The following is a 144,179-nucleotide window of genomic DNA, read 5'->3' on the forward strand; positions in this document are numbered from 1 at the left end:
TCATTTCTCTGGCTGTGGAATTTAAGGATATTATTTTCCCTCAGCACTTTGAAAATATTACTTCAAGGTGCCTAGGTGGCTCAGTTGGTTAAGCGTCTACTTTTGGCTCGGGTTATGATCCCAGGGTCCTGGAATCAAGCCCCCTGTCAGGCTCCCTGCTCAGTAGGGAGCCTGCTTCTCCCTATCCCTCTGCCTGCTGCTCCCCCTGCTTGTACATGTGCTCTCTCTCTCTGTGTCAGATAAATACATAAATAATATTTTTAAATATTGCTCTATTGTCTTTTGGCATTGGTTATCGATGATGAGAAGACTGCTGCCAGTCTAATCAGTGTTCCTTTGGTATTTGACTTTTATGCCTGGAATTCTATGAGTTTTTTCTTTAACCTAAATGTTCAATAGTTTCACTACTCTGTGTCTAAGAAGAGATTTATTGTTATTTATCCTGGTTGATAGTCAAGTAACCATTTACCAAAGGACTTATGTCTTTCTTCAATTCTGAAATTAATCTCTTCAAAACTTGTTTCTTTAATATTCTCACTCTCTTCTGGAACTCTTAATTGAAATGTATGTTGAAGCCTGTTAATATATGTGTTTTTCCATATTAAGAAAAAAAACTGTGTTGTGTTTTGCATGAATTATTCGGCACTCTCTTCCAACTTGCTAAGCTCCTCTTCTCTAGTGTCCAGATTACATTTATCTATTGTGTTTTTAATTTGAGAAGAATATTTGGTTATTTTGAAGATTCCTAAAAGATTATTTTTCAAGTCTGCCTGCTCTTTTTCCATTTTTGTTTATTTTTGTGTGTGTTTCACAATTTCTTGTTTTGTTTGGATAGAAGTTATTCCTTCTTCTACTTCTTTGGGCATGCTGTGTAGTGTTTGAAAAGTCTGTAAGACTGTTTCACAAAATTAATTTTACTTTGAGTGAATTCAAGTTCTGATTGTTTTTATTTGTGTTCTTTCCTAGTATAAGATTTCTTTGTATGTTTTGGTATTGTTATTTGGTTTCGAATTTGTGAGTTTGTGTTTTTTTCTTCACTCTTTTCATATCTGTATCTACCTGGTTTCCATAAACTCTGTCCAATAGTTTCACAGCTGCCTCTAGCTGCCCTTATTCTTCTCCAGCTTTTAGTTCAAAACTGAAACTTAAAATGGCATTTTGAGATTCCTGGCTAGTGGTAATAAGAGAGACACCAAATATTGAATCACAAGGCCAGCTGGCTGTTTGGTTTATTTCCAGGTCAGGGAGCTGCAGTGTGTCCTCCAGCCTCTTTTAAGAGCCACGGTCCTAGAGGTTGAGCACTTTTCCCTGCCCCCTTTGCTGAGGGCTGAGAAGATTAGAAGTTGGGAATGGAGGCTTGAGCCTCAGTTTGTCTGACTCGTTTTTTATTCTTAGATTCATATCTATTATTGCTATATTTTTGGAGCAGAGGGATGTGTCAAAGTTGATCAGAAGTCTTAAACAGCTTTCTTATCACTTTCTTCACTGACACACCCAAGTTCAGGCCGCCACACCTCTTGTTTGTATGACTGAAACAGCATTCTAACTGGTTTCTCTGCCTCTAGTCCATTTATTTCCTCCAGTCTATTCTTCCCACTAAGGCCAGGGGGACTGTTAAAAAATGTCATTCCATTCATATCACTACCCCACTTAAAATCTTTGAATGATACTCTGCTGTCACAATCAGTAGCCGAGATGGTGTAAAATCACCAGCCCAACATGGAAAAGGAAAGAAGATATTTAAGTTGCTAGCTCTTACTGATTACAGGCAAAGGAACATTAATTCATGTCTAGTCATTTAAGATAGAAACAGGATCCCTGGGTGGCGCAGCGGTTTAGCGCCTGCCTTTGGCCCAGGGCGCGATCCTGGAGACCCTGGATCGAGTCCCACGTCGGGCTCCCGGTGCATGGAGCCTGCTTCTCCCTCTGCCTGTGTCTCTGCCTCTCTCTCTCTCTCTCTCACTGTGTGCCTATCATAAATAAATAAAATAAAATAAAAATTTAAAAAAATCTAGAAACATGCTCACAAATAAGAAAATAAAAAGGATAAAAAATATGTGCGTGATGGGGTGCCTTGGTGGTTTAGTCGGTTGGGCATCTGCCTTTGGCTGGGGTCATGAACCCAGGGTTCTGGGATTGAGCCCAGCATTGGGCTCAGTGGGGGAGACTGTTTCTCTCTCCCTTTGCCGCTCCCCCACTCATGCTCTCTCTCTCTCTCTCTCTCTCTCTCTCTCACACACACACACACAAATAAATAAATAAAAATCTAAAAAAAAAATGTGTGTTGTTATGGGTTGGATTGTGTTCCCAAAAGACCTGTTGAAGTCCTAACTCCCGTACTTTAGAATATGACCTTATTATTTTTTAAAAATATTTTATTTATTTATGAGACAGAGAGAGAGACAGAGACACAGGCAGAGGGAGAAGCAGGTTCCATGCAGGGAACCCAACTTGGGACTGGATCCTGGATCTCTAGGATCAGGCCCTGGGCTAAAGTTGGCGCTAAACCACTGAGCCACCTGGGCTGCCCAGAATATGACCTTATTTCAAGTAGGATTCTTGCAAGGAATTTGTTAAAATGAGGTAATACTGGAGTAGGGTGGGCACTCAATCCAATAGAGAATAGACATAGAGATACAGACACAGGAAGGGAAAACGTGACAAGAGAGGCAGAGATTAGAGTGATCCAGCTGCAAGCCAAGGAATGCTGAAGATTGATGGCTACTACCAGAAGCTAGGTAATGGGCAAGAATTAGCCCCTATGGTTTTCAGAGGAAGTACAGCCTGCTGTCACCTTAATTTAGGACTTCTAAACTGTGAGACACTAAATTTCTGTTGTGTTAAGCCATCCAGTTTGTGGTGGTTTGTTATGGCAGCCCTAGGAAACTTCTACAGGTATTAAGCAAAATGGTACAACAGAAATGAATCATTTCCAGATAAGAATGCTGGAAGGCATGGCATTTGTACTGAGCTTTAGTAAGATGTTTTTTTATATACATAGGTGGCAGGAAGAGAAAAGGCTTTAAGTTATGGTCTTCATGCCAATCCAAATTCCAGCCTGAAGCCTAACTTTCCTAAGCAACCCCTCTGGAAAACAAGCTGAATGTGATTCACTTTAGTGCCTTTAACCTACTGTCATTTTTGCCACTAACATGACTTTCAAGATACAAAATCTGGGAGAACAAAATAATTTACACATGCTTTATTATTTCTACCACTGGTGTGCTGTAGTTAAATATTATCTGTTAATATTTCACAGACCTTCATATCACACTATAAACGGGGGATATCTGTCTCATAGAGACTTTAGTGAGTAGTAGCTAATGAAAATCTTAGTCTAACAAGAATAGACATGATAGTAACTGGAAATGAGGCTTGGAATTACTCGTAATGCTTCTGACCTTGTATTATGATGTCTTCACAGTGATGCTTCTAGGTTGTTATGACTACAGGCATTATTTAGCAAGATTTCCCAGTTGTAAATAAACTCAAGATTTCAGCAGTGGTTTAGGGGCAGGGAGAGGGCTGTTGCTCCCTTTTCCACAGCTCAGTTTTAGATTTTTTTCTTTTTTTAAAAAAATTATTTATTTATTTATTCATGTGAGAGAGAGAGAGAGAGAGAGATTGAGGCAGAGACACAGGCAGAAGGAGAAGCAGGCCCCATGCAGGGAGCCTGTCGTGGGACTCGATCCCGGGTCTCCAGGATCACACCCTGGGTCAAAGGCGGGCGCCAAACCCCGAGCCACCCAGGGATCCCCGAGATTCGGGTTTCAAATCAAAGTGACAGACTGCACACGGCTTCCCTCCTAAATCACAGACATCCACCAGTTCAGTTCCATCGTGGAAAAAATGATAGCGTGTCCCCGTGGGGTCCCTCGGGCGCCCCCTTCTCCCGGGGAGGGATGTTCAGATAGGGGTTTTCATCTGTCAGTTCCGCCTGAAACATGGAGCAAATCACTGCAAAATACAGGGATTCTTAACAATAGGTATTCCTCGCCCGCAGCCGGGGTGGCTCGGGCCGGTCCTATCCGAACACGGGCCGCACCGGTCAGGGGCCGCAGGGCCCCAGGAGACCACGTTCTGTACTGAGAGGCCCGAGGCCCACGAATCGGCCGAGGGACCGTTCCCGGCGGCCTCCCGGCGTGGGCCAAGCGCCCCCAAAGCAGCTCGCTCTCCCGGTCGGCGCTCGAGGAGGCGCCTTTCGTCTCGCGGGTGCCCCCAGGCTCACTTCCTCCTCTCCTCCCCCGGCCTCCTCCGCCTCCCACCCCGCCAGCCCAGCCACACCCCCCGGGCCGTCCCCGAGGCCCCGCCCCACGCCCGGCCCCGCCCCACGCTCGGGCTCGGCCCCGCCCACCGGGGCGCGCCGCGGGCTGCGGCGGGCGAAGGCGGAGGCGGGGCGGGGCGGGCGTGGGCGTGGGCGCGGGGGGGCGGGGGTGGGGGGGCGTTGGGATGCCGGGCGGGGGCGGGACCTGGCCGGGAGCGGCTCGGGGAGGAGTCGCGGAGGGGCCTCCCGTCTACTCTTCCGCGGGCTCGGGCTCGGGCTCGGGCTCGGGCTCGGGCTGGGAGGCGGGGTCCGTGGGCGAGGAGCGGCCTCGAGCAGCCGAGTCGCCGCCGCCGCCGCCGGGGCCCGGGCGCTCCGCTGGACCGTGGGGCGCCGGGCGCAGCAGCCGCCGGCGGAACATGGCGCCGTGGACGTTCTGGCGCTGCTGCCAGCGCGGCGTGGGCTGGGTGCCGGTGCTCTTCATCACCTTCGTGGTCGTCTGGTCCTACTACGCGTACGTGGTGGAGCTGTGCGTGTGTGAGTACCGAGCCCCCGGCGTGCGCCTGCCCTCGAGGCCCGCCGGGCCCGGCCCCGACCCCGACCCGGGAGCAGGCCGACGCGCCCGGGGCTTTGTCAGCGCGCTGCGGGGCGGCGCGGGGCGGCCTTGGGGGGCGGCCTCGGGGGCGCCCTGGGGGCAGGGCGGTCGGGGCGCCCGGGCTCCGGTGGCTCCGGGGCTGCTGGGTTCGGACGCGGCGTGTCCTCGGCGGGGGAGCCGCGTGTGTGTGTGTGTGTGTGTGTGTGTGTGTGTGTGTGTGCGCGCGCGCTCACTCTGCTTCTGTTCCTGTTTAGAACGCGGGCATCTGCTCGTCCTCCACCGCCCCAGCAGCGCGGGAAGGGGAGCGGGCGGGGCGGCGGGGAGGCAGGTGGTCTGGTCGCCGCCGGCGGCCGGCAGGTTGGGCCCCGGGGCACAGCGCTGCCCGCTGCTCATTTCTGGTGGCCCCGGACCCGTTTAAAGTTCATTTCTTCCGCCTCTGCGTCCACTCACTCACACACAGTGTTATTTTAAGACCGAAAGAAGGAGGGAGAGGAGATATGGAGCCGGGTTCTCTCTTTCCTGGTCTGTCGGTGCTGGAGGTCCGTCTTTCTTCCATCCTCAGACTTTAGGGCTTTCGCTTCCGTCCCTGCCAGGGCTCTCGCTAGTTCTTAGTGCACCAGGTTCTCACCGGGTTCCCTGCGGTGGAAAAGGAGTAACACCCAGGATACAGTCCGAGGATTTAAGACCCAGATTTCAGTAGGTGGCCGTTAAAATGGAAAGAAATTGGTTGTCCTCGAAGCACTGTTTGAGGGCCCCGACTGTGTGATAGTGATGAGTACTCTGCCTTACGCGAATTGCTCGCAGGCTTTGGGGGTGCGGCTATTTTAGGGCTCTTCTGGCCTTCCGCTTCTGCTGTGTCTGCTCTTCGTATCAATTCTTCCTGGGAACTGAGGACCAAATAGTAAATGGTGTTGGTACAGGCCATCCCTTGGCATCCAGAGTGATCTAGTTTTAGCATACGCCAGGCCGCGGCTATCTAGTGGACCCTGGTTCTGTACATTTGAAAAAAGCCTTCGCGGGGTGCCTGGGAGGCGCAGTGGGTTAAGTGCCTGCCTTCAGCTCAGGTCACGATCCCAGCGTCCTGGGGTCGAGCCCTGCTGTCAGGCTTCCTGCTCAGCGGGGAGGCTGCTTCTCCCTCTCCCTCTGCTTGCTGCTCCCCCTGCCTGTGCTCTCTCTGTCTCTTAAATTAAAAAATCTTAAGGAAAAAAAGAAAAAGCCCCCTGAGGTTGATTGATAATGTGAAATGAAAAGTAGTTGTACCACCCACTCCACTTGCAAGTGGCAGAATGAAGACTTTTCCAGTTGTGGCTCTAGACTTGTACAATTCTCAAATACTTGGTTAAAACTGAGTTCTGCACATGAAAGAGAATGCCTTGGCTCAAAAAGTTTGAGAGGGGGATCCCTGGGTGGCGCAGCGGTTTGGCGCCTGCCTTTGGCCCAGGGCGCGATCCTGGAGACCCGGGATTGAATCCCACGTCGGGCTCCCGGTGAATGGAGCCTGCTTCTCCCTCTGCCTGTGTCTCTGCCTCTCTCTCTCTCTCTCTGTGTGTGACTATCATAAATTAAAAAAAAAAAAAAAGTTTGAGAGGGTGGGTTTTTAAATGAAAATAATTGCTTTCAACTAAATCATATTGTACCTATAGAATATTTAATTTTAAGGAAAGCATTCCTGTGAATAGGCCCCAGAATAAATTAGTTGTGGAATACATGGACACAAAATAATGGAGTTAATCTGTTGAATGTTATTGAATAATGATGTTTGAATTAATTAAAATTGACTAGATTTAGGTATTTTTTAAAGCTACTCCCAAAAGTGGTACTGATCATAGGATTCTCATCAGCTTGTGATGGTATTTGATCTTATTTACTCTGAAGTGGGCATTTATTCCAAAAGTTGTACCAGTCTTATTTAATTCTGTCAGAAGATTATTCCTACCCTATTCTAATTACACAGTAGTTTTGAAGTAAAGCTTCTGAAGGAACACTAAAAATGTGCATTTATGTTGAAATCTCACAGCTTAAACTGTAGATGGTTTAAAGATTTTATTTATTTATTTATTTATTTGACACAGAGAGAGAGAGGAAGAGAGCACAAGCAGAGCAGTGGCAGAGGAGGGAGAAGCAGACCCCTGCTGAGCCGGGAACCTGGTGTAGGACTCCACCCCAGGACCCCAGGACCCCAGGACCATGACCTGAACCAAAGGCAGATACTTAACTGACTCAGCCACTTAGGCACCCTCCCTTATAGAGGGTTTTTGGGGGAAAAAAAAATCAAAAGGTGAGGTTAAACATACGGAAAGGGAAATGAATATGAATTGAAAAGTATTATGTGTTAATAAGGATGGAGGGGATATTATTTTCATTCTTTAATCCTCCATCTCTGAGTATAGGTATCTCCTCCAGATGTAGGAAATGAGACTCTGAGCGAATAGATTGTTGGTTAGGTCACACAGTTGTTGAGTGGCTATTGCAGTGTGATTTACATATTTACACTACATATAACTTTAGTAAGTCACTGGAACTGTAATTGTTTTGTTCTATGATTGGAGAAGGGTAGTGCATGGGGTTAGGTTGTTGCCCTTTTTGGAGATCATGACTTCAGTTAGGCTTTAGGCCCATCCTTTCGAGATCATACCCCAGGATTTCATTAAGTTAAAACATTCTGCAACCATTAAGGGTCAATGCTTGACAGAATTTTTAAATAATCAGTAATGAAAGCTCTGATAAAGGCCCTATACTTAATTCTTCTAAGTTATCTGAGGTTAACTATGGAGAATTTGGGAGGTCTGCAGTATCACTGAACTGTGTGTGTAGATGAGCATAAAAGTTCATTCACTTTCATAATAACACTATCCTTTAAACTACTTACATATATATTTATGTTTTCATAACACAGACCCTTTCACTGGTATATGTCTATATATAAATTGAGTGAAGTGTGAGTTTAACTTAAAGTGCTGTTTTAGCATTATTTACAATGGAACTGTAACTGTGGAAGCAGCCAAGTGTCCATCCATTGGTGAATGGATAAAGAAGAGATGGTATAGGGTACCTGGGTGGCTCAGTCAGTTAAGCATCTGCCTTTGGCTTAGGTTATGATCCCAGGGTCCTGGAATTGAGCCAGGAGTCCGACTCCCTGATTGGCAGAAAGTCTATTTCTCCCTCTCCACCCACCTACCCCACTTATGTATGTGTGCACACACTTTCTGTCAAATATTTTAAAAAGTGACTATATATATATATATATATACACACACGTATATATGTGTGTATGTAAAAGATGGTATGTATGTGTATATATATGTATACACATCTATACTCACAATGGAATATTATTCAGCCATAAAAAGGATGAAGTCTTGCTATTCACCCATGTTGTTGTGAATGTGTTGCTAAAGAGTATAATGCTAAGTGAAATAAGTCAGTCAGAGGAAGACAAATAACATATGATATAACTTGTATGTGGAATTTATGAAATAAAAACAAATGAAGAAAGTTAAAAAGGAGACAAACCAAAAACTGACTCTTAATTACAGAGAACAGTTACCAAAGGGGAGTTGGGTAGGGGGATGGATGAAATAGGTGAAGGGGATTAAGAGTACACTTGGCTTGATGAGCAGTGAGTAATATATGGAATTGTTGAATCACTATCTTTTACACCTGAAATTAATATAACATTCTGTGTTAACTACACAAGCTAAATTTTTAAAAATAGTTGCTATTTTAATAGTTTTTAAAGAATCTTCTTAGCTTCTGGGTTTTTTTTAAACTAAATAGGAGAAGATGATTATAATTACATTTTTATTGTGTTAATTTATTTAATGCTCATAAAATATCCAGAAAGTTAAATAATTTGTCCAAGGCCATACAACTAGTAAATGGTATAATCAGCATCAGAAGTGATTTGGCTCTAGAGCCAATGTTTTTAAAATTAACTACTCTGCAAGACTAGTCTTCTTGTTTTTCCAGGTCTGTACACTCACAGCAGATTTCAGTCTCATCTCTGATCTATTTATATAAGGTCATTTTTCTCCTAGAAGATAGCAGCAGAGAAGATTCCTAAATAGCTCAGATAGTAAAAATGCCTGGCCCACAATAGGACATTTGAACAAATAACTTGTTTATAAGAGGCCCTCATTGCTTCTCAGCCTCTATAACTTTCTAATTTTGTAATTCCATACATACACATATGAAATGTGCAACTCATGTTACTGGAAGGAGTAATACTGAAGTCAAAATTGGTAAGAAGTGGGACTCCTGGGTGGCTCAGTGGTTGAGCGTCTGCCTTTGGCTGTGATCCTGGGATGCTGGATCGAGTCTCGCATCAGGCTTCCTGCATAGAGCCTGCTTCTCCCTCTGCCTGTGTCTCTGCCTCTCTCTGTGTGTGTCTCTCATGAATAAATAAATAAAATCTTAAAAAGAAAAAATTGAGTAAGAAGTAATGAATCTAAGATGGTCATCTCACAGGGATGATAAACAGAGAAGTGATGATTAAGTAAATTAGTAATATTGGTCCTTGACATTAAATTAAACTGAAGTCATCTTGATTTTCTTCCAAGGTTGATATTTTTTTTTAAAGACTTTATTTATTCATGAGAGACACAGAAAGAGAGGCAGAGACATAGGCAGAGGGAGAGCAGGCTCCCTGCGGGGGATCCTGATGCAGGACTGGATCTCAGGACCCTGGGATCACTCCCTGAGCTGAAGGTAGATCCTCAACCACTGAGCTACCCAGGTGTCCCCCAAGGTTCATTTTGAACATAAGAATTTATGGGTGGATTGACCAACTTTTACACTTTGGTCAAGGTGGTATTTTTTCGAGGAAAGTGCTAATATAGGTTCCCAGGGTTTTTGTAAATTTTTATTTTATTTTATTTTATTATTTTTTTTTTTTTGGTTCCCAGGGTTTTATCAAGACATCTGTCCAGGTCATTTAGGGTCATTTAGAGCTGTTAATAGTAGATGTGTACATGTAGAGGATCTTAGAGCCCAATGAGATTTTAGAGATGGTCTAATCAATCCATTTATTTTACTTCTGAGACAACTGTTGCATGGAAGAGCTATGGAGTTTGCCCAAAGATGGATATGATTCATCCCTTTTCAGAGAGAAGTATGTAGAGTAGTAGTGTGACCTTTGAGACTGTATATCTAATATTCCAGTGTCTCCTCCATGATTTCTGCAGATTTAAAATGAGACAGATAGCTTAAATGTCAACATTGACCGCAGTGTCTTAACAATCACCTTTGATTTCTTTGGTTTTTCTCCATTATTTTGTTTTCTGTTTCATTGATTTCTTGTCTGATATATATTGTTTCTTTCCCTTTTACTTTGGGTTTAATTTGCTCTTTTTCTAGTTTCTTAGGAAACTCAAGTCACTGATTTGAGTCCTTTCTTACGTGTTCTGTAAATTTATTCCTAAATATTGCTTTATTCACATCTCATCAGTGTTGATATATTGTACTTTCATTTTCATTCAATTAAAATTATTTTCTAAATTCACTTTTGATTTCATCTTTGACTCTTGGGTTGTTTTAGGAGTATGCTAATTTACAGTTATTTGAGGATTTTCCAGATACCTTCTTGTTACTGATTTTGAATTTAATTCCATGTGGTCGGAGAACATATCTTGCATGACTTGAGTCCTTTAAAATGTACTCAGGCTTGTTTTATGGTCTGAAATGTGATCTGTAGTAGAAGCACTTCATGTGTATTTGAGAAAAATATGTTCTGTATTCAGCAGTGCATTTTGCTGTTTGTTGTTAGGTAGAGTTTTCTGTTATGTCATAATGTGCCGTAGATGTCAAGGCAAATTGGTTGATGTTTAAGTTTCCTATGTTCTTGCTCATTTTTTTTTTTAAGATTTTACTTTTTTTTTTTTAATTTTTTATTTATTTATGACAGTCACACAGAGAGAGAGAGAGGCAGAGACACAGGCAGAGGGAGAAGCAGGCTCCATGCACCGGGAGCCGGACGTGGGATTCGATCCCGGGTCTCCAGGATCGCACCCTGGGCCAAAGGCAGGCGCCAAACCCCTGCGCCACCCAGGGATCCCAAGATTTTACTTATTATTCAAGAGAGTAGGCACAAGTGGAAGGGAGGGGCAGAGAGAGAGAATCGGACTCCCCAAGGAGCAGGGAGCCTGATGCAGGGCTTGATCCCAGGACCCCAGGATTATGACCTGAGCTGAATGTGGACACTTAACTGACTGAGCCACCCAAGTGCCCCACTGATTTTCTCTTTGTTCTATTAATTAATTATTGAGAGAGGTATGACAATAAAAATGGATTTGTGTCTTTCTCCTTGTAGTTCTGTCACTTTTTGCTTCATGCATTTTGCAGCTCTAATTAGGTACCATTATTGTGTTCTCTTGGTGAATTGACCTTTTGTCATTATGAAATGGCTTTTCTTATCCCTGGTGATATTATTTCCTTTGAAATCTAGTTGGGCAGATATTAACGTCTACTCATCTTCCTTTTGATTAGTGTTGGCATGGCAGGTCTTTGTCCTTTTATCTTAACTGATTTGTCTTTATATTTAAAATGCGTTTCTTGGGGCGCCTGGGTGGCTCAGATGGTTAAGCATCTGCCTCAGCTTAGGTCATGATCCTGGGGTCCTACTGAGCAGGGAGCCTGCTTCCTCTTCTGCTACCCCTGCTTGTGCATGTGCACTCTCTCTCAAATAGACAAATAAAAATTTTAAAATAATAAGATGCATTTCTTGGGGCACCAGTGTGGCTTAGTCAGTTAAGCTTCCAACTCTTGATCTCAGTTCAGGTCTTAATCTCAGGTTGTAAATTCAAGCCCTGCATTGGGCTGTAAGCTGGGTGTGGAGCCTTTAAAAAAAAAAAAAAAAAACATTTCTCATAAGCAGCCTATAGTTCAGTCTTGCTTTTTAAATTCAATCTGAAAAGTTGTGGGGTTTTTTTTTTCCTTTTTTTTTTTTTTTTTTTTTGTTTATTGAGTTACAGTTGACATATAACAAACTAGTTTCGAGTATATAACACAATGATTGAATATATAAATATATTTGGTATAATTAAAACAATGATCACTGCAATAAGTGGTTAACATCCATCAACCACACATAGTTACATTTTTTTTTTCTTTTTGTGTTGAGAACTTTTAAGATTTACTCTTAGCAACCTTCAAATACACAACAGTATCATCAATTATAGCACAGTCTCTTTTAATTGGGGTGTTTTGATTATTTATTTATTTATTTATTTATTCATGAGAAACAGAGACACAGGCAGAGACACAGGCAGCGGAAGAAGCAGGCTCCATGCAGGAGCCCGACATGGGACTCGATCCCAGGTCCCCAGGATCAGGCCCTGGGCCGAAGGCGGCGCTAAACCACTGAGCCGCCCAGGCTGCCCTGTTTTGATCATTTTATATTTAATGTGATTATTTATATAGTCAGGTGAAGTGTAACCATTTGCTGTTTCTTTAATCTGTCCTATCCTGTATTCCTTTTTTCTTCTCCTTTGCCGCCTTTAGAATTATTTTTTTAATGATTTTTGAATAATTTTTTATGATTATTTTCTTTGTTGGTTTATTAGCTGTAACTCTGTTATTTTAGTGATTTGCTTTAGGATTTATAGATTATATCTTTATCATAATCTAACTTCAAATGATATACAGCTTCACAAATAGTACCTTATAAAAACAGTCTTCTAATTCTTCCCTCCCAGCCTTATATGCTATTATGCATTTTTATATTATAAAAGTCACTGTATTGCTACTATTTTGTTTAAACCATTTATTATCTTTTAAAAGATTTAAACAGTATGAAAACAAATCTTCTATAATTATCCATATAGTTACCATTTCTGGTACTTTTCTTTTTTTATAGATCCAGATTTCTTTTCTCATGTCATTTCCCTCTGCCTGAGGGGTTTCTGTAGCATTTATTGTAAGGTATGTCAGTTGGTGATGAATTATTTCAGCTTTTGTATGTCTATAAATGTTTTTATGTTACCTTTTTAAAAAAAGTTTATAATGTATGATTTACACACTCTAAAATTCAATCACTTGAAATGTACAGTGCCATAGTTTTCAGTAAGCTTACCAAGTTGTACCATTCATTTTTAGATCATTTCAGTTACCTTTGTCAGATCCCTCATGCCTAATAATGGTTAATTCCTGTTCCCAGCCCCAGGCAACCTCTTTTCTATTCTGTATTTGTATGCCTTTTTTGGATACCTCATGTAAATGGAGTCATATAGTAAGTGATCTTCTGTGTCTGATGCTTTTTTTTTTTCCCCCATGGGTTTCTTCTATCTATCTATCTATCTATCTATCTATCTATCTATCTATCTATCTATCTATTTATTTTTATTTATGATAGTCACACACAGAGAGAGAGAGAGAGGCAGAGACACAGGCAGAGGGAGAAGCAGGCTCCATGCACCGGGAGCCCAACGTGGGATTCGATCCTGGGTCTCCACGATCACGCCCTGGGCCAAAGGCAGGCGCTAAGCCACTGCGCCACCCAGGGATCCCTGTGTCTGATGCTTTTTACATGTTTTTGAAGTTTCTCTCTGTTGTAGCATGCATTGGTATTTCTCCCCTTATTCTCTGCTTCACATCTAATTTGTATTTTTCTGTTTTTAAAATATATTTACAACTTTATAGAAGAATATTATTTCTAGTAAGCCTCCACAAATCATTTGTGTATTAGAATATAAATGAAGTGTACTTTATTATATCATATTTAAGTATTTGAAAAATCCTGCTTAGAAGATTTCGATACATTTGAATCATGCTCATCTTTGCATCTACTAGAGAGTCTAATTAATATGTGTTGAGTAGAATCATACAGTTATAAACTCACTTGAATTGTGTTTCAATATATTAGAACAAACATCCACAATAACAATATTAATTAAATTATGATTACCAAATATAAATTTCAGTAGTCTTCAGGGTTAAAGGCTAGATGATATTGCTTATTGGTTCTGCAGTTTTGATTCTTTGAAATTAGGTTGATATTATTTAGAAAAAAAAATCTGGCTCCCTATATATCCCATCCCCAGTGGTTACATAATTATAGGACAAGTTAAGACACGAATTAGGATATTTTTTTAAAACCTTCTTATTTTGTTATTTACTATCTGTTTTCAGATACTGGAGTATAGTAATTTCCTATATAAGGTGGCTTTGAAAGCTGTAGTGCCTAGCAGACCTTCTTGTTTGCATTCTATAATTATCCCAGCCTTCTTTCCTTTTTTTTCTTTTTCTAAAGAACAGATTTTTTTTTTGATTGCTAGTAAATTAATCTGTTCTTATGTTCTATTGATACCAGAAATCAAACTGGTCTGAGAGAGCTCTATAACATGTATATCCAAAAAACCCAACCCAAATGAACAAAAAGCTTTTTATTTTCTTCCAAATAAACTGAACTTTCTTTGGGTCTTCACCATTTCTTGCAAGACAAGATATATGAAGGAGAAGGCACAAGACAACTTAGAAACCTTGGCATACTATTTGGAAGAAGAACATTATGCCCTAAATGATACAAATAAGACTTTCCTTCTCTCCTGGCCTCTTCTAGTTTGTGACAAAGAAGATACAGCATGCTAAACTCCAGATTAATCATCTGCTTGGGTATCTAATAGGCATCTCAGCTTACCATGTCCAAAAAAACCTTCCTTGAGTTATTTTTCTCTACCCCCTCTCCTACCTTCCCAATTCTTCCTACCCTAGCTCATTAAATGAGTTTCATCCTTCTAGTTCCTTGGTTGAAAAATCTTCCCATATCCAATTAATCAACAAATCCTGGTATTAAACCCAGCTGCTTACCACCACGACACCTATATTCATTCAAACCACCATAATCTCTGTCTTGTGGAACCGATTCAAAAACATGCCACAATAATTTTATCTCCTTTCCTCAATCTCTTTAGAGGAGTCTTTTTGCCCACCCAGTGAATCTGGGCTGGCCTTGTACTTGCTTTGATCAATAGAATATGGTGGAAGTGATGAGTGAGATCTGGAGCCTAAGCCTCTAGACAGCATGCTTCTTCTGCCTTAGCTCTTTTGAAACTGATGGCCATGTAAGGGAGTCCAGGCTAGACTACATGGAGAGGCCCAGCCAAGATGAGCTAAGTGCCAAGGCCCCTGATGTGTGAAGGAGGCTGTCTTAGAGTTTCCTGCTGCAGTTGAGCTGCCAATTAACTACAGCTAGTAGAAAAACAGTCTAGCTCATCATAGCTTGAATTGCTGATCCACACAATTATAGGAAATAATACATGGTGGTGGTTTAAAGTCACTAAGTTGTGGGTGGTTATCACATTATCTTTGTCATTGTAGTACTACATTCTTACATTCTGCCTCTCCTTCCTCACTCAACTCCCGTCCTCACTCTGCACCTTGTCCATTCTCCACAGAGCAGCCGGAATAATCCCTTTAAAGTCAATACCAGATTTGTGACTCCTCTCTCCTCTTCTGAAAACCGTGGTGGCTTCCTGTCTTGTTCAGTGGAACACCTAAAGTGCTTACCATGCCCTCCTCCCCTCATTACTTCCCTGACCTAATTTCTTCTCCACTCTTCCTTTGTTTCTACAGCTGTCACACTGGCCACCTGGCTATATTTGATTGATCTTCATTAATTATTTAACCTCTGAACTTGTTCCCATTCTATAAAATGGAATAATACCTGCCTTAAAAAGTAATGTAAAGTTCTTAGCAGAGTAAGCTTTCGCATATTACTGGAGATGGGGAGAAGATTTAAAAGGCCACTAGCATATTTTTTCTTGCCTTCTTCTTTGGGGGACAGGAGTTTTCTTTTTTTATTTTTAATTCTTAGAGTTTGTTTTTAACTCCCCCTCCCCCATCTTTAATGAGTGAAAGCATATTCTGACGCAATCTTTTTTAATATTCTTTTCTTAATTGGCTGTATTCAAATATCATATTCCAAAAGCATGTGCCTATTTTGCATGAGCTGCTGATTGTGTCCAGAGTATGTATGTGGGAGAGTATGTTGTAAGGGAGAGAGGCTTCCACACCATGTGGGACTTTAGGAAGATTAATACCTGACACTATTCTTACAAGCATATAAGCTACACAGATTTAGATATTGCTGAAATGTGCAACACATCTTCCTTAAGCAGATGGGCACCTATACTTAACTGAAATAGTAGGCCACAAATAATGGTGATTATGGTTTTATGGAGAATAGATTTCTCTAAAATACGGATCCATAAACCTTGATGATAAAGAATGTTTAAAATTGTTTTAAAAACATTTCTGTTCTCTGTGCTCTCTCTTTCCATTGCTTCATTATACTTATTAATGTGGACTTTGGCTCACCCAGATGGAATCACAGGAGGAGTACTTTTTATTAACATACTAATTGAACAACATAAAAATAAATGGGAACTTATTAGAAGTAAAGTCCTCAGGGAAGCTTTTTAGACTAACTGCATGAAAGGATATCATCTGCTCCGGGAGGAAGTGATAGCAGTAAAATGTTATTATTGCATATGTCACTGTCAGTGGTGTGAATGTATCCTCAGTGTTTTCTTCTTCCAGATGCTATGTGGTTCTTATTTCTCTGTGGATAACTGGTATACTTTCTACAAGTATTTAAAAAGGAAAAGTGGAGGGTCATGACTCTGACATGTACACATGTGCCGTGGCTTCCTAACAGTATATTGTGTCCTCCCCCCGCACACATACACAAAAATGCCTGCAAATGTTTTAAAATCCAAGGCAAGAGGAAATCCCTGGGTGGCTCAGCGCTTTAGCACCTGCCTTCGGCCCAGGGAGTGATCCTGGAGTCCCGGGATCGAGTTCCGCGTCAGGTTCCCTGCATGGAGCCTGCCTCTCCCTCTGCCTGTGTCTCTGCCTCTCTCTCTCTCTCTCTCTCTCTCTCTCTCACACACACACACGAATGAATAAATAAAATCTTTAAAAAAAAAATCCAAGACAAGTTTACTACTCCTCTGTCAGCACCCTCCAGTGGCTTTCTTCTTTGCTCATAATGAAGTCCAAAGTTCTTTCTGTAGTCTGCAAGGCCTTAAATGCTCCCAACTGCCACTAATTTTGACTCGTCTCGCCACTCTGCTTCAGTCAAGGCCTCCTTGAATTTCATCCTATCATGCCATGCATTGTCCCACCTTAAGACTTTTGTACTCCTTCTCTTTCTGCTTGGGATGCTTTCCTCCCAGATTCCACATGGTTTGTTCCATCCATCTAGATTTCTTTTCAAGTACCCAGCTATCAAGAGAAGCTTTTCTAACTACACCATGTAAAACAAGTACTTCCTCTTTCACTTTCTCCCTACCTTGCTTTGTGCTTATAGTGTTCTAGGTGCTGTATTTGACACTGGGAATACAAAGATGTGTAGTGTGCGTAGTCAAATACATTTAGACTTCATATGAATAATCCCTGTCTTTAATATTACAGTACTCATTTGCATATTACAAGTTTTATTTTTAAGTTCCAGTGTAATTAACATACTGTTATAAGTTTCAAGTGTACAATATAGGGGCGCCTGGGTGGCTCAGTGGTTTAGCGCCTGCCTTTGGCCCAGGGCGTGATCCTGGAATCCCGGGATCGAGTCCCACGTCAGGCTCCTTGCATGGAGCCTGCTTCTCCCTCTGCCTATGTCTCTGCCTCTCTCTCTCTCTGTCTCTCAAGAATAAATAAATAAAATATTTTTTAAAAAGTGTACAATATAGTGATTCAACAGTTCCATATTTTAGTCAGTGCTCATCAAGAAATGTGTATTGTTAATGCCCTTCACCCATTTCACCCATCCACCCACCCACCTCTCTGGTAACCATCAGTTTGTTCTCTATAGTTAAGAGTTAGTTTTTTGGTTTGTCTCTTTTTTACCCTTTTTGTTCATGTATTTTGTTTTTTGAATTCCACATATGAGTGAAACCATATATTTGTCTTTCTCTGACTGGCTTATTTCACTTACCATTATACTCCCTAGATCCATTCTTGTTGAAAATTGCAAGATATCATTCTTCTTTATGGCTGAATAATATTCTTTTGTAAATATAAAGCACATCTTTATCCATTCATCTGTTGACACTTGGGCTGCTTCTGTACTTTGGCGATTGTAAATAATGCTGCAATAAACATAGGAGTGCATATATCCCTTCAAATTAGTGTTTTCGTGTCTTTGAGTAAATACTCAGCAGTGCAATTCCTGGAACCTAGAGTAGTTCTATTTTTAATTTTTTGAGGAACCCCCATATTGTATCAGTTTGCATTCCCACCTGCAGTGCAGGAGGGTTCTTTTTTCTCTATGTCCTCACCAACACTTCTTGTTTCTTTTTTCTTTTCTTTTCTTTCTTTTTTAAGATTTTATTTATTCATGAGAGAGACAGAGAGAGAGAGGCAGAGACATAGACAGAGGGAAAAGCAAACTCCTGGGTGGGAGCCCCATGCAGGTATCTATCCTGGGACACCGGGATCATGACCTGAGCTGCAGGCAGATGCTCAACCACTGAGCCACCCAGGCATCCCTTGAGTTTTTTATTTCAGCCATTCTGACATGTGCAAGGTGATATCTCATTGTGGTTTTGATTTGTATTTCCTTGATAATTAATGATGTGTGTCTAACCAATAGACACATCTTTTCATGTGTCTATTGGTTATCTGTATGTTTTCTTTGGAGAAATATCTATGTCTCCCCATTTTTAATTGCATTATCTTTTTTGTGTGTGTGTTGAGTTGTATAAGCTTTTTATATGTTTTGAATAGTAATTTTTATTGGATATATCATTTGCAAACATCTCTTCCCTTTCAATAGGTTGCCTTTTAGTTTTTTTTTTTTTTTTTTTTTTTTTTTGGTTGTTTCCCTTGCTATGCAGAATCTTTTTGTTTTGATGAAGTCCCAATAGGTTATTTTTACTTTTGTTTCCTTTGCCTCAGGAGACATATCTAATAAGTTTCTTTTTTTTTTTTTAAGATTTTATTTATTTATTCATGAGAGACACACAGAGAGAAAGAGAGAGGTAGAGACACAGGCAGAGGGAGAAGCAGGCTCCATGCAGGGAGCCCGACGTGGGATTCGATCCCCGGCCTCCAGGATCAGGCCTTGGGCTGAAGGCGGCGCTAAACCGCTGAGCCAACGGGGTGCCCATATCTAATAAGTCTTTGGCTAGTGTCAAAAAGGTTACTACTTGCCTGTGCTCTCTTCTAGGATTTTTATGGTTTCAGGTCTCAACAGTTAGGTCTTTAATCCAGTTTGAGTTTATTTTTGTGTATGGAGAAAGAAAATGGTTTCATTCTTTTGCATGTAGTTGTCTAGTTTTTCCAACACCATTTGTTGAATAGGCTGTCTTTTCCCATTCGATATTATTTCCTGCTTTGTTAAAGATTAATTGGCCATATAATTATGAATTTATTTCTGGACTCTCTATTCTTTCCCATTGATTTGTATGTCTGTTTTTTAAGCCAGTAGCATACTGTTTTGATCACTATAGCTTTGTAATATAACTTGAAGTCTGGAATTGTGATACCTCCAGTTCTGTTTTTCTCAAGATTGGTTTGGCTATTCAGGATCTTTTGTGGTTCCATACAAATTTTAGGATTGTTTGTTCTAGTTGTGTGAAAAATGCCATTGGCATTTCAATAGAGATTGCATTAAATGTGTAGATTGCTTTCATTAATATAGACATCTTAACAATATTTATTCATTTGATCCATAAGTATGGAATGTCTTTCCATTTCTCTTTGTGTTATCTTCACTTTCTTTCATCAGTGTTTTATAGTTTTTTTTTTGTTTTTTTTTTTTTGTTTTATAGTTTTTACCATAGAAATCTTCTTTTCATTTAAATCCTTTTAGACTTAGATAGTTGTTAATCTTTGGGAACAAAGCTCCCAATAGTGGTCATAGGGGTGGGAGGAGGGGCATGGGGAGCAGATCAGTACTGACAGGACTGTGCCTCTGAGAAAAGTGGTGTTACCAGTAGATAGGAAGGGTAATAGCTAATTTCTTCTACTTTTTGCTATTAAATTCATCATTTAGAAAGAAAAATCATTATTTCTATAGGTGATGAAAAGGTATTTGAAAAATCCCAAAATCTGTTCCTTGTTTTAAATAGGGCTTAATAAAATAGGAATAAGTGGTTTAGAATAAAGTTGCACACACACAAAATACTTGATCAGTTTCCATTAAAACCAGAAACAAGCAAGATGCTTATTACTATGTCCATTGCTGAGTAACATTGTACTGTATTGACAAAATCAATTACCATATTCAATCAAGAGAAAATAATTAGAAGCATAAAACATTGGAAAGTCAGAGGGAAAGCTATTTCTGTGTGCAGATAATCTGATAGTATATGTTGAAAAGCCAAGAGGATTAATAACAATAGAATGCCTAAGCAAAAAAGAATGGAGTAAAATTAGCAAACAAAAACCAGGATACAAAATTAGTAAACAAAAACCAATAATTTCTGTATATACATAATAATTTGTTTGAAAACATGGTGGACGAAAAGTCTCCTTTTCCACTTATATCAAAAAGATAAAATGTTTAAGAATAAACTTAAGAAATATGCCAAACCTGTAAGAGGAAAACATTCATGAAAAACACAAAGTAGACTTGAATAAGTGGAAAGACATTTCATATTTCATGTTCATGTATAGAATAACTCAATATTACAAAGATTTCTTTTTTTTTTTTTATTTTATTTATTCATGAGAGACAGAGGCAGAGACACAGACAGAGGGAGAAGCAGGCCTTCTCACAAGGAACCCGATGCAGGACTCGGTTCCTGGACCAGGGATCAGGATCATGCCCTGAGCCCAAGGCTGACACTCAGCCACTGAGCCATCCAGGCGTCCTGAAGATTTCTGTTCTTCCCAAGTTAATGTATAATTGAATTCCATTCCCAATAAGTTTTCTTTTTTCTGGCACTACCCAAGTTGATCCTAAAAGCCATAGAGAAAAATAAACAGGAAAGAACAAGGAAACCATGAAAAAGAAAAGTCATAAAGGTGGCAAACCTCAACATATTTTAAACCACAGAGCCTCTATAATTAAAACTGTTGGGAGTAGGGAGTTTAGGAGAACTCTACTTTCTGCTCAGTTTTTCTCTGAATCTAAAACTGTTCTAAAAAATAAAGTCTGTTATAAAAACAATTGTATATTATGGTATGTGGACAGATATATTGGCCAATGGAACAGAACGGAATGTCCAGAAATAATAATTATAAAAATTTAGAACATGATAAAAGTAGCATCTCAAATCATAGAGGAACAGATGGGAAAACTGGATAGGTATTTGGTGAGGGATAAAATCAGGTCCATACCTCACACGATATTCTAAAAATAAAGTACAAATTGATAAAATCTTATTTTTTCTTTTCTTATATTTTAAACTTTTAATTTTAAAATCATTTTAGACTTGTAAAAAACAGTATGAAGAATTTTCATATATCCTTCACCCTGATTCCCTAAATATTTTTATTTGCTATACATTCTTTATCATTCATTCTGTCTCTTTTGAGACTAAATAGAAGATATAATGTCCCTCTACCAATAAATACCTAGTGATATTTCCTAAGAACAAAAATGTCTGTTCTTTTTTTTTTTTAAAGATTTTATTTATTCATGAGAGAGAGAGAGGCAGAGACACAGGCAGAGGGAGAAGCAGGCTCCATGCAGGGAACCTGATGTGGGACTCGATCCCGGGACTCCAGGATCTCATCCTGGACCAAAGGCAGGCGCTAAACTGCTGAGCCCCACCCAGGGATCCTATATCTGTCTGTTCTATAGCAGCTTCTATAATAGAATACCACAAACCAGGTGGCTTATAAACAACAGAAATTTATTTCTCATGGTCCTGGAAGCTGCGAAGTCCAACATCAGGATGCCAGCAGATTTTTTGCCTGGTGAGGGCCCACTTCCTGATTCTTAGATGGCCATCCTCTCACTGTATCATCACATGGCAGAAGGGACAAGGGATCTCTCTGAGGTCTTTTAAAGGGGCACTAATCCCAATCATGAAGGCTTCACATTTATGATCTAGTCACCTCCCAAAGGCCCCATCCTCAAATACCATCAACTTGGGCATTAGATTTAACATATGAACATTGGAGAAGAACAAAAACATTCACTCTATAACAAATTTTCTTATATAATTAGAGTACAGTTATCAAAATCAGGAAATTAGCATTGATGAAATACTACTTTAATCTGTAAACCTGGGCACCTGGGTGGCTCAGCAGTTGAGCCATCTGCCTTTGGCTCAGGTCGTGATCCTGGGGTCCTGGGATCGATCCCACATTGGGCTCCCCTTAAGGGAGCCTGCTTCTCCCTCTGCCTATGTCTCTTCCTCTCTCTGTGTGTGTCTCATGAATAAATAAATGAAGTCTTTAAAAAAAATCATAATCTGTAAGCCTTACTCAAATCTCACCAGGTGCCCCACTAGTCCCTTCTGCTTCACGGTTCAGCCAAGGATCACACACTGCAGTTACCATTTCTCTATAGTGTCCTTTAATCTAGAAGAGTTCTTCAATATTGCCTTCTCCTTTGTTACCGTAACAATTTTGAAGAGTACAGGCTCCTTTTGTAGAGTACCCCTCAAATTAGATTTGTCTGATATTTCCTGGTGACTAGATTCAAAATGTACATTTTTAGCAAGAATACCACAAAAGTGATCTCCGTCATTGTAGCATTTCTAGGACTGTTAACTTTAGTCACCACTTGAGGTGGTATCTGCCAAGTTTCTCCATTCTGTAAAGGTCTGATTTTTCTTTGTAATTAATGAGTATTTGGTAGACCTGGATATACCACAGATCCTTCAAGGAAGGACTTGTTCCTCAGTTGTGGCAAGTGTGGTCAGCAGACAGCTTCTAATTGTCAGGTCTTTCAGCATGACTAACTTCACCCAAGGTCACACCCTTCCTGTGCCAGCCTATACTAGTGTCTGAGTGAGAAGGGGCCTGGCTGCTTTAGAGCTCTCTGCTAGTTGGCCAAAGTTTTGATAAGCCCGCACTGCAGTTAGTTTCTCCTAAGTATATAGATAGCTTGTACCCAAACTCTGTCTCAGCATCTGATTCCAGAGAATCCAACCTGAGACAAGTGTTTTTGTGGGAAATACCTTGAGACTCTGTAAATCTGTCTCTGATTACTTTCACTTACTCTTTTTAGCATCTACTGAGTGTTTTTGCTTGGAACAGTTATTATTGTGCTGGTTTTCAAATGAGGATTTTGTAATTCTAGAACTTCTACATTTAATAGTTAGAATTCTGCTGTAAGGAAGAGCTTTCCCTCCTCAATGAGTCATTCATTTACATCTGCACACTGTCATGGATTCCTTTTTTATGGATTATAATTTGTCATTTTATTGCTCAAATTGTCCCAGATTTGTCCAGTAGAAGCCTCTTCAGCTTGGTTTCTGTATCCTTTTGATGTGTCCACATCATTTATTCCTTCCTTCTTTTATGGCAATACAAAATTTTTCAGGCTTATCTGATACTTTTTCCTACTCTGGAACCTGCCATTTCGAAATGGATCACGCTTGAATGTAAAAAATAAAAGCAATCAAGTGCTAGAAGGAAACATGGGTGGATGATCTTATAACCAGGAAGTGAGGAAAGCCCAATAGAAAAAAATGGATAAATAACATAAACAGTTCACAGGAAAAAAAAAAAAAAAAGGAAATGGCTCGTAAAACACTTGAAAAGGTGCTTATTCTTATGTATAAAAAATGCAAAGTAAAATTACCTTGTGATAAAAAATGTTTGGAAATACAGTGGAGAAACAGGCAGTCTGATGCATTGCTGGTAGAAGTATAAAATGGTACAACCTCTATAACAGGGATTTGGGAAAAAAAAGGCAGATTAACTTTTGGTCCAGTAATTTCACTATTAGGAATCTACACTGAGGACAAACTTCCACAAATAAGCAACACATGCATAAGGTTATTCATTGCCACATTGTTTGTAACAGTAGAGATTGGAGAGGACCCAAATGCCTATCAATAGAGGCCTGATTATATAACCGGAACACCCACACAATGGAATACTGTGCAGTGCTTTAAAACACAATGATTTCTCTGTGTACTGATATACAGTGATTTCTAGGGTACATTAAGTGAGAAAAGCAAGGTGTGGAATAGGTATATAAAGGAAAAAATTAGAAATACATTTTTACTTGTATTTACTTTTGCTTTGCAAAAAGAAATAGGATAAAACAAACTAATAAAAATGATTACCTGGGATGAGGGGGTAAGAAAGGAAGTCCAGGCCTTTCTGTATACCTTTTTATATAGTTTTGACTTTTAAACCATTTATATTTTTTATATATTAAAAAAAATAAAATTGAAGAAGAGGAAAAGCAAACTGTAAAATTTGGAATCATGGAAACAAATGAACTTAATTTTATGTGAAGTTGGTACTATACACAGAGGAAAGAATCATTTTAACTGCCTTTTGAATATCATACTCCTTAATGGGATGTAGTTTAAAGCCAAAACAAAACACAATTTTAAAACTGCAAAGAAAACTTAAATTACTATACAATGTCTTCCCAAAGGGCCTTAAAAGCAGTGAAACTCTAATAGCTATGAGCATCTGGTATTCAAGGGTTGGTTTCTAAAAATCATTAAAAGAAACCAGATGCAGGGCACATGGCTGGCTCAGCCCATAGAACATGTGACTCTTGATCTTGGGTCATGAGTTCAGGCCCCATATCGAAGGTAGAGCCTACTTTGAAGGAAAAAAAAAAAAAAAAAAAAAAACACTGCCTCTTGGAGAAATGATTAATTTCAGGTGAGGAGGCAGGAAAAAATATAAAGAACCTGGGACATCTTGTGCTAGACAGCAAGGAAGTACTCAAAAACTAATGGGGATGATTCACGAGAATACAGGAGTCATTTGGAAGAGCTTTGGCCAAAGATGAGACAATTGGAACATAAGAAAGAATGAATGTAGTTAATAATGGCACATTAAATAAATAAAAATCTATGTTTCCTTATTGATACTCAGAAAGAGAAAATTTAAATTTATTTGCTAACAGCGGAGTTGAATGTTACACTAACATCCTATCCTGAAAATAGGTAATTAAAGGGAAATAATTAAGCTTCTGGGCTGCCTTTTTAGGAAGCTCTAGTTCATCCCCAGTTGAAAGCTCTTCACAGAAGAATGCCAGCTTAAAAGTTAGAAATAAATAGAGGGGCAGCCCTGGTGGCTCAGCGGTTTAGCGCCACCTTCGGCCCAGGGCGGGATCCTGGAGACCCAGGATCGAGTCCCACGTCAGGCTCCCTGCATGAAGCCTGCTTCTCCCTCTCCCTGTGTCTCTGCCTCTCTCTTTCTCTCCCTCTGTCTCCCATGAATAAATAAATAAAATATTTTTAAAAAAAAAGAAATAGAGGGTTTTTCAAGGTGGTTTTCAAATTGATTCAGGCAAAGATTATCAGTGGATGCTAAAAACCCTTTGGTGAAAAGTTTTTGGGGAAGAAGATATTCACATATTGCTAATATTTTACCCCACAAAAAAACTTCATGATTGTTAAAGTGAAAAATGTATCTTTACAAAAGAGAGACCTGGTGGTCACTACCTTGACAATTGACCCAAATATAGCATTGCTAATAGTGACATACCTAAATAATGTACCTCCTGATTTGCTGAGCAGTGCCCAAAATACTTCATATCTGAGTATTCTTGTTCATTCTCTCCCTCCCACTCTCAAATTACATTTAAACTTTTAGACTTGAAGTTTGGTAGGGGTCAGAGGATGAAGTCAAGGAATGAAAAGGAAACAGAAAAATCCAGAATGTAGTACATTTCACAAGACATCTGAAAAAGAAAAAGACATCTGGCCTGTTCTTTTTTTTTTTTTTTTAAGATGTTATTTATTTATTCATGACAGAGAGAGGCAGAGACACAGGCAGAGGGAGAAGCAGGCTCCACTCAAAGAGTTCTGAGCCTGATGTGGGACTCGATCCTGGGACCCCTGCATATATGATCTAACAAAGTAGATGTAGTGCAGCTATTAGAAAAGGGACAGCAATGTGAAAAAATTATTTAATCATATTTTCAGTAATCATATTGGTCTCATTGAGGTTGGGTGGGCAATATGAGATAAAGAAAATGAATAAAATCTGTTGCATTTGTATACACCAATAATGAAGCAGTAAAAACAACAAAAAAATGAATGTGATACTTTTTTTAAAATTTTTTTAGATTTATTTATGATAGTCATACAGAGAGAGAGAGAGAGAGAGGCAGAGACATAGGCAGAGGGAGAAGAAGCAGGCTCCATGCACCGGGAGCCTGACGTGGGATTTGATCCCGGGTCTCCAGGATCGCACCCTGGGCCAAAGGCAGGCGCCAAACCGCTGTGCCACCCAGGGATCCCGATACTTTTTTTTTTAAGATTTTATTTATTCATGAGAGACTGACAAAGGCAGAGGGAGAAGCAGGCTCCCCCTGGGCAACCCAATGTGGGACTCCATCCCAGTACCCTGGGATCACACCCCAAGCCAAAGGCAGCCCGCTCAACCACTGAGCCACCCAGGCGTCCCACACTGTCCTTGAGAACCAGGATTCACAATGGTTTAAAAAAAAAAAAAAAAAAACTAATATCCCTAAAACTTAGGGATAAATCTAACAAAATACAAGGTTTTGTGTATTGATGAGATAAAATCTAAAATGAAGAGATACACTCTGTGCATGGAATGGAAGACTGATTATTATAAAGATGTGAATTCTTTCCAGTGTGACCTATGGAGTCAACACAATGCCAAACAAAATCCCGGCAGGCATTTTTTAAAAAGAAATCAGTAAGATGAACTTAAAATATATGGAAACGCAAAGGAACTAAAATAGCCAAAACACTTTGGAAAAAGAACAGGTTGGAGGACTCACACTATCTGATTTCAGGATTACTAAGAGTGACATGTAATCAAGTCATGTGGTATTGGGGTAAGAATGGACATACATCAATAAGACAGAACAGAGTTCAGAAATAAACCCTTACACATATTAACTTAGTTTTAATTTTAATTTTTTTTAAAGATTTTATTTATTGGGGCTCCCTGGGTGGCTCAGCGGTTTGGCACCTGCCTTCACCTCAGGCGTGATCTTGGGGTCCCGGGATCGAGTCCCATGTCGGGCTCCCAGCATGGAGCCTTGTTTCTCCCTCTGCCTGTGTCTCTGTCTCTTTCTGTCTCTCTCTGTCTCTCTCATGAATACATAAATAAAAAAAAAATCTTTAAAGATCTTATTTATTCATGAGAGATTGGGGGGGGGAGAGGGACAGAGAGAGAGAGAGGCAGAGACACAGGCAGAGAGTGAAGCAGGCTCCATGCAGGGAGCCCGATGTGGGACTCAATCTCGGGACCCCCAGGATCACGACCTGGGCCGAAGGCAGGTGCTCAACCTCTGAGCCACCCAGGCGTCCCCCCGCCTTTTTTTTTAATGAACTTAATTTTTAATAATTTTTGTCAAAAGTTCCAAGGCAATTCAGTAGAGAAAGGATAGTTTCAGCTAACAATATTGGAACTGTTGGCCGTCTATCTGCAGTAAAATTCATTGCAACCCTTACTTTATACCATATTTTTAAAAATCAGCTTTTAAAAGAGATTACAGACCTAAACATAAAACCTCTGAAAGTTCTACAAGGAAGCATATGAGCAAATCTTTGTGTCCTTTAGTTGGTAAAGATATCCTAAATAGGACACAAAGCATGAACCATAAAAGAAAAAATTGATAAATTCGACTTCATCAAAATTAAATTTTTCTGCTCTTCAAAACTCACTGTTAAATAAATGAAAAAACAATATCTAGTCTATAGACCAGAAGGAAATATTTGCAGAATTTGTTAAAGTATATAAAGAGTCCACAATTCAATAATAAGGGAGATAACAATTAAAAAGTAGCCAATGGTTTGGACACAACTTCACAAAGAAGAGGTGTAGGGCTGGCCAATAAGCATGTGAAACGGTATTCAACATCATTAGTCATTAAGGAGACACAAAATTACAATGAGATATCACTATATGTTTTTTAGAATAGCTAAAAATTTAAAGATTGACAGTTCCAAGTGTTCGTGAAAACATACATTTTTGGTGGGGAATGTAAAACAATACAACTACTTTTGAAAAATTTGACTGTTTCTGATAAACATAGATCCATCAATCTTATATCTAGATATTTACCCCAATGATGAAAATATATGTCCATTCAAAGGGTGTACAGGAGTATCCAAGTAGCCAAAAACTGAAAGCAAATATCTCATCAGTTGGTAAATGTATAAGAAATTATGGTATCTCCATACAGCAGAATACTACTCAGCAGTAAAAAAGGGCACAATTTGTTAATTAGAACTTCTAGTTCCAGGACAAGTGAATGCATAGTCTTTCTATTTTTCCTGCTAAGTACAACTAAAACTCCTGGAAATTATGCATAAAGCAAACATAAGACGATTCTGAAATGCGGAGAAAGCTCAGCTGGGCGGGGGCAGGGGGTGGGGGGACATTGGTACCTGAGAAATGATATGGTGGTGAATTCCCTGGTTTTCTTTTTGCCCCGTATATCCTATGCTGCATGCTAGAGAAGCTGGCAACCTGGAGATACCAATGAACACAGACAAAAGCCTCAAGAAAAGCTGGTTTTCTTTAGCCAAACAGGAAAAGGGCAACCTAGCAAGACAAAACTAGATAGTAACTGCCCTACTTCAGCCAAATACAATGGAAAAACTGCCCTCTGCTCCCATTTTCTCCAGCAGAGGCTGAGTATAAGCTTAGATTTCCCCCTTGCCTGGCTGTAACAAGGCATCCCTCTTGCAATTTCCTGCCCCCTTTCCTACTTCAGAGTAGGAAAAAAGTGGTGTCAGAGAAGGTGAAGGCCTGGGCAGTAGGTAGACTTCCATTCCTCCTGTGCAGTGATAATGCATCCCTCCCCATGGAAGCCTTGTGGGGAGCACTTGTGTAGATCTTGCTCATTTGTTATGTCTGTTCCTAGGAATTTTATATTTTTAGGTGGCTTTATAAATAAAACTTTTCTTTGGTTATAATTTCTACATGGTGATTCCATGTTTATTGAAAAGCTATTGATTTCTGTAGACTATTACCACCTGTTGTTTATAATGGTTTTTCGGTTGGTTTTCTTTGACTATGAAGGCATTATAGTCTTATAATCTGCAAATAGTGATACATTTGCTTCTTTTCCATTTTTATACCACTAATTGATTTCTCGGAATTGTGTGCCTTGAATAGGGCTTCCCAATCATTTCACAGCATGGCAGTATTGAAAATAATATTTTTAGTGTAGATTAGCATAAATGGGAAATGGTTTGTGAGGCCAGAGGGGACCAGCCCAGGATCTAACTACACCAGTGTTCTACCAGACTGACCTGAGATGGGTTGAGAAGAAGCCCTGTGTCTCTAAAACAATGCTTTCCCAAAAAAACAAAAACAAAACAAAACAAAACAAACCCCACGAACTTGCTTATTTTATTTCTAAACTTTAGTGGGACTACTCCTGTATTGTTTCTCTTTAAATTATCCTGGTTTGAGGATTGAAGTAGATATGTTTTATTAAGGAAGTGTCTGGGTACTCCTCTTTTTTATCAACACATTTTAGTCAAAAATGATAATTGAGGTGCACCTGGGTGGCTCAGTCGTTGAGTGTCTGCCTTTGGCTTAGGTCGTGATCCGTGGTCCTGGGATCGAGTCCCACATTGGGCTTCCCGTGAGGAGCCTGCTTCTCCCTCTGCCTGCATCTCTGCCTCTCTCTGTGTGTCTCTCATGAATGAATAAATAAAATCTTTTTAAAAAATAGTTGCTGAATTAGCAAACATTTCTTAAGCATTGCTGCTGTATGGCAGGCTTTGGAACTAAAATAATGAATAAGATGAGAGACACTATAGGAAAGAATACAAGTCCAAGTAGACTTGAGCTCGGATATCTGTCTACACTACATCTAGTGTAGTTCTGTGACCTTAGGCAAGTCGTTTAATTATTGTGAGCCTTAGCTAACTTATCTGTAAAATAGAGGTAATAATAACTTTTAGAGTTTTTATTATTCTAAGACACAATTCCACACTTGAGCAGTCCAGTAGGGTGAGATAGACATATTATCACGTAATTAGAAAAAAAAAAATGAGGTGGCATGGTAGAGATGGAAGAGTGAGCAGTGGCAATATAAAGGAGTATCTGCTCTGCCTATAAAGGAGAGACTCAGGAAGGCTTTATAGAGGTGGTGGTATTTAAACTGGGCCTTGGAGGATGAAGAGGGAGGGGTAGCAGAGCACCTGTGAGACTGCTTGATGCATTTAGGAAACTGCCATTTATTCAGGATAATTGACCACAGGTATGTGCAAATGATAGACTGGAGGGGTAGACAGATTGTAGATCACAGAGGGACTATAGCTGTTATCCTGAAGATACTGGGCTTTATTCTGCAAGTGACTGGGAAGTGTTAGAGTATTCAGCCATCAGATTTGCTGGTGGTGAGATGTGTTAAGCTGATAGTTGAAAGTCTTTTTAAGCTATTATGTTTCAGGAGAGCCTGAAATAAGGCAATGGGACAAATTGAGAGTAGGTGACAGATTTGAAGAGGTGTAGGTAGTAGAATTAACAGGACCTAGAAGCCATTGGACTATCTGGAGAGAAGAAATAAATAGCAATTCCCAGCATCTTAGGCTAGGAATAAAAACACTGAAAGTTACAGGGATAAGTTCCTGTACTTTTTTTCTATAGAAAAACACAAATTGTCTGGGGTATAGCTTTTATAAAATTTTAATGTACCTCACAGACTGAATACATAAGTATGAGTATCAGAGGAGAGTCCTATTCATTTTGTAGGTGGCATTAACGAAAGAGCTAAAGGAAACCTAACTATATAACCATATTGATAGACTTAAAATTAACAAAGGTCTAAAAAAAATTGTAATGTGATTACAGTGTTGATAAAAATTTGATGTTTAGCATTTTAGTGTTTTTCAGATTTTTTAAGTGTACATACAATCCTGAATTTGCATTAGTATTTACATTTTATAACTAAATTTCATTTTTTGAAAATGGTATTAAGATGAGTAGTCAATCTGAAATGTATAAACAAAATATTTTAAAGTATATTATTTATTCACTATTTTTTCTTCTATTCTAGTTACTCTCTCTGGAAATGGAGAAAACGGTAAGGCACTCTAAGTCTCAATTTAAGTAGAATACTTATGGTATCCTTATTGTGACCCACATACTTTTATTTTGTGATGACTATATGTGTTTTTGTTTGCAGAAATAAAATATGTATTTTTAAAGTTTAAATAAAAGGAGATATAATATTGTGTTTATTCCTATTTCAATATATTTTCATTTGTGTAATTTATATAAGTTGAAATAGTTGTTATTTTGTAAGGCACCTAGTACTCAAACTTCTTTGATATATTTATGTACATATTTATCCCTTGTATATTCTTCAGAACACTTGGTAGTAGTGATTCAAAGGTTTTTTTTTTTTTTAAGATTTTATTTCTTTATTAATGAGAGACACACAGAGAGAGAGGCTGAGACACAGGCAGGAGAAGCAGGCTCCATGCAGGGAGCTAGACGTGGGACTTGATCCCAGGATCATGCCCTGGGTGGAAGGTGGCACTAAACCACTGAGCCACCCTGGCTGCCCTGATTAAAATATTTTTAATACCAGTTCTAGCTAGGTTTGAGGAGTGGATTTTGTTTCATGATGCCTAAATTTTATTGATGGTCCTCTTGTTTATATATTTGTGAAAAATAGTACTTTACTACTCAGAGATTTTTAACAAAATAACCAGACTATAAATTTGTAAAATGTATTACTAGTTCATTTTGAATGGGAATTCTACTTTTTATAATAGTCAATGCGATAATGCCTGGAGGGAAAAGTTCATTGCTCACAGTTTCACCAAGTTAAAATATTAAGTCTATCAAATTTCAAAAACAAAATTTGATTTGAGATATGAAAATCCAGAGGATTTCTAAAACAGTTCAACACTTAGAAATTATTAATAAATATTTATTCCTATTGGAAATAATTAGGCACTAAGCACGTAAATCTCAAATTGCCTTTGAATCTAATTTTTCAATTCTAGCCACAGTTGAGGAATAAATATAGACTCAGTCTTGGTTGACTTGATTTTCTTCCTTTAAATCAAAACTATATGTGAAAGCACAGGTACAGAAAGCAGAGAATTTCTGAAGTACTTAAAAAAGAGCATCTAACTTGTCTCATTATTTCTTGGAGCTATTTTCCCCATGTCTTTCAAAGAATCTTTTAATGAGTTTGTTTGCTTATATGTTTGTTTTTTAAAATTCATTTACAGATGATTTTTTTAAAAAGATTTTATTTATTTATTTATTTGAGAGAGAGAGAGTGGCAGAGACACAGCCAGAGGGAGAAGCAAGCTCCATGCAGGGAGCCCGACAAGGGACTCCATCCTGGGTCTCCAGGATCAGGCCCTGGACTGAAGGCGGCGCTAAACCACTGAGCCACACGGGCTGCCCTACAGATGATTTTTTGAGTCAGACTTTTTGATTTATAGATTCAGATTTGGGTGTTTTTTTTTTTATTTTATAGATTCAGATTTTGGGGTTTTTTTATTTGCTTAGTTAACTAAGCTTTTACTTTTTATTTTTTTTAAAGATGTGTTTACTTACTTAGCATGAGTGGGAGAGGGAGAGAATCTCAAGCGGACTGCACTGAGCACAGAGCCTGATGTAGGGATTGATCCCCTGAGATAATAACCCAAGCCGAAATCAAGAATTGGCTCTCAACTGACTATGCCATCCAGGCACTTCCTTTATCTATTACTTCTAAACAATGATTTATAGCATATATATGTGACCAGAAGTTTTCTTATTAATAATCACATTATTTCAAATTTATGTAAAGGCAGTATTTCCTGTTATTTTTTACATTACAATTTGATATTTTCCATTTGCTAAGTACTTATTATATTCCAGGCATGATGCTTAAAAGATTTATCAGTTTGTTTGTTTTTTTTTTAACTGAGGGTTAAGATTTTTTAAAGCAGAAACCATTTGTTTTTGTACTTGTGGAGAACAGAAATAGTTTAAAAAATATTTTAGATGTCTTTAAAAATATTTTGGGAGTATATTGTTTATATGTTGACCTTAGTTGTAAGTAACTAAATGATTAAGAAATTTTAAAATACCTCAAGGTGGTGATAAATGGCGACCTTAAAGTTACCAAAGCTATACAAGAGGATATAGATGAGGATTGACAAACTTGATTGAATATGGGGGCCAGGCAAAAATATAAAAAGCGAAGTGAGCTAGGTGAGGAATATATTGCAAGCTTGGCAAACGGCCTCAGTATCGTATAATAGTAGGAGACTGAGTTCCAGTATACTTTTCCAAAAGAAAATCAAATGAAGGAAAGATATTGGATCCATTGAGTAGACCATAGAGTTCAACCTGGAGGGAACAGAGATAGTAGAGAATGCAGATTTTGACAAGCCAGAATTTTCAATGAGGATGATGATCAGTTTGAGTGGACATAAAAGAAAGCAAATTTGAAGATAGAAGGAAGTTATGGCAAAGATTTTGTCTTGGCATCAGATATTGGCTCTGATAACAGGATGTGACTACTAAGATGATGTGTAAAGTGGAGGAAAATATACTTTTAGGTATGACAATGAAAATAACCTTGGATTTTTATCAAGCAGATATGGATTTGAATCCTGGCTTTATCATTTACCAAGTAACATTGGGCAAGATATTAAATTCTCTGCAACTCAGTTTTCACATTAGTAAACGGAAAGAATGCCTTACAGGACTATAGTGAGGGTTAGAAATAAGGTACACAATATATACTTTCTAATAGGCTTTTAGTAGGTGGAAGTAGTGATTTGAGTAGTTGTGGTCAAATATGGGTACCAGGAAGTCCCAGCCTTTCATAATGCATTCATAAGTCATGAGTCATGCACTTGGAGTTATTTCCCAAGAATACCACAGCCAGGGTGGAGTAGAAACTATGAACGGCACATTCTACACTGCCTATTGAGATGGACTGGAGGCAAGGAGACTGGTTGGCTTTTGCAGTGATCCAAATGAGTTAAGCAACAGTTGATGACCTGTTACACTGGCAGTGAAAATAATGAGAGAGAGTTTACTTTGAAAGAGATTTTAGGAACTAGAATTTTAAAAAAAAAAAGATTTTATTTATTTATTCATGAAAGGCACAGAAAGAAGCAGAGACCTAGGCAGAGGGAGAAGCAGACTCCCCATGGGGAGCCCAATGTGGGACTTGATCCTGGGACCCGGGGATCACCATCTGAGCCAAAGGCAGATGCTCAACCATTGAGTCACCCAGGCGTCCCAAGGAACTAGAATTTGAGGTGCTTTGTGCTGATTAGCTGTGCAATGTGAGGAGTTATTGGGTCCTGATTTCCTGTGCCAGTCAACTGTGGGACTTGTGGTCCTGGTCTGTTAGGCCATACATGATGGACCAGTATAATGCAAAAGAAAAGACTGAACCCAACGGGTTGTTAATTTTTTTTATCATTAGTTTATTTTAAAGGAAAAGTTTTTAAAACCAAAAGTGAACGGAAAAATGACCTCAGACCAAAGAAAGAATAGTACTTTGAATCGAGTACATCTTAGCTTTATAAAAACTTCACTGCATTGTTCTTAATGTCATTTCACTACAGACCAGTGAAAACTTTTATCATTCCTTAAACTTTGGAAACATGGAAATAGGGAATGTGCAAACAGAACCAGATTTTGAGGGAAATTAAAATTCTTGGATATTACTACTACTACTAATAGCCAGTATTGCGGTGCCTGTCTGGCTAAGTCAGTAGAGTGTGTGACTTTTGATCTTCAGGGTTGTGAGTTTGAGCCCCAATTGGGTGTTGAGATTACTTTTAAAAAAATGGCCAGTATTTATTAAGGATTTATTATATGCCAGGCACTGTTTTAAATGTTTTACACATATTAGGTAATCAGTGTTAAGCAACTAACTTTAATAAAACAGATGAAAAAAATAAATAAATAAATAAAACAGATGAAGTGTTTTATTGAAGTCTGAGCAGATTGGGAGGAGGAGTATAGCATGAAGAGGTAATGAATTCTAAAAGTAATGGAGAAGGCTTATATAGAAGGATTAATATTTGATCTGAACTTTAAAAATGAGTAGAATTTCAAACTTTGAAGCTTATGTCTACTTTTTTTTCTTCAGTGGATTTGTGGTGCCTCATTCCAACAGAAAAAGAGTCTAAACATCTGGTAGATAGTTCTTGCTTCCTATGAAAACCAGTCCTACTTCTTTCAAGTAGAAAAACTGCGGAACACAACAAAAAGCTCTAAGTTGTATATCAGTGATGAGTTAATATTTGGAGAGAAAGATGTTAGAATGCCACACTAATCCACTTGTGAAACAATTATGGCAGAAATTTTAAATGGCTAAAATTTTTTTGTTACCGTGTGTTGAAAGGAGAATGAAATTTAGCATAACATTTCTGGAAAATCCAGAAACTGAGTTTTTCAGATTACTCCTTATTCTCAGTGATGGGAACTTCCTTTATTACTTTCAGTTTGTTCCTTGGACTTAATTAATGTTCATAGTGATAGAATCTGTTTTAAGTAATTTTTAAGTCATTTTAAAATGTAACTTTTAGGAAGATCTTGAAATACAGTGAGTGAAGGAGGGTTTCAACTTGTTCAATGTTTAGCAGTTTATTAATAAAATCAAATATCATCTCAGACTATAGTCATTGGTTATAAACCAAGCTGATAACCCTTAAATGTAGGAACTGAATGTTTCTTCATATCTGTAATATTACATCATTCAGGTAAAGGAGTTTATAAATTTGATGTCTTCAGTAGTTTTAATTAAGATATTTATTGGATTAAGCCTCCTGACCCTGAATATTGTGTTTTAATGTAATGCTTTTTCCTGCTTTCACCTGGATTCAATGAAATGTTATTTGTTTTTATTTACCAGGAAAGGCCGTTGTTTACCTTGTGGCTTTCCATCTGTTCTTTGTTATGTTTGTATGGTCCTATTGGATGACAATTTTCACATCTCCCGCTTCCCCCTCCAAAGAGGTAAATTTAATGTTGGTAAATTACCAAATGCTGTAGCTAATGATGGAATTATTTTCCCTATGATACCTTGGTTAACATTTTACTACATAATGCATTTGTTCTGTTTCTGTTCATGAACTTGCTTGGTGACTCTACATTGTGAATGTGAGTCTTCAGCCTGGACTCAGATAAAACCCACTGACTTAGTGCACTGAATGACTGATAATAGTTTACTTAATACTGGTATTTTTCTGCCATGCTGTATATTCTTAAAGACATACTTTACTTTTTTTATTGAAATAAAAAGTCTTAAGGGACAGCATAGAGTTAGAAAAGTAGAGTATACTTTTGGACACCTTAACATATTTTCTCAGGCCTGAACAAATATGCTACAACTAAAGAAAGTTTTGATTGTGGGAAACTGTCTAGGCTTTAATATGGCTTATGTTTCTTCTAATTTGAGGTTCCATTGGGAAAATAATGTAAGGAAATATTTATGTAAAGTATTAAAACCAGTGTTTCTTTTACCTGGACATAGCTGACTGAAATCTGTTATAACTAGATAGCTAAGAATGTACTCTCTGGTGTTAGGATTCTCCGAGTTTGATTTTCTGTTCTAGCACATTACTTAATGTCTCCGAGCCTCCGTTTTCTCGTTGGAAAATAGTGCCTGTATTCAAATATTAGATGATGATGATAATTATTCCACTTCCATAAAATTCATCAAAATTCTTTAAAAGTTATAGACCATATTTTTAAAAATATCAACTTTTATTTAACTTTTATAACTTTTATAAAACATATATACACAAAAGTATATATAAGTGTACACCTGATGGATTTTCACAAACCAAAACACCCTTGAGTAACCACCACCAAGCTGAAGAAACAGAACATTGCCAGTATCTCATAAGCCTCCTCATGCTTCCTTCCAGCCATGCAAACCCACTTTCCTGCCCCCTAATAGCATCAGTTCATTTTGCCTGGTTTTGTATTTTACATAAATGGAGTCATATACTTTGTTTATTTGTGTCTCTGGCTTCTTTCATTAATATTCTGTTTTAATATTCTTCCATGTTGTTGCATATACTTGTGGAGCATTCATTCTCATTATTGTTTAGTATTCAATTGTGGTAAATAATAGCTTATTTAGCTAGTCTGCTGTTGATGGGCAGGGGCATTTGGGTGTCTTCCAGTTTTAGGCTCTTACAAATAGGGCTGCTGTTAACATCCTATTACATATACCTATGTATATATTTACATACATACCCACATATGTGTATATATATAGTTCTTTTGGGTAGGTGCCTCAGATTAGAATTGCTGGATCCTATGTTGTGTGTACATTCAGCATTAAGTAGGAAACGCTACATAATCTTTTGCCTGTTTTTGTTCTATTGGGTGCTCTTGTTTTAAGGGGTTGAGCAATCAATCAAACGGTGTTTCCTCAAATGTATTCATCAGACATTTGGTAATAATTAGTCAACTCTTAAAGTTACGTTACAAACTGCCATCCATATCTTTCTTTATTTTTAAGATTTATTTTTAAGGTTTTATTTATTTATTCATGACCCACAGAGAGAGAGAGAGAGAGAGAGGCAGAGACATAGGCAGAGGGAGAAACAAGCTCCCTGCGGAGAGCCCCATGCAGAACTAGATCCCCGGACCCCAGGATCATGACATGTGCCAGAGGCAGACACTCAACCACTGAGCCACCCAGGCGTTCCAAGATTTATTTGTTTTTAGAGAGCACATTTATGCAAGTGGCAGGGAGGGCAAAGGGAGTGGGGAGAGAAGCAGACTCTCCACTGCACACCAAGCTCAACACAAGGCTTAGTACGGGGCTCAGTCTCATGACCATGAGATCACAACCTGAGCCAAAACCCAGAGTTGGTCACTTAACTGATTGAGCCACCCATGCGCCCCACAAACTGCCATCTACATCTTAAGCTCTGAGTTGAAAAAGAACTAATTTTATTTAATCACTTACTACTAGTGATGGCTGTTGAAAACATAGAGTGTATAGAAGTAAATAGTTCTTGTTATAGGAAATAAAAATAAAAAGAGTTGATGGGCTGGCTTTAAGAGAATGCGACTCATGATCTTGGGGTCATGGATTTGAGCCCCATATTGGGTGTAGAGAGTACTTAAATAAATAAACTTTAAAAATAGAATAAAAACAAGTGGTAATCCTTTTGAGAAGCAGTATAGTATAGAAGTGAAGAACTCAGACTCGGGTTCCAGAGTGCCCAGGTTCAACTCCTGCCTCTCCTGCGAACTAGCTTTGTGTCTTTGGAGACTTTCTTCAGCTGTCTGCACCTCAGAGCTTTCCTGTAGAGTGAGGACAATAGTGGTACATACCTTACAGGTTTGTTGTACGTATTGAATAAATTAATCATGTATGTGATTAGTAATATTTATAATAATATATACTTAATAGTATATATTATAAATATGTAAAGTGCTCAGAAGAATACATAGCACTTAATAAGTGCCATTTAAATGTTATTTATTTATTTTGGTTGCTGTTTTGTCATATTGCATCCATTTAGCATTCAGCCTAGGGCTTAAGCCTTTACATCCACTCCATCCTTCATGTTCCCCTTTTCCTAGAAGTTCAGCTGATCCCCAAAGCCTGTCCAGTGGCCCTGCTATGGCATGCTCTACCTTCCTGTCATAGAACTTAACCATACTGACTTGTATCCACCACCTTATTGTTAGTTTTTTGAAGCAGGGATCATTTTTATGGTGTCCTGTACTATATCCCTCTCCCACTATTTAGCACAGAGTGGGTGTTCACTACTGAATGAATGAATCATTAAATCACCAAAGGCTGGGTAAGTTAAGCTGCAGTGACAACCAAGAAAGAGTAGGAGTTTATGATTCTTTCTCTTTTTTTTTTTTTAAGATTTTATTTATTTATTCATGAGAGACACAGAGAGAGACAGAGAGAAGGGCAGAGACAGGCAGAAGCAGGCTCCATGAAGGGAGCCTGACGTGGGACTTGATCCCAGGTCCCCAGGATCACACCCTGGGCTGAAGGCGGCGCTAAACCGCTGAGCCACCCAGGGATCCCCCTATGATTCTCTTTCTAATAAGCTTCCAGTGTGCCAACTGAGCTGGTTCCTTAGAGTAATTAACAAAGCTATGCAGTAGCTACTAAAGTTAACGGTAGTTGAGAGGTTAGAGCAACATTTGGAAATCAGACCCAGGAAAACTGATTGAGTCTAAATAGCAAAAACTACATTTTTAGGGAAGTTAAGTTATAAATATGGGTATTTTTTCATTCTTTGTCAGCAAGTACTTGGCATCTACTCTTTGTCAGACTGTGTGTGCTAGGCTCTGGGAATAAAAAGAACAAAGACATAGTCCTTACATTTTAAAAGAAGAGACAGATGGTAGACAAATAATTATAAATTGTGATAAACTTACAAACTTTAGAAAAGAACATGATGATGTAGTAAAGTGTAACACTAAAAGATATCAGGGGAAAACAACTGTAGGTAGTATGAACAAATTTCTGAGGAAGTGACACTTAAGACTTTTGTAAGTATCTCTTTCACTAAAGTATTAGCTTTTGTTTTAAGATTTTATTTATTTATTCAGGAGAGGCACAGAGAGAGAGAGGCAGAGACACAGGCAGAGGGAGAAGCAGGCTCCTGCAGGGAGCCAGACGTAGGACTCGATCCCAGGTCTCCAGGATCATGCCCTGGGCTAAAGGCGGCACTAAACCGCTGAGGCACCCAGGCCAGGCTGCCCAGGTATTAGCTTTTTGAAGGAAGGATCTTTGTTGTTTATTGCTGTATCCCCATTGCCTAGATTCAGACCTTGTATATAACAGGCAGATTGCTAAATATATGAATGAAGGCAAAATATGAAGACCTAGCAGGCATTTTCCATCACTTAAGTGTCATCTCTCTAAAAAGAAAATATGGCCCCATCACTTCTCGGGTAATCCTACAGAGGTCACCAATAAGCTACAAGATAAAGCTCATGCTCATTTGGATGGCACACAAGAAAGACCCTTCATGAAGTAAAATCTTACTAACTTTATCTGCACTGCTTCTTCCTGGAACTTGGTAGTGTTTTGCACTGACTATACCATGCTATATTTGTGCTTTCTATATGCTGCTCCCTTTACCAAGATTCTCTTTCCCTCCTTGTTTTCCTGCAAGATTCCTGTTACCTCTCAAAACCTGGTATAGGTACTGCTTCTTCCAAGAGACTTTCAGTGACATTCTCCACTCCCTCCTAAGGGAGCTTTTATTATACCTGATAACATATTGTACTTAAGCTGATTTGTAAGTTGTATTTCTTTATTGACATGGCCAACATTCCTACTGAACTGTAGGAATATACTTTTGAAGGCAAAGGCTATAATATTCATCCGTGGATTCCTGTTACCTTGAGCAGTGCCAAGTTTTGTTTTTGTTTTTCCAAGTTCTTAATCGGTATCTAACATATATTTAAATTGAACCATCTGAACACTGAATTTATGATATTTCATAGTTTGAATTCTGTTTTGTAGTTTTTAATGAAAACTAGATGTATGGTAATAATTTCTGAGGTCTAATCCATTTAAAATTTGTTCCATTCCTCATCTAAAATTCTGGTGGCTCTTGAGATTTTCATTTTAAGTTTTTTATAATTTGTAACATTAGTCCTTAAGGAAAAGTGATGATGTTGAGCCTGGGATACTACCACAGGCTAGAAATAGGACAGCCCAGGGAAATATGTTCAGATTTTACAAGGAAGTTATAAAATTGGATTAGAACATCATCCTATCCAAGTATATATTTATTATCATACCATATGATTCTTATATTCTACTCTGAATGCTTCAGAGACACATCATGTCATAGGAGAACTTTTAATTCAAACAAGTTACAAGTTACAATTCTCTTAAGAGAGAATGGGCCATTTTGCCAAGTAGGGAAGTATTTCAGTACCTGAAAGTATTTACAAAGGGAGTGGATCTCAGAAATGTCGTCTTAAGATTCCTACGTGCCTGGGAGGTTAGATGAGTGACCTCCAAAGTCTCAATTTAAGATTATGGTAACCTTTTCTGACTTCTTTTTATCTTGTTTATTCGTCTGTGCTACTTCTCATGCCTTAGAAGTAAATTTGAGGATTTATTGTGCCATCAAGATTTGATTGTGGGAACCAGGCAAGGTAATCTAAATAGACTCTTCTACACCCTAAACTGTGGTGTTTGGTCAGGTTAGAGTAACAGTCTGTAAAAAGCAAGAACGTTTCTTTTACATTAGCAGTATAGAGGGAAGCATAGTAGAGTTTAAAAGACCTGTGTTTTAATATCAGCTCTACCAGTAATTGTGCGATCTTAGAAAATTTCCCAAGGTTCTTGGCATCACAGTTTCTTCAGCCCAGACCTCTTTCTACTATGCCAGACTATTGCCTTGTTTGTAACAAGATAGGGTGCACTGATAAGCTAATATTATAATTGATGATGAGGCATCAAGAGTATGGGAAAGTTTTAGTAGCAAGTTAGGTGAATCAAAATACTTGAATATAAAAAGATAGAACTCCATTCATGACCCTTTAGTTCTTTTCAAGCTAAACCCTGCTTTTGCTTGAAAAAATTGAAAAACAGTACAGTTAAAAATATAAGATGATGAAAGCAAGTCCAAGCCATTTTTAGTTTTTAAAAAAATCTGAATTAAAAACTGATAGAGATTGAAAGCTTCTGTTTGCATGAAATTAGAGGCATTAAAACTGAGGGTCCTTGAGATACTGAGATGACAGGAAGAGCAACTATAAACAAGTCCTTTGTAGGGAAAATGCTATTTAAGAAATGGACTGCAGGCTGGTAACTCTATGGGAATAAAACTTTAAGAAATGGAAACTAGAAATAACTCTATAAAAGAGACAGTCCTTAATAATTTTGCAGAAAGTACTTCTATTGGCTAGCTTTCTAAAAGCTAAAACAAAGTAGTAAAAGAATGACTTTTTGACCTCATTGAGATACTTGACCAGTAAATAGCTGGACCTCATGCCTATGATTTAATCTATTATCCAAAGTGAGTAAATCTTGGACATCCTTCCAAAAATTACAAATTTCTTGACACTAATTTTCAAACATCAAAATTTTTATTAATAGAAAATATATATTAAGCCCTTTTTGTTTGGGGGGGTATTTAATATTTAATTTTTTCTGTAAAAAACAAAGATGAAATTTTCTAGTTCATATTTTTTCCCATTAGTATTGAGGGCAAATATTTTTTAATCTGTCAAAGGTATGTAGTTGTGCTAAAATACACTTGATTGAGCTTCTCAAATTTGAAAATAAGTTTTGCCTTCATAGAAGAAAATGTTTTTTTCTGTTCAGAATGAAACTTTTTCTGAGTATGATACTTCATGGGATTAAAAAGAATTAATGGTTATTTCTCTTTTTATAGTTCTACTTGTCCAATTCTGAAAAGGAACGTTATGAAAAGGAATTTAGCCAAGAAAGACAACAAGAAATTTTGAGAAGAGCAGCAAGGGACTTACCTATCTACACCACATCAGCTTCAAGGAGTAAGAAAAATCAGTCTTAAACTTTCCTTTCCAAAGAATTTTTAAAATATGGCTAATTCTGCCAAAATATATCTGCATGAGTTGACAATTAAATGGATATTGTGATTGCTACAAATAACATCTGCAAAAACAAGATTTTCCTGTGTTCTGTATCCTCTGTGGTATTTCAGATACACATATATAATGTACATGTATTGATACAGATTTTTTTTAGGAGCTCACTATGAGCCTCTTTTCTCTGCAGTTTTTTTCCAGTTCAACCCCATGGCTAAAAAATGTCTTAGCAAACCATCATTTGGAAAATCCTGGTATGAATTTGGATATTGTGTGTTATCACGGAATATTTTTTTTAAAAAATCAAGAATGTGCTAACTTATTTTTTTTTTTTAAGAATGTGCTAATTTAGAATGGAGAGGAGTAAAAGACCTTAAAGGGGAAGAATCCTGTTCAAGTTTTAACACTAATACTCAGCCAAAATTTGAACTCAGGTTTATCTGATTCCAAGGCCATTGGGATTTCCATTGTCCCACTGCCTACATTGACATAGGTAACTCGTGCAGCACCTTCCTTTTCTTAGGGTGACAGGCTTATAATTCGGATGAGTTAATGAGTGGCCAATGTAGTCACTTAATTATAGGAAATTGTTTTAAGTTATAAACTATATACCCCATGAGTTTGTTCAAATACGGGATAATATACTAGCTAACAGTTATTCTGAGTGCTTTACACATACTCATTTAAACTTCACAACAACCCTGTGAGGTAGGTACTATTGTCTTCATTTTACAGATGAGTACTTAGAAAAGTGAGACACAGAGAGGTTTATAACTTGTTCAAGGTCATATAGATAGTATGTGGAAAAAATGGATTTAAATGTAGTGCTCTTTCTCTAGAACCCACTGTGCTGTTCAACTCCAAGTAGAAAGAAGAGGAGCTTTACCTTTGTGTAGTTATGGTCAAGTGGTGACTAAGGAATTATAAAGTTCTTACAAGATTTTAGGAGGGGATATTTGTTAAATTTTTCATGCATTTAATACTATTGTTTTTGCATAACTAATAAATTGCTATACATAACAAAAAACAAATTTCAGATCAGACCTCTGCTTTCCCATTACTAGTGTAGTGAGTCACTGACTTTCTAAGTTCTTATTTCCTTATTTATTTTTTATTTTTATTTTTTTGAGAGAAGAGTACAAGTTGTGGGGGGCCAAGTGGAGGTCAGAGAGATAATTTTTAGCAGGCTCCACACCTGACATGGAGCCCAATGTGGGCTCGATCTCACAACTCTGAGATCATGACCTGAACCAAAATCAAGAGTTGGATGCCTAATGGACTGAGCCCCCCAGGCACCCTTCTGTTTCCTTATTTTAAAATGAGGATAAGAATATCTACATCTTTGGGTTAGTGGAAGTATTAAATAAGATATGTAAGTGAGACACACATTTAGTGTAGATCTTGGTATATAATAATGAATTTTCAGTAAATGATAGCTAATATAAAATATTCTTTTTTTATATTCAATTAGCAAAAGTCTGATTTATAATAATTATTTGTACTTATAGTTCTGCAGATTATATGTTCTTAACCCAAAGTCCAAGATTTCAGAGAATTTATGAATTCTGAGATAATATGCAAAGTTGCAGGTACATGTAGTTTAAAAAGTAACCTGCTCATACCAAGATAATCTGAGATTATCTTGATTTTCAGAGCAGTATGCGTGCCTCGAATAGTTAATAGGTACTGATGTAAAATCTTTGCACTTAACGGCTTTATTATTTTTCCATTATATAAAGCCATTATAATGGCTTTCCTGTAATCTGAATAATACCCTTCGTCTATTCAGTTACACTAGAATTATCCTACATATTTTACTGGTGATCATTTAATCTTCAGGACACCTCTGAGGGAGGTGCTGCACATTATTTTAGAGATGAAGAAATGAGGCACGAATTAGGTATCCATAGTCCTCAAGTGATAAGATCTTGGATTTATAGCTTACCTTCTGATTACAGGCAGAGTCCCTGCTCTTGAGCACTATTTTATACTGCATTTCTACTGCTTAGAGTTCCATACTTTGGGGAGTTTTATTCTTTTTTCTTATTATGGAAACAATATTCATTCTTTAAAAAACAAAATTACAGAAATACATATTGTAGAAAGTAGACCTTTCACAGACCAAAAAACGAATGAAAGTGATAGAGCTGCCTCCACAGAGAGGAATTGGGGGCTGAGAAACAGGGATGGGGGGCTTTTCACTCAGTTTTTTGGGGGGCTTTTTGAACCATGTGGACAAATTATCATCTATTCAAGAAACAGAATGAGTTTTTCTAGACCTTCTACCTCCACGATGTGGATTCAACTGACGTGTCTCTCTAGCTTTGTCCCACACTGTTTGCTTGCATCAGCTCTGTGCTAAATTACTCGTCTTTCCCCACCTTTTTTGATGTCTTTTTCTCTGCCTAAGATGATTATGTTTTCCTCTCTAGTTTGAAGTTTTAAGCAAATGTCTGCTGCTTTTTATCCATTTGTATTCAGTTGAACACAAAGTGATTTTTATGTTTTTTTAATATTTATTTATCTTAGAGAGAATGCTCTGCACATGTACACGGGGTGGGAGGAGGAGCCGAGGGAGAGGGAGATGAGCTGACTCCCTGCTGATTGGGGAGCCTGACTTGGGGCTCCATTCCAGGACCCTGAGATGGTATCCTGAGCCGAAATCAAGAGTTAGTCACATTAACTGACTGAGCCACCCAGGCACCCCAGGAAGTGATTTTTAAAATCTGCTCTGAAAAAATAAATAAATAAATAAAATCCGCTCTGAACTTCTCAAATTTGTACCTTGTAGGTCACAAATCACTGTCTCATAGTTATTTCTGTTTATCTCACCTCCTTGACCTTGTCTGGCTGTCAGGAATTTCTCCCATAGTCTCTAACAAAGTGTCTTATTAAATAGCCCCTCAGTAGGTTTTTGTTTAATAAATTTGTTGAATGAATCTCTTCCCGGGTATTTTCCATAATGGCTGTTTATGCACTTTTTGCATGTCATTCTTATGCAGAGGCCATGCTAATCTTATCTGTATCCTGCTAATTTTAGTATATATGTTGTCAAAGCGAGCACCGTTTATGCACTTTTAAATCTCCCTAGTATTTTCTCCTTCACTGATTTTCCCCATCATAGTTTGACTTTATATTTTATCAGAAATATTACTATTATCCTAATAACACCTTCTATTGAGAAAATAGGTTCCAGAAGATTTATAGTTAATCTGCACAATAATCGTTTGCACTTTGTTTTATTTGCACTTACAGAAGAGGAAATTGAGGCTCATAGAAAGTAAATTTACTGACCCAAGGTCACAGGCTAGTAAGTGAAAGAACTAGCATCAAACCTAACTGGTGACATAGTCCCTGCTGCCTTCAGGACAATGTTTTGCTGGTGCACGTTTACAGATTGGCTTTTCCAGAGCATATCAGTTTCCTCTTGGTATCTGTGTTCTCGTCCCTTTTTTTTTTTAAGGTTTATTTATTGAGAGAGAGAACAGGGGAGAGGGGGAGACGGGGAGAAGTAGACGACAAAGAAAGAGACTTAAGCAGACTCCGAGCTGAGTGGGGAACCCAACATGGGGCTCAGTCCTATACCTCTGAGATCACAACTTGAGCTGAAACCAAGCATTGGAGGCCTAACCGACTGCACCTCCCAGCGCCCCCCTCATCCTTTCTCATATTTACATAAAGATTGCTGACCTTCTTCTCCTCCGGTTTGCTCCTATAACTCTTGCTTCTTCAGTTAATAAATCACAACCAGTTTCTTCCCTCTGTTCTCAGCTATACATCAAAGTATATCTCTCTCTTAAAAACAACAGCAATTTAGTTTGGATGCTGTTCTAACCATTATATTTTTTTTCCCTTTGAATTAGATCCTCCTTTTTTTTTTTTTTAAGATTTTATTTATTTATTCATGAGAGACACAGAGAGACAGGCAGAGGGAGAAACAGGCTCCACACAGGGAGCCTGACGCAGACCAATCCTGGGTTCCCAGAATCTCACCCCAGGCTGAAGGCAGCACTAAACCGCCGAGCCATGCTAAACCGCAGAGCCACTGGGGCTACACGAGTTAGGTCCTCTTATAAGTTCCTTTCTAGCTAATTCCAGGCAACTGACTTCCAGTCTCCCTACCCAAGTTCAGTGGCTTTTGTCATTCTGGCTTCTTAAAAAGCTTTCCTGTTTGTGCTTTTCTATTCTGGTTCTGGTTCTGATTTTTAAATTATTCTTCCTCCTAAATTTAATTTTTCTATTTCTTAGCTTCACAAGGGTGCCTTACCCTCATTCTGTTCATAGTTTTCCTTTGGCTTTTGTTTTCACCTCTGGAATTCTGACACTAAGATATTGTGATCATTTGTTTATTGTGTCTCAGTTTTTTTTTTTTAATAGTTTTCAGGAATGAGTTCACTTTTCTTAATATGAATTATAAGAGATTCAAGGACATTGTCACACTAGCACTTATTTGCATTCCAAACCCTTTCTTGTATCTCAGGCAAAAGGGTGGAGCTGTAGCTGCACACAAGGATCACTTGTCTATCTGGAGGCCTACAGTCTAGCTGCACAAGGGCTGCAGCATCCTTCCTAATGTTTCAGATGGAAGAAGCTGCAGACCTTTCCCCTAGAGCACCCAATAGCCATTATTCTAGGCTTTATCAGTCTTCTTGGCATCTGTGTTCTAACTTGGTATTTCCAGCTTGGTTTGTTTTCTGGGTTAGTTACACTACTGTGTCTGCTATCTGCATGTATCCATGGGACTAGGTGAGCTTGGAGTCCTCCTATTTCATCCTCTTACCTGGCTCCCCCCAGAATACCTGTCCTTGAGTGACCTATTATCCAAACCTACAAAACTAGATTCACCAATCCAAAATGTAATACCAAAAAAAAAAAAAAAAATGTAATACCATAAAGCAGTATTTTTGTCATATGATAGAAACTCTCTAAATATTTGTTGATTGAATGAATGAGAGAATGAATAAAAGAAAAACACCTTGCCCCACTCTACCTGGTCCCCTCAGACTGAGCTTATTTCTGCCATTGGCAGCCTTATTCGTGTCAGGGCCCAAGACTAGAAACTGAAGTTTGCTGATTGCTCCTTTTTCCTCAGTTCCTCTGTCTCCTTAGCCATCAAGATCTTTCAGACGTCTTCTTCAAAGGTTTGTTCAGTTTGATTTCATCTCAGGACAAAATTCTCACTTCAGCATTTTGAGTAGAAGTATAGAAGAAAATAAGATACTCCTGATCCTCATCTTACCACTAATTCAGCTGTGTTTTTCATCTGTAGGATGGAGAGATCAACTAGGAGATTTCTACGGTCCTTTACAGTTTTACTTTTTCTACATTGTAAAGCTTTATCTCCCTAGTGGTCCAACCCAGGTGAGGTATTATAGAACAAGCCTTCAGTAAAGTATAGCTTATTCATTTAAATGGATGTTTATATGTATTCCCTTCAACTTAAAGACATTTTTGTTCAAATTATTAAAGTAATACATGCTCATCATTTCAAAAAAGATTTTAGGGCTCCAGATAGAAAGTGAGGAGTACTTGGGTGGCTCAGTTAAGCTTCTAACTCTTGATCTCAGGCTCCAACTCTTGATCTCAGCTCCGTTTTGATCTCAAGGTTGTGAGCTCAAGCCTTGCATTGGGCTCCATGCTAGGCATCGAGCCTACCAGAAAAAAAGAGAGAAAAGTGAGTTTGCTTCTCACCCCAGCACTGCTCTCCAGGGGCACCCTGTATATCCTTGCAGAAATTTCTTACACTTCGCAGGTTATTGCATAACTTAGATACAATTAATATAGTTTAACAACTAGAGTGAATACAATACAATACCAATGCAAATTTGGTTACCTAAAGAGTGTCTTTTAGCAGGTGTAACTTACAACATTGCTTCAAGTTAATGCTTTGTCTCTTTATGTTAGTTCAAGTCTGGAAGGTGGATGCATTTTATTGGGATATATAAAGAGAAAATATATGTCTTCTTATTCCCCTTAGAGATGTGAAACATGCTACATATTCAAACTATGTAACAATTTGTTTTTTTTTTTTTCCTATGTGATATATTTGCATTTTTCCAATTTAGGGTACATGTGTATTTTGTATGGAAAATTCTTGTTCAAGTCCACATAGTATTCCACTGTATAGATATATCAGAATGCTTAGCCATTTACATCATTCAAGTTATTCATAGTATTTTATTATTAAAAACAATGCTGTAGTGAATGTGTCTTTTTTTTTTTAAGATTTTATTTATTTATTCATGAGAGACACAGAGAGAGAGGCAGAGACACAGGCAGAGGAAGAAGCAGGCTCCATGCAAGGAGCCCGATGCAGGACTTGATCCCGGGACTCCAGGATCCCGCCCTGGGCCAAAGGCAGGCACTAAACCGCTGAGCTACCCAGAGATCCCCCATAGTGAACATGTCTATAGAATTTTCTAAAAGTAGAAATCCTGGGTCACAGAACATACATATCTTAAATTTTTGTAGATACTGCCAAATTTCCTTCCAAATAGATTGTAATACATAAAATGATCCATGCACTATTTTAGAGGGTATACTTAATTTAAATTTTTATTTGAACCTATTTTCTACACTATTACTATGTTTATTAGGATCATAAGTAACAGGCAACAACTTAAGCTTTTTAACTCCCTTTCACTCCAAAAAGCTACCCAAAAATGTGAAATGGTATTAGAAATTGGTAGGTATTTCCTGTATCTTAAGAGCAGAACTGCAAGAACTGGAACCCAGAATTGGAAAACCAAAACTGGGACTCAGTGCATCTTGTTTCTGTGTATCTGTTTCATTTTTAACACTATTTCCCTGAAAACAAGTTTTCATTTTTTACCCAATTCACATGGCAAAATATTGCCATCACATGTTACCCAGATCCAGCAGCATACAGCCATTCTCAATCCCAGTGGTTAATCCATAGGAGAGAGAACATGAACTAGAAAAGGGGGGAGGGTGATCTAACTATAATGTTGTTATTCTCTATTCATCCATAATAATGATTTTTTTTAAAGATTTTATTTATTTATTCATAGACACAGAGAGAGAGGCAGAGGCAGAGACACAGGCAGGGGGAGAAGCAGGCTCCCTGCAGGGAGCCCGATGTGGGACTCGATCCCGGGTCTCCAGGATCACTCCCTAGGCTGCAGGCGGTGCCAAACCGCTGCGCCACCGGGGCTGCCCCATAATAATGATTTTTAAGGTACTTTCTGATTTATGAAGTCTTGGGACATTTCCCTGGTGAATCTCAGAGATCTATTTGTCACTTATTTAAATTTCAAAAACTGAAACTTTAGGTTCTATACTATATACAGACTCTGATAGGACTCTTTCCAGTGAACTTCTCTTGACTTTTTTTTATCAAAGTACTTGAGCTGACTTGGGAAAACAAGTCTTACTTTATCTGATTTCTTGTTACTCTCTGACATCATCTCCTATCTCATTTTCACCTTGTTCCAAGCACACCAACCCTTCCCTATCCTATTCTTTAAGCACACTCCCACCTCAAGGCATGTCCCTCTACTTAGAATCTTTTTCCCAGTGTGACTTACTAACACCCTTCCTTCAATTTCAGTTTTCTCAAATGTCTCTGAAATTACAGTATGTAATATCCCAATTCCCCTTCCCTGCTTTATTTTTCTTATCAGCACCTATCACTAATATACTATTTATTTTGTTAACGTACTTATTACTATTCCCCATCTCCTCCAAAAGAATATAAGTTCTATGAAAGCAGGAATTTAAACCTAGAATAGTATCTGAAATCTTGTAGGTGCTCATGTTTTGAATGAATGAACATATAAATTGGGCAACAGTGACATATGTTAGAATTGAGTGGGAAGAAGTTTGGGGTTATTTTTAAAATGTGGTCTCAGTTTTGCTCTTTGGGATAGGAATGGGAGATAAAACATTGTTTTTGTTTTTCTTAAAGCTATTGTATAATTTTAAAAACAATTCGACAGCACAGGGTGCCTTAAAGAGTTTAGATACAAAAAAAAAAGAGTTTAGATACATTCATTTTGATATTTTACTATAGACATTGTGTTATAATAGGAAAAAAACTTGAATCAGGACTTTGTAAATCTGAGTTATGCTACCTAACTAGGTGTTTGACCTTGTGCAAGTCACTTACTTGCTATAGATCTCCTTTTTCATCTGAAAATTGCTGGGCACTGTTCTGAGTTTCCCTTCTTTCTCTTGACCTTTTGATTTCAGAAGCTCTCTAATGAGTTTTGGTATTAATTTAAAATTGTTATCAATTTCACAGAATTATTTGTAAAAAAAAAAAAAAGCAAATTTTATCAAATTAACTAAGCTTGGTACATCCTTCAACAATTTCCTTTTAATTCTTAAATGTAGCCATCAGATATTGTGAAAAATGTCAGTTGATTAAACCTGACCGGGCACATCACTGCTCAGCATGTGACATGTAAGTATTACTCGTTTGTTTTTATTTGACTCTAGTACTGGAAATTGGTGACAGGAGAATGGAAGAGGAAGGAACATTTTATATGCTCTATACTTAACAAGTTCACTATATCGTCTCCCTTTATTTGCTATGTATACTGGGCTAACAAAAATATTTATATAAACTAGAATATACTTTGAAGTAATCTCAGTTAACAGTTCCTATGCTAGTTGATGGATATTTAATATTGATGAGCAAGTAAGTTATAACTCCTTGAGAATTTTATTTCCTGGATGGATTAAAAAAACTATCATTTAAAAAAACAGACTATCATGACAATTTTATTTTTATTGTTAATATTAAAACCTAACCACAAAAATGCTGTTTTCAATTACCATCTGTGACATTGTTGCCAAAAAAATTTGGAAGATTTTTTTGTGTATGTGTACTTGCGAGAAGGCAGGGTGTTGAACGAAAAGATCCATAGTTTGGGAATCTCTACTATTCCTTGAATTTTAGTTAGACAGGCTGTTTAACATTGTGAGTACTAGTTTATCCATTCCCTATGTTGCAGCAGTCACCTCTTAGCCACCTGGGGAGCTGTTCCAAGACTACCAGTGGATGCCCAAATGTTGTTAATATTTAACGTATTTGTTCCTAAAGTTTTATTTTTATGTGTTGCATATGATTAAAATAGCATAGGGATTCTGTATGTCATTTTATCTCTCTCAGCTAATTTGTACTATCTAATTACCTAGTGCTATATGTACCATATCATATTACAATGTCATTTGGTAGCTTAATTCCCAGTATTAAAAATCATCCTTTAGGGAACCCCGGGTGGCTTGACGGTTTAGGGCCTGCCGTCAGCCCAGGGCGTGATCCTGGAGACCTGGGATTGAGTCCCACATCGGGCTACCTGCATGGAGCCTGCTTCTCCCTCTGTCTGTGTCTCTGCCTCTCTGTGTGTGTGTGTCATAAATAAATAAATAAATAAATAAATAAATAAATAAATAGATAGATAGATAGATAGATAGATAGATAGATAGATAGATAGATAAATCTTTTTAAAAAAATCATCCTTTAACTATAAAAGGCCTTGTGGAAATACCAGAAGTTTTCTTTTTTTTTTTTTTTTTTTAAAGATTTTATTTATTTATTCATGAGAAATGCACAGAGAGAGGCAGAGACATAGGCAGAGGAAGAAGCAGGCTCCCTGCAGGGATCCTGATGTGGGATTCGATTCTAGGACCCCAAGATTGTGACCTGAGCTGAAGGCAGACACTCAACCACTGAGCCACCCAGGTGCCCTTGTGTTGGAGACTTTTCTTTTTTTATTTATTTATGATAGTCACAGAGAGAGAGAGAGAGAGACAGAGAGGCAGAGACACAGGCAGAGGGAGAAGCAGGCTCCATGCACTGGGAACCCGACGTGGGATTCGATCCCGGGTCTCCAGGATCGCGCCCTGGGCCCAAAGGCAGGCGCCAAACCGCTGCGCCACCCAGGGATCCCCAGAAGTTTTCTATAACCTAGTGTTTACTAGGTTAGTTTTTTTGTTGCTTTTGTTTTTTTGTTTTTGTTTTTTTGAGAGAGGGAGAAAGGGGGAGAGAGAGAATCTGAAGCAGGCTCTATGCCCAGTGTGGAGCCCAATGTGGGGCTCAGTTTTACAAACTGAGCTCATGACCTGAGCTGAAATCAGGAGTCCGACACTTCACCCACTGAGCTACCCAGATACCCTTAGTTGGTTTTTCTAAGATATTATTTGTAAAGATAAAAATTTAAGCCAAAGACAGAGAAAATTATGAGAAATTAGAATTCAGGGAATTTTTATGCAAGGATTTTCTTACACTTTGTTTTTTAGGTGTATTCTTAAGATGGATCATCACTGTCCTTGGTATGTATAAAAAATAGAGGAAATCACATGGGGGTGGAAAGGTTGTAAGGAGAGAATTGAGAGTAATTTACCTCAGCATTCATAAATTTTGAAGGTCAATTCAGTTAATTACTCAATATTGATCTAGTCCCAATTATATATATACATGTTTATATTAAATGTATTCCCTTAAATATATATTCTGATGTTATTAACCCAAGGAAGTATATATTAGGAAGTAACATTAAAATTCCAGATTCCTCATAGAATTTATTAAAAACACACATCCACCCACAATTTAAAAAGATACTGCTCCATACTTCCCAAATGACCCATTTCTAAGTAATAATGATTTTTTTAATCTGTCATATGTATTGTTGTTTTTGTTTACTATAGTTAAAAAATAACATTAAAACTTGCCATCTAACCAATTCTAAGTAGTTCAGTCGTATTAAGTATGTTCACATTGGGTAACCAATCGTTAGAACTTTCTCATCTTGCAAAACTAAAATTCTGTACCCATTACCACCCCTCTAGCCCCTCGCAAACACCATCATGTTGTTTCTGAGAGTTTGTAATTTGTCTTATTTTTACAGTGTGACTTTCTTTATTCTTCTAGGGTGAATAACTGTGTGGGATTTTCTAATTACAAATTCTTCCTGCTGTTTTTATTATATTCCTTGTTATATTGCCTTTTCGTGGCTACAACAGTTTTACAGTACTTTATAAAATTCTGGACGGTAAGTCTTTTTTCTATCTTAAAACATATATTTAAGACTTTTTAAGATTCTATATTCATAAAGAATTCATTCTTTTTTATAAGTCGATGCACTTTATTTCAGTTTTGTTAGGTAGAATTTATAATGGATCAGAAAGCAGATGGGATTAGTTTACCTTCATATGTTTATTTGTAAATAAATGGATATTAAATAGGATATAGTGAGCTTTTTTAAATGACAATATTTTCAGTAATATTCTAACAGTAGAGACCTATCAGGTTTAGGGAAGTAATTGCTTTTACTTGAGTTCAACAGACTTACTGCAGTTTTACAGTAGTAAAAATGAAATTGCCAATACGCCAAATAACCACTAATCTGATTCCTGCCTCTGTAGATGTTAATCCTTTTCTGACTTGAGTTGTAAATGTTTTCTTTCTATTTTCAATTTATATCTTATAACCGTTTTCTTTTTTTATTTAAATGTAATTAGCCAACATATAGTACATTAATTTCAGATGTAGAGTTCAATCATTTATCAGTTTTGTATAACATCCAGTGTTCATCACATCATGTGCCCTCCTTAATGTTCATCACCTAATTACCCCATCCCCCAACCAACCTCCCCTGCCACAACCCTCAGTTTGTTTCCTGTAGTTAAGAGTCTCTCATTATAACCGTTTTTATCAAATCAAAGTTTTATATTTATAAAGCAGTATTTTCATGATTTCTTTTATTAAAGTATTTATTTTTTATTTATTTATTTATTTATTTATTTATTTATTTATTTATTTATTTATTTTAGAGAGTGTGTACATGCATCCATGTACATGAACCAGGGGAAGAGGGAGAGGGACAAGCAGACTGTGCTGCAAGCCCTACAGAGGGCTCAATCTCATGACCTGGGACCCTGAGATCGGACCCCAGCCAAAACCAAGAGTTCAATGCTCAACTGACTGACAGGTGCCCCTATGATTTCTGATTTTCTGATTATTTATTTAAAAGCAGTACTTTGGAGGCACCTGGATAGCTCAGTCTGCTTGTCCCTTTCCCTCTCCCTCCTGAATTGTAATAGTCAGATAGAGGAGGTGGTTTGGAGTATGAACTCTGGATTGGTTAGTATGTATACGAGAAGTTTATTCCTTGCTGTCACTTAAGAACTGAATAGCTAGCTGTGGGAGAGGTGGTTTCTCTTCAGTTAGCAAGGCCTCAGATGCCAGAGCATCAAGCATACAGAAAATAAGGGTGACTCAGTTAGTTAAGCATCCAACTCTTGATTTTGGCTCAGGTCATGATCTCAAGGTTGTGAGATCAAGTCCTGTGTTGGCCTCTGTGCTGGGCTCCCTCTGCCTACCGTCTGCTACCACCACCCTGCCAACATTCACTCACTCTCTCACTCTCTGTCTCTCTCAAAAATAAAAATAGACAAGAATAAAAAAAGTAAGAATATAATGTGGCAGGAGCTGTTACTCCAGTTTCAAAGTTAAAAACTGAGGTTAGAGGAGTTAGGAAAATAGCCAGAATTTGCACATAGATATCTCTAATTCAACATCCAACTACTTTTCATTGTGAGTTGCTATTCATAGTCATACTTGGGAATTACATAATTAAAACCTCAAATTGGGAACCCTGGGTGGCGCAGCGGTTTGGCGCCTGCCTTTGGCCCAGGGCGCGATCCTGGAGACCCGGGATCGAATCCCACGTCGGGCTCCCGGTGCATGGAGCCTGCTTCTCCCTCTGCCTGTGTCTCTGCCTCTCTCTCTCTGTGTGTGTGTGACTATCATAAATTAAAAAAAAAAAAAAATCTGTTTAAAAAAAAAAAATAAAACCTCAAGTCATCAAGCACAATTATTTTTCCAAAAAATATCTAATACATTTTAGAAGGAATTTCATTCGCTAAAACATTGTTGGATTTTTAAACTTTGGGTATTTAAAACCAGGGAATGCTAGTAATTACAGTGCCTCTGTGCATATTAGAAAAGAGTACCCCAGTTCTATGTGGTCTCAGCCCAATGAATTTTGGATCCTACTGTTCCCCTGCTTCTAAGCACCTTTATTCAGTTTATAACGTGCTTAACCCTACTTCATTTTACATGAAGAGGATTCAGTGCCAGATAAAGCCTAAATTAAAGAATTTCACATTTCTTTGTCAGAAACTTCATCAGTGTTTGCATATAATGATTTATTAATTAAAGAAGAAATATTTTTTGGGGGGTGGCTTAGTTCACTAGGCATCTGACTCTTGATTTTGGCTCAGGTCATGATCTCAGGGTCATGAGATCAAGTCCCAAGGAACCTACTTGGGATTTTCTCACCCTCTCTCTGTGTCCCTCCATCACTTATGTGCATGCTGTGTGTCTTTCTCTTAAAAAAAAAGAAAAAATATATTTTTAATTTTTTTTTCAGATTTATCATGAGTAAGGAAAGACTAGTAAACTTTATCTATTTCTTCATTAACAAATATTTAGTATCTACTATGTGCCAGGCAGTGTTCTAGGCACTTTGGATATATCAGTGAACAAAAGAGAGTCTTGTTTTTATAGAACTTACTTTTGAGAAAAGGAAGGCATATAAGAATAATAAATAAGTAAACTCTATTATACATTAGAAAGTAAACACTATGAAAAAAGTAAAAGTAGAGCAGGATAAGGGATATGAATAGTGTATGGAGGGAGAGTGACAGAGGCAATTAGAAGTGTTAAAGAGGGTGATCAGGCTAGACCTCAGTAAGATCAGAATTGAGCAAAGTTTTGAAGGAAGTTAGTGGACACATGAGAGCACCTAAATATATTGAGCAAATATTAACAGATCTATAGAGAGAGATAGGGAGCAATACAATAATAGTAGGGACTATAGTACCCCACTTTTATCAATGGATAGCTCATCCAGACAGAAAATCAATAAGCTTTGGCATTAAGATGATACATTAGACCAGTTGGACTTAACCAGATATACAGAACACTCCATCCAAAAGAAACAGAAAACACAATGGTATAAAACTAGACATCAATTACAAAAAAGAAAACTGGAAAACTCACCAATAAGAATGCTCTGAAATAACCTAACTTTACATCTTAAGGAACTAGAAAAAGAATATACAAGCCACAGTTAGTACAAGGAGGGAAATAACAAATCAGATTGGAAAAAAATTAAACAGGGACTAAAAAGACAATAGAAAAAGTCAGTGAAAGAGCTGTTTTTTGAAAAGATAAACAAATTAGTCTAACCTTTACCTAGACTTACCAAGAAAGAAAGAGGACTCAAAATCAGAAGTGAAAGAGGAAACATTATTTCTAATATCACAGAAATACAAAGTATCATAAGAAACTACTATGAACAATTTTATACTAGCAAATTGGACAACTTAGCAGAAATGAATACTTCCATAGAAAATACAATTGCCAAGACTGAATCATGATGAAATAGAAAATCTGAAGAGATTAATCCCCAGTAAGGAGATTAAATCAGTAATCAATAGATTCCCAATAAACAAAAGTCAAGGACCAGATGGTTTGGTAGTAAATTCTGCCAAACATTTAAAGAACTAATGCCAGTCCTCAAAATCTTCCAAAAACATAGAAGAGGGAACACTCCTAAATTCATTTTAGGAGGCCAGTATTACCCTGATACCAATAATGGACAAGGACACTATAAAAAAAGAAAATTATAGGCCAATATCCTTGTTGAACAAAGATGTAAAAATCTTAAAATATGAGGGAGTTCAACAATACGTTAAAGAGATCATACACCAGGATCACATGGAATTTATTCCAGGGATGCAGGTATGGTTCAGCATTTTTAAATTAATCAGCATGACATACCACATTAACAAATGAAGGGGAGGGGGATCCCTGGGTGGCGCAGCAGTTTGGCGCCTGCCTTTGGCCCAGGGCGCGATCCTGGAGACCCGGGATCGAATCCCACATCAGGCTCCTGGTGCATGGAGCCTGCTTCTCCCTCTGCCTATGTCTCTGCCTCTCTCTCTCTCTCTCTCTCTGTGTGACTATCATAAATAAATAAAAATTAAAAAAAAAATGAAGGGGAAAAAATCATGTGATTATCAATAGATGGAGAAAAGCATTTGATAAAATTCAGCATCCATTTTTGGTAAAAATTCTTAACCAGGTATAGAGGGAACATACCTCAACACAATAAAGGCCATATATGACCAGCCCACAGCTAACATAATACTCAGTGATGAAAAGCTTAAAGCTTTCCTCCAAGGATTAAGAACAAGACCAGGATTCCTATTCTTGCTATTTATTCAACACAATAAGTATCAGAAGTCCTAGATATAGCAATGAGGCAAGAAAAAAAAAAAGGAATTCAAATAGGAAAGAAGCAAACCTATTTGCATAATACATGATATTATATTTAGAATACCCTAAAGACTCCACCAGAAAACTGTTAGAACTGAGAAGCTAATTCAGAAAAGTTGAAGGGTTCAAAATTAGTTGCATTTCTATACACTAGTAACAGGCTATCAAAAGAGAAATTGAGACGCCTGGGTAGCTCAGCAGTTGGGCACCTATCTTTGGCTCAGGTCGTGATCCTGGGATTTGGGATTGAGTCCCACATTGGGCTCCCTGTGAGGAGCCTGCTTCTCTCTCAGTCTGTGTCTCTCATGGATAAATAAATAAGTCTTTAAAAAAAAAAAAGAAATTAAAACAATCTCATTTACACTTGGATCAAAAAGGTCAAAATACATAAGTATTTATTCCCTAGGAATAACCAAGGAGATGAAAAGAGACTTGTACATTGAGAACTATAAGAGATTGATGAAAGCTGTTGAAGTCACAAATAAATAGAAAATTAATCTGTGCTCACAGGCTGGATGAATTAATATTATTATAAAATGTCTGTACTGCCAAAAGCCATCTATAGATCTAGTGTACTCCCTAATTAAATTCCAATGACATTTTTCACAGAAATAGAACAAACAATTCTAAAATTTCTGTGGAACCACAAAAGACCCCAAATAGCCAAGGCAGTCTTGAAGAAAGCTGGAGGTATCACACTTCCTGATTTCAAACCATATTACAAAGATGTGAATCTTTGATCAGTTAATTTACAGCAAAAGAACCACGAGTATGCAGTGGGTAAAGGACAATCTCCATAATAAATAATGTTGGGAAAAATGGACAGCTACATGGAAAAGAATGAAACTGGATCCCTGTCTTACATTATACAAAAATCATTTCCAAGTGAATTAAAGACTTGAACATAAGACCTGAAACCATAAATCTCCTAGATGGAAAACATAGGCAGTAAGCTCTGTCACATTGGTCTTGGTGATTATTTTTTAGATTTGACCCCCAAAGCAAAAGCAACCAAAAGCAACCAAAAGCTAAAATAAACAAGTGGAACTACATCAGACTTTGAAGATTCTATACAGCAAAAGAAACCATTAATAAAACAAAAAGTCAGCTTAATGGGATAAGATATTTGCTAATCATACATCTGATAAGGGCTTAATAGACAAGTTAGATAAAGATTGCCTACAACTCCATAGCCAAAAAAAAAATTTTTTTAAATGGACAGAGGATCTGAGTAGTCATTTTTACAAAGACATGGATGGCCAGCAGGTACATGAAAAAGTACTCAATGTCACTAATCAGGGAAATGCAAACCAAAATCACAATGAGGGCAGCCCAGGTGGCTCAGCGATTTAGCGCCTCCTTCAGCTCAGGGTGTGATCCTGGAGACCCGGGATCAAGTCCCACGTTGGGCTCCCAGCATGGAGCCTGCATTTCCCTCTGCTTGTGTCTCTGCCTCTCTCTCTCTCTCTCTCTCTCGCTCTCTCTCGTGCTCTCTCTCTCTCTATCTCTTGTGAATAAATAAATAAAATCTTTAAAAAAAATCACAATGAGACTTCAACTCTTACCTGTTAGAATAGCTGTTATCAAATGATGCAAAGTAACTAATGTTGGCAAGGATGTAGAGAAAAGGGAACCCATGTACTGTTGGTGTGAATGTATATTGGTTTAGCCACTAGGGAAATAGTATGAAGAGTCCTCACAAAATTAGAATTACTGTATGATCCAACAATTCTACTGGATACTTATGCAAAGGAAATGGAAACACTAACTTGAAAAGTTAGTAACCTCATGTGCTTTGCAGCTTATTTATAATGGCCAAGTCATGGAAACAACCTAAGTGTCCATCAGCAGATGAATGGATGAAGAAAATTGTGTGTGTGTGTGTGTGTGTGTGTGTAATGGAATATTACTTGGCCATAAAAACATAGGAAATCCTGCCATTTTTGGCCACATGGGTGGGCCTGGAGGACATTACACTAAGTACAATAAGTCAGAGAAAGACAAATACTATTTTTGTCACTTACACGTAGAATCAAAAAAAATTTTTTTTAACTGATAACAGGTTGGTGAATGTTGGGGCAGTGGGTGGGAGATAGGAAAAGTGGGTGAAGGTGCTTAAAATGACATTAAAAAGTCCTGGGTATGTAATGCACAACATGGTGACTATAGTTAAGTGTATTTCAAGATCACTAAGATATAGTATATGTTAAAAGATGTCATCACTAGAAAAAAATTTTGTAACTGTGGTATGGATGTTAACCAGACTTATTGTGATGATCATTTTGCAGTGTGTATGTATAGTGATTCATGTTTTACCCTGAAGCTAATGTTAAATGTCAGTTATATCTCAGCTTTTAAAAAACAGTATGATCAGGGTAGATTTCAGAAGATAAGATTTGAGCGAAGACTTGAAGGAGTTAGTGGATATTCGAGAGAAGAATGTTTTTGAGGAAACATCTGGACTTTAGAGCAAAGGCCCAAAAGTAGGAGTGTCCCTACCATGTTTGTGGAACAAGGAGGCTAGTGTGGCTAGAGTAAAATGAGCAAGAATGGGACTAATGAGAAGTCCAGGCAGTGGGCCTTGGAGAGTGTTGGAAGACTGTGTCTTTCATGCTGAGTGAAACTGGAGCAGAGGAGTGACATGGTCTCATTGTAATGGATTGCTCTGATTGTGGAGCTGAGATGAGACCGATGTCAAGTGACGGCACCTCTTATAAGGCTTTTGCCATAGCAGTGAGTGAAGGTGGTAAGAAAGTCTCAGATATAGTTTTTAGAAAATACTAATCAGAAGTTTTTAAATAAAAACTATTTACTAAAAAAATTCTTTCCTAGATATAAATCTGTTTTAAAACAGTGGAAAAGTATATATGTAAAGTGTACCTTGAATGTACCTGAGGAGCTAAATATTCTTGTTTGTTTTCTCTTTTGTGTTTTTGGAGAAAATGTCAATGACCTTAGAGAACAACATCTTAGTGTTCCTTCAAAACAAAAGATTTATAAAACTAGCATTCAGGATAATTTTGTATAAAATTTGGTTTCTTAATACATTATCTCTATTTGTACAAGCTTTGCCGCAGGAAATCTACAGAGAGTTGTCCAAAGGTAAAATAACATTATTGCCATGCCATTCTTGTGACATTTATAGTAAATATGTATAATACTCATTTGCTTCACAAGATGGGAAGTTGAAGAATCACTTGTTATGTTTAAAAGATACTGTGGTTACTCTGGGAGACAAGAGTACAAAATAAATGTCAGAATAATCTAATGCTAAAAACCTTCATTTTACTTGGCAAACAATGTTTAAATCAAGCAGGACCACCTGGTGTTCTAGTGGAGTCTGATTTGCCCACATGGCTTTATTTTAAGAGCTGACACTTAAAGCCTTCCTCTTTCTCCTATTAATACATACTAATTTCTTCTAGGTTAAGATTTTGCTTCTGTTAAAATGAATATAGCCATAAGAATGGGTAACAGCAGTTATTTTAGTTCACTAGTACCTTATGGAAATGTATTTACCAAAATTACTTATTACCAAAAAACCTGTGTAAGAATTGAGTGAGGATAAAAGTAGAAATTGAACAGCTGAGGCATGGGGATATTTGCTGGGATGTTCCAAAAATAGAAATTAAAGAAGTGCATAAATACATTTATCACAATTAGTGTCTGGTTAGCAGCATGTATAATTAAAATAAGCAAATATTTTAGCATAGATAACTAGGAAAACTCATGTATATCCTGGATTTCAGGGGAAGCTTATGAATATATGCATAAAGTACAAAAGAAAGATGTTGAATTAAAAAGGGCATCTTTTTATTTCATTAAAAATAAGTACTAAATTTTTTTTAATGTTTAGGAATAACTTTTTAAATGACTTTCCACCTCTTATATGAGCAAGCTCCTTTGATAATGTCAATTTTCTGTCTTTAGAGATGTTGCTTTTGGATTTATCATCTGAATTTATATTCTTCGTATCTGGCAAGATTTTTGGTAGATTCAACAGTCTTTAGGAAGAATCACATGGTAATATATTTCAGAGGCTGACTGTTCTGACCTCTTCTTTTTTCCTTCCTCAGAATGAACTCTCTGATACTCGTGCGAAGTTCCACGTACTTTTCCTTTTCTTTGTGTCCACAATGTTCTTCATCAGCGTCCTGTCACTTTTCAGCTACCACTGCTGGCTAGTCGGGAAAAACAGAACAACAATAGGTACGTAGGATAAGAGAAATAATAATTATTTAGGAAAATGACCATAACTGGCTATGAAATCATGAGGACATACATGATGAAGAAGTATAAAATAATTCTGTATTAAGGTTACCTGTAACTGAATAAGAACAGTAGGTACATAATAAATGTAGTTTCATTATTTTAAAGATTGAGGACCTGAGATTGGCATTTATACATATTTTCAGTAGTGCATTGTATATAAAAGAACTAATGGTGTATATATATATATATTTTTTTAAGATTTATTTATTTATTTTAGAGACAGAGAGTGAGCATGAGCCTATAGTGGGGCGGGGATGGGGGGGAGGGCTAAAGGGAGAGGGAGAGGAGAGAAGCAGACTCCCTGCTGAGCATGGAGCCTGATCACAGGGCTGGCTCAATCTCAGGACCCCAAGATCACGACCTGAGCTTGAAACCAAGAGTCAGTCGCTGAACAGACTAAGCCACCCAGGAGCCTCCATAAGAATTTTAATAAATAAAAGCTATTTCCTACATTTACACAATGTCTTTTCAAAAATAAACCTATAAAAGTAGACAATTTACATGTTATGTGAAGGTTCATTCCCAAAATGCAAAAGAAAAAAATTTAAATCCTTACTTACAGCTTATCTTTGTGTGTGTTTTTTTTTAAAGAATTTGTCTATTTATTTGAAAGAGGGAGAGGACACACACACATACACAAGCAGGGGGAGGCACAGAGAGAGAGGGAGAGAGAACCTCAGTCTGACTCTGCACTAAGTGTGGAGCCCACCTGGCTCAGTCTCATGACCCTAAGATCATAACCTCACCTGAAATCAAGTGTCCAATGCTCAACCAACTGAGTCATCCAGGTGCCCCTACAGCTTATCTTTTAGCTAAAACATGTGTTCTTTACTTTTTTCTCCACAGTTGATTTCACACTGGCATGTTCCATGATTGAGGCTAAAGAATAGTGTTTTTGACATGGTTAATCATCTTCATCTTTATGTCAATTGACAGTAAAACTTACATATCACTAATATCAGCATTTATTTCCTTTTTTTGCTTATTTTTTCAAAGTGAAATATAGGGGAAGAATTCAGTAAGGTATTAAAATAATTGGACAAACATTTCCTAAATAAGGGTGGTGTGGTATTGTTCAAACTAAGCTATTACCCTGTAAGCAGCCACTGTGCTGGAACTGAAATATTTAGGCATTGGCTAATGTACCAAGATACAAAATAGGGATTTGTCACATTGTTTAATAAGAAAGTCAAAGACTCCTTGATATCTAAAGCCAGTATGTCTGCCAGGGGAATTAGAGGCAGGTGGGTTATAATTCAGAAAGATGACATTTGAGGGAGAGTTTTAGATATGTTTACATTTGGATTGATTTAATGTTGTGTCTTACTGAGTCATGTAAAGGTGTGATGGGCTCCAGGGTAAAGATTTCTAGTCCTTTCTTCCCCAGTTCACTCTCCATGTGGATCTCTCCTCCAGTTCATTCTATCAAGCCTTCATCCCTCTTCTGTGTAAACTTTCTCATATCTAGTAATTAGTTATCCTCTTCACAGACTACCCTGCCATCTCCTTACCTTTAATCAGTGATGATAATAAAAAGGAAGAAATTTCACATAGAAAAGTAGATTTATTTTCTTTTCTTTTCTTTTTAAGATTTTATTTATTTATGAGAAACACAGAGAGAGAGAGGCAGAGACTAGGCAGAGGGAGAAGCAGACTCCTCGCGGGGAGCCTGACACGGGACTCGATCCCTGGTGGGGATCAGGCCCTGAGCCGAAGGCAAATGCTCAACCACTGAGCCACCCAGGCCCTAGATTTCTTTTCAAAACTTGATAAATCTGGTAACAGTGGGCCCATTTTCCTATCTGGCATCCTTCAGATGGAACTGAGTAGTAGCTGACTGCTTTGGATGGAAGCCTGAACGCTTTAATTTGCCATAGTTTCAAGCCTGCTTCATTTCCTCCCCAGCCCTATAGTTATGAGAGAGGAGGGCTTTGTGGGAAACCCATTGTTCTGTTTAAACAGTATTCTTCAATTATTTTTGCCAGTGACTACATTAAGAAAGGCATTGTTTATACTGTGACCTAGTGCATGAACACGTTTATAAAATTATATAAATAAGCAAAAATTTTACAAAACACCATTAATCTCTACTGTGTGTGATGTACTCTAATATTTTCTGTTCTAGTCCATTAAAAAAGAAATGCTTTTCACACACACACACACAAAATAGGTATGAGAAACACCTATTAAGGTGTTTTATCCCATACTTTGAAAAAACTACCCTGGCACACCATTTCCTTTACAGCTCACCTTCCACACCCCTGGCCCTTGGCTAGTTCTCCACTGCTCCTTCCAGAGTTCTGTTCTGTTCTTTGAGGTATCACCTCTACCCTTCTCTGTAACTGTCACCTACGTATCTTGAGACCATTTCCCCAATTTAAAGTCTCTGGGATGTGATCATTCCAAATAGGTAAGCCTGGTCCCTTTGATTCTCATGGCTAATTGTTCCCATAAACTAAACATTGAACCTTTTAATCTCTTAAAACTGAAGAGCCCCTAAAATTTCCAATTTGAACTTTCCATTGTCCACTCTTCATCCTTGCAGCTCTCCTTTGTTGTACTCCAGCTATATTTCCTCTTTTACACTGCTGGCATTCTCCCAAGCATTCCTTTCCCTTTTGGTCTCATTTCTCACCTTTTTGATTCTAGATCCTGTAACAGAAGACTTTACCAACTCTTGACAGCGCTCTCACACTATACCTGCCCTGGCTTTCTCCCATAATTCAGTTGCTGAACAATGACCTGGATTAGTCTAGCTCTCCACTTTACCCACAAGTATGCTGGGGCTGTAGAAAGCTGTGGAAGGCAGTCTTACTCCCACAGTGATTGGTGCACCTACACATTTAAAGTCTCAGACCTCACTTGGGTCCTCTACTCTATTTGGCAGTCATACCACCTGTTTCTGAAAAAATTAGAAGTTCTTATTTTCTCCCCTTTATAACCTCATACAGACATTTCTCCTTTCAAACTCATCATTGTCACTCTGCCTGTAACTTCTTTTTTTTTTTTTAAAGATTTTATTTATTTATTCATAGACACAGAGAGAGAGAGGCAGAGACACAGGCAGAGGGAGAGGGAGAAGCAGGCTCCATGCAGGGAGCCCGATGCGGGACTCAATCCCGGGTCTCCAGGATCACACCCCAGGCTGCAGGCGGCGCCAAACCGCTGCGCCACCAGGGCTGCCCTGCCTGTAACTTCTAAGGACAAATTTTTTTCTGGAATCTAAGGTTAATCTTTAGAACTCTTCTAGAGGTTGTCCCATTCTTCTAGAATTTTCTTCCATAAATTTTTACTTTTCTGTATCATCAACCTTTCCCAATTTCTCTCTCCCTGGCTTCTTATCCTTAGCTTATAAAACATGCTAAAATGCATTGTATTTTTGAATTAAAAAAAACCTTTATCTTGTGAAATGTGTACTTTTCTCTAGCCCCCACTCTCACTTAACAGCCAAACTTGAAATAATGGTTTCTGATCACCATCTGCTTCTTTATCTGTCATTTGTTGTTCAAGATCATGCTCACATACCACCATCCCCATGACACATAAAACTCTATCAAAGGGCAGTTTTGTTAGATTTTGTGGGTTTGAGGGTTCTTTGCTAAGGATTTCATCTAATTTACCTTTGGATCTCAAACACCTGGTACTATACCATTCAGCACATAGAAAGAATTTCATAAGTAATAAATGAGTGAAGTTGCAGGAGATAGCATATCTTTTTAAAAGGTGAGATACATGGGACTCCTGGGTGGCTCAGCGGTTGGGCACCTGTCTTTGGTTCAGGTCGTGATCCTGGGATCTCAGGATCTGGGATCGAGTCCCACATCAGGCTTCCTGCATTAAGCCTGCTTCTCCCTCTGCCTATGTTTCTGCCTCTGTCTCTCACTCTGTATCTTTCATGAATAAATAAATAAATCTTTAAAAAAAAAAAAAAAAGGTGAGATACAGTGAACACACGTAGATTTTTAGTAATATAAGAATTTTTTTCAAATTTTCATTTTATAAAGCTGATGAAATACTCAGGTGGTATTTTTTCTCAAATAAGTCTCAGAAACTTATCTTTTAATTATTACAATATCTTATTTATTTTAAATTATATTTATATAATTTTGATATCAAAGATTAAAGCAAGAAAATTGCTACTTTCCATCCTTGTATAATATTTAATTAACTTTTTTTTTATATATATATATGTACATATAACAGAATCATTCCGCTCACCCACATTTTCATATGGACCTGATGGAAATGGTTTTTCTCTTGGATGCAGTAAAAATTGGAGACAAGTCTTTGGTGATGAAAAGAAATACTGGCTACTTCCAATATTTTCAAGGTAATTTATAAAATGCAGGTCTCAGAAGTTATAGAATCTGTGATAGTCTGTCTCTGGTTCAATGTCTTAGGACTTAGAGAACACAGTATATAGTGATATTCTTAGGAGTTTTGAGAATGAAAACTCAGAACATTTTAATTATATAAAATATTTTATTGTTTGTGTTTTTTATTTAACTCCCCAAAGAGTTTGGGTATATATTTGAATGGAAAGTAGGAAGAAAAGATGATTCATAAAAATAGCAATCACTCTTTTTCCTTGAAGATGAAAATATGTTGTTTGAAGTAGAGAATCATAAGAATTTATGTTTATTAGCTGTATCTTCAAAGATTCTGTCACAGGTTATGTATTCTGTTGTGTCTTAAAAGAAGACAACATGTCATACAATTTTTAACTTCAAATTTAAATGAAAGTATATGCTTGAGATGATTCATAGTTTCCTTTTCTCCCAGATTCCCAGCCTTCTTAGGCCACCTATATACCAAAGTCATTACAGAAACGAAAAAATAAAAAATAATTTAAAAATATTTGAAATTCAAATGATACATTTATAAATGTTGAGCTGTATTTCCTATATTTTTGTCTGAAAATAACTTTTTGCTTTCACTTTTGAAAGACATTTTTACTTGACATAATTCTAGATATTACTTCACTGTCTTCTGGGTTACATTTTTTCTGACAAGAAGTTCACAATCATTCTTTTTTAAGTGTATGTAATGTGTCTTTGTTTTCACTGGATGCTTTTAAGACATGCTTTTTAGCACTAGTTTCATGCAGTTTGATTATGATGTGCTTTGGTATATAGTTTTCTTCATGTTTTTTTACTTGGAATTAACTGAGCTTCTTGGAATGGATTTTATAACTTTCACCAAGTTTGGAAAGTATTTTAACCATTATTTCTTTAAATACTTAAATTCTGTCATCTCCACCCTCCCCCCATTTACTGCAGGGACTCCAGTTACATGTGTATTCGAACACAGCTCCCTGATGCACTGGCCATTTTTTGTTCAGTCTTTTTTCTGTGTTTCATTTGATAGATCCTGTTGCTGTATCTTTAAGTGCATCAGTCTCTCCTGTGTACTTTCTCATCTCCTGTAATATGAAGGTTTCCACTCTAACTAGATAGAGCACAGACTAGTATTTTTTAAGATTATTTTCTCTACACAGAGATTTCAATGTTGAGTGGTTTTGTTTTGTTTCCTCTTTCTCTTAAGCTGTTGTTCCATTAACTGCTGGCTTGCATTGTTTTTGATAAGAAATCAGCCTCTCTTTTGTCTTTATTCCACTCTTTATAAATTACTGTGTCTTTTTTTGCCCTTTGGCTACTTTTATTATTTTTTTTATCTTTATCTCTGATTTTAAGCAGTTTGATGATGTTCTTTGGTGTGGTTTTTTTTGTGTTTATCCTCTCTGGGGTTCTTTAGGCTTTTTGGATCTGTGAATTTATAATTTTTATCACATTTAAATAATTTTTATCATGTCTAACCATGCTCTCCCTCCACTGACTTTTTTGGGGGCACTCTTAAATATACATATGTTAAATTGCTTGATTGTGACCCATAGGTCGTTGCCATTCTTTACTCCCCCAGGCCCCATCTTTTTTCTCTATCTGCTAAAGTCTGGATAGTCTCTATTGCTATATCTGTAAGTTCACTGATCTTTTCCTCTGTGATGTCTGCTCTGCTGTTAAGCTCATCCAGTGATTTTTTTTATTTCAGATTTTATATATATATATTGACCTGAGCCAAAGGCAGATGCTCAACCACTGAGCCACCCAGGTGTCCCTCAGATATTACATTGTTTTTTATTGTTTAGCTCTAAAAGTTCAGTTTGGTCCTTTTTTATATGTATATAAATCTTATATTTCTCTTCTTATATATACATCTTTTTCCTGTTAATTCACAGACATATTTATAATCACTATTTTAAAATATTTGCTTCAGGATGCCTGAGGGGCTCCATAGTTGAGCATCTACCTTCAGCTCAGGGTGTGATCCCAGGGTTCTGGGATCTAGTCCCACATTGGGCTTCCCACAGGGAGCCTACTTCTCTCTACCTATGTCTCTGTCTCTGTCTCTCTCTGTCTCTGTCTCTCATGAATAAATAAATAAAATCTTTTTAAAAAATTAAGTATTTGCTTCAAGTTTTCATAGTCATTTCTAGTTCTTTTCTATTAACTATTTTTTCTTAGTTGTGGATCACATTTTCCTGCTACTTTTCATGTTAGTAATTTTTGGGTTTTTTTTTTTTCATGTTAGTAATTTTTTATTAGATGGATAGACATTTTGAATTCTGTATATTAAAGTTTGCTGTCTTCTTTGGCAGTTACTAGTTAGTTTGGTCCTTTTGAGGCTGTCTTAAACTTTGTTAGGCCGTGTTTAGTGTTTATTCTAGGGACATTTAGCACTGCAGCAAAGGTGCGAGCCACCTGGAGTGTCTACAGAATCCAGATGTTCAGTAAGATTTCTCTAGTCTGGCTGGTCAGATTTAAATACCTTCTAGTGTGATAGGAGCTCTGTGAATTATTCAACATGTACTTCCCATTTGTTGTTTTCCTAGAATCATATGTGAAGCTTAGCATTCATCAAAACATTCCAGTAAAATGCAGTGCACATTGCTGTAGCCCTTTTTTTGCATATCTCCCTCTTCCTCAGCTCTGTCCAGTAGACTCAAGCCACCTCAGCCTCTTGAAACACCCATCTCTGTCACCTCAATTCAATGAGATTACCTTGTTCTACTTTTTTCCCCTAGTGGTGCTCAGGTCCTAGCAGAAAGCTGGGATTCACTTGGTTGGTTTCTCTTTTTTCAGAGACCACAGTTCTGTGTTGCCTGTTTGGAAAACAGTTTTTGTATATACTGTTCAGTTTTCTGGTTGTTCATGACAAAATGTAACATTTACCAATTAATCCATCTTGGCTAGAAATGAAAGTCCCTTTTTACATAATTTTGGTACTTTTAAAATGTGAAATTAAGATATGTCTGTACTTTTTGTTAGATTGTAAACTTTTTTTTTAAGATTTTATTTATTCATGAGAGACACAGAGAGAGAGAGGCAGAGACACAGGCAGAGGGAGAAGCAGGCTCCATGCAGAGAGCCCAATGTGGGACTAGATCCTGGAACCCCAGGATCACACTCTGAGCCAAAGGCAGACACAACCACTGAGCCACCCAGGCATCTCTAGATTGTAAACTTCTCGAGGGCAAAGATTTTCTTCTGTTTTGTTCACTGTTATATCCCTAGTCCTGATAATATTACCCAGGGCGTCATGGGCATTTAATAAATATTTGTCAAATGAATAAATATTTGGAACTTAACATCTTGAATTTCAGTTTGAGCCTTTATGATGTCTTAAATTATTCTGATGAGCAGGTCAGTTACCCAGATATTTGATTACCTATGTTTGAGGTATCATAATCTTAATAGGCATCATAATATTAATAAGCATTATAATCTTAATTACCCAAATATTTAAATAGCCAGCTTCCCAGATATTTGAATACCTATGTTTGAGGTATCATAATCTCTATCATAATCATAATCTATTATAGACATATATTTTTTTAAGATTTTTATTTATTCATTTGAGAGAGAGAAAAGAGAGAGTAAGCAAGAGAGAGCTCAAGCAGAGGGAATGGCAGAGGGAAGGAGAAGCAGGCTCCTCACTGAGCAGGGAGCCAGATGTGGGAATGCGTCCAAGGACCCTGGGATCATGACCAAAACCAAAGGCAGATGTTTAACTGACTGAGCCACCAGGCACCCCAGGCATTATAATCTTTATAGTCTTAATTGATATTGTTGATTTAATATTGATTGGATATTGTTTTAAAATATACATAAATTATGAGAAGAAGGCTTATGTCTTCAATGAGGCTACTAACTCTCTAAATTAGAAAGTTTTAAGAATTATTTTCTGAAATGACAAGTTATGATAATTTCTTTATACTATGCTTTTGTAGAATGGTTGTTAGATTTGACCACCTTAATTTAAGTTAATACAATTTAAATTATTACTGATATTTTTCATTATGCAGCTTGGGTGATGGTTGCAGTTTTCCAACTCGCCTTGTGGGGATGGATCCAGAACAAGCTTCTGTTACAAATCAAAATGAATATGCCAGAAGGTGTGCTTCTGTCATTAAGTTTTTCATTATGCGTTATAAAGCAAACTGTGTGTGTGTGTGTGCGTGTCATACATATGTATCTGATAAATACAAGTAATAATTTGTAAGTCAACATAGATAGGGAAAGAGAAATTCTATGTAATTTTTTTTAACTGAGACCTAATGTGTATGTACTTAATATGTTTAGGATAACCATACTTTTTATCATCCAAACCAGAACACTGAAGAGTAAGAAAGAGAATGCTTACTATTAATAGTTGAACCAGGACAATCACATATACCTGGAAATGTCTGGGCAAACCAGGAAACATGGCTACCCTAACTCTGCTACATCTTTCTAGAAAACAAAACGTTCTTTCAAGATTTGATCCTTGGTTTATATCAGCTACATTTTTTTCAAAGAACTTAGTCATAGTATCCACTATTATATTTTGATAAACAGATTTAAACTTCAATGCAGAGATAATATTAATGAGGATTTCAGAAATACAAATGTAAAAATCCCTCTTAGAAGATTTTTCTTTAAAAAAAAGATTTTTTCTTTTTAGCATTTGTGTGGCAAGCAAACTGATTCATAAATTCAAAGAAATAGTTCATTTTAAATGAAATATTAAACAAGATAGAGATATTTCTGTCAAAGTAAAATAGTTGAAATTTTTATAGGACAGAAATAAATTGTGGGGAAGGAGGGATTATAAATTCCAAGCCAGCCTATTAATTTTTTTGTCCTGTCATATATAATTATGTGCTTACAATATAGACCTTCAAACCTCCAGTCTTAGGACCTTAGAACTCTAACATTTATTGTGAGTCCAAACAAGTCCCTAAAACTGTGTGAGACTGAGCTTCCACCTCTATAAAATGAGGATAACCATATGTACCTCCAGGGGTTATTGTGAAGGTTCACATCATATGTATAAAGCACCTAGCACAGTGTCTGGCCCATAGTAAGTACATAAGAACTACTAGTTCCCTTTTCCTTCTGTTCCTCCATTCCCTCCCTCCCTGGATCTCTTAGCAAGAAAAGTAAGTCTACGCTAAATCACTAAATCATTTTTTCCCCTTAGATCTAAACTGCAGAGGTAGAAAGCAGAAAACTTGGGAAATGACAGGTAATTTTTTTGTCCTGGCCACAGACATAGATCCTCACCTTGTGCTACTACCTTATGGCTTTTGATTAACACATTTTAAAAGTTTCACACCAGCCTCTGAAGCTTTTTCCTTTTGTCTAATTGTTTTCATTGGCACTGTTGGAATATAGATTTTGGGTCTAAGAGCCATTCAGTTGGGGGCCGGGGGTATATTTTTCTTTTGAAGATAGGGTTTTTTTAGAGTGCTGAGATCTCATGAGTTGCCCTCACATATTTAGGAGAAGGAATACTAATTTGCTGCTTATTAATAAAGTGTCCTTAATTGAGCATTAAACTATTTACTAAATTACCTCTTCCTCTTTTCAGTATTGGCTCAAATCAACCCTTTCCCATCAAACCGCTTAGTGAATCAAAAAACCGATTATTGGACAGTGAATCTCAGTGGATAGAGAATGGATCTGAAGAAAGCACTGTCAGATCAGGTAATACTTGTCATTTAAAAACAGTGCTTTTCCTGGTTAAAATGAAGATCAAACAAATTTAACAACTGTGGAGAAATTAAAACAACATGGTATTTTATACTAAGCTATGTGAGACTTTTTAATAAAATATCTTACAAATGGGGCATCAGTGTTTATTGGTAGCTTTTATAGAGAAAAGTTTTGAGTAAGTGTAGTGGCTACTGCTGTGTTTTGTTCTGTTTACGGGTGGGATTTTCTTTTGTTACCCAGGCGCATATTTCTTTACCTCCAGTGTAGAACGTTCTTTTGGCCTTCACTATTCTGAATAACATTTAAACAAGGTTATTTTCTTAGGGTCTTAACTTTGCTTATTTGAAAATAATTTTTGAAACGCTTTGTAGTCAAAAATAAATAAGAATTAAAAATTTTAAAAAATAAGAAATGCATTGTAGTCATTGCTGCCTTAGTATAAAAAGAATAAACTGAATATATTTTAACCTTTTCTTGATAACTCCATCATTTCCTGAATTATAGATGCATCATAGAACAGTTGGTAAGACAGAAGTGGTTTTTCAAACCAGATTGGGTTTTTATTTTATTTTTATTTTTTATTTATTTTTTAAAAATATTTTATTTATTCATGAGAGACACAAAGAGAGAGAGAGAGAGGCAGAGACACAGGCAGAGGGAGAAGCAGGCTCCAGGGGGCAGCCCCGGTGGTGCAGCGGTTTAGCGCCGCCTACAGCCCAGGGCGTGATCCTGGAGACCCTGGATCGAGTCCCACTTCAGGCTCTCTGTATGATGCCTGCTTCTCCCTCTGCCTGTGTCTCTGCCTCTCTTTCTCTGTCTCTATGAATAAATAAATAAAATATTAAAAAAAAAAAAAAAAAAAGAAGAAGAAGCAGGCTCCAGGCAGGGAGCCCGATGTGGGACTAGATCCCGAGTCTCCAGGATCATGCCCTGGGCTGCAGGCAGGCACTAAACCGCTGAGCCACCCAGGCTGCCCCAGATTGGGTTTTTAACAAAGCTTGGCCACTTAATAGGCATTACAATCTAAAATATATGTGTGGCGTTTTTCATCAGCACTAATAACATTGTCATCATCTTGCACTGTGGGAAAATGGTTTGGAGGAAATACCCTAAAACTTGAAAACTATCAGAATTTCTGATTCTTTTTTCTTTTTGGCTTTTAGCAGCACTTAAGTTATTCTCTTGAATTAGTATCATTAGAATCTTCATTAGGACCATTAGACCCCATATGGGTCGAGGGAAAAATTCCTTTCATGGGCTTTGTAATTATTGCTGAACATCTTTAAAAGCCGATGGACATTTTTACAAATATAAGCGTAAAACCAGATTTTTAGCTCTTAGTGCTGATTGACTTCTGGGTTCTCAAAGAGGATAAATGGTTGACACCGTAAGTCTATTTAATGCTTACATAAGAGTTGCTTTTACTGTAATCATCAATTTTACCATTTAGCCGGAAACATAATACTTCTTTTTTTTGTCCTGTCATATATAATTATGTGCTTACAGGGACAAATAACCATGTTACAGTGGCAATAGAAAATTGAGTACCACTTGTTCATAACTAATCATTTGAATAAGAGAAAGGTAAGACAGTATAAAGGTAATTTCCTTGAACAAATGCAGTAATTTGCATGTTTGTACTCTCCAACAATTTGCAAGTCAATTTTTTTTAACTCTTTTAATTATATCAGCAAAATTAGGTAGGTCAAAAGAGATAGGTAGTTCAGAAGCGATTGGATGGTAACAGCTGCTTAAATCCCATTTTTCTTACCACTCCTAGTGCAATCTTTGTAAATATGTATGGTTAGATTAATTAAGAAACTAAAAACTGGTGTGGATTGATATGTGAACAACTAATCTTTTCAGTAAACAGTGTCTTGCTAGCTGTTTAAGAAAGAATGACTAATTAGGCTGCAAAAAAGACTGAATAAATTCACTGATGTGACTTAGTTGGAAAAGACAGAACAAAAGAGCAGTTTACCGAAGCCAACCACACTGATCAGCTGCTATCTGGCTAGCTCTGAGATAATAGCCAGAGGAAATTAATTTAAATAGCAATCAAGGACATTCCAGACAGATTAAACATAAACGTAGTACCAGCAGTGAGAGTAATGTAACTAAGTTGAACTGTGGAGATGAAGTGAACTCTTGTCTCTCCTGATGCTTTAGAACAAAAACTGCTAAGGAGCTAGCTCCGTGACTCAGCAACATATTAGGCAGCTATGAGATTGTTTTGAAGTCTTCCTAATAATATATATTGCTTATCTTTTGTTACATAACAAATTACCACAAACTTAGCAATTCAAGACAACATCCCTTTATTATCTCAGTTTCTCTGTGTCAGGAATTCATTTTTTTCAGTTCTCTGGCATCTCAATTAGGGGAACGTCTGCTTCCTTGCTCAGCATTTTTCATTAGCATTCAGTTCCGTGTAAAGAACCCAAAGCCTGTGTCGGAAGCCAGAGCCTAAGTCCTAGACAGGATCAGAACAGAGGCTCTCAGTCGGGGTGGTGTGAGGCTGGACTCCGAAGATGATTGGTGATTGTATCATGTGATCATGTCAACCAGAACTGTGGTTGTGGGATAGCCCCACTTCTAGGATTCTTAACGTGGGTGGAATAATGTGTAATGCTATGCTTGTTGAAAGCCCTCAACAACCTATAAATAATGTTGCTGTGGGTAATTCCCCATATCCTGTCGCAGTCTTAGGAAGGAGTAGGCAAGATGTCTCCTTAGATTACATCCAAGTTAACAGTTAAAGGAGAACTGTAAGAATCTACATCTTTTCAAATGCTCTCTTGATTGCTTCAGAGGAAGAAAGTCAGCAATGTCACTTATTTACTGTTTATAAAAATCTTTGTTATTACAATATTAGTACTATTAAAATATTTATTTCCTATCTTATTTTAGCAGCTTTATACCTTTGCCCACAAAACCATTTAATAAATCTTGTTCTTCGAAATATAAAATCAAGTTTTAACCAATAACTCAATTGTTTCTGGTTTTGTAGGTGTATAAAAACGTATTATGGACTGATATTTTCAGTTTTATTTGGAAGAAAATGATCAGTGGAATGAAATAATTGAAATATGACAGAAGATATATTTTTTAAAGAAGGAAGCCTTTGTGCAGATCGCCAGATCCACAGGAGCACTACTCCAGAGCAGGAAGATGCCTTAATCCTAAATATACCCATTTGTGCTACATCAACTTACTGCTACAAAAGTGACTTCATTTTACTTTGGAAATAACACTTTTGCTGTTATGAGATGCTACAGTATGAGCTATCAAGTCACATGTTAACATGGCATATGTATTTTTTTGACATTAGAGTTGTTTCTTAGTATCCATATAAATTTTCACTCCAGAAACAAGCTGAAAAGTTATCTTATGTGAAGTACATGTAGGGCGGTAAGGTGGCTGAAGGTGAATAATAATATTCATCTACTTTTGCTTGTACTGTATAAGGAAAAGGAAATAACTTTTTTTTAATTGGGTGTTTGCTAACTTATAATTACTGTTTTATACTTTTCAACATTTATAATAAAGTTTTTTATTGTTAACTATAAAATAACACTCAGAAAGATTCAGATATCTAAATATAATTATTTAAAGCATGGAGAACATTTGTATAATTCATTGATGGCTTAGTTCTAAGCATTAATACAACCATGTGATGTAGTGTTGTGCCCAAGGCTTAAAGGAAACTTGGCAGTATAGGAAATATTTTTGGTTCCCTCTACTTTTAAATTACTTTTTTGTTGAACTTTCATGGGTATTTTTATGGGCAGGGAGACAAAATAGAAATATTGGACACAGTAAGAATAGTGGCAGTGGCTAGAAGAAAAGTAAAGAGGAATATAGGCAGGTATTGTAAGCTGTTAAAAATTATTTCTAGGGGTGCCTGGGTGCCTCAGCGGTTGGGCGTCTGCTTTCAGCTCAGGGCGTGATCCTGGAGTACCAGGATTGAGTCCTACATCAGGCTCCCTGCATGGAGCCTGCTTCTCCCTCTGCCTCTGTCTCTGCCTCTCTCTCTCTCTGTCTCTCATGAATAAATAAATAAAGCCTTAAAAAAATTATTTCTAGTCCTAAGGTATTTAGAATGCCAAATCCTTGGTTTTTCAAATGTCAGTTTAGGTGATTACTGGCAATTACTTTGAAATGTTTTACAGCATTCCTTTAACAGCTTAAACAGTGACTTAAAAGGCAATTTGAACAAGAGTAAAACTGCCTAGTGTAATTTCTTCTTTCTGGAAAGAAATTCTAACTGAAGTATCCAGTCTCTGAGCAGTGGATTCCACTTTTACTTGCAGAATTTTAAATCCGACTTCCTAAATAGCAGCCCCTGTCTGCCTGGTGGACCTGCATCTCCCTTTTCCTCTTGAAATGCAATCTAAGCAACAGAAATTGTAGCATTAATTCTGAGGGAAAATACTGTATCCTGTAAAGGAGAAACAAGGTAGAAATGTTATTCCTTACTTACCCTGTCTAGTCAAATATACACACAGAGATCAAAATAATTGATTGCTTCCTGTATTGGGTGGAGAGAAATCTTAACCCGCATCTGTAAATATCAACTGATACAGTTTCCCTGTCTGTAAATGGAATTGGGGAGAAAGGGGTGTTATGCATGAGTTGGACTGGATGACCTCTCACATTCTTTGATTCCTGATTTTGCAAAAGTAACCTTACATTTCATTCATCAAACAAATATTCTGTGTGCCAAACATATGCTAGGGATAGCTCTGTCATTTCCTAATGTAGCATAAATTTTATAGTCAACTATTCCAGATACTCACCTTAGAGGATTTGTCTAATTATGTTGGCTATACTAATATTAGATTTTAAAAGGATGTAATGTTTTTTTCCCTTGAACCAAAGGAATGAGTTAGCTTTGAAAATACAGTTTGGAATACTATTATAATGATTCTTGTACCTTTATTTCAACTTTGTTGTCCTAATAATCTTGACTCTAGAAAACTTCTAAGTATGAGAGCTAAGCGATAACAAAACATCACTTCATTTTGGCATTTTGTGTATTATAAGGAAATTGTGAATGTTTAAACCTACTTAACTACTTTCAGAATTGTTCTGGTACTTTTTGTGAGTATTTCTAGATTTAGATCAAAGGATTTGCATGCACCTGATTAACAGTTGAGGAAACAAGAATTTCCCCTTTAACCTATCCAGGCACTTTTGTGGTGGTATATCTTTCTCTTTTAGGTTGTATTTCACATCATCTTTAATAGCATAGCAAACACCTTTCCAGAAATTTTCACTTAAAGCTTCTTGCTTTAGTTACCTTTGCTTTAGTTTATGGCCAACATTTTCCCAAATGCTAAATATTTGGCTGTTTTTTTCATACATATTAATGGTTGTTCAGCAAGGGCCTACACGCAGTATGGGAGTCAGGACAAGGCTGCCTCTTTGGTATTTCAACTGGTATTGACTAGTTCTGTCACCTCTTTGCAAGAGAAAAGGTCAAATGAAGGCCTTCAAAATGTACTAGTACATCTTTGGTCCATCAAATACTTTGAATAGTTGTGGTGTGATATGTAAGGAAAATAAAGTTGAATTTCAGGTCTTGCCATTGCCATTAAAGACAAATTCCACAAAGTCGCGGTTTTACCTGGGTACAGATTTACTTGAATATTCAGTACCTGAGGCATCTGACCAGTGTAACTATGCCAAACCAAAGAGCAGCTGCAGTACAATAGTTATTAAACACGAACACGTTTACAGAGTTTAGTTCCATCTTTACGTGTGGATGATTTTTTAAAACCTTTTTACATATTGAATGGTTTTGATCCAATGTGTCATAAGTGAATTTAACTGTGTAAGGTTAGGTTAAATCAAATATGCAATGTTTACTTGAATTTTATTTCTTTTAGAAAGATTCTGACTATGTTTACAGGATTGTTCAAATTAAAGATTATCAGACACATGAGATGTCCATTCAATAATCTTTAAAGCAAATGTATATTAAGGGCTTAGTGTTAGGATCTGTATATTTGGGGCACTGAATAGACAGTGACTTACAAATATGTTTTGCTTACATTTTGTTCTAGGACTAGCACTGCTATCAATGGAAACTATTTTTAAAATAATCTGTTACTAAGAAATTAATCATATTTTTGCATTTCAGCCAAAATAAAGATCATATCTAATAATTTGTAAGATATAATATGTAAGCCTGAAATCCATGTGTGTTTCATATGATCTGAACTGTATTTTCCAATCTAAATTAAAAATGCAATATAGATTCAGAAAGGTCCATATTTTTCTAATGACATCATTTTATATTTTGTTGGGTTGCATAAAGAAGCAAGGAATTGTATTTGTACTAAAAGATTAAGAAAGCTATTAGTCAAGTTTATTATATTTGTACATGATTGCAGATGAGGCTATACCCATTTCAAAGAAAAGATGGACACTATTTTCAAGTAATCTTTAATATGTTTTTATAGACACGAATTTGAAATACAGTTTACTTTGGTTGTCTTTACTTATCAAGTACTGTAAGTCTTGTATTTGTTTCTCATAAGTGTAATCTTGGACCATGACTTCATGTTAAGTCTTTGCTTTGTCTTTTGGATGGCCTAACCTACATTAACATGAAGGCTGAACATTTTTAAACTTTTTTTTCAAAAGTCATAATAATGATTTACTTTATTAATAAACAAAATAAAGTCCTGAAAGAACATTTTGGTGATGGTGGTGGTGTTGTTATAAAGTGGTATTTACCAAATGAGATAATAACTATTATTTTGGTCATCCTGAAAATTTGGTAAAATAGTGTTTAGAGAATTAGCTAATAATTTGGGATAATGACATCTAAGACAGGTGCTATTTGAGTGCAGCGGTATTTTAATTTACGTAGGCCAGAGGTATAGATTGCTTTATTCAAAGGTTTTAAATTTGCTTTTACTGAACATAAGTTGATTTTCAATTCAAAAGTCACTTTAAGGTTGTATGAACCTTTGAAACACCGTAAGAGTTGTTGGACTATGGCTCTCAAAATGCTGAATGAGTTTTATTTTGTGCAGAATTCTTTTCAACATTTGTGTTCTAATTGCCTTCTGAATCAACAAAGTTTTGATATATTTGAGGCTGCTCAATGAAACAGGAAGGCTATGAGAGCTATGATTCCCAGTTTTTAGACTAGCAAAATTTCAGAACCTTCACAGGAACCAGTAGGGGCCAGTAGAGATAAAGCAACCTTTATGTTTGTTTTTTGGAGGATAGAGGGTAATTTAAAGTACTGTGTTTGGGGTAGGAAGGAGGACAGACTACTACATCACACTGGCTTTACTTTTCTCACTTCTTAATAAGCTAACTTTTTAGAACCATTCTGGAAAAGTTGAGTGATGTTGGCCTCTTTTACCTATTTTATGCTCATGCACCCCAGAATCTAGAGACATGAGAATTAACATTTAGTTTTTCCTGAGTAACAGGTTTTTATGGATATTTTAACCATCCTATGAAGTTAACTTCATTTTCTTTAACCTCTCTATACCAGTGCCTTCCATCTGATAAAGAGGATTTAAGTGCTGTTTCCACTCCTTAATTTACCACCTATTCTTCAAGCAAGAATGTCACCTCTCAGTCCATTCTCCAGTAAGTTAATTCTTTTCATGTAGGATTTTCAATCCAGTAGCATGCTTTCTTCACACTTCCCCATGACCTCCAAACCAAGTTAGTTCTCTGTGTTGCCCAAAGTACCATACATTGTTCTATTACTAATTTAATTTAGCCATATATTGGTCATATGTACTTTCAGGTCAACTCACTAGGTTATAAATTTTTGAGGATTTTTTTTTGTACTAACTATCCATAAAATGAATATTGAAGTTCAAAAAAGAATTGTAAGGAATTTCATGTTCATTAATCTGTGCTGTCCCAAGTTCTCAAAGAAAAGTGAGCATGACAGCCTATAAAATTATCTCAAATTTGAAAAATATTTGTTAAAAAATCATTCACACATTTCGTTGAGAATATAAATTTACAGTGCAGCATCATTGGAGAGCAGTTTGGCAGTATCAAGTCTTCAAATGCCTGTATTCTCTGACCTATCAGTTCTACTTTGGGGAATTTTATGGGTTTACTTCTGCATTATGAACAGTACCTAAGGATATTAGTTGCAGAGCTGTTTGAAACGACAAAAGACTGCAAACAGCATGTCCCACCGCCATCTATGGTGACAGACACGAGAGTATCTGAAAGGATACACAATGAACTATTACTCGGGTTGCCTCCAGAGGAAATGAGGCATCAGCCATAGATTACATCTCACTCTCTGCCCTTTCATACTATTTTATTTTTATATTATATGTGGATGTTACTTTTAAAAAAGTAAAATGGGTTAGACATTCTATAGATCAGTGAGGGAGAAATAGGTTGTTTGATATATAATGCTGGACCAACATGCTAGCCATCTGGGGAAAAATGAAGTTGCTCTATCCTTCACATCTTAGAACAAATCCACTTGGTCCATGAACTTGATTAGACATTAGAAAATGAAAACAAATACTGCAGAAAAAACATGGGTAACATTTTATAATGGGCTAGGATAGGTATTTCTAAGTGGACACAACACTGGTAGTGATGAAGGAAAACAGATATGAGTACATGGGAACCTAAGAGGAAGACTAGCACTGATAGGAAAAAAATGGAACTAGAACAAATTCACAAAAGAAATAAGGATCAATAATAGCATCTAGAAAGATGCTTGGCTTCCTTAAAGAAACACCAGTGAGGTTATTTTTGCCTCAGATACGCAATAGCCAGTGTTGCTGAGGTTATGGGCAAAGTAGCATTTTGGTGGGAATATAAAATGGCATAATTTCACTAAAAAAGTAATTTGGCAATCTGTGTCTAAGTTTCACTGTGCATAATCTTGGTACTGGCCACTGTACTCTTAGAGATACACCCATAAGGCTGATTGCTTGAGAAAGCAGTAAGGACATAAGGAAAAGCAGTACATGTTCATTTATAGGGAGGCAGCTAAATTATGTTACTCTTTTCCAGAGACTGCAATGAAGCCATTTACGGAAGGTCTTGTATAGCCATATACATAAAAACAAGTATCTCCATGGGGAAGATCTCGAAGACATTAAATGAAATGATCAACTTGCAGAGCTCTATATATATAGTCCGATCCCACCTAGAGCTTCCAGAGTGCCTTTGAGTACTGTGCCTCTGTGCTCAAACTCAGCCTATTCGTTTAGCACTTGCTCCTGAGGATGGGTGAGTGCTGGGACCAGAGGGAGTGCAGAGCCACAGGCCTCCCTGCCCTCCAGGGCTGACTTGGGTGGAGTGGCAGCTGCCCCTCGCCTTCTGGCTGCTGGGGGAATATGCTCACCAGGACCTCTGCACTGAGATGGGAAGGAACGCTCCCGTCCTGAACCGGCCAGGGCCCAGGCAGGCAGAGCCAGAGCCCAAGACATCAGCGGGCCTCTGGGCATTCTCGGTACAGACAATGAAATGCCAGCTTATGATGTGCCTTGTGGCCGCCCGGAAGTGACGACCATCTGTTTGGAAGATTTCCCAACTATCACCCCGTGCACAGCGTGTGCACGAGCTGCTGTAAGCCTTGCTCTCAGCCTTTTAAAATAAAACTTGAAGCCCATGTTTACATGTTTACATGTTTATGACATGTAGCCTTTGTAGATGCAGAGAAGCTGTCCACATCTGCTAAAAGTACAGTTAGAGAAATAACTTGTGATCTTTTTGTTTAAATTCACTCAAGAGGCACATCATCTGCAAATGACCTTTGGAAATGCAATCTCTACGTCTGGTTTTAGATTCAGGTCCTTATCTGTGTCCAGAGTTGGAAGACAGAAGCGGGGAAGGGCTTCCATAGGATGTCTGTGTTAGAGCCATTTTCAGTATGTGACCTATCAGCACTCCCAGATATAGTGTGTATAGTGATTAAACTTCAGTCCTTAGTTAAAGTATGTAGCTTTTCTAGATGTTCAGATGTGCTCATTGTACTTAACAGTAGATAGAGGGTTGATATTTCTTTTTTTTTTTTAAAGGGTTGATATTTCACTATTCTTAGACTGTCTAATAGAAACATTGAACCACTTTGAAAAATAACTTATACTTTTGACTAAGTAAATGGAGGACAGTGAGAAGGGAATCATGCATATTTCCTGTAATGCTGTATATGTGGTGAATATACGAGAAAAAGGTGTGCTCTAATTTCATATGACATGATTGATAAATACACAGAGTGAACATTGTAGATCCGTATTTTAACACCTGTCTTTCTAGACACTTATAGTAAAATAATGTGTTTTTTATACTTCTTTTTTGGTTGTTAAATTCAAAACCAAATACACTGTGATGGAATTTATATTAAAGAAAAAAAAAGGACTGTCCTCCAGAACTGATGTTTTAATCCATCTCTTTGAGCTGCATCGCATTTATGAACTCTACTGGAAAAGTCACAAAAGAATGTCTGAAAGGAAAGATCCTATGCCATCTGTTCATTTTTAGAAAATACTACAAATTATACTTGGTTCTATATGTGTGGGGTTTTTGGGCTTTTGGGGGTTTTGTTTTGCTTGGGGTTGTTAAGCGATCCTTTATTGAAATGATTTTTTTTTTTTTTTTTTTTTTTTTTTGCAGTTCTTAACTAGCTTGGCATCACACTGCTCCACCATTGACATCAGCTATGATGTGGTGAGGGTGGTGGCCGTCAACATTGCAGGCCCACAGATGGATCAGGCGCCAAGGATCTCCTTAATGGTTCCAGAGTGCTCTCTGGCTAAAGAATGGTGCCACATCTGTCAGCACTGTTGACAGTCTCTTCAGAAGTGACATTTCCACTGTGCTTAATGCTTTTCTGCTACTTTCTGTCTCTTGGTGGTTCTTTGAGGACTTTGATAATCAGGGCAGAAGCAGAAGGGACCACTTCAGTCTGGGCCTGTCCCTTCTGAATGGTTCATTTCACAGTCATCTTCAGACCCTTCCAGTCACCAGTTGCCTTGATGATGTCATTACTAACCCTTTCTGGAGACCGACTGGGGGGCCCATCTTAGGATGCAGGGCAGACATGGCACCAGCTTCCCCACAAATGCACCTCCGCTATGCGAGTTCCATCTCACTGGGCTCTAACCTAGGTGGCATAGTGGAGGCGGCTGGTGCCAGATGAACCCAAATTCAGGACGACTGAAGAGACTTGGCACCTTGGCCTCCTCAGAGCCAAAAGCCAAAAGGTCTATATGTGTGTTTTCTTTAACTTTTGTAGTGAATGAAATTTTCTTGTTTTGAAACACCCTAGGTTTTTAGATGTCTTAGGGTGATGACCCATGATATAGAGCTAGTGAAATAACATAAATACCTTCCTGTTTAATTTTATGTAAAATTGGAGAAATATTTTATAGGTGGAATTGTCAAACCACCTTTGAGAAGTACACATTTGGTGCTTGTTCATTGGTTTGTGAGATAAAAGGAAGTATACAGTTAAGGTTCTAGAAATGTGTTTGTATGTAGGCTATAGCTGCAGGTTGATCCATATCAATCAGCATTTTATATGGCTATACTTTATAAATACATTGTTGAACAAATGGAGGGGCGCCTGAGTGGCTCAATTGGTGAAGCGTCTCCCTTCGGCTCAGATCATGATCTCCGGGCCCTGGGATGGAGCCCCTCTTTGGGCTTCGCCCTCAGCTGGGAGTCTGCTTCTCCCTCTGCCTCTGCCACTCCTCCCTGTTCATGAGCTTTTTCTCTCTCTGTCAAATAAATAAAATCTTTTTTTTTAAAGATTTTATTTATTTATTCATGATAGAGAGAGAGAGAGAGAGAGAAGCAGAGACACAGGCAGAGGGAGAAGCGGGCTCCATGCACCGGGAGCCCGACGTGGGATTCGATCCCGGGTCTTCAGGATCGTGCCCTGGGCCAAAGACAGGCGCTAAACCGCTGCGCCACCCAAGGATCCCAAATAAATAAAATCTTTTAAAAAATTATATATTCTTTGCTTTATTGCTTAATGTCTTATTTTACACTGATTTTTAAAAGAGAAAGGACTCTTCTAACTGAAACATTTACAAAGGCCTGATGCTCTTTCCTGCTTCTAAGATGAAATATCTTTTTCACCTACCAAAGACTGGACTACCTCTCTTTATTAACTGAGTTGGTGATGTTCACTCATAACTGATAAAAATACTACTGCTGGGATCCCTGGGTGGCGCAGCGGTTTGGCGCCTGCCTTTGGCCCAGGGCGCGATCCTGGAGACTCAGGATCGAATCCCACGTCGGGCTCCCGGTGCATGGAGCCTGCTTCTCCCTCTGCCTGTGTCTCTGCCTCTCTCTCTCTCTCTCTCTCTATCATAAATAAAAAAAAAAAAAAAAAAATTAAAAAAAAAATACTACTGCTTTCAGACTTTGCTGTATATGTGACATATACAATAGAAGAGGATATGCTCTAATTTCATATGACAGAGGGTTGTTAATACTTTTGTATACTTCTTTGGTTACATTCACAAGAAAGACTTTATAAGAAAGACAGGACATTATTCATGACAAACAAAAAAGTGAAGTATAAAACCATGTGTATGATCCTCAGTCTGTAAAAAGTGTATATGCCTGGATACTGTGCTCTGACATTGTGGTTATAAGTGAATTTGGGGACCTCTGGGTGGTTCAGCCAGTTGAGCATCTGACTATCAGTTTCAGCTCAGGTCACTATCTCATGGTGGGATGGAGCCCTGCATCAGGCTCAGTGCTCAGCAAGGAGTCTACTGAAACATTCTCTCTCTCTTTGCCCCTCCCTCTTGCTCACCTGCTTTCCATATCTTTCTAAAATAAATCTTTTAGGGCATCCCGGGTGGCTCAGCGGTTTAGTGCTGCCTTCGGTCCAGGGCATGATCCTGGGAACCCAGGATTGAGTCCCACATCGGGCTCCCTCCATGGAGCCTGCTTCTCCCTCTGCCTGGGTCTCTGCCCACCCGCCCCCCGTGTCTCTCATAGATAGATAGATAGATAGATAGATAGATAGATAGATAGATAGATAGATAGATAGATATCTTTAAAAAAATAATAAAAAATCTTTTAAAAAATAAGTGAATTTGTTTTGTTATTTAATTATTTCTCAGCTTTTTTTTTTTTTCTCAGCTTTATAGGATGAGCACATATTACCTTTAAATTTGAGGAGAAAAACATATATAAAATTATTGAAGGAGACTGGAAGAAATCACCAAAGTGGTTGGGAAAGGGGGAGGAGTAAGCAGGGCCATGGTGAGGGTATCTTCCATGTTTTGTTTTATATGTTATATACTACATGAATCTTTATTTTTTAAAGATTTAGGGAGAGAGAGCAGGTGAGGGGGAGAGAGATAAGCCCAAGCAGGCTCCTCACAGAGCTTGGAGCCCAACAGGGGGCTCGATCCCCCAACTCTGAGACCCTGACCTGAGCCAAAATCGAGAGTCGAGAGTCAGACACTTAACTGATTGAGCCACCCAGGCACCCCTCACAAATATTTCAATGTATATATGTTAAAGCCATATGAGAAAGTGAAGAAAAGGTTTTTGTGAGAAAAATTTGAGCACTATATCTTATTTACCATGATACCCCCAGTGCCTAGACAAAGTGTCAATCACATAGTAGGCATTCAAGAGCTTCTGAGTGAACAATGTAATTCCATACATTAAAAACAATGACAGAGAAAGAAAAAAGAAAAAAAAAAAACAATGACAGATCTGGAAGGGTATTATCTTTGTAACCAGGGAAGACAGTTCAGTAGTACCTTCTCTGAGAATGTGGCTGTGGGGTCATTAGTGGGTAGTGTGACTGAAAGTTTATTTTGCCGGTCCCAGGGCCAGGGCCAGGCATTGAAGCAGGCTCCCGCTTGGTGGGACCTGTGCCTGAGAAATAGGCAGCCTTGTGAGTGTGTCTGTATGCAGATAACCATGACAGCATTATTTGTGACTGGAAAAATTAGAAACAACTATTTATCCATAATTAAAAGGGATTAAATACTTAATGGATATATCCATTCCATTCTCTTCAATACTGTGCATTTTGTTAAGCAAAAAGAAGTATCTACATAGACAGGGGAGGTCCATGATACATTGCTAAGTGAAAAAAGTAAGTTCAGACTATCAATGGCAACATGGCAACAACTCCAGTGGATTTGAAGGAATTATGCAGAGCAAAACAAGTCAACATAATTCCATTTATATAACACTCTTGAAATAAACTTATAGATGTGAAGAATAGATGAGTGGCTGTCAGGGGTTGGGAAGTGGAGAATGGAGTTATATAGGGAGAGTATTAGAAAGCCCCATGGTGATGGCTCAGTTCTGTACCTTGATTGTGGTGGTTACACAATTCCACACTTGACAAAGTTGCAAAGGAAACTAGACTGACAAGTGAATGCATGTAAACCTGTGAAATTTGAGTGAGCTCTAGGTGGTCCCAGTGTCACTCCCCTGATTAGCTACTGTACTGTAGTCAGGTAAGATCCTACCATGGGGGGAAATGGTAAAAGATACACTGGGCCCCTTAGTCCTTTTTTTTTTTTTTTTTTTTTTTTCAACTTTCTGTGAATCTGTAATTCCAAACAATAAGTCGGGGGAAAATTGGGAAAAGCAAATTACAGAACAAAGTGTATAGTATGATTACTTTTGAAAAATATGGGTGGCTCCGTCAGTTAAGCGTCGAACTCTTGATTTTTGACTCAGATCATGGTCTCAGGGTCATGGGATCAAGCCCTGTGTCAGACTTCACACTCAGCCAGGAGTCTGCTTGAGATTCTCCTCTCCCTCTTCCTCTCCCTCTGCTTTTCTCCACAGCTTGTGCTCTCTCAAGAATAAAAGTATGTTATACACACACACGCACATGTGTTTGTATGTAAATTTTATATGCATAGGAAAAGATCTAAAGGGTATACAGCAAATTGTTCTTATTACTTAACCCTGGGGATGAAGAGGGCAAGTGGGATGGGCTGACACGAGAGGGAAGACTTTCACTGCTTCCTCCTCACGTTTGTACACCATTGAGTCTCTTTTCTCCATGGGCCTTGATATTATACTTTTATATTATTTTAGTAACCAATATGAAATTTTGTCAGTAGTGCTTTTTAAACAGTAGGAGTAGAGGTTGTAAGAATGGCCTCCCTTTTTAAAGATTCATTTATTCATTAGAGACACAGAGGCAGAGACATAGACAAAGGGAGAAGCAGGCTCCTTGCGGGGATCCTAATGGAGGACTTGATCCCAGGACCCCGGGATCATGACCTAAGCCAAAGGCAGATGCTCAACCACTGAGCCACCAGGCATCCCCACATCCCCCATTTAAATAATGAAATCTAAACATCATAGGAATCAGCTCAGGAAAATTCATGTGGAGTTGAAATAAGTTACAAAGTAACATCTGCTTCTTAGAAATTTCAACAAACATTAGTTGTCAATGTAAACAAAGAGCACAAGCAACAAGAACATAATTGACTGTGGAGGTAAAGCTGCCTGGCTAGAGTCAGACTCATGTGTCCAAGGCTGTCAGGATTTGCACCAACAACACAAAGGATGCTCTTGATTTTAGTTAGGGACAATTTATTGAACAGGTATAAGGAGAATTTTGGATTGTGGCTAGAAATAATGTGGGGCACATGCTGGTTCAGTGGTTGAGCGCCTACCTTTGGCTCAGGTCCTGGGATTGAGTTCTGCATCGGGCTCCCACAGGGAGCCTGCTTCTCTCTGCCTATGTCTTTGCCCCTCTCTCTCTCTCTCTGACTCATGAATGGATTAAAAAAAATTTTAAGAAATAAAGTTAATGTGAAACAATAATATATATGGTCTTTATTGTGCTGCTCCTATAGATCACTCACATGGGCAAATTATTCATGTTCAAGTTAAGGCATAAGGAAGGAAGAAAAATGGATGGAATAGAAAGTCTTCCATTTTAACCACACCCTTTTTAAAGAAAAACAAAAAGGGCAACAAGTAAGAAAAACAATATGAGGAATCAATGCTTTGAAGTTTCTGGCTTCTGGTATGAGAAAATGTGAGTTTCCATAATAGAAATGGCTAGTGAGAAAATAGACACTTTGAGGTAGAACAGAGTTTAGTTTTGAACATCTTAACTTTGAGATCACAACTAGGTAAAGGTGGCACATAATGGGATGTTTCAATCTGGAGCTTATAAGCAATATTACAAATTTTGGGCTTCAGATCTATAGACTAAAAATGATCACCAGTAATGGCAAATGTGTAACTAAGTATGTAAAATTGTATTTTATTATCTTAATTTCTCCAAAAGCTATGCTTCTTTAAAACAAAAATTATAATGCTATATTGTGAGATTTGTGACATTAAAAGCACAAAAAATGGGTTGGTAAATGGAACTATACAGTTGTAATGAAAGTAGTATAATCTTAGCTCTAGACTGATAAAGATGTATTTCATAATTCTTGGAGAAAGCACTAGAAAATTCTGCAGAGCAGCGTAGCCTAAAAGTGAACAGAGGAGCCAAAATGGGATAAGAAATGTTGACCCAAAAGAAGTCAAGAAAGGAACTGAGACACAAAACCTAAGTGAGAGTAACAGAAAACAAATAGCAAAATAGCACACCGTAATCATAACTGAAATGTAAATATACTAAATACTACAATTCAAAGATAGTAATTATCAAATTGGATTTTTTATTAAAAAAGAAAGACCCTAGGAGCATCTAGGCGGCTCGGTCAGTTGGGTGTCTGACTCTTGATTTCACCTCAGGTCATGATCTCATGCCCTTCATGGGGTCTGTGCTGGGCGTGGAGCCTGCTTAAGATTCTCTCTATCCCTCTCCTCTTCCCTCCACACTTGTGCACATGCTCTCTTTTCTTCTCTCTCTAAAAAAGAAGCAAGACCCTATTATATGATTACATGCTGCCTCTAAGAAATATATATTTTTTAAAGACTTATGTATCTATTCATGAGACACACAGAGAGAGAAAGAGAGGCAGAGACACAGGCAGAGGGAGAAGCAGACCCCATGCAGGGAGCCTGATGTGGGACTCGATCCCAGATCCCGGATCATGCCCTGAGCCGAAGGCAGACGCCCAACCGCCGAGCCACCCAAAAATATATTTTAAGCACAAAGAAAATTAACTTGAAACTAAATGACAAAAACATGTCATGCAAACAGTCATCAGATAAAATACACTTTCAAAATGATAGATCAATACTTCAGATTTCTATGTGCCTAACTGCAAAGCTTCAAAGTACATGAAGCAAAAACAACTAAAGGAAGAAATGGAGAAACCTAGAGGCATAGTCACAATATTTTAAAACCCTTTTAATTGGTAAAATGCCTATACCAAAAATCAGAACATAAAGAATAAAAAAAAAAGACTTGAATGATACTATCACCCACCTTGACTTGACATTTACAGAACAGTATATTCATTATCCTTAGAACATCCAGTCTTCAGTAACACATGTGATGTTCACTAAGACCACATGGTGAGCCATAAAAATTTTTCAAAAATTTTGAAAGACTGAAATATTTTTCAATGTCTTATTACCATGATGATAAAATTAGAAATTAATAGCAATGAAATATCTGAAAAATTGTTACCCTTCTTGCATGGTTACATATTTATATAGATACTAGCAGAAACACCAGTTACCTTGGCCGGAGGTCAGACCAATTCACATCAAGAACAGCCAGAGTAACATTACAGTATTAGTTCCCCCATGCCCAACACCTTGCAGGTAATGCAGGTCAGATCGTGTAAACCTACATATGTGATGGGACGACTGTACTGTCAGAGAGGACCCCTGAAAGATGAATTTGTCCACTTACATAGAATTCCTGTGCTCCTAAGAGAGAAGACAGGATCCTGGATCCTTATCCCTTGGAATGCAATTACATTTCTCTGGATGGGACACTAATAGGAACATAATGTTCAAAATCACTCCTGACACTCCTGAGATCCGGGTTATTCAGTCACCCTTTCCATTAGCCTTGCTCCCTACTCTGGAATGTAACCCAAAGAGATAAGAGAAGATTTATTATCTTTAGGGTGGCAACAATTAGTTCTACCTTTCAGGAACAAATGACTGCAGAGTGATACATGAAAACCCATTATTTCTGGGGTAATTAAGAGTAAGCATCTTAAAATCAATTTTATAGCTCAGGAGGTCAAGACTTTACAGGAACATCAAAAAATTAAGGATTTGTCTTTTCATAGCACATAAATATATCGGTGTATCCAAAAAAGAAATCATGAAGGAAATTAGAAAAATACTTTGAACTGAATGATAATGAAAATACAAAATATCAAAATCTGTCTTGTGCAGCTAATGCAGTGCATACAGGAAATTTACAGATTTAAATGCTTACATTTAAAAGAGAGCCTTCAAAGTTGATCTAAATTAAAAGGCCAGAAGAAGAAAAGTAAATTAAACTCAAATGAAAAGAAGGTAAAAGTAAAGAGCAGAGAATAATAATGTAGAATACAGAAAAAGAGTACAAAAACTAACAGAACCAAAAGTTCTCTGGAAGAATCCTTAAATTTGATTGGTAAGGTCTTGATGCAACATACAAATTACCAATATCAGTAAAGAGGGTACTCATTACAGGTCCTACTGATACCAAGAGAAGAGAAAGGGAATATTTTTTTAAAGATTTATTTATTTATTCATGAGAGACCCAAAGAGAGAGGCAGAGACATAGGCAGAGAGAGAACAAGGCTCCCCGTGGGGAGCCCGATGTGGGATTCGATCCCAGGACCCCAGAACCATGACCTGAGCCAAAGGCAAACACTCAACCACTGAGCCACCCAGGTGCCCCGAGAAAAGGAATTTTATGATCACTATGCCAATGAATTTGATGACTTAGATAAAACAGATAAATCCCTAAAGAAAATCAAAACTGACAAGATGAAATGAAATCTGGGTAGCAAAGAGTGAATTTGTAATCAAAAAATTTTCCCATGACCTCCAGTTCCAAAACAAGATTGAATAAAGGTACACATTCCCCTATTACTCCCACTAAGTTCAACTAAAATTTCCAGATATTATGTAGAAAGCAAACATAAGTAGTGTCTGAAAAGTGAAGAGAAAGACCATTTAGAAGCCTCAGGACCTGGGATGCCTGGGTGGCTCAGCGATTGAGCGTCTGCCTTTGGCTCAGGGTATGATCCCAGAGTCCTGGGATCAAGTCCCACATCAGACTTCCTGCAGGGAGCCTGCTTCTCCCTCTGCCTGTGTCTCTGCTTCTCTCTATATATATCTCTCATGAATAAATAAATAAAATCTTAAAAAAAAATGAACCTCAGGACCCAAGAAATAACATGACAGCTCCCTAGGTTTTCTTTTTGCCTCATAAATCCAATATTGGGTGTTAGAGAAGCTGGCAATGTAGAAACACCAATGGGAGCAGACACACAAAAATTTGTTCTCTAGCCAAAAGACCAAGAAAGGATAAACCTACCAGGACAAAACAGCACAACACACACACACACACACACACACACACACACACACAAATGCAGCCCTACCCTTACCCTATCAGCAAAGCCCAGGGAGGAGCCTAGATTTCTATTATCATCTAGCGGTAATGAGGTGCCCCCTTTCCTGCTATGGTGGTGTAAGACAAAACCAGGTGGGGAGCTGGAACTTTCATTACCATCCAATAATAATGAAACTTTACCCCTTCCACAATGACATTCGAGACTACATGGAGTGTGGGCAATAATGAGGCACCTCCCCAACAAGCAGAGGTGTTGTCAGTGAAAGCCTACTGGGGATCCCAAAATACCACCTCTACCCAACAATAATGAGTTACTCCTCCCCAAATGGAGAGTCGAATGGAAAACCTGGACTTTCACACCCACTTGGCAGAAATGAGACAGTACCTATTTCCTTGAGGTGGATGGTATCAGAATAAGCCTGCTAAAATGGAAGATTAAGTAAGACCCAAGGTAACATAATACCCACAATGTTCAAGATACAATAAAAGATCAATCATACCATGCATCACTAAAACCTCAATTTGAGAGAAGATACAAGCACCAACCCTGAGATGTCAGAGTTATCTGACAAGAATTTTAAAGCAGCCATCATCAAAATGTTTCAGTGAGCAATCATAAATATTCCTGATACAAATGAAAAATAGAAAGTCTCAGCAAAGAAATAGAAGATAGAAAGAAGAAACAAATGGAAGCTATAGAACTGAAAAATATAATAACCAAAATAGAAAAAGTAATTGATGGGCTCAACAGTAGAATGGAGGGAACAGAAGAAATATTTAGTGAAGTTGAAAATCTAATAATAGAAATTACCCAATCTGGACAAGAGAAAATGAATTCAGGGTTGGGGATGAGAGGGGAAGAACAGAGCCTCTAGGACCTGTGGGACTATGACAAAAACACTAACATTCCCATCATTGGAGTTCAAGAAAGAGAAGAAAGAGTGTGGGGCCGAAAAAAATTTGTAAAAATATGATTGAAAATTCCCCCAAAATTTGACAAAATACATAAATCTACAGATTTAAGAAGTTGGCTGTACCCCATACAATTAAAAAAAATCAGAAATCCAAGCTATCACCCATCATAATCAAACTTCTGAAAACTAAAGTTAAAGGACACAATTCTTTTTTTTTTTAAAGATTTTATTTATTTATTCATTCATGATAGACAGAGAGAGAGAGAGAGGAGGCAGAGACATAGAGGGAGAAGCAGGCTCCATGCCGGGAGCCCGATGTGGGACTCGATCCCGGGACTCCAGGATCACACCCTGGGCCAAAGGCAGGCACTGAACCACTGAGCCACCCAGGGATTCCCCAAAGGACACAATTCTTGAAAACAGCGAGAGAAATGACACCTTACCTCCAGGGGAAACAAGTTGAATGGCAGTGAATTTGGATTTCTCATCTGAAAATAAGAGGCAAGAAGGAAGGGACACATTTCTCAATTGCTGAAAGTAAGAACCATCAATGCAGAATCCCCTATCTGGTGAAAACATTGTTCAGGAATAAAAAGGAGATCAAGATTTTTCTCAAATGAAAATTCAGTGAATTAATGGTGACAGATGGTAGCTTCACTTGCAGTGAGCACAGCATAAGGTATAGAGTAGACATTGAATTGCTATGTTGTATACCTGAAACTAATGTAACATTGTGTGACAACTACAATATTTTTTTAGATTTTTATCTATTCATTCATGAGAGAGAGAGAGAGAGAGGCAGAGACAGACGCAGAGGGAGTAGCAGGCTCCATGCAAAGAGCCCGACATGGGACTCGATCCCGGGTTTCCAGGATCTTGCCCTGTGCCAAAGGCAGGCGCTAAACCGCTGAGCCATCCAGGGATCCCTATACTTCAATTTTTAAACAAATAAGTGAATGCATCGCCAGCAGACCTACCCCCAAAAGAATGCCTAAACAGAAAAGAAATGATAAAAACAAGAATTCTTGTAACATCAGAAAGAAAGATGGAAAGGGCAACAATAAATCTGTCTCCTTAGAGCTGGGCTCCACGTTCCATGAGATTGAAAGTGGCTACAGCAGCCATAACTACTAACTTGTGAAGGTTCAAATCCAGTACAAATATAAAGTGTCTTTATCTCAGCACTCCAAGAAAAAGCATCATTGTACCCCACAGACTCTTGGTGGATCACATAACATTCCCTGAGCCAACCACGACCACAGGTATGGGATGTACACACTGGCTCCATCCTTGAGATGGAGGATGGGCCCCACCTGAAGCAAAAGGCTGGAAAAGGAGGGACTTGGTAGCAGAAAAAAAAAAAAAATGTGTTCAGGAAAGCAACTAATAGATGTTTCACTATAATGAATAAATAAAAATAGATGTTTCACTATAATGAATAAATAAAAAATGATAAAGAGTAAAATGGAAAAAAATACCCTCCACTACAAAGAAAACACCAAACTCAGATTGTTTCATTGGTGAATTCTATCAAACATCTAAAGAAGTAATAATACCAATGTTATATAAATCCTTCAGAAAAGAAAGAAAAGAGGAAAGCTTCCAACTTACTTTAGATACAGCATAACCTTAATACCAAAACTAACAAAGGCATTACAAAAAATAAAGTTCCCACATAAGCACAGGCAAAATAATCCTTAACCAAAACAAATCAAATCCAGCATTATATAAGAAGAATAATATATCATGATCAAGTAAGTTTTATCTCAGAAACACAAGATCGGTTAAAAATCTTAAAATTGAACAATATAATCTAACGTATTACCTGAATAATAGGAAAAAACCAAATGATTATGTCAGTGGATTCAGGGAAAGCATTTTACAAAATTCAGTATCATTAATGGTGAAAACACTCAAGAAGCCAGAAATACAAGGAAACAAGGCAAAATGTCCACTCTCATCACTTTTATTCACTGTAATACTGGAGTTTCCTATCCCGTTCTAGAGGTCCTGTCCCATTCGGTAAGGCAAGAAGAATAAATGAAATGCATGAGGAACAGAAAATAAGCAAAACTGTCCCTATTTGGGGATGACAATTCCCTAAAAAATTCAGAGGAATCAGTGACAATGAAAAAAACTGCTATAACAAATAAGATTAGCGAGGGCTCAGGATACAAGGTCAATATAAAAAATCAGTTGTATTCCTATATATGAGTACCAAAGGTACATAATAGTTATAATAATTTAAAGGAAATGAAAGTTGCCTACATTGAAAACTGCAAAACATTGCTGAGACAAAGAAAATTAAAATAAATGGAGAGAGAGAACACATTCATGGAGTGGAAGACTCAATATTTTCAAGATGTCAGTTTTGGCCCAAATTTATTTGTAGATTCAGTACAATCCCAACTGTCATCACAACAGGCTTTTTTTTAATATTTCAGAAACTGAGAAGCCAATTCTAAAATGTATATGGAAATACAAAGGACCTAGAGGAATCAATACAACTTTGAAAAAGAACAAAGCTGTAGGAGTCACACTTCAGTATTTACCCTGAAGCAAAAATAATTCAGTGTGATCTGGGCATAATTACAAAACAAAAGGATGGAACAGAATAGAGTCCAGAAATATATGCATACTCATACAGTCGATTTATTTTCAATAAAGATGCAATACAAATTTATTGGAGAAGTATTTTTGAACAAATAATGCTGAACCAACGGAGTGTCCAAATGTAACATAAAATGAGCTTTGATTCCTACCTGATACCATACACAAAGGAATAGGAGAGGTAGAGGATCAAGCTAAATATACAAGGTAAAACTAAAAAGCTTTTAGAAGGAAAAATAGAAGAAAATCTTCATTATGTGGGCATAGGTAAAGATTTAGAACCCAAGAGATGCCTGGCTGGCCCAGTCAGTAGAACACGTGACTCTTGATCTCAGGGTCATGGAGTTCAAGCTCCAGATTGAGTGTAGCACTTACTTTTTTTTTTTTTTTTAAGATTTTATTTATTTATTCATGAGAGACACACACAGAGAGAGACACAGACACAGGCAGAGGGAGAAGCCGGCTCCATGCAGGGAGCCTGATATGGGACTCATTCCAGGACCCCAGGACCCCCAGGGCCACGCTCTGGGCTGAAGGCGGCGCTAAACCGCTGAGGCACCCCGACTGCCTTGTAGCGCTTACTTTAAAAAAAAAAAAAAAAAAAGAATACAAATTAAAACCACTCTGATACATGCTGGTAGGAATATAAATTGCTTTAAAACAACTTTGGGGGGACACCTGCGTGGCTCAGTGGTTGAGCATCTGTCTTTGGTCCAGGGCATGATCCTGGAGTCCCAGGATCAAGTTCCGCATCAGGCTTCCTGCATGGAGCCTGCTTCTCCCTCTGCCTGTGTCTCTGCCTCTCTCTCTGTGTGTCTCTCATAAATAAAGTTAAAAAAAAAAAAAAAAAACTTTGGGAAATATTTGACGACTTTTAAAACAGCTTTATTAAGGAATAATTAACATACAATAAAATTCACATACATAAAATGTGCATTTTTAAAAATTTTTATTTATTTACGATAGTCACACAGAGGGATGCACTTTATGGGATCATCTAGCTTTTTTCACTCAGCGTAAGTATTTTGAGATTCACTGATATCAAATTTGGGTTTTATAAACCAGGATCTTAATACACATTTAAGAAATCTTTGCCTAACCCAAGGTCACAAAGAATTTTCTCCTATGTTTTCTATGGGAAGTTTTATACAAAGTTTAGGTTTTATATTTAGTCCATGACCCATTTTGAAGTAATTTTTATATATGGCACCAGACACAGATGGAGAGTCATTTTTTGCATACGAATATTCATTTGTTCCAGTGCCATGTTTTGGAAAAGATTATCGTTTCTTCAGTGAGTTTCCTGTATCTGTTAAAAATTAATAGACTATATACATGTGGTCTGTTTATGGACTTTCCATTTTATTTATCTATTTGTCTTTTCTTTTTTAAGTAGGCTCCACGCCCAGCATGGAATCCAATGCTGCCCTTGAACTCACAACCCTGAAATCAAGATCTGAGCTGAGATAATGAGTCAGACACTTAACCAACTGAGCCACCCAGGTGCTCCTACTTATCTTTATGTCAACACTGCACTCTCATAATTACTGAAGCTCTACACTAAGTCTTAAAATCAAGTAGTAAAAAAAATAAAATAAAATCAAGTAGTATTGAGTCCTCTTTGTTTTCTTTTTCTTTTTTTTTTTTTTAAGATTTTATTTATTCTTGAGAAACAGAGAGACAGAGAGGTAGAGACACAGGCAGAGGGAGAAGCAGGGTCCACGCAGGGAGACCGATGTGGGAGTCGTCCCCGGGTCTCTAGGATCAGGCCCCGGGCTGAAGGCGGTGCTAAACCACTGATCCACCCAGTGCGCCCCCAACTTTGTTTTCTATTTCAAAATTGTTTTGGCTCTTCTAGGTCCTTTGAATTTCCATATGAATTTTAGAATTAGCTAGTCAATTTCTACAAAATAAGAAAAAAAAATCCTATTGAGACTTGAAATGGGATTGTATTGATATTATAGTTTTGGTAAAATTGGCATAGTTCCCTTATTGATTCTGTGCATTGAGTATCCCTCTAGCTCTTTAGGATTTCTTGGATTTCCCTCAAACACTTTAGTTTTCTCTGTATGGTGTTGTACATTTTTTTCAGACTTATTCCAAGTATTTCATATTTTGTTAAAATTTTTATTTATTTGAGAAAAAGAGAGAGAGAGTATGAGCACGGGAAGGGGAAGAGGGAGAAGCAGGCTGCCCACTGAGCAGGGAGCTGGATGGCAGACATTTCACCAACTGAGCCACACAGGCACCCCAGTATTTCATACTTTTTAAAAGAAGTCTTTACACCAAAGAAGGGGCTTGAACTGACAACCTTGAGATCAAGAGTCCCATGTTCTACTGACTGAGCCTGCCAGGTGCCCCATAAGTTTTCATATTTTTAGTACTACTGGAAATGGCATTTTAAAATTTTATTTATTTATTTCAGAGATAGAGGGAGTGAGCATGAGTGGGAGTGCCAGAGGGCTAGGGAGAGAGAATCTCAAGAGTCCACACTGAGCAGCCCAACTCTGGGCTCCATCTCACAACACTGAGATCATACCCCCGCCAAAACCAAGAGTCAGATGCTTAACCAACTGCTCCACCCAGGCACCCCTGGAAACGGCATTTTAAATATTAATTTGTTCATTGGTAGTATATACAAATACAGTTGATTTTTGAGTATTTCTTTCCTGCAACCTTACCAAATTCACTTGGTTCCAGTAGCATTTTTGTCATTTTCTATATAGATGAACTCGGCATTTGTTAAGGACAGTTTTATTTCTTACTTTGTGGATTGATTTTACTTCTTTTTGTGGTTTATTACTATATCATCCAGTACAATACTGAATAGAACTGATGAGAAGAGTCATCCTAACGCTGTTCCTGATCTTAGGGGGAAACAGTTCATTCACAATTAAGTGTGATGTTAGCAATAGGTTTTCTATACATTTTTAGAAGCCCTTTGTTACGTTCAGGAAGTTTCCTTCTAATCATTCTAATCCTGGGGTCTCCGGATCAGGTCCCACATCAGGCTCCCTGCATGGAGCCTGCTTCTCCCTCTGTGTTTCTGCCTCTCTCTCTCTCATGAATAAATAAATAAAATATTTAAAAAATATATTATGCTGAGAAAAGCCAGATACAAAATACACATATCTTATCATTCAGTTTATATGAAAGCCCAAAAATTATTATCTGGCAAAGTATAGTGCCTGAGGGTGTGTGTGTGTGTATTTTCTGAGAGCAGAATGGTAAGGTTGGGAAGAGACTGACTAAAAAAAAGGAAAAAGGAACCTTCTTAAATAATAGATATATTCTATACTTGGATTGTGGTGATGGTTATATATAATATCATTAAACTACAATATTTTAAGTAGATTTGATGGCATAGAAATTATAGCTCAATAAGAGTTTGATGTAAAAATCAACAGAAAAAATAAAAAAAATCAATAGATTTTTAGTTGTTTTCAGTGAGTAGGTGTCAATTTCAGAAAGAGTATCAATTCTTTTCAGCTATTTTAGACCTTATTTATGAATATTACACCATAGTAAATTCTCCCATACAGCCACTACCTTTATTTCCTTCTTTATCTCAACATAATTACAATTTTAAAAATGTAATGAATAGTTTATTTATAACCATCAAGTATTGTTCAATGCTACAAAATAGTGTATTATAATACGGTGTATTGGTTTTCCACCTGTTAATAGCCTTTCACTTTCATTAGCCTAGTTCTCCATGTATTTAAGAATTTTCTTCCCCAAAAGTTGTATTTCTGCCCCGTTTATCAATGATACTCTCTGTAAAGTCAAACACATCATTTCTTTTTTTTTTTTTTTTTTAAACACATCATTTCTTGTACTTTCCTGGAGATTACCCTGTCTTCCAACCTCCTGCTCCGACCTGAACCTGTTGACTTCTAAGACAACTTCAAAACAGTTATACTAGTACTTTCCTTCCCTGCTTTCCTGTATCAGTTCCATACCTTTCTCATTCTTGTTTTACTCTCTATAGTTTTGCTGGAGTTCATCATCCAGCTACCTCCCACCTGAGCTTCTTGGGAGGCTCTTTGCCGCTCTTCTACAGATGTTTAGATTACAACTTTATTTCCTTTTTTATGTCAACATCTCAGACATCTTTATTTCTTTCAAAATATTCATTTAAATAGCTATATTGTTTTCTTTCCCTTTCTTCTCAAGGGTTAATAATTTTTTAAATGTAAGGATGCCTGGATGGCTCAGTGGTTGAGCGTCGGCCTGAGTCCCAGGATCAAGTCCTGTGTCAGGCTCCCTGCATGGAGCCTGCTTCTCTCTCTGCCTATGTCTCTGCTTCTCTCTCTGTGTCTCTCATGAATAAATAAAATCTTTAAAAAATTTTTTTTAATGTTTTTACTTTCATTTCACCAAGGTTTGGGGAGAGAGAAGAGAGAAACCTATGTGTTTAATTCATCATCGTAAAACTGAATCCCGGCATTGCATTTTAGACAACTAATGTATCCTTGATTTTAACAAAGGAGAGAAAATTAGTACATTTGTCGATTTGGTGAAGATGAATGGATTCACTTCCATGGGTTTTAGTTTTATCAGTAAAATATACTGATATTTTACTAGGTCCCCAGCTGAGACTGATGATGGAGGGCCTGCAGGTAGAAGGCTTTGGAGAGGTTAGTTATCCCACTGAATAGGAAATTACAGCAATCAGAGAAACATGTTCTGAGCTTATTTGTGACCCCCAAATACATTGGAGTCCTAACCCCCAGTACTTCAGAATGTTCTATTTGGAGATAAGGTCTTTAAAGAGGTGACTAATGAGGCTATGAAGGTGGGCCCTAATCTAATATGGCTAGTATCCTTATATGAAGCGGAAATTTAGACACACAGATACCAGACACATGTAAGCGCAGCAGGACAAACATGAACAGTGAAGCAGCCATTTGCAAGCAAAGAGGGCTGAAACAGATCCTTCCTATTGCTCTTGAGAAAACCAATTTGCCAACAGACATCCATCTTCCAAGCACTATGAAAAAATAAATGTTCAAGTCACTGTGAATTTTGTTATGGCAGCTCTAGCAAACTAATACACATGGTCAGGTTGCTGGACAGTGTTGAGTTCCAATATTGGGTTTATGGTCATTTAAGTAGAGTTTTATTATTTATTTATTTAAAAGATTTTATTTATTCATTCATGAGAGACACAGGGGAGAAAGAGGGAGAGAGAGAGGCAGAGACACAGGCAGAGGGAGAAACAGGCTCCAAGCAATGAGTCTGATGTGGGAATCTATCCTGGGGCTCCAGGATCACACCCCGGGGCCAAAGGCAGGCACTTAACCGCTGAGCCACCCAGGGATCCCCTAAGCCACTTTCGACAATGCTTTCCATTATTTACCTAATTAAACGTTTCTGATGTCTCCCTATTACTTACAGAATAAAAGCCAGACTTCTTAAAGTGTCATACAAGAACTTTCATGTTCTGGTCCCTGCTTAAACCTTTAGCCTTATTGGGGATCCCTGGGTGGCGCAGCGGTTTGGCGCCTGCCTTTGGCCCAGGGCGCGATCCTGGAGACCCGGGATCGAATCCCACGTCAGGCTCCCGGTGCATGGAGCCTGCTTCTCCCTCTGCCTGTGTCTCTGCCTCTCTCTCTCTCACTGCGTGCCTATCATAAAAAAAAAAAAAAAAAACCTTTAGCCTTATTGTCTATCACTTCTCTTCCCCACTCACAAATACCCTATTATTGCAACTAATCTACTGGCAATTCCATGACTAATCATTAGACTGTTACTTTTGCCTTTACTTCCTGCCAAACTAAGAATTTGTTCAAAGACCACCTCTTCTGAAGTTTTTCCTGACTGTTCAGGCAAGGTTGACAAATGAAACTTTCCCTGAAAAAAAAAAAAAAAAAAAAAAAAAGAAACTTTCCCTGGACTCTTACTACACTTTATACTTGTATCCATTAAGTCCATCATCAAGCCGTATACTTATGCTATGTGATTTATCCAGTGAGACAGTAAATTCAAGCTTAATGATGAATAGCACCAGGATGAGTCATGATAGACAGTCTATAAATTTTTGCAGAGTTAACAACTGGATGACACACACTGTATTAGAAATGAGTGACTGGGCAGCCCCGGTGGCCCAGCGGTTTAGTGCCGCCTTCAGCCTGGGGTGTGATCCTGGAGACCTGGGATCAAGTCCCGCGTCAGGCTTCCTGCACGAAGCCTGCTTCTCCCTCTCTGCCTGTGTCTCTCTCTCTCTCGGTCATGAATAAATAAAATCTTAAAAAAAAAAAAAAGGACAAAAAGAGTGTTCATAATGTACAGGTTGGCACAGATATATCTTCTTACTATATAATTCTAATTAGCTGGGTAGCAATGGACTCTGTTGTTGATTAAAAAAAAGATTGTGACGGCTATAGTGTTAACAGTTGTAGAGCTTCAAGAAGTCAACTGTTTCAACATCACTGCTTTGGCCAAGAAGTGATTAAAACAAAGCTATAATCTTTTATTTATAGCAGCTAGTGTACTATATGAAAATGAATATGCTGTTTGTTAGCTGTGTGAACACATGTTGCTGAAATTTCTGAGCTTCAGCGTCTAACCTGCATAGTGGGGATAGCTATTTCACAAGATTGTTTAAAAACTTAAATGATTAACTATACATAAAAATACCTGTCTTATGAACTGCCTTCTGTGTCTTCAGACTGAAGATTTTAACATCTTTCCCCTTCTTTCTGAGGTTCAAGTTAACCACTACTTTTTCAAACTCCAGGGTCAAAGGAAGTTTTTGAGTTACATAGAGATCAAAGCAACATAGTTACGGTTTTAAGCAGGTCTGTCTCCTTTCAGTGTCAGCTGTCAACATTTCCAGATACAAAATAAAAGTCAGGGACAGTAAATTGCTCATATGAACCAGAGGCATTTCTGTAAGCTAGAAGAAGCATTCAACAAGTATTTTTACACCACGAATATGACATGTTAATAACAGAGTTCAGCTTGGCATTTAACTATCATGTGGCAAGGTACTTTTTAGGTGCAATGAATCAAAAAAAATTAATATGTGCACCACAGTCTACACATTCTAATGGGAGATATTTAAATGTGAATCATGGATCATTCATTAATGAAGAGAAGAGTCAATGCTGGCAAATGAGACTGGCACTCTCATCCATGGATCTTGCTGTTTTACAATCTTTCTGGAAAGCCACTGGCAATATGCATCAAGATCTTTTGTTAGTATTTAGCTCTAAATTCTACTTATCCATATAGACTCAATATATGTTCAAAAAGCATATACATATAAAAAGACTAAAAGAAAAAATGTATGAAAGACAATTATTTTATCTCGGGGTAATGGGATTGAATTATTTTTCTTCTATGTGTTTTGAAAAATGTTCTGCTTAATGTATACATAGTAGTTACAATTTCTAGATTATACAGAAATTGAAATCCAAGACACACTCGTTATTGGGGATGATTTTTGACAAGTTTCTTAAGTATTTCCTCACATGTAAAATAGCCCCAGGTGATAGGATTACTATTTTTGGTAAAAGCTGTAAAGTGCCTGACTGAAAAAGGTAATTTGAAAGAACAAACATCTTTGGGGTAGACTATAAGGTTCATTAATTACATTCCAGAAAGGTATTTTTAAAAACTTTTTTTATTTTTTTATTTTTAAAGATTTGTTTGAGGTGGCAGGAGGGGCAGAGGGAGAGAGAATCTTAAGCAGACCCTCTCTGCCCCCAGCAGGGAGCCCTAGGTCGGGCTGGATCTCAGGGGACACCAAGTCATCAGGGCTTAACCGACTGGGCCACCCAGGTACCCCAAAAAGAGGTTTTCAAAAATACAACTTCATGTAGCAGTTCTGATGAATATCTTTCACTTCACGTAAATGTCTACTTTTAGTAGCAATCCCAAAAGAAAATCCTATTTTTAGGAGTATGTTTAACTGAAAAAGCTCATTTTTTCCCACTTTCGTCTAGGCAATTGTTTTTTAAGGAAAGGTAAGCCTCCACCAAGTACCTCATACTTAAGCACAGTTTGTAGGGTTTTTTTTGAAACTTTCATCCAAAATACACTTTGTATCTTCTGTGGCCTAGGAAATACCTGTATCTTCCTGTTAGGGTAATGGGAAGGAAACACTACGCCAGAGGCTGGGTTATAGAGTTTGGAGCCCCATGCACCCCACATGCAGACCACACACTCATGTCCGCTGTTCACTAAGCCTGCTCCAAAAGCTCTCAAGTGAGCGCTCTTCAGAGGTTCCAGAATCGGGTCAGGAGGTGGGTGGCCGCCCTGTGAGTCCGTGGCTCCGGATCAGACCCACTTCTTGGTGACGTTGAGATGGTCGAGCTGGTCCGCCACGAACCTGTGCGGGGGGAACTTGGCCATTTTGGCCGCCTTGATGGCCTCGAAGGCCGCCGCCCTGCGCCCCGCCGCGTGGCCGTACTCCTGCTCCGCCGACAGGTAGGGCGTGCTCAGCCAGTACTGGTTCTCTGCCTCGATCTCCAGCCGGCGGATCATGTTCTGCTTCGCTTGGAAGGACACGGCCCGCGGCCGCCGGTGCTTCCCGATCCACTGCCTGCCGGGGATGCGATTGCGGAGGAGCAGAGCCGTCAGGAACATGGCACCTGCGGAGAGGGAGAGCCGCACACGGAATGGCCACGCGCTCGGCCACCCGCGAGAACGCACACCGCACCCCAAAAGAAGCGGGGAGCCCAAATAGGATCTACGGGGAAATAAGGGGGAACTCCCGAAACAACGAAATGTGCCAATCAACTCACCGACCGCATTCCCCAACACACCCACAGCCTCCACAAGCCAGCGGGCACGACCCCGGAAGTGCGCCCGCCCCCCCCGGAAGCGCCGTGCCCATGAGCGCGAGACTTCAGCTCTCGCGAGAGAGGAGTGTAGGACTCCGCCCAGCCAGAGACGCTTTCTGCGCGGGGATTCAAACCGAGGCGGGCGCGAGCCGAGCGGCGGGGTGTCTTTGCTTCTGGTGTGCTGACGAGCCGTCCTCAGCCATGGACCTGATCCGAAGCTTCCACGCGAAGCTGCGGTCTCTGGCCATCACACTAGACAGGGAGACGGCTCGGCTGCAGCGAGCGCTGGACGGGGAGGAGAGCGGTGAGTGAGGCGGGCAGGGTCGGGGGTCCGCAGCCGGGAGAGCGGCGGGGCAGCTCGGCCTCGCGGTGAAGATGCGCACACTCGCAGGAGGGTTATTCGTGCACAGTGCGGGGACTGCCTCGAAAGACTACGGAATGGGGATGGTACGCCTGTTAAAATGCAGGGTGTCTGGCGTTAGCGGAGTCCCGAGGTGACCGTTGCCGCTTTGTCATCATGTATTCTTACGCCCCCTCAAGTACGTTGTGGCTGTTTTGAGTTGTGTCCGAGCTCGTTTGCTTTCCTCAAATAATGAAACAGCGCTGTTCCTGTGCTGCGAGGAGGAACAGCATAGGCTAACAGTGTAAATTGACAGATTGAGCTCGTAATGCATACAATAGTTTATGCCCACGCGTATTGCTTTCATGTCAGTCACAGTCTCATGGGTATTTATCGATAAAAACACAGTATAATTAAAATGAAACAAAACGCAGTTATTTAACAGGGCTCTTTACATGCATCGTGACTGTCTCACCCAAATGATCCACAGTTGCAGGAGATGCCTGTATGCCCCAGCAAACCGTATTGCCGACACAAACACTAGTACTCAATACTGCTGCTTTCTTTTTCTTTTCTTTTCTTTTCTTTTCTTTTCTTTTCTTTTCTTTTCTTTTCTTTTCTTTTCTTTTCTTTTCTTTTCTTTTCTTTTCTTTTCTTTTCTTTTCTTTTCTTTTCTTTCTTTCTTTCATCTTTACACCCAAGGTGGGGCTCGAACTCACGACCCAGAGATCGAGAGTGGCATGCTTTTGCAACTGAGCCAGCCAAGCACCCCTGAATACTGCTCTTTAAAAAAATAAGTATAACAGGATTCTTAACCATTAATCTTTGTGTTAGGAATTTCTTAAGAAATTGTTTCAAGAGTAGTTCAGATTTTGAGATTATTTTATAAATGTCATAATTGTAATTTGCCTTAAAATATTGTGCCCTGTAGACAGACTCCTTTTACTTTAGTAAAATTATGAATAGTGTTCCAGCCATTTAAAAATGTTTATTCTTTTGACTGTAAAACAATATGTGAAACAATATGTAAAACAACAATGAGATGTGGAAAAGTAGAAAGAGGGAGATAAATATTTGCTATAACTCAATGATTCAAGGATACCGCTATTAATATTTTATTATTTTTTGTTTTCTCTCTCTCTCTCTTTTTTTTTTTTTTTTTTGGTGAGCTCCATTTCTAATGTGGGGCTTGAACTCATGACTGTGAGATCAAGAGTCACATACTCAAGGGACTGAGCCAGCGAGGTCCCTCTTTGGATTCTTGGTATATAGTTGAATTGCTTTCCACAAAGCTTGCACTAATTTACCTTCTTACCATATTAATTGTGTACACAAATTTTGCATTTTCTTCTGGTTTTATAAGAAAAAGTTGGAATAATTTTTCTATTTGTGGCCAATATGTGTTACAGAAAATATGGGATTGTGATAGAGAAAATGACCACCAAACAATTTCACCTTTTTATGATCACAGTGATGAATCATTAAATGGACTTTTTAAACTTCTTTACTGAGCTATAATTCACGTACTGTAAAATTCAGCATTTAAAGAATACAATCAGGGGCACCTGGGTGGCTCAGTGGGTTGAGTTGGTTTCAGCTCAGGTCATGATCTTGGGGTCATGGGATGGAGCCCCACATTGAGCACCAAGCTCAATAGGAAGTTTGCTGGTGATTTTCTTTCTCCCTTTCCCTTTGCCCCTTCTTCCCCTGTGCTCTTTCTCTCTAAAATAAATAAGTCATCGTTTTAAAAAAAAGATATAATTCAATGATTTTTGATATATTCACAGTCCTGCAACCATTATAGTAAGTTTAAACTTTCATCACCCTCAGAAGAGACCTTCGTGACTATTTATATCCACTCCCCATAATCCCATCTCCACCTACCACACTAGCCTTATGCAACCACTATTTGCTTTCTGTCTGTATAAATTTGCATATTCTGTATATTTCATACAAAAGGAACCATATAGGGGTGCCTGGGTGGCTCAGTCCGTTAAACGCCTGCCTTCAGTTCAGGTCACTATTTTCTCTGTCTTAGGATCAAGCTCCGAGTTGGGTTCCCTCCTCAGCAGGGAGTCTCGTTCTCTCTCCTTCTGCCCCTCCTCCCTGTTTGTTCTCTCTCTCTCTGAAATAAATAAATAAAATCTTAAAAAAAGGAACCATACAATTTGTAGGCTTTCGGGATTGACTTAGCATAATGTTGCAAGGTTCATTCATGTCATATGTATCAGTACCTCATTCCATTTTATTGCTGAATAATATTCCATTATATGGTTATGCCACATTGTGTTTCTTCATCAGGCTGATGGACATTTGGGTTGTTTCTACTTTTTAGCCATGTGACTATATGTAAAATTTGTGGGTGAATTTTTGAGTCAACTGACTGTTTTCAGTTCTTTGGTATGCACTTAGAAGTAGAATTGTTGGGTCATATGATAACCCTATATTTAACTTTTTGAAAAGCTGCCAAATTGTTTTCCATAGTGAGTGGGCCATTGTGCATTTTCTTTTTTTTTTTTTAATTTAAAAAAAATTTTTTTTAAATTTTATTTTATTTATGATAGTCACACACACACACACAGAGAGAGAGAGAGAGGCAGAGACATAGGCAGAGAGAGAAGCAGGCTCCATGCACCGGGAGCCCGACGTGGGATTCGATCCCGGGTCTCCAGGATCGCGCCCTGGGCCAAAGGCAGGCGCTAAACCGCTGCACCACCCAGGGATCCCCACTGTACATTTAATACCAGCAATGAATGAAGGTTGTGGTTTGTCCACATTCTTATCATTTATTATTTTCTGACTTTGATTATAATCATTCTAACGGGTGTGAAGAATCACTGTTGTGTTAACTTGCATTTCCCAAATGAAAAGTGGTCAACTTTTAACTGGTGAACAGAGATCCTCAAAGGAGGCATATTTTAGAAAGAGAAATACAATTATTTTTAAAACTTTTTACATGATAAATATTATACATATTACAACTGATTAATAAGAAAGACAACAATACACTGTGTTGAAGGATGTCTTTTCAATAAATGGTGCCAGGTCAGTTGGACACTCATATAGAAAATAGAATGGATCTTGATCCTTACCTCTTGCCATATAAAAACATCAATTCCAGATGGATTGTAGCTTTAAATGCAAAAGGCAAACAATTAAAGCACCCAGAAGAAAATGAAAGTGTTGTCATTGGCTAATATTTTAAAACTAGGAACCAGAAAGTGCTCACCTTAAAAACATTGCTAGGTAGGATTACATTTCCTCATAATCCTTCCCTTCTTCCCTTCTGATTTGAGCACTGATTATATAGGTGTGTTTCTTTCAAAGTACATTGAGCTTTATACTTATGACTTTTGTACTTTTCTGTATATATGTTGTAATTTCATAAATTTTAAAAGAAAGGCCTTAACACTTTTTTCCTGTAATTGACAAGAAATAAATTATGAATAAATATATACAGGGACTTTATAATTCTAAGAAACAATACTAAATCATATTTTCTATTTTTTTCCTTTTCCTTATTGCACTTTTTCCTTTCTCTATTCATATTGAAGACTGTGAAGATTATCCAATGAGAATTTTATATGACCTTCATTCAGAAGTCCAGACTCTAAAGGTATTGCTTCTACAATATTAATTTATCATCTTTGTATCATAATTTTAAAAATCTAAATAGACTTAGTCAAAAGATAAATTATAATGTACTTCTTTTCCTTATAAAAGGATGATGTCAGTATTCTTCTTGATCAAACAAGTTTGGAAAGTCAAGAAAGCATTGGTTTCATAAAGGCAACAAAAGTACTGATGAAAAAAAATTCAGTGGATATCATGAAAATAAGAGAGTTTTTCCAGAAGTATGGATATAATCCACGTGCCAAGAAAAATTCAGGTGTGAATAACTTGCATTTTATGGTATTTGTTGTAGTATTAAAGAAGGAAGGCAGCATGATTAAATATGACTACTCTAGGCTTGGCCATGGTTTCTGGTTCTGTCTCTGCCATTATGTGACTGTCATGTATAATCATTTATTCATCACTGTGCCTGGATGCTGTTTGGTGGTGTAAAACAAAGATAGTCCTTGGTTTTCTTTCCAAAATGCTAGATGACAGAAGAGTATAAGATAAATCTACATGATATTAGGTGACTAGTTTCTAGTCACCTCTGCCAATAAATAGGTGAGAGACTAATCTTAAACCTTGCTATTTCCTTTTTCTTGTTCTCAATTTTCTCTTCTGTAGAATGAGAAATTTTGGTCATTATAAACTGATAAAGGCCTTTTTAAGTTCTGTAGTTTTATTTATTTATTTATTTTTTAGTTCTATAGTTTTAATGAAGGTTAGTATAGCATGGTGATTTAGAATTTAGAGCCAAACTATCTAAATGCAAATCTCTTAATTCCACCGTTAACACAGCTAGTGCTGTATTATCTTTGACCACTTACTATTTATTAACCTTATACCTCAGTGTCCCATCTGTAAAGTGGAGATGTTTAATATCGACTTCTGAGGCTGTAGAAGGATTGAATGAGATAAAAATTTGTTTGCAACAGTACCTGGCATGTTAATCACCCAGTGTTAACTACTGTTGGGCCCATACCTATGATTTCAATATGCTTCATTGTCTTTGTTTCTGTTAAGAGAACGATCTTTGTACATAAGTAAACTATTAATTAACTTAACAAATATATATTGAGGATATGTGTAGAGGGTATAATAAACAAGACTGCATGGTACAGTGTAAAGAATTCAGTTTACTTTAGTGTGACCAGCTGTGGATTCAAGTACTGGCTCCCCCAGTTACTACATATGTGTGACCTTGGATAATTTCTCTGAATTGCTTTTTCCTCACTTTCAAAATGGGATTGATTATACCTTACTATGAGGCAGAGATAATGGTGATGATTTTGTTAATCTCATCAACAATAGCCTTGTGATAAATACAAGTTTAGAATAGGGTTTTGGTAGCCCTTATAACATTTCTCAGAATAACACAGTGCCAAAACAAAACTCAGTGAATTAGCAGCTCTTCCAAGGGCCAAAAGCCATGAAGCCAAAGTCTGTAACTTTTTTTTTAATGGTTCTTACTCCATATTTAACATGTCCTGGTTTATCATGCATCCAAAAATAGTACCCAATTCTAGTTCATTTCCTGTTTTCAGTCAAAACAAAGAAAACACTACCTTTAAAGAAAAAATATGCTCCTCTTCACTTCCTCCAATCTGTTGGATCTCTTAGCTGGCCCAGGAAATATACAGCCTAAATTTATCCCTTTCCTATTCCTTTGGATCCAGAAGATTTTGGCAGGGATCTATACCAATGTCTGATAGACTCCATTTTAACTATAGACCTTCCTTTAAAAGATGTGAGTGAACAGAAACAAAAACAGTCATTAACAGACTTACAAAAATACATTCCAGTTCATAACAAGAAAAGTACAAATACTTTCTTCTTAAAAAGAATGCAATAAACAAATTTTGGAGAAATTTTTTTCCCATTTCTTTCAATATGTGCAATTATTACAATTGATATTTCCAATTTGGCAACCAAATGGTATCTATTCAAGGTCATCTAAAACAGATCTTTGTATTATCTTCCTCTCTCCTTAAACAAATGGCAGCATTAGGAATCAAAGGATGTGGGTCCAAGTCTTGGCTCTTTATTTTATTTTTTCAAAGATTTTATTTATTTATTCATGAGAGACACAGAGAGAGGAGGTGGGGCAGAGACACAGGCAGATGGAGAAGCAGGCTCCATGCAGGGAGCTTGATGTGGGACTCGATCCCGGGACTCCAGGATCATGCCCTGGGCCGAAGGCAGGCGCTAAACCACTGAGCCACACAGGGATCCCAAGTCTTGGCTCTATAAATTTTATCAGCTGAGTATTTTCCAAAATGTTGTTTGGTATCTTTATTTATAAAAACGAGGGGAAAAAATATCCTGAGATATTTCATGCTTGAAACAGTTAATATGAAAATTAAATGGAATGAAACCTTCAAATGCCTGTTCCATGGGGGATTCTAAACACATTGTCTTTTCTCTTCATCTCACCCTCCATTTTCTCCTCCTTTCTGGTGCCCTTTCTAATACTGGTTCATTTTTCTTTTCCACTTCATGCTACACATTTTACATTTGTCCCTCAGCATTTTCTTACACCCATTCCATTCTCCATACCTTTTATCTCACTGAAACCCTGTCGTTTATTAAGATAATCTCTGCCCAGATTCTGGCCAGATCCGCTTCTTTCTGGTTATCGTCTATGACTTTCTCTTGTCTTACATGAAAAGCTAGTATTTCTCCTTCTTGGATTCTTTTTGGTATCATAGGTGCTATCTCAGACCTTTTAACTGCAATTTGGGTCCCACACCAAATTCATTAACCATTTATGTATGCAGGAAATGGAAAAAGATTGTGGGGAAAAGCATAGTTGTTAAATTATTTAGTCTGAAATGTTCAGTGTGGTTAAGCACCTGGGATCTGGAGCCAGATATAACCTATTCCAGGTTGAGAAACTTTATGTCTTTCTGTTACTCTCCTTTTATTTTCCTCAACCAGGCTCTTGATACTGGTGTTCCAGACTAAGGATAAAAACTTATCTTGGTGTACCAATCTTTTCATTTTAACTTATAGTCTTTTCATTTAACTTCTTTTAAATGAAAAATCTAAAATAATATTATACTTTGTGTTAAATCTAGAACACAGTTAATTCCACTCTGTAATGTCATAAAATGATAAAATGGTTCCACAATTAGGGAAGATAGGTAAATCACAGTATAACTGGAGAAGTAAGCATATTGGACTTTAATTTGCATTGATTTTTCATCTTTTAACATTTTAGTTTACTTCTTAAATATGTCATCAAAATGGAATATGGCTAGATGAGAGATACATGTCAGAAACTTCCTAAAGAGACAATTGAAACAAAACTTTAGAGACTAAGCAGGGAATCAGGACTTTTGCTGTCTTGGGACCTTTCAAACAGATCTATCTTTTACTGTTTGTATATATGTAGTACATGGGATTTTGTGGTTTGATGTTTGACCAAAATATGATGACCTCCTTGGTTCTTCCTCACAGTGGATGAACAAGAAATCATGGACTCTGAATCAGAGTCCACGAAGCATGAAAATTTTCAGATGACTGACGTGAAGGACAATCTGTCTGATCCTGCTATTCCGAGCACTTCTGGTTCTGAGAAGTCTCCACGGAGTCCGCAACTTTCTGATTTTGGACTTGAGCGGTACATGATATCCCAAGTTCCACCAAACCCTCCACAGGCAGTAAACAACCATGAGGAAGAGCCAAAAAATTTAACTCCATCTTCCAAACAGTCACTAGTTAAAGAACTAAAAACGCCAAAATGTGCTCTAAAGATGGATGATTTTGAGTGTGTAACTCCTAAATTAGAACACTTTGGTATTTCTGACTATACTGCGTGTTTAAATGAAGATTACACAATGGGACTTAAAAGTATGAAGGAGAATAAAAGGTAAGCCACTTTCATAAAAGGCACATTTTATCTAACTTTCTAAATCTTTTGTATGTATTGACTTTTCCTAGAAGAGATAATGATATTTCAGACAGTAACTTTCCTTCGAATGGTTTTCAGATACTTCACATTTCAAATTTCTTGAATCACCAATTCCGTGAGCAAAGTGTGAGCTCTTGAATTTCCAGTTAGATGCTATAGGAGTAATACAGACCTGAAAACAGATGGCATTTGGCGGGGTAGAGAAGGGGTAGAATCAGTAAGAACCTGTGAATGATTTTGCATGGAGATGTGGGAACAGAACAGTTGGGAGTCCAGGATTAAATCAAAGACTTCTATTTTTTTGCTGATCTCAGGCAAAAAATGAAGACAGGAATATCTGCAGCTTGGATTAAAGGTGGATGTGTTTCCAAGTTGATTTAGAGGACCCAGTAGAGGTGCTTGAGCGTGGGTATTTTAATATGAATCAGAAGCTCTGTGATCAGTTTTGTCCTGAACTAAAGAAATTGGGAGTGAATAGCGTGGAAGTAGTACTTAAAGAGCTACAACGAAAGGGAAAATACCCTGTATTAAAGCAGCCAAGCAATAGCTAAAAATAAATCCATATCTTTCAGAACTGTAATTATTAAAGAAGGAAAATAAACATTCAACTTAGTCAAGTAAAAACCCCACAGTTGTAGGGCAAAGAGAAGGGAATAAACACCAAAGATAAAATAAAATGTATTAGAAAATATTTTTAGAAGCTTAGAGTTGATAAATCTAAGAACTGGTTCTTACTTAAACATAAATGCAAATAACAAAATTAGGAATTAAGGGCTATATTTTTTCTTTTTTAAGTTATAGAAATATTACAGAGTATGTATGGGAAAATTTGCAAAGTTCAGATAAGTGAAAAATTTTTTAAAATAATACACAGCTATCAAAATGAACTTGAAGTCAGAAACCTGTATAGACCAAAGTCAGAGAAGAAAATGGAAAAAGCTATCAGAGAACTAAGTCCAAAAAGCTCAGAGCACAGAAAGGATTCTGGATGAATCCTTTCATAATTTCATAGAACATATATATTTCATATATAAAGTTATTTTTATGAGGAAGAGATATACATTCTATTGTGGGTCCCAGCACCTTCAGATTCATGAAACCTGTTTTAACATTTCCTCACTAGTAAAATATGTGTATAACCATTCCCATTCTGCTTACCACACAAAGTCAGTGTGGTATAATGGATAACGAAGTTATAAATTGCCTTAAGAATGAGATGCTATGAAAATAATTACCTTTAAAAAGAACTGTCATTATCAGAGGTCTACAAACTACTGCTACAGGCCAAATCCAGCCTGCTGCCTATTTTTGGTAAATAAAGTTTTATTGGAGTATAGACTTAAAAAAAGTTCTTCTGAAAGTAGAATAAGAAAACTGCTGCAGTTTAGTTTATGAGATTGACATACCCTTGATACAAATACTGACAAAGCATGCAAAAGGAAACTATAGCCAATCTAATTTATGAACATGTATGTACAATCCCAATTAAAAAAGCAGATTGAATTAACAGAATATTAAAAATACAGTGGACAACTTTCAAGTTAAGCTTATCCTCAGAATGCTAACATAGTTTAATACTTAGCCACTCATAAAATACATTATTTTAATGATTTAATAACAGGGTAATCTCAATAGATACCAATAAGGAATTTGATAAAATTTGACACTCATCCCTCATTTAAAAAGCTCGATCAAACTCTAAATTGAATACTTCATTAACATGATAAACTGGGTATATCACTTAATAATGAGCTATCTGTTATCATCACTTCATGTAATTATTGATACTCTGGCCGGTAAGTATGTCTAGGCCGTGTTTTGTATGTGGGCAACTCAAGAAACTCACATCTAGATCTTCAAGAAAGAGGCTGATAGAAGATAACCATTTAAAATAATATGCTTTCCTATATTTTATTAATAAATAATTTCTACACAAAGTAGAAAAAATCCATTCATGTTTGCAACAAAAAAGTAAAATACCAATATAAGTCATAGATAAAGGTCTTATATGATAAAAACCATAGAACATTTCTGAATTTCATGAAGGGGAAATTAGGGATTATTATGTTTTTCTTCATCCGAATTTATTGGATATTGCTAATAAGATGTTGAATCACAGCAAATTAATTTATAGATGTCATACATTTACAACAAAGCCTTGCTAGGATTTTTTTTAAGGTGGAGAAAGGGATATTTGATAAAATGATTCTAAAATTTATTTGGAAGAATAAAAATAGGAGTAGCTTGAAAAAGTAATGAAAAACAGTAATATGGGAATTTGACCTTCTTATATTGAAATATATAAAGCTATAATAAAAAAAACTGTAATAGAATAGACTTAAAACTGGATCCCAGGGACGCCTGGGTGGCTCCCTGGGTGGCTCCCTGGTTGGGTGCCTGCCTTCAGCATAGGGCGTGATCCTGGGGTCCTGGAATCGAGTACCGCATCGGGCTCCCTGCCTGGAGCTTGCTTCTTCCTCTGCCTGTATCTCTGCTTCTCTCTCTCTCTCTCTGTGTCTCTCATGAATAAATAAAATCTTTAAAAAAAAAAAAAAAACTGGAGCCCAGAAACCAACTCTAATTTATATAATTTATATATAAGAAGGTGTTTTTGAACTAAGAATGTTCAGTAAATTATGCTAGGACAATCGGTTAATTGAACCAACTTACAGTATTTGATGACACTCATCTTTATAACTGTATTTCAGATATCTGGGTAATTGGCTAGAATATTTTTAGTAACTAGATGATAGGATCAGTCTTTTTAGTCTAAAAAAATGGCAAGTTCTCTCTTTTTTTTTTTTTTTTTTCTAGATTTTATTTCACAGAGAGCGAGCACAAGCAGGAGGAGCAGCAGGCAGAGAGAGGGAGAAGCAGGCTCCCCAATGAGCAGGGAGCCCCATGTGGGGCTCAATCCCAGGACCCTGGGATCATAAACCTAGCCTAAGGCAGATGCTTAACTGATTGAGCTACCCATTTGCCCCCCAAAATGACAACTTCTTAACCTATATCTGTAAACTGGTTGCAAAATTCCACTTGATGGTTTTGAAGCCATGAGCTATATATAATTCCTGTATTTGAACTAATGAGTTAAACTTATGGTATACCCTTAAGTCAGAATGTCTTAACCCACTTCTGAGCCACACCTGTCAATACAAAGTGGTTCATAACCTTTTTTGAGTCATGGGTATATGTTAATTTAAAAAAAAAAAAAGAATAGTTCCATGGGACTTCTGTTCTGTAAAACAGAACTGAACATTTGTCCAGACTTGATGATATATAATATGTAGTAAAATTGAACTTTTTCACAGAGATTCAATATTAACTTTTATTTTTTAATCTTAAAATTTCTTTATGAATCACACCAGTGAAGAGGTGATAGGACCAGAACCAGTGACCAGTAATAATTTCTTTGCCACTCCTGGCATCATAATCCAGGATTTGAAAAAAAATGGTAAGTGTAACAATTACATTAACTTCTCAGCTATCCTTCTTCTAGATTATCTTTTTACAAAAATGATTCTGTCATCTTAGACATTCTTATAGCCCCTCAGCATCTTCTCAGTTCATAACATTGAGTTTATAAAGTACTATCCCGGGGATTCCTGGGTGGCTCAGCAGTTTAGTTCCTGCCTTTGGCCCAGGGCGTGATCCTGGAGTCCCGGGATCAAGTCCCACATCGGGCTCCCTTCATGGAGCCTGCTTCTCTCCCTCTGCCTGTGTCTCTGCCTCTCTCTCTGCATTGCTCATGAATAAATAAAATCTTTTTTTTTTTTAAGTGAGTTTCTGTTGTATTGTGGCTTGACCTTCTTCTTCCCCCGCAAAAGTTACCATTATTACAGTCTATACCTATGAAAATTTAGTCACTTGTTTGCCATTTTCTTTATTTACCATTGCTTTTTATATCTCACTCATTCCTTCTGGGTATAGTTTTGTTCTTGTTAAAGCACATCCTTCAGCACTTCTTTCAGAGATGGTATTTCTAGTCTGTGAGCAGTCATCTCTGCTTTTGTGTTTGAAGACATGTTTTTTTCTTTCTCTTTCATTCATTTTTGAGCAATAATTTAGCTGGATATAGACAATAGGTTGACAGCTGACTTCAGTATTTTATAAAGAAATTATGTCATTGTCATCTGGTATCCATTGCTGATGAACATAGTGCTGTGGATCTGATTTGCTTTCCTTTGTAGATCTTTGGTCTTTTCTTCCTGTAGTCAGTAAGATTTTTGTCATTATCTTTGATATTCTGCATTTCTCTAATTTTAAACTATTTTTTTAATTTAATTTTATTTTATTTTATTCTATTTTTATTTTTATTTTTTTAAGATTTGAGAGCGAGAGAATACGAGTGTGGCTGAGCAGGGATGGCCGCCCTGTGCCCCATGTCCCCCCTCCCCGCAGCCCCTGGGACTCACTCCCAGGACTCTGGGATCATGACCTGAGTGAAAGCAGACACTCAACCCACTGAGCCACGCAGGCATCCCTGTTTATTATTTTTATTTATTATGTTTAGAATTCGGTATGATTTTCAAACTAAGGACCCATGTCATCAATTTTGGAAAATACTCTGAGATTATCTCTTGAATAAAATTACGTCTTCTGTAATTCCTCAATTTTTTTTCTCCTGGAATTCCTTTAAGATATATTTTAGAATGTTGTTCTTCAGTCTTCTGGGTTTGTTAACTTCTCCTTCCTTTTCTCTATGCTACCTTGTGCTTGAGTTAGAACGTTCTTTCACTTTGCTATTTTTCTCTTACACTGAGTCTAAATTATTAATCTATTGAATTTTTACTTCAGTGACTACATTTTCTGTTTTATACATCTTTCTTTCAAATGTGACTGCTCCTTTTTTTTTCCCCTTCCATAATAATATTGTTCTCTTGGCTAATGATTTCTGTGCTTTCCTTTATCTCTTTGAATATTTGAAACATTTCTATCTGGAGACTGTTTAAGATGTTGATACTTTTGTTTATTGCTCTGATTTTCTTTCTTGGAGGTGCGTTTCCTTACAGGCTTTTAATTTTTAACTGTGAATCTCTCTTCAGATGACGCTGTTTTCTGTGGAAGTTCTGTAAGCCCTGGCTTGTCCTGTGTAGCTGTTCCATGCTCACCTCAACCAAGGCCTCACTGTTGGCCAGTTGCACCCAGGTTTTTAGGTGAACTGCTTGACTCGGGGTTCCTGTACATGTAGGGTGAACTCAGAACCCACAACTCTGGGCTGTGTGGAGTTGATATTCTGATTTTCAATTTTTTTTCTGAAGACTTTACCATTAGCCTAGCTGACTTCTCTTAGCCTCACTGACTTCATCCTGTTCCCCTGGAGCCAGCACCACGGGGCAGATGTTTTCCAGTTGCTGCTTCACAGACCTCACGGCTCTTCCAGGCTCTTGGCTTGATACACTGTGCTTCATTTCACTGCCTCCTTGGTTAAAGCCTGTGCTCATGCCTTCTGTCAGTGCTTGTTTTAGAATCCCAGGGGCTTGGGTATATACATGGACATTTCAGATTAAGTAGATGTTGGCATCTTAGTGTATTTGCTTCCCATCATTCTCTTCATTTATACATAAAGCTAAATCCCTACTCCATTATAATCTCCTTCCCTTCTTCCCCTAAAGTGATGATTATTCTAAAGAAGAACTGTATTGTTTGAAAATTTCATTTAAGTTGCAACATCAAAATTATATTTTGTCACTCGCTTTTTTCATTCAATCAGTGTGAGTCCAGTTCATCCATTTTAATTGTTAAGCATTGTATGAATTAGTCATTTTGTATTTATTTATTTGCTTATTAAGGAGTAATTGTTTTTTACTGTTATAGGCAGTGCTCTAATGAAACTGTTCCTTGTACACCAATGTTATATCTAGGAGTAGAGTTTCTAGATCAGAGGGGATACACATCTTCCCGTTTTCTAGAAAATGCTAACTTGCTACCTTAGAGCAGCTGTTCTGATTCTCACTCATTTTCCGGCACTTGATGATTTGTAGACTTCATAAAATTTTGCCAGTCTGATCATTTTTTTTAACGTTTACTTTTTTTTTTTTTTAAGGTTTATTCATTTGTTTTAGAGTGTGTGAGCAGGGGGTGGAGTTGAGGGAGAGAATCTTCAAGCAGACTCCCCTCCAAGCACAGAGCCTAATGCAGGGCTTGATCTCACAACCCTTAGATTATGATCTGAACTGAAACCAAGAGTCAGACACTTAACCAACTGAACCACTCAGGTGCCCCTCTTTGATTTTTTTTTTTTTTTTTTTTTTTAAGATCACTTTCATGACACTGTGTTAGAGGTATCAAATGTCTGATTCTGTTTCTGGGATCTCTTTCTAAAAGTTCTGATGGTCAGTTATGACTTTAGAATAAATCCTGATGTCTTAGAAGGCAGGTGACTTCTTGCCCTCTTCCTCCTTTTCCTTCTTCAGAAATTTCATTTTCTCCATAAAGATCATACAGATTTTAATATGTAGGTGTCTTCTTTGTTGTTGATGTAAAAAAAGAATTGTATGGTTTTTTTTTTTTTAAGATTTTAAAAATTTGAGAGAGTGAGAGCAAGTGCACAAGCGTGGGTGGGTAGGGTGGCAGCAGAGGCAGAGGGAGAAGCAGACTCCACATTGAGTGGAAGCCTGATGTAAGGCTCGATCCTAGAACTCTGGGATCATGACCTGAGCTGAAAGCAGACACTTAGCTGACGGAGCCACCCAGGTACTCCCCAAAATATTTTTTCTCAAATTATATTTTTGTTTGTTGCTCATTCGCTAGAACTATTCATTTTTATATATTGTTATACCCTGCAGCCTTGCTAAACTTTTATTAGTACTGATGATAATCAGATAAGCAAATATGAAGTTCTGTTTCTTTCTGTCTAGTCAGGCACATTCTATAGCTGTTTCTTGTTATCAAAAATAAAGTGCACAAATTATATTGACTTAAGATTATAACCTAAATGTTGAAATGTTTATTTCAACTTTATTTTCAAATGTATATTTCCATGCCATTGTTTGTATCTTTTAGATGCCGACTCTACAAATTCTCCCTTGGCACCTACATTCTGCACTCCTGGTTTGAAAATTCCTTCTACAAAGAACAGTACAACTTTGGTACGTTTCCATAACATTGAAAGTTCCAATCTTTTCCTGATGACTCATATACACTACTATTTCTAGATTCAAACAGTCTGTTTTAAAAACTTAGACTATTGTATGTCAACTGTACTTTAGTTAAAAAAAAGACTTAGATTAGTGGAGACTTTAAGAGTATTTTTACAAAAAAAAGGTATTATGTATTTCTGGAGGGGAATTTAGCAGCATATAGCAAAAGCTTTAAAATTTTTCATACCCTTTAACCATATCTCAATTTATTCTAAGGCATATTGGCACAAAGAATTATAACAAGGAAGTTATAGAGGAAGGAACAACATTATTTATAGGAGCACAGAATTGGAAAAATCTGAATGTCAAGTGGTAGCAGAGAACCTAAATACACTGAAGTATATGTTTTAAAGAACAGATGATAGAAAGTGACATGCATGCTTATGGATATACAAATACACACAATATACTTTATTGCAGAAAAAAAAATAAAAGAATGGATAGGAAAACACCAGATGTGATTATCTCCCGGTGATAGATTTATGGGTGATTTTTATGCTTTTTCCAAATATTTCTCAATGAACAAATTTATTGTAATTGTACCTCATCACCCTCACCCCTTTTTTAAAAAAGATTTTATTTATTTGACAAAGAGAGGGAAAAAGCACAAGCAGGGGGAGTAGGAGGCGGAAAGAGAGGGAGAAACAGGCTGTCCACCGAGCAGAGAACCTAATGTGGGACTTGAACCCCAGACCCCGGGATCATGACCTGAACTGAAGGCAGACACTTAACCTACCCAGGCACACTCTCATCCTTTTTTTAAAGTCACTATGAACACTTAAGACAACCAATGCAGCAGACTGGGCTGTACAAAAAATGTGAGTAGGGGATCCCTGGGTGGCTCAGTGGTTTAGGGCCTGCCTTTGGTCCAGGGCATGGTCCTGGGATCTGGCATCGAGTTCCGCATCAGGCTCCCGGCATAAAGCCTGCTTCTCCCTCTGCCTGTGTCTCTGCCTCTCTCTCTTTCTCTATCATGAATAAATAAATAAATAAAATCTTTTAAAAAAATATGTGAGTAGTATATGAGGAGCTAATTTGTTTTTAAAAATTTGATGAATTTAGCTGAGTGAAGTAAGTCAGTCGGAGAAGGACAAACATTGTATGTTCTCATTCATTTGGGGAATATGAATAATAGTGAAAGGGAATATAAGGGAAGGGAGAAGAAATGTGTGGGAAATATCAGAGGGGGAGACAGAACGTAAAGACTCCTAACTCTGGGAAACGAACTAGGAGTGGTAGAGGGGGAGGAGGGCAGGGGGTGTGAGTGAATGGGTGACGGGCACTGGGGGTTATTCTGTATGTTGGTAAATTGAACACCAATAAAAAATAAATTAAAAAAAAACAAAAACAAAACAGATGACAACTGTATCAAAGCACAGGGATAATTGCGTGTTGAAATGATATTTGACTAAAACAAGGGGGCATGTAGAAAGCTACTTGGAATTGGCGGTATTGTGGAGGAGCAGCTAATTGCTTGCTCCTCTTGTCACTTTGCTTTTTTTAAGTGACTTAAGCAAGGTACTCTTAAGTTGTGCCTTTATAAATCTTTTCATTTGTGTAATGTGAAAATTATAAATGTGTGATTACCAGTCTCTTTATCCAGCCTCAATTGTATAGTATATTGTTTCCTTTGGACAGTTAATGAGATGCTGGCTTTGTGCAGTTTATCCTGGGAAATAAATGAATAACTTTCTTTAAAAAAGAAATTGATGAATTTAAAATTAACCCTCTGGTTATTGCTATTAAATTGGACAGTGTAGCTATAGACCCACAAAATTCAATTAGTATCAGTTGAAGTATCTCTCAGGTTATTGCCTGCTAGTACTTGCCTCTTACAAGTAGTCCACCCCTTGTATTCCAGTGTGGAAGGCACCAGTCCACTGGACTGATGTGACTTGTTCTTTATTAACTGACCCTGGAGAGGTGAGATTTACTATATTGGTCAGTTTAGCAGGTATTGCATGCTAAGCTTATGTCAGATGGGCTTTCTCCCTTTTGAGTGAGGGCATGTGGTAACACTTTTGCTCACCTGTGTTATTACTCTCACCTGGCCCAGCTTAGTGTTGCCTGAAACTGGGTGGGTGAATCCATCTAAATCTGATTCAGGGACGGCTGGGTGGCTCAGTGGTTGGGTATCTACCTTTGGCTCAGGTTGTGACTCTGCAGTCCTGGGATCGAGTCCCACATTGGGCTCCCCACATGGAGCCTTCTTCTCCCTCTGCCTATGTCTCTGCCTCTCTCTCTGTGTCTCTCATGAATAAATAAATAAAATCTTATAAAATAAAGGTTATAAATCTGATTCAGTCAGGGCCATTTAGTTTTCATATCAAGCTGTAGTTCAGCCGTTATTAGTAATGAAGCATGGTATTTTGTGCTATATATGCCATTCTTTGTTTTCTCAGTTTTCTTTAATAATCAGTCAAGGAAGAACAGGTCATTTTTGTGCTTACTTCTGTGTCGCTTTTGTGCAACAGAACTAAAACTAATAATTTTGTTTATTGTATTTTATATCATAAATTAATGTGTTTTTTTTTTTGTTCAATAGGGATCCATAAATTATCCATTATCAAAAACAAATAGTTCATCAAATGATTTGGAAGTGAAAGACTGTACATCATTAGTTTTAAATTCAGACAAGTGTTTTGAGAGTTTTGTGGATCCCTCTTCTCCTGTAATTTCTTCTTATGAGAATCTGCTGAGAACACCTACACCTCCAGAAGTAACTACTATTCCAGAAGATATTCTCCAGGTTGTTTTTCCTGGCTATTTCTTTCTCTGATACATTCTTTTCAAAATTTGATATTTATATTAAGGAGCTAAAGCTATGTATAAACTGTCTTATTTCTCATTGGGTGAATGTGCTGGTTTGTGTACTGAGAAAATCTAAATTCTGTCCTGTTATGCTCTTCTGAGCTCAGCACAGGCTCATGACTTCATCATACTTTTATGCACTCATGGTGCATCTTTAACTTCATGTTCTAAAATGTATTCTTAGAATATTTTGTTATAATTTTTCAAGTGTGATTGCCATGTTGTTGACTGTGGTTTCCATTGAAGATATGGCTAGCAAAATCAGAAATGTCATTTAACCTACAGTTCTCCAGGATAGGGTATCACGAATGACTTACATCAGTGTTTCTTGAACCTGAGACATTTTGGACCTTGGTTTTAGAAGCATTGATTTAAATGTTAGAATATCTGATTTCTTAGTACATCATTTACCTGTAGTCTGCTACTGATCTATATACCAACTGCCAGCTCTACTAAATAACCACTAGTCGTCCCGCCCTTAATAGAAGCTAGAGAGCTCGGCAGTATGGCTTAAGCAAGTGGAATTGTTAAGAACTGTTCTAGCAACTGACCTAGCCTGTGGAGCGCTGTGGGAAGGATGAAACTACTCGGAATACCTAAATGCCATTAAAGTGGACTCACCCTGTGATAATCAAGAAAGTATTTGTTACCCTCTTTTTCTCTTTGTTTTGCTGGGCACTTTAAGAAGTGGAGTAAGCATCTTCTGTCTTAATAGGAGTTATCAGGTGTTTCCACTTCGCGGTGATTGATCCTTCTCTCTATTTCTATGCCAAAGGGGGGAATGCCTTGTATTTAATGTATCACCTATGTATCAAAAACATAGCTGATATTTCAGACTCTTCTTTTTATAATCTTTAATAGCTGGTCTTTCTTTTGAGCATGTATTTTGCCTCTTTCCTGTATATATTTTACCTAACAACATTGTAAAGGCCTAATTTGCCCTCAGGGACACATTACTGCTTACTCCTGTTAATCTTAGAGTACATTTTAGAAGGCTTTAGAAATCAAGTCTCCACATCCAAATTCAATTTCTAATAACTCCCATCTTTTCTGTGCTGCTGAAAAATTATTTCAAATAACCCATATCTTTAAATTTGCATGGCTTTTCTTGAATGGTTTTTAAGATCTTCCAAATGTGTTGTTTTTTTCCAATGACTTGCTTAAAAGGAATATGTTTTGTTTCAGATTTTATCAAAATACAACTCAAACCTAGCAACTCCTGTAGCAGTGAAAGCTGTGCCACCCAGCAAAGGGTTCCTCACTAAATATGAAGGACCAAACATCCGAGGTCTTGGCAACAAAGAAAACTGGTGAAGGTATGTTACCATTCTAAAGAAATTACCTATGTTATTTGAGGAGAACACTTAAAAATTAACATTCAGATGGTAGTAAAAAAGTTTAATTTTTTTTTTTTTGGTAGTGAAAATTTCTTAATTGACATTTGTCAGCTAGGTTAACAGCCTGTTTCTCTTTTGATGTAGAGCTTGTTATTCTTGGAGTTAAGATTCCTACACGAGCAAGCTGGAAGACATCGTTGGGAATCCAAACCCAATTATTCTATAAGTTTAAAAATATACAGTGATAGTATTGTTATTTGTTTTGTTGATGTCTGTTAGTTAAAAAATCTACCTTTGATTTAAAAAAAAAAATTGTATCTTTTTGCAGAAATTCTAGTGGATCCTCTCATTGTAGACACTGAATAGATACAGATGAAAGCAGAGCTGGACTTACTTTGTTATTCACATTTCTTACATGTTCCTCCCTTTTTAAAAACCAACCCATATTAAAGATGAACATCATATATATTTTTTAAGTCGCCACTATGCCCAATGTGCGGCTTGAACTCCTAACCCTGCAAACAAGAGCAGCATGCTCTACTGAGCCAGCTAGGCACCGCTGTTGTAATATACTTTTTATTAAAATGTGATTTAGTTTAACCTCGGTCTTAGTTACTCAGTTTTTTAGTTATTCAGTTTTTAAAGATCATTACTATTTGATTTTATATTTATCCTGCCTAATCTAGCAGAATGGTTGAGCAATATTAGGAAACAAGGTAAATAATTTAAAGATTTTAAGTGTTCTATTACTCAACAGGGCCACCCCAGGCTTCTCCTGGCAAAGGGGGGATGGCGTTGCCATCAGCTGGAGCTGGGCTTCTTCCCTGATTCTGACTCTGCCCTCATCCTATCTCCTCTCACAACTGTTCCAGAGCCTTTCACACTTATTTCAGCAAAGCACTTTTAATACGGTTGTCTACAGTTGACAGCTTAAGTAACTTTAGGAAAAGGGAGGCATTTATTTGCAGGTCTGGGTAATCGTACTATAGGTCTGACAGTTGGAAGCAGAGACTCACCCTGTCAGGATGTCTGATTTTATTTTTACTCCCAGTATTTTACTTTGTGTCAGTTTTATCCTTTCAGATCAGCAATTTCCACGACATGGCCGTTGACCTCTTTAGTTTGGCCACTCAACAGACCTGAGCCTCTAGAAGGTTCTGATGATCTCTCTGGGCCAGGTGCCCTTCTGTGGACTGTCACCCAAGAGCCCAGGAGGCAGGAGACCCTTGCCTCTCGAGCCCTCTGAAAGCTTCAGGCTGCCCTGTCCATTGAGCCCAGGATCCTTCCCAATTAAGTATAATAAGCAGGAAGTAGTTCTAAGTTCATGCAGATATTGTTGTTGCTTTGGCAGCTCCAAAGGGAAAATGAAGACCCTAGCCTATTGTGGAGACCAGTTAAAAATTTGAAAAGAAACAGTTTGCGAGTATCATGACAAGGTGCTTCAAAGGCTTGGGTTTGGAAAATCTGATGCAATAAAGATTACTCTCTTATGATGGTGCCTTCAAAGTCCATTGTGAAGAGCTGTCACATTGTGGTCTTTTCATCTTGTCAGGAAATTGTCATTAAAACTTGATTTAATCCTTTGTTCTAGAAATTACTGTGCTTATAACTAGTATTTGCTTAAGTATGGTGTAAAATCATTTTCAAGATTTTTAGTTTTATTTTTCAAGGTAAAGCTTTGGTCAGCTTTATATAGGTCAACTCCAAATTGCCATCAAGCTCTTGTTGGCCAATTTCCATAGCTACATGCACATACATCCATAGAGCGGGTGAGGCTTGAGGAGGGTGGGGCAGAACAAAGCAAACTCAGGACTGAACCTTGGAGTTTTCTTAACTTTGGGAGATGGAAAGAGCAGCCTAGCAAGGGAGGTTGAGAAGAGGCCAGTGAAGCAAGAAAATGTATCATGGAGAGTTGAGTGATCTATCCTGTCAATGTTGCTGAGAATTTAAAAGAGAACTGACCGCAGGACTTGGCAAAATTGATGTTATTGGCAGCACTAATTAATTTTGATGGGGACCTAGGGACAGAAGTCTGCAGTGGATTGAAGAGAAGGGGTGGTGGGGTGAGGAGCAAAGGGTGCTTGAAGATGGGAAATAAAGAATGCTGTAGTTAACATTTCTGGTTGTCTGCTGGTATCCCCAGCTTGTTTTGTGATGCCCCCTCCAAACCCCATTTGTCCGAAATTTCTTTCCCCGACCATTCCCACTTCTCTCCTGTGATCCTAGTTTCTGTTACTTAAGACTACGGTGCTTCCAGCTTATCAAGCTTCAGGTGTTTGGATCTTGCACTTGTTTCCTTGCTTAACCCTTAAACCCTTGCAGTGTCTCCGTGAAATCCAAGATCCTTAATACAGCCTACACGACCCTATATAATCTGACCTTAGGTTACTTTTCACAATTCTCTTGCAACTTATGCTCTAGCCGCACGGGCCAACTTTCTTTTCTTTCCTGCTGTGAGGCTTCATACACACTAAGAAACCTCTTCTTGCCCACTCTGCTTACCTAACACCCTCTCATCCATATGCCCCAGATGCTTGAGGTTTGTCTGCCCACCATTCTTGGCCCTTTAAAGGAAAGCAATATTCTAATTTTCCTTGCAGAATTTACAGCCTACCTAGATCCAGGCTTGACCAAGCAGTGTTAGTGAGGGGCATATAACCACATCAAGTCAGTGAGAGCCAGTTCTAGGACTTCGGGAGCTGCTGGGAAACAACACATTTCTTTTCTGGCTGTGTAGATGTACGTACCTGGAGCTCCCAGCCACCCTCTTCTCACCATGCCAGGAATGTAGCCCTGGCAGAAGAGAGCAAGCAGGAGCTCAGGTGTGACCCTCTGAGCCTAATCATCCAGCTGGGCCTGCAGCCAGCGAGCTCTAGCCCAGGACTTTTCAGTTAAATGCTTCATAAACACCTGGGCTATGCTAGCTGGAGTTCCCTTGTTACTTGAAAGGAATTTCAGCTGACCTGTTTCAGGTCAAAGGTTAAATGCCAGTTTGTTAGTTCCCCAGTCCCAAAGAGGTCCTTCTGCTTAGTTCTGAGCACCCTATTGTCCTCCTTCACAGCACTCCGTAGAATTTGTAATAAAATATTTTAAGTATAGATTTTTGTTTCTACTATTGGACCTTAAACTCAGTAAGGGCAAGGATCTTGTTTGCTTTGTTCATTACAGATACCTAGCAACTTAAGTCCCTGAATGAATTAGTGATAACATCAAACACTGAGATCTCAGTATGCTGCGCACAGCTCTAAATATTTAATTCTTTATTAAAATTTTTTTTTTTTTTTTAGATCAACTCTTATGAAGTAGGTACTATCATCTTGACTTTCTGGATGAGTAAAGTGTAGCTTTAATGGTGGACTTTCCTTTTCCCTGCTCCATTTCCCACCCCAGATCTTCTTGGCTACCAGATCTTGCTGATGGCCCTACCATCTCTGGGACTTGTTCCCTCCCCCATCCCCTCTGCCACCAGTGCAGTTCTCACCTAGGTTACTGCAGTACCATCATTCCTTTTTATCCTGCACTCCAGTCAAAATAGTACTTCAGGGCTCTGTTGATCTTCCTTTTTTATGTTCATGTTAGATCCTAAATCAAGTATAAATCCAACCCAACCTTTGAGGAGGTGGACAAGCTCCAATGCCATTTCGTGTAGCGAAGGTCTTTGTCATGACACTTCCCCCTCCACCTTTTATCGTATTTCTACTCCCATGCCTAGACTGTAAGACTTTTTGAGGAGGATGCGTATCTGGGTTGGATCTGTGCACCACCAGGGCCTTAGTAGCTGCTACTGGATAGGCACATGTTAAATATATTTTATCCCCTGGTATAGTACTGGAAGGTGAGAGGAGTTAAAGTAATTAGGAATACTACTACTTCTGACAGTTCCCAATAGGTACTCTACAAATTTTGGAAATGCCTAAGGAGGTTCACCTCATTCACAATGTAAACTGCTCCAATTTCAACTCCTATCTGAAATTTTCTTAGGAACTCCTAGCCTGGACAGGAAATTCTGTCAGCCAAAAGCACAAAGCAAAAGGGCAATAAAGACCTTGTAAATAGCTCTTAACTGCACATCCACCACCAGGCACCGTTTCACTGGCTCCTCCCAACAAGCTTTGGGGCTGGTATGTAACAAGAACACCTTTCTACAATTAACTCTGTATCACATTCCCAGGCTCAGGATTTTTGCTTAGAAAAATAATTTTTTAGTATTTTGTATTAAGATTGCTTAATAGGGGATAATAGGGGAAAGAAAATCCATGAATAAACACTTCCTTCAGGCTCGTTCCACTGCAGACTCCCAGGAAATTGCAGCTCAATAGCAAAACCACCTGTATCTAAGCAACAGAACACAACTCGGAACACACAGACCTTGTTCGGCTGCTCTGGCACTCCCAACTAGAAGCAGGACCGTGTCATTGAAGAGGAGTGTTTGGATTTGTATAAAAACTGAAACTGGTCCACTGCACCTTGGCAGAAACCAGTTGTGGAGTTATCAATAACTTGCCCCATTGCTGTAGGTAGAAGCCAGGTTGCAGAGCTGAGGATAAACTAAACAGAACACTACTTTTGGGAATATGCATTTCAGCGTTTGTTCGGTACTTGCCTTCATGTGACCCACTTGTTAAAGCAGGCTTCGGGCTCATCTGTAAATGGAAACAAGTCCCTGCAGCTTGGTTGGGAAGGTTCAATGAGGAAAATAGTCAAGTTCCTTGTGCCCAGCTTAGCACTAACTATAATTCTGATAAAACGTTTTAGGGTGTGGCCATCTCAGTCTGAGAAGTACTCAAGTTTGGAATTTGATTGAATAGAAAGAGGCAGGCTGAGTTCAGCTCTTTATTTAAGAATAACAGTTTAAGTGTTAGAATTTTAAACCTAAGCTAACAGTTTAATAGCTCTCTCTCTCTCACATGCACATGTGTGCTTGCGCACATGTGTGTACACACCATTGTCTCAAACATCACCTGAGCCAGTGATTACTATGGATGTAACGGTCCCAGTCATGTTTTGTAAAATCTAAATGTAACAGCAAGACTCCCTATTGAAGATCTGGTAAATTAACTCAAAATACCAAGTTCATGTACATGGTGAGGAAACTGAAGACAGGCAAATTATAAGCAACACAGGAGTTAGAAGACATACTCCAAAGGAAAAATTTCAACTCCAAAATACTTTGAGCAAGCGAGGCAGTGAGGATACTGAGCATGGTGCTGTCATGGTGACCATTTATTTGTTTTATATTTGAGGAAACAGCTCAGTTACTTACCCATAAGCCATACTTACCAAAGCCAGAGGTAAATAAGGACTAAGTACAAGTCGTCTGATTCTTAGCATCATAGTCAATAATAAATCCATTAGGTAGTCTTTAACTGTACTTTTGGTAGAGGACTGAAATCTTGAAAATTTCCATGTTGGAACCAAGCATATAAACTGCTTTACAACTACTGGGAGAATAACCTGGAATTACAGGAGAGCCCTCACTGGAGTTCATGCCGTAAGAAAAACTGGCTTACGAAGGTCCTTTATTTAGTACCTGCCTTCTCTGCATAGTAAATCAGTTTCTTCCCCACAAATAGGAAGGTAATCATAGCTCTTCTCAAAAAAAAAAAAAAAAAAAAAGGTTTAAATTCCTTTTATGACTTATAGAAGTATCTAATCTGAATGAATGAATAAGGGTTGGGGTAAACTTCAAAGTAGAAGAGGCACTAGATCTAGGTTCTGGGCTGGTCTCTGCCACTGGTGATGGGCTTCGCCACAGGGACACCACTCCCACAGAACCATTACATTGAAAAGGCTGCTTCTGTGTGTACAAGATAAGTGACGGAAGTCTGACTTTGAAAATCACTACTAGCACCTTTTTTTTCATTTTGGAATATATGTTTTCAATTTCCCACTTTTAACAGACTGTGGCAATTTAGGCTAACAACACCCCTGGCCACACTCTATAAAACTTCCAGATAAGACTGTAATAGAGCCACAGAAGATACAGTTCCCGTTTTGACTTTTCTATGGCTAATAGTATTTACTGTTTCTTACTTGTCAGACAAGTACTTAATCTTCACAGTCTTATGGGCTGTCCTCACAGATTTAAGTCACTTGTCCAAGGCTACAGAGCTCGTGGTGCAGCCAGGATTTAAATGTTTAGCCCAGCTGGTCTTATCCACGATGCACAGTGACTCTCCAGTTGGATACTCAGATACAAGCCAGTCCCCGGCCTGGTAACTCCATCTGTGAATAACTCCTATTCACTCAATGTCACCTCAACCCGGCTCTGCTCCTGGGGCTTAAGATTCCTCTTTTGTTGCTTCCTTCTCAGACCTTCAAGGTAAACCTTTCCACCCTGATCCTAAGTTCTAACCCTTGTTTCCTCTCTACTGATTCTGATCTTCAAAATGCCCTGTTCTCCCCATTTTTAAAACATAAAAAGCCCTCTCTATGGCATCCATTCTCCTCTTTTTGTCATCCTACCTTGATTCAGGCAACCTCTTTGAGCACATAACGGCTTCAACTTGCCTCAGCTGATGCTATTCCAAAATGCCTTGCTGCCGTGCTACCTCACCCTTGTTCTAACTGTAGGCAACAGACCACAAACTCACACTCTATTTAATTCCATGGCTTTCTCACTCTGCCCCATATAGGCTTAAACATACCATCCTCCACTATTCAGCTTAAACCCCAAATACTAAATCAAACCCTGTTCTCATGCCTTCATGAACTTTCACACTCCAGTTGATTGCACACATATATTTAACAATAGTTTTACACAGGATGCTAAGAGCACTTCTCTTCGTATCTTATGGAAGGACCCAAAACTATGGACTTTCTATTAATATCCATACCACAGCATAGCCAAATCTAATTCCTAAATAGACGCATTACAATATGTTTAGATTTTAAAGGCTTAATGGCAATGATGAGGGAAGGAAAAAGAATTTATTTTACATAACTGATTGAAAAATAATTCAAGAAATAGTAAATAAAACTTAATATGGTCTCATGCGCCCTGAAGGAGGTGGTGCCCGATTTGGAGGTGTGATTGCTATGTCCAGATAGTCTCCTATTTGGAACTTCTGTGACTGCAGGGTCATGGAGTCATCAGTCCCCTTCCTCCCAGACATGGTGCTGCCAATCTCCTTTACTCTGCAGAAAAGGAGACCCAACTGTTAATGGATCACAAACCAATGAAACTAAATATGCACTGCAAAGTAAACATAGGACTGGATTTGCTCCATTATCTTATGGCACTGTTAAAAATTAATTACTACATTAAGCTAGCCCAGATATTAATAATATTTATATTCCAACTAAAGAGGTTCATTAAAAGGGATTATCCCTATCAATTAAAACATATAAAAACCAAAGTAATTATAAGAATTAAAAATTAAAAATTACCTACCGATAGCCAGGCCTTTTAGGATCTGTAAAAACAATTGCAAAATTGAAGTGTGTGCCCTTCTTTCTAGCTTCTGGGTAGACTTCTTTTACTAAACTAGTCAGTTCTTTCAATGTTGCATCCATCCTGAATTTTTTTAAAAGAAAACATTACATTTGATTAATCAACAGTATAGTAATAATATTAACATATAACGAGTTAACTGTGTGTCTGAATTGCAACCTGTTAGAATTGTAGCTGTCAAGGTCTTATACTTGAGTCCATTTTATTATTTATTTATTTTTTTAAAAGAGTTTAAGTAATCTCAACATACAACATAGGAGGGGGACCCCAAACTCAAAATGCTGAGGTTGAGTCGCATGCTCTACCCGAGCCAGCTAGGTGCCCCTAGACTTAATTTTAAAGCTAATAATCCTCTCTGCCCCTATAACGACTGAAATTTTGATGAAGTCAGACAATTTAGTGCCCAAAGGGAATGCAGGGATTACACCTGCTATCTTTTGTTGCTAGGTAGCAATCTTACTGGTCTAGTGATTAACTCTTTAGGAGTAGTCAAAATTAATTAAATTAATTGTATTCCCTTATTTGTAAAGCATGTACTTTTCCACATTTCTTCATGTCTAAAGTTGCAACACATGTTAGAATCAAGGATAGGAAAGCATTTTCATAAAGATGTATTTTTTTTCCTTCTAAGATGGATCTTAAGAGTTTCACAGTAGACAGAGCCACTGAACCAATGAACCATTACATTTTCTTTAGGATTAAGCAAGGTTCCTTTCACAATAATATTCTTGCCCTGCAAATATTTATATGAACCCAGAACTTAACGTAGTCCTTTGTGCTAATACAGCACAACCTGGAAAAATCTTTCAAAATATTAGCACCTTGAAAATAGTAACGAACTGTAATAGTGTAAATTTTTTTTTTTTATTTTTTTTTATTTATGATAGTCACAGAGAGAGAGAGAGAGGCAGAGACACAGGCAGAGGGAGAAGCAGGCTCCATGCACCGGGAGCCCAACATGGGATTCGATCCCGGGTCTCCAGGATCACGCCCTGGGCCAAAGGCAGGCGCCAAACCGCTGCACCACCCAGGGATCCCATAAATTTTTATAGTTTTCTTTCACAACAACTGGGAGAATGAAATGGATGCTGTGGAACTGAAATAACCGTTGCCTATGCAAGGCTATAAAATGAAACAAGGGACACTAAGACACTCTTGAAGAGTATTCACCCCAAAACATGTCCTGGCTCTTTCATAGAACCATCAAAACTACCATCACCGGGGTGTCTGGGTGGCTCAGTCAGTTGAGCATCTGACTCTTGATCTCAAGGTTGAGTTCAAGCCCTGCCTTGAGCTCCACAGTGGCATGCAGGCCACTTAAACCATCTCCATCCTGTTGTTTCTACCTCCTAAATACATATCAATCGTTTTCTCCATTCCCCACTGTCACTGCTTTCTTTCTACCTCATTATTTAACTGTGTATGTTGCCCTTGACTTATCTCCATCTCAATTTTTAAGTTTCTGTATAAAACTTTTGTCACACAAGTGACACCTGTTCCCACCTCCAGAGGAGGAGTCCAATCACGTGGCTAGGATAACAAGAGCACAACAATGCATTCCACCAGGGGCAGCGGTCCTGGTCCCAGGACATCAACCTACTGCATTAGTTTGCAGGTGTTGGGGCTGCTAACACAGATTCAACTCACACAGACAACAGAGGGATAAATGCTTTACTTGCTCTACAAAAAGACAGTGCAAGACCAGCTTCATGGGAGTGTGGGTCCCCCATGGCCAGCAGGTCTCACCCTGTAGCTAATACATACATTATTAATGCCTAGATAGTCTACATGCTCCATTCTTTTGCTGCAAGTAAAAAATCCCACAGAACAGTCACTGCAGGTCAGGTGCCATACAATGTCACTCAGGCAGAACAAAGAACACATTAAACCCGGAACAGGGAAAGATACTCCCAAAGCCATATGCTCAGCACAGGATGCAAGGCCTCTTTATCTCTTTTCAAAAAAAAAAACCAAACCAAGAAAACCTTCCAGGCCGCAGGTCACTCTAGGCGGCCATACAACAAAGGGGTGAGAAGCTGTGCATGACTGCCTTTCTCATTTGACACGTGTTCACATTACTTGAAGAGGGGGAAAGCCATATTTACAAAAATTTAACAAACTGTACCCCAAATCTCATCAACCAGAAAGAAGCAGTGATGTTAACATCATTGTAGGCATCTTTCCGTACATATACACAATGCTACGGGGGGAAAAAAAAAAAAAAAAAAACAAGATTATCAAGCATATTACATATCCTGAGGTTACAATACAAAAATATAATTCATAGATTCATACTTCAAATATTATACGTATTTTTAATAAAACCCGAATTTAACAAAAGAAACAAGTAAAATTGAATGAATTATAAAATCCCAGATAAGATTTAGTTTTGCCTATCACCTCCTAATTTTGTGGCTATTTTTGTCTGTGAGATTCTGTCAGAGTTCTAGCCTCTTCTGCAACAATTCCCCAGCTGTTTTAACTCTGTCCTCGTGGAGTCGGAGGCAAGGCTGATTTTTAACCTGACATTCTGATGTTAACTATCCCGCATCAGGTATTCCCTAGTACACCTCTGTACTTATGATGCGTACGTGCTTTCTTCCTTTCTAAAAATATGTGCCACGTCATCTTGTTCCGCACAAACTTGCAGAATTTGGTTTACATCTGTTTTCAGTTCTGCCAGTGACTCTCCTACAAGCTTCCAACCTGAGGCTCATCTCCCCAGACCAACAGCTGGGAGTGCGAGTGTTGCTTTCTGACCACTGGTCCAAAACTTGACTACACGAAGAACGCGAGAGCTCTCTTGGGGCTGAAGTCTTTGCTAAGCGACCGTGAGGCTGTTTTGTGTGTCAATTTTGCAATTCTGTGTGTCAATACAGTCTGTTACTCAATCACACTAATGGAGGTGTTGCTATAAGGTATTTTGTGTGTGTAGTCCAAGTCTATAACTAGTTGGCTTTAAATTTAAATGATCCCAGAAAATCTGAATAGGCCTGATTCAAGTAGTTGAAAAGACCTTAAGAGCAGAGTGCAGCTTCTCTAAAAAAAATTCAGGCTGCTGTGAGCAGTCTTAGCTCTTGTTTGAGAGTTTGTTCTAGCCTGGCCCTTCCTTATAGCTCACCCCATAGATTAGGGACTTAGTTATCTAGGCAGCCCTCATAATTATGTGAGCCAATTCTCTGCAATCAATCTCTTCATACAGATCTCCGACTGGTTCCATTTTTCTAGCTAAACCCTGATATAGCTACCTAATTACTTCCCTTTCAATAACCTGTTTAATGACCACCCGAGCAAGGGAGATTTACCACTCCTGTGGTGTCTGGCTTGTTCCTCCAACTCCACACAGTGCCTTGAACTTTGGCAAACTCAACTGACTTCTGCTAGGCTCCTCTGGACTTCACTCCTTTTTCTTAGACTTATCTTAGGGCTGCCTATTCAGTCCTACAGTCTACTTCTACAAATTGAGAATTCCCAAGATTTGTTAACTAATCTTCCTTCAGTACTGTTTCTGGAAAAGGGGGCAGGACTCTGTGCTGTCACACCAACCACAAGTCTTTCAGAATTTTTGTCTTTGACCATCATTTTAAGGTATAACATAAGTTGCTTTTCCTTATTTGGTTGCAGTTTAGGGATAGGACAGTTTTGGGCAGAATTTTTACGTAATTTTTTTTCTGGATTAGGAGTAAAGGATCTTTGGAACAATCTCACTCTGCTATCTTCACCCTTAAGTCTTACCTAATTAGCATTTATTCATCTGCTTTCTCCAGTAGGCTGAGCTGACTGCGTGGAGGGGCAGTACCTTCTTTACTTCATACCCTCAAAATCTAAGCACAGCACCTAGCAAATAGAACTCTGATGCCTGGAGAAGTATACACTTCAATCCCGAACAGAGTTTTCATCAATACATTAGTAACAGTTCTTTCTTGTAAGTTAAATCAACCTTCCTGGAGCTTTTATCCTGGAATGATGCTGAACTAAAATCATATTACATAACTTTAACCAATACCAACACAAAGACAATTACGGTCCCAGTCTTTAAAGGAGTGAGTGCTGGACTCACAGTTTAAAATTACACACTCTCTGGGGCTGTAAAATGGTGCAGCTGCTGTGAAAACCAGCTTGTTATTTCCTTATTCCTTAAAAAGTTAAACATGTAATAATGTTATGATCCAGCAATCCTATTTCTGGGAATATACCCAAAAGGATTCAAACGATATGTGCATACCCAGGTTCATAGCAACATTATTCACAAAAGCCAAAAAAATGGAAACTCAAGTACCTATCAACAGAAAAGTGGACAGACAAAACGTGGTATATCCATACATTAAAATATTAAGCCATAAAAAAAAAATGAAGTTGTGTGCACATAAAAAAGAATGTGCTACAACATGGATGAACCTTGTAAATGTCACACTGAAATAAGCCAAACACAACACTTGTGTGAAATACCTAGACTGGGCAAATTCATATAGATATAAACTAGATTAGAGTCTATCGGGGAAGAAAGGAATGGAAAATTACTGCTTACTGGGTAACTTCTGCCAAGGAGGGGGAAAAAGTTTTGGTAATAGGTAATAGTTGCACAATGCGAATATAACTGATGCAACTGAATCATACATTTAAGAATTATAATAGCAAATTTAACGTTATATAATAAAGATATATATTTAACACTTAACTTTTTACTGCTACTACACAGCCATTATGATGTCAAACTAAGGAAACATATGCAGCTCTAAAAATATGCTTACAACATGTAATGGCCCTAAGAAAGACTTAGGGGTAGAGAAGGTACACATAAACATTCAGGGGCAGGTCTTCACGAAACACACATTAAAAGCTTTTCCATTAAGCACCAGATCAGAAATCAGTTGGGTTTTTGCTGATTTCCTTTTTTAATACTATAGCATTGAAGGCTTAATATTTCACAGAAATGCTCTTGAGGATTTACTTTACTATGTAATTCTAGTACCATTTAGTTGACTACGGGCCCCTTCAGGGCAGCTACTGCATTTTATTTATCTACGTGTATTTTTATACCAAGCAGCCACAACAGTGATAGCAATCCTGGGTGCGTCAGTTCTTCACAACCCAAAAGTTTGAACATGAAGCTTAATTGTATTACAAGATGGGAGAATCCCCTTTTACCTAACAACTAAAACTTCCAACTTTCTGAGAGCCGGGCCCAAGGACCCGGAAGGGGAGGAAGCGGAGCCACGGAGGGAATTACTGTGTTAATGCCCGACCACCCCCCGGGTCCCGCCCCCGCGGACCCCGCGCTCTCACCAAGTGTAGATCTGGAGCTCGCTGGACGGCACGTTTCCGCGGGAAAACTCGTCCATTCGGTGGTGGCGGCCGTTATTGGTGGTGAAAACACGCAGCAGCAGCGGGCACGTCTGGGAGCAGAGGAGGAAAAGGAGGGCAGAAGTTAAAGAAAGCGGCTCGGGTCCGGGGCTCCCTTTCCCTCCGGAGGCGTCGCGGCCTCTTACAGCCCGGGGAGCAAACACTGCCGCTTCCTGCACGCAGGCCGCGCTCTCCGCCCCGCCGGGCCCACCTCCACCTCTCTCCGGATCCCATACTTTCTCCCGATCGATCGGTTTCTCCGGCTCCTTCTTAATTTCCTCCTGGGTAACGCGCGACTCCACCGCCATCTTCCTCCTACGGCCCGCGAGACGCTCGCTCTGACCTCCGACCCCCGCAGCGAGCATGAGAACGGAGTCTCTCGCGAGGAGAAGCTCGAGGCTTTATAGAGGACCGGGGAGGAGGGGCGGGGCGTTTGCTGGCGCAGGCGCAGTTCGTTGTGCGGCGCGTGAGCCCGGGCCCGGCCACGCCTGCGTGTTGCGTCCTCAGGAAAAAGGCGGGCGTTGGCGTCCGCGGGGCGGGGTTTCTGAGGGATCGTGTCGCTGTGGGTGTTCGGAGGCTGAGGAAGTGACCGCCAGTTGTTCGCGGGACAAACAAGCCGGCGGGGCATTGTTCCCGCGTAGTGAATGTTCGCAAACGAAGGACTCGAGAGTGGTACAGGGGATCAGTGAGTCAGCGGAGCATCAAACTCTGGAATAAAGGAAGACCTGGATGGGAACCGGACGCCAGAGGGAAGACGGAAGAGGCTGCGAAATGGAGGGGAAGACGGTGCTGCAGTGTGTGCTCGCGAAATCGTCAGCCGTCTGTACCGCGGGAGGGTGACGGGCGCCTCCGCACGCGGTGGGCCAGGGACCCGCGTGTGAACAGCAGGACGAGAACTTTGTGGCGTAGCGTGAACGCGCTTCAGGATCAGTGCGTTGGGATACGTGATACAAAAGGCGTGGAGCCAGAGATCGGTGAACCTGACGAGATTTAAATCGAAAAAAAAGTAAAGCCACGAGGCCTGACCTTAAAATACATCATCAAGAAAGAAAAACCACAGAGTGGTAAAAAATTTCCATGATGCAGGTGATTGACAAAAGCTAGTGTCCCATAGCTTTTATTAAAGAACAGACAACCCAATGGAAGATGGGTAAAATAACCGAAAAGTGCTTTTAAAATGAAGAAACCCACATGGCTAATAACCATGAGATGCTCAAGCTCCTTACTAGTCAGAGATTGCATGAAAACCATAGAGCCGGGCAGCCCGGGTGGCTCAGCCGTTTAGCGCCGCCTTCAGCCCGGGGCGTGATCCTGGAGACCCGGGATCAAGTCCAAGTCGGGATCCCTGCATGGAGCCTGCTTCTCCCTCTGCCTGTGTCTCTGCTTCTCTCTCTGTCTTTCATGAATAAATAAATAATAAAAAATCTTTTAAAAATTACTATGCCATGTATTTACTTGTACCCCAAACACTGAAGTGTAATTTAAAAAAATAAAATGTATTGGGCAGCCGCGGTGGCCCAGTAGTTTAGCGCCGCCTTCAGCCCAGGTTGTGATCCTGGAGACCCTGGATCGAGTCCCCCGTCGGGCTCCCTGCATGGAGCCTGCTTCTCCCTCTGCCTGTGTCTCTGCCTCTCTCTCTCTCTCTCTGTGTGTGTGTCTCTCATGAATAAATAAAATCTTAAAAAAAAAAAAAAAAACATAGTGATTGGTTTGTAACAAACTACACTCACTAACAAAGCAAAAATTTGACATTTGTTGGTGGACTGATGGGCATTTTCTAATACTCGTGGTGAAAGCAGATTGGTATACCCACTTTGGTACCCACTTTGGAAAGTAGTTTAGGATTATTTAGTAAAGTCGAAGATGTGTATACTTTAGATCTAACAATCCCGCTGCTTGGTATATACTCTAGAGAAGACCTTGCTCAAGTGTATCCAGTGTATTGTTAAGAATGTTCTTAATATTGTTCATAAGAACAAAACCCCATTTCCATCACGAGTACATTAACTAAGTGAATCGTGGTGCACTGTACAGAAACAAGTACCAAACAGCAATGGAATACTATACAACAACAAAAATGAACAAACTACAGCTACATGAAACTACAACAATGTGAAATAGCATTAATGTGCTGTGTGAATCCATTTTTATAACGTTCAAAAGCAGGCGATACTAAACAATACTGTTCAGGGTGCATTCCCAAGTGATAAGACTATAGAAAAAAAAAGTGATGAATCACTAACAGAAGTCAGAATGGTGGGACGCCTGGGTGGCTCAGCAGTTGAGCGTCTGCCTCTTAATTTTATAAATAAATAAAATTAAAAAAAAATCAGAATGGTAATTACGTCTGAGAAAAGACTGATGGGGTGGGGGAGTGCAGAGGAGGTGTTTCTGAAGTGTTGGCAACATTCTTTTATGTTTGTGGTGGTTACACAGTTTTTTTTTTTTTTTTAAGATTTTATTTATTTATTCATGAGAATACACAGGAGAGAGAGAGAGGCAGAGACACAGGCAGAGGGAGAAGCAGGCTCCATGCAGGGAGCCGGACGTGGGACTCGATCCAGGGTTTCCAGGGTCACGCCCTGGGCTGAAGGTGGCGCTAAACCGCTGAGCCACCCGGGCTGCCCACACAGTTTTTAAATTACTCTTTAAGCAGTATGTTTATGTTTTACACTCTTCTGTATGACTATTGTTTGCTATTAAAAAAGCTCCCCCCCCAGACATATCAATTGATACAAAAAAATACAAACAATCCAATAGAAAAATGGGCACAAGTCATGATAGGCATTTCATAGAAGAGGAAACACAAATTATGTGTAAACATATGAAAAGATGTCCAACCTCATGAATAATCATAGAAATGCACATTTAAACCGCAATAAGATAACATTTCGGGATCCCTGGGTGGCGCAGCGGTTTGGCGCCTGCCTTTGGCCCAGGGCGCGATCCTGGAGACCCGGGATCGAATCCCATATCAAGCTCCTGATGCATGGAGCCTGCTTCTCCCTCTGCCTGTGTCTCTGTGCCTCTCTCTCTCTCTCTGTGACTATCATAAGTAAATAAATAAAAATTAAAAAAAAAAAAAACATTTCACCCAGATTGGCCAAAATGTAAAAATCAAGCAATCATTTATGGGCAAGGATGTGGAGAAAATGGAATTCTTACAGACCACTCTCATCATTGTGGAAATATTGGTGTTACCTAGAAAGACGATGTGAAAGACATGCACACCATATGATCCAGCTCTTCCACTCATATTTGTATACCCAGAGAAATTGTTACACATGAGCAGCAGGCGACATGTTGAACAATGTTCAAACATTTATTCTCAATAACTAGAAAAACATGAATATCTATCAAGAGTATATTCATAAACTGAAATTCCATAAAAATTTGAAAATAGGAATCAACATGCTTAAAAGCTAGACTTAAAAAGACAAGTCACAGAACAATACATACAATAGGATTCAATTTTGGGAAGTTTAAAAATAGGAAATTTCTCTCCTCCTTCCCCCAGATACTGTTTAGGGAAACAAACACTAAGTGGTAAAATTATAAAGAGAAGCCAGGCAATGATTGACACTAAATTCAGTATAGTGTTACCTCTGGGAGTAAGCTGGGGTAATGCAATTTTTGAAGGGCATCCAGGGAGCTTCTAAGGGACTAGTAAGTAGTCTTTCTCACTAGAGAGGGTGTCATTTTTTCACTGGCCACATTGTAGCTATTCATTTTAAATACTCTTGGGTGTGTGATTTAGATCTGTGTTTAAAAAAATTTTTAACTGCCTAGAGATGGGTCCTCTAGTCAATACTCAGGTTTTTAAAAAGGTATTTAAATTTCCTCCCCAGTTTATGATTCTATTTTTAAATTTAAATTTATTTTTTATTTAAGTTTTTATTTTAATTCCAGTTAACATACAGAGAAATATTAGTTTCAGGCATACAGTATAGTGATTCAACACTTCCATATATTACCCACTGCTCATACAGGACAGGTGTGATGCTTAATCCCCATCATCTATTTCCCCATCCTTCTCACTCTCCATGATTCTAATATCAAACCTTTTTCAAAAATTCCATAGCCTAAAAATACAGACACATGAGGGCACTCCAATCAATTAAAAGGAAAACATTGAAACTGGGAAAATGAAGAACCTCACAACGTGTTATTGGTATTAGTATTACAGGGGAGGTTTCCTTTCTTATGAATAAGCTCTCCTTTGGACCTTTCCAAATGACCAGCCCTCATCAAAATGGAATTTTCTGATACCTTGAGGCAGTGGAACTGCAGGTATAGTTTAGAAGTTAAGGTAGATTTTCAGCATCCCTCAATCCACCTACTTGGGCTTCTAGGTCCAGCCCTGAACACAAATTATAATATTTAAGTATATGCATCCTTTCTCTTTCTCTTTAGAATTGACACTCATGAGTATTACACTTCTAGGTATATGCCCCCAAAGAATTGAAAGCAGGGACTCCAACAGGTATTTGTACCAATGTTCATAATAGCACTAGTCACAATAGTCAAAAAGAGAAAACAACCAAATGTCTCTCAATTGATAAACATATAATAAAATATTATTCAGTCTTAAAAGTGAACGAAGTACTGATACATGCCAACAAGGATAAACCTTGAAAACATTATGCCAAGTGAAATAAGCCAGACACAACAGAGCAAACATTGTATAGTTCCACTTAAATGAGGCACCTATAATAGGCAAATTCAGAGAGACTGAAAAGTAGAATACAGGTTACTTGGGCCCAGGAGAAAAGAAGAATGGGGAATTACTGTTTAACGAAATGGTATTTTGTTAAAATATTTGCGACACTGAAAAAATTCTGGAAACGAACAATGATGATGACTGCACCACATTCTGAATATACTTCCTGCCACTGAATTGTACACCTAAAAAATTGTTAAAATGATAAATTTCATGTTATACATATTTTACAATAAATGTTTTTTGAAAGAATGAACACTTGGTGTGTGAGAACTGTGAAAATAAGTCACCAAACTTTCTCCACCTGTGCTTTTCTCACTCTTTAACATGTTCTGGGATTTTGAATCAGGGGGAAAGTAGATTGCCCTAATTAAAAAATTAGAAATATGTAAAATGTGAAGTTTTACAGAATATACTCCAGTCACTACAAGTCCAGGGCTTTTACTGCTGAGATTCAGAAGGAATGTTTTTTCTTTTGAAGATTTTATTTTTTACTTATGCAAGACACAAAGAGAGAGGCAGAGACACAGGCAGAGGGAGAAGCAGACTCCCTGCAGGGAGCCTGATGCGGAACTCGATCCCAGGACCCCGGGATCAAGACCTGAACCAAAGGCAGATGCTCAACCACTGAGCCAACCAGGTGTTCCAGAAATACAGCTTTCTGATGGCAAGAAAACATATTCAACAGGTACAAACTGTGTTTCTAGGAGAGATTAAATGGAATTACTTTTCTTTCTTTTTTTAAGATTTCATTTATTTATTTGAGAGAGAGCATGAGCAGGAGGGGCAGAGGGAAAGGCAGAAGGAGAATGCATCTCAAGCAGACTCCACATTGAGCACAGAACCTGACACAGGGCTCAATCCCAGGGCCCTCAGATCATGACCTGAGCTGAAACCAAGAGTCAGACATTTAACCAACTGTGCCCTCCAGGCCCCCTCTGGAATATATTTTCCATAAAATTTTATGATCCCTTTTACAAAAGTTGTGGGTTGTAAATTTGGATATTTTGGAGGGTCATTGAACCTTTTCAAATTCCTTCAGGTGCATCTGTGGGAGACTAGGTGTATGATATTTATAATCACAATATTTATGGGTTCTTTTTTCAGAAAGAAGTGTATGTAAATACTCTCACTAAAGCATCTGCTTCTTACCAAGAGTGGAAAAGATCTGTAAATTTCCATAACCATTCCTAGAAAAATCAAGCCTACAGGCAATAAAATTACTACTTAGAAGATCCACTGCTTTATACTATGCTAAAAAACATATTTTTGCAAATGAGCATACATTCCTGTTTGGCATTAGCACTAAAAGCAGTGCTGCCATGAACCAGTCCTGATGTTCCTAACTGGTCTCTCTGTGTCACCCCTTCAGCTGTTCCTCACACTACCACCAGTGAAGCAGTGTTTTTAAACTGTTCTCACTAAAATGTGCTCTAAGGTATGGATTTTGGGAATTCACTTTTTTAAAATTAAAGGTTTTTAAAGTAATCTCTATACCCACCATGGGGCTTGAACTCACAACCCAGAGATCAAGAGTCACATTCTCTACTGACTGAGCCAGCCAGGCACCCCAGGAATCTACTTTTTAACCAACCTCTTGGTTGTTCGGAGAACCATCTCATTTACAATACATTTTAAGCTAATGGAACAAAATGAGGGCACATTGGCTCTTCAGAGAGTTGAATTATCTTTCACTCTATTTTAAGCATTTGAATGATTAGATTGATAATGGTTTTTAAACAGAATCCTCTTCCTCGAGAGTCTGCAGTGTCAACAACATGTTCACCAGAAGCAAGTTGTAGAGGGCAACTAAAAAGCTTAATTAATGGTTGAAAAATCTTGGGCTTCGAATTTAGTTAGATCTTAAATTTAAACTTTAGCTTAGTCACTTGCTAGCTGGTTAATCTTGAATCACTTAACTGTTCTGAGTCACAGATTCCTGATCCATAATTTAGGATAATAAAATACCAAGTAGCTCCTTATGAAGAATAAATGCATCTAAAATAGTTGGTGCAGTGTCTGCTGTATACTAGACATTCAACAAATGTGACCCATTATAATCATCATCATGTAGAATGCACTTCCTTTTGCGAGGAGGCAAGGGGGCAAATTAAGAGGCCTTATCAATTCCCTCTATTGTTGAAGGATAGCTGATTCCATGAAAATTTCATGAAAAAAATAGCATTGCTGTCATGATTACTTCATTACCAATCTTTGCCAACTCATTATCATGTATATTCAAATAGATATGTACTAATTATCATGTATATTCAAATAGATATGCAGCAAAATACTGAGAGCATGTTTATTCATCTGAAAAAAAATAACAGTTATGGAAGGTATTTGGCTTAGATATTTAACTATCAAATCTGGAAAGAGTGGTATTTTAGGAGACTAGGGGTGGCTCTTTGGGCCCTGATCCCAAGTTTGCACATGAAGAAGGATCTTCAATAATTTACTAGTTCTTTGAGATTAGGAAATGCATGTGGATAGATATATTTGTAGTATTGATACAATGATAGCATAAATAAAATTTAAAGCCCTCCATTATATATACCTAACACTAGAATATGTATTAAATGATTATATACATTGTAAAATGCTTAACTATCAACGTCTCAGTATTATGCTCTCACCTTTTAGATTTATTTTATTTTTTTAAAAAGACTATTTATTTATTCATGAGAGACAGAGAGAGAAAGGCAGAGACACAGGCAGAGGGAGAAGCAGGCTCCCTGCATGGAGCCCAATGTGGGACTGGATCCCAGGACTCTGGGATCACACCCTGAGTCAAAGGCAGATGCTCAACCACTGAGCCACTCAGGCGTCCCTCACCTTTTAGATTTATATGGTCATAATATGAGTTCATATTTATTGATCACTGTATCAAGTATATTTCTAGTGCTGTGTAACAACCACTTGAAAACAGAGATACTTAAGACAACAGCCATTTTATTTGGCCTGGGCTCTGCTGGGCAGTTGCTCAGATCTCACCTGGCTTCCCTCGTGCAAGCTATCTCGAAGAGTTGGCTCATTAGCTACACAACTTCACTTTTGCCATGTTTTGTTGGTCAGAGCAAGTCACAAGGCCATAACAAAGATGAAGAAAGTAGAGAAATAGACTTCACTTCTTGGTCAGAGTTGCAGCCAAGACACCGTACAAAGGGGCATGCACATAGAGATGTGAGGAATTTGTGGCTGTTTTTATTTTTGTTGTTTTGTTTTTTACAATCTGTACATTAGGCACTTAGCTGCATCTTTTGTATGCACTATTTTATTTCACAACTATCCTATGAAATGTATATATTATGAAACCTTTTTTACAAATGAGAAAGCTGAAAAACAGATATATAGTTCAACATTTTTAATAAAGGAAATATTTATTAAGAGTTCTCAAGGAGGGCAGCCTCGGTGGCGCAGCGGTTCAGCGCCGCCTGCAGCCCGGGGGTGATCCTGGAGACCCAGGATCGAATCCTGCATCGGGCTTCCTGGAGCCTGCTTCTCCCTTTGCCTGTGTCTCTGCCTCTCTCTTAGCTCTCTCTGAATGAATAAATAAATAAATCTTTAAAAAAAAAAAGAGTTCTCAATGAGTAAAATATGCTAATAATACACTTAGGTTTAAAAAATGATGAAATATTATAAAATGATTCAATGAT

At 38.1% G+C, this 144,179-nt stretch overlaps 4 protein-coding genes and 1 non-coding gene across 20 annotated transcripts; 2 read left to right on the top strand and 3 right to left on the bottom strand.

Annotated features, from left to right (window-relative positions):
• Window positions 1-4,530: 4,530 nt before the first annotated feature.
• ZDHHC20 (zinc finger DHHC-type palmitoyltransferase 20) lies at window positions 4,531-82,450 on the top strand. 12 transcript variants are annotated; one of them, XR_005378488.1, is made up of 16 exons: window positions 4,531-4,798; window positions 30,943-30,969; window positions 35,776-35,879; window positions 42,275-42,395; window positions 50,805-50,874; window positions 52,716-52,748; window positions 53,347-53,467; window positions 61,839-61,971; window positions 66,302-66,364; window positions 70,397-70,486; window positions 71,554-71,598; window positions 71,944-72,059; window positions 73,575-73,652; window positions 75,079-75,494; window positions 79,588-79,685; window positions 81,096-82,450. XR_005378488.1 is itself a non-coding variant. In XM_038573488.1 (13 exons), the coding sequence occupies exons 1-12, from the start codon at window positions 4,681-4,683 to the stop codon at window positions 73,610-73,612; spliced, it is 1,098 nt and encodes a 365-aa protein (XP_038429416.1). In that variant the 5' UTR covers window positions 4,531-4,680; the 3' UTR covers window positions 73,613-73,652; window positions 75,079-78,771. The 12 variants fall into 12 exon arrangements, 2 of the variants coding, with proteins under 2 accessions (XP_038429416.1, XP_038429417.1); XR_005378484.1 differs by lacking the exon at window positions 71,554-71,598 and having other exon boundaries at window positions 66,238-66,364; XR_005378485.1 differs by lacking the exon at window positions 71,554-71,598 and having other exon boundaries at window positions 66,238-66,364; window positions 75,079-75,293.
• LOC119866028 lies at window positions 45,407-45,513 on the bottom strand. The gene has a single exon (XR_005378964.1). It is a non-coding gene; the product is annotated as a U6 spliceosomal RNA (small nuclear RNA).
• Window positions 82,451-102,345: 19,895 nt separating the features above from the next.
• Window positions 102,346-103,920, bottom strand: MRPL57 (mitochondrial ribosomal protein L57). Its single transcript, XM_038573495.1, has 2 exons — window positions 103,811-103,920; window positions 102,346-103,657 (listed from the first exon to the last, which is right to left on the bottom strand). Exon 2 carries the CDS (start codon window positions 103,650-103,652, stop codon window positions 103,344-103,346), a length of 309 nt encoding a protein of 102 aa, XP_038429423.1. The 5' UTR covers window positions 103,653-103,657; window positions 103,811-103,920; the 3' UTR covers window positions 102,346-103,343.
• A 10-nt stretch (window positions 103,921-103,930) lies between these two features.
• Window positions 103,931-133,302, top strand: SKA3 (spindle and kinetochore associated complex subunit 3). 5 transcript variants are annotated; one of them, XM_038573491.1, is made up of 10 exons: window positions 103,934-104,153; window positions 107,744-107,805; window positions 107,913-108,078; window positions 111,264-111,675; window positions 115,086-115,171; window positions 116,763-116,873; window positions 118,723-118,808; window positions 121,405-121,608; window positions 122,856-122,986; window positions 133,135-133,302. In XM_038573491.1, exons 1-9 carry the CDS (start codon window positions 104,051-104,053, stop codon window positions 122,982-122,984), a joined length of 1,359 nt encoding a protein of 452 aa, XP_038429419.1. In that variant the 5' UTR covers window positions 103,934-104,050; the 3' UTR covers window positions 122,985-122,986; window positions 133,135-133,302. The 5 variants fall into 5 exon arrangements, with proteins under 5 accessions (XP_038429421.1, XP_038429419.1, XP_038429418.1 ...); XM_038573490.1 differs by lacking the exon at window positions 133,135-133,302 and adding an exon at window positions 123,152-124,591; XM_038573493.1 differs by lacking the exons at window positions 121,405-121,608; window positions 133,135-133,302 and adding an exon at window positions 123,152-124,591 and having other exon boundaries at window positions 103,931-104,153.
• SAP18 (Sin3A associated protein 18) lies at window positions 129,920-136,218 on the bottom strand. The gene is made up of 4 exons (NM_001252161.1): window positions 136,040-136,218; window positions 135,747-135,856; window positions 130,401-130,523; window positions 129,920-130,144 (listed from the first exon to the last, which is right to left on the bottom strand). The coding sequence occupies exons 1-4, from the start codon at window positions 136,166-136,168 to the stop codon at window positions 129,988-129,990; spliced, it is 519 nt and encodes a 172-aa protein (NP_001239090.1). The 5' UTR covers window positions 136,169-136,218; the 3' UTR covers window positions 129,920-129,987.
• Between the last annotated feature and the right edge of the window lie 7,961 nt (window positions 136,219-144,179).

Source organism: Canis lupus, chromosome 25 (assembly GCF_011100685.1).
Source record: "Canis lupus familiaris isolate Mischka breed German Shepherd chromosome 25, alternate assembly UU_Cfam_GSD_1.0, whole genome shotgun sequence".
NCBI lineage: Eukaryota > Metazoa > Chordata > Mammalia > Carnivora > Canidae > Canis > Canis lupus.

What these genes read in the sequence shown, in the direction of transcription:
- ZDHHC20 (XM_038573488.1), top strand. Translation starts at nt 4,681, where the DNA reads ATGGCGCCGTGGACGTTCTGGCGCTGCTGCCAGCGCGGCGTGGGCTGG. An exon ending in ATGGATCATCACTGTCCTTG is followed by an intron (nt 52,749 to 53,346) that starts GTATGTATAAAA and finishes TTATTCTTCTAG; the next exon opens with GGTGAATAACTGTGTGGGAT. An exon ending in AGAAAGCACTGTCAGATCAG is followed by an intron (nt 72,060 to 73,574) that starts GTAATACTTGTC and finishes ATGTGCTTACAG; the next exon opens with GGACAAATAACCATGTTACA.
- MRPL57 (XM_038573495.1), bottom strand. Translation starts at nt 103,652, where the DNA reads ATGTTCCTGACGGCTCTGCTCCTCCGCAATCGCATCCCCGGCAGGCAG.
- SKA3 (XM_038573491.1), top strand. Translation starts at nt 104,051, where the DNA reads ATGGACCTGATCCGAAGCTTCCACGCGAAGCTGCGGTCTCTGGCCATC. An exon ending in AGTTGCACCCAGGTTTTTAG is followed by an intron (nt 116,874 to 118,722) that starts GTGAACTGCTTG and finishes TGTATCTTTTAG; the next exon opens with ATGCCGACTCTACAAATTCT. An exon ending in CAAAGAACAGTACAACTTTG is followed by an intron (nt 118,809 to 121,404) that starts GTACGTTTCCAT and finishes TTTGTTCAATAG; the next exon opens with GGATCCATAAATTATCCATT.
- SAP18 (NM_001252161.1), bottom strand. Translation starts at nt 136,168, where the DNA reads ATGCTCGCTGCGGGGGTCGGAGGTCAGAGCGAGCGTCTCGCGGGCCGT. An exon ending in GAGCTCCAGATCTACACTTG is followed by an intron (nt 130,524 to 135,746) that starts GTGAGAGCGCGG and finishes AAAAAAATTCAG; the next exon opens with GATGGATGCAACATTGAAAG. An exon ending in CCTAAAAGGCCTGGCTATCG is followed by an intron (nt 130,145 to 130,400) that starts GTAGGTAATTTT and finishes CCTTTTCTGCAG; the next exon opens with AGTAAAGGAGATTGGCAGCA.